Source organism: Dermacentor variabilis, chromosome 7, assembly GCF_050947875.1.
Source record: "Dermacentor variabilis isolate Ectoservices chromosome 7, ASM5094787v1, whole genome shotgun sequence".
Lineage (NCBI taxonomy): Eukaryota > Metazoa > Arthropoda > Arachnida > Ixodida > Ixodidae > Dermacentor > Dermacentor variabilis.
Window position 1 is genome coordinate 81,173,482 of NC_134574.1, and position 144,179 is coordinate 81,317,660.

Consider the following 144,179-nt stretch of genomic DNA (forward strand, 5'->3'; position numbering starts at 1 on the left):
CAATTCGATAAGGGAAAATCAAAATCCATCCACGACGGCGTCTCTAGTAGGCGCTGTGCGATGTTCCGACGTTAACAATGTATGCCGATTGAAGAAAGGCTGCCCCGAAGTTCTTCTGACGGTTAGGCTAGCTTCTTTACTCCGTAGAATGAAAAAAAAAGAAAAAGAAAAGGAAAAGAGAAAAAAAAAAGAACCGGATCAAAGGCCCAGAATCAACAATTGCTCGTCGCGAGTAAACGCTGGATGACGAGTAATTTCCAGGCGACGAGCGAATACGCTTGATCAAGAACACTGATAACGCCAGCGGGACAAGCATTGTGGCGAAGTTCAATGCGCAGGGATAGCTTTTACTTTTTTATTTTTGTTTGGTTGACGTCATCACGCGTCACCGCGGGAAGTTTGAAAAGTTCAAGGTGAGTACGCCACGTGGTGGCATTCACGCGAACTAAACCCTTGTGTCCAGAAAAGCTGGATACGGGCTTGCTACACTTGGACAAGCATAAGGCTCGTGACGATGTCCTCGGCTTCCGACCGCCGTAGTGGAAGGGTAATAGCCAGGTTCTTAAAAAATAAACGTCGTACCTGTAAGGCGCCTGGCTCGCTGAATCTTCACCCGACGTCTTGTTAGTCAATCGTCGTCGATGGTAACCGTAAATGTCCAAAAAACCGAGAAAATCAGAGCACCACACAAAGACAGCGACCGAACAGATGCACTTCTTCCCGAGTTGCCTTCCCAAGTCATTCAAGCAAAGCCCCGGGCGAAGCAGCTTTAAAAAGTTTGTCAGATGGAGTAGCTATTAAATGCTGTCGCTTTACTGCTGTCCCGTTGTAGTGGCGGTGAAGAGCACAATAGCAAATCTGGGAGGGATAAAAGGAACTCTTTATTGGGCGAACTTGTGGCTCGAAAAAAAGAATTAACTGACAAAGCAGAACGATAGCGCAGCGCACAGTCGGCGATCGTCGAAACCTCATCTGCGCATCAGACAGGTGGGCTATCTATGCAGGGCTCGATGAACCTTCCAGCGTAATCACTAGGGCGCGAGTAAGCTCTAGAACGTACTCCAGTATTCCCGTAGTGCACGGAATTTGATTGCATGAGTCTCGGCGATGACATTCGAGAAACTTACGGTAACGAAAGGTGCGTCTCGCATTGAGTGATAACGTTTAACATTTTTTAGCCAGTGTATAGTGGTCAACCGATAGAAAAAATAGACTTTCCATCTCGACCCTGCGAACGTGGATGGCCAGCGAAGCTGTTAGAAAACCACTCAAATGCCACCAACGCGTGGATATGAAATCTTTCGTTGTTTTGTCTAGTCGTTGCATTAGACCATCTCTGAGCATTACAATTTTGCGCTCTTCGACGCCCATCGTATTCACGCTGCTCTTCGGGAGTCAACTTTGCGTGGTCTATCCACAGCGGTCTTGCATTGAACTGAACGAGTTGCTATGCAGCTCTTTGTTGACGTCACTCACCCATTCGTAGGCTGCTGTTGCCCCTTTCTCACCGGAGCAGATTATGCAAACGTAATCTTTACCGGGAAAGACACGCGGGCAGAAGTAACGTGCCTCTCATTGTTGACCGGCGCCCTATCATCCATCATGCGGTTTTTACGCTTGCTTTGTGCTTTTCTTTATTGAATGGAATACTGAGCTTTGTGTTGTATGCGTGATTCCAAAGGAGATATGTACTTCTTTTTCGGTTCAATATTTTTTTTTGTGGTCGTTGTTGACGGAAACGAAAAGCCCGACCAACTAGCGTCCAACAGCTTCGCTGTAATATAAAAAGTATGTGTGTGAGCAGGCTATACCCAAGCGCTTGCGAACAGCAGAACTGACGTCCTGCATCTGGATAAAGCCATCGTACATCTATATCACCTCTCCTCGCATGCGTACTCTTGGTGCTGTAGGTGGGCAGATTTTGAGCGCAGCAGCGACTGCCAAGTGCGACTAGTGCATCCTAAATCCGGCCACTCCGCCATTCCACATAACTATCGCCGTGTCAGTACAAAGCCGCCCAATGAAGACATGATCTTTCCAGACAACCCCACTTGTAGCGTTTCTGGTGCCTCTTCCAGGAGACAATACACAGCTTTAGTTGGGCGTCTGCAACAACGCACGTACGCAGCGTGCGAGGTCTGCGTGCGTAGCGCAGCGCATGCGCACGAAACGGCAGTAGTTGGCCAGACGCAAAAGTTGAGAAGGCGATTACTGATTTCCGCACCCAGGAGCCGGCAGCATGCTTCTCAGCGTCGCCATATGCCAGCTCCTGAAACTACGTAGCCAATATCGGCCGCCACGAAGTCAAACGACAAGCTGGAGTCATATACTCGGCAAGAGCAAATGCGCTCTCGTGGACACACGAGAACACGGGAGACCATCCCGCATAGCCCGCAGAACCCGCAGCGGACGCTACGCAGCTTTTGAAAAGCTGCGGGCACACGCAAGAGACCGTGCGTGTTCCTGCCTACTGCGCATGCGCACTGTCGCTTCCGCTGGTTTCCTGCGTACGCAGAGCTACTGCGGACGCCCAACGAAAACTGTCTAATGTGAGGTTTTCTGTGTCATTAATCCGACTTTTGTGTTATAAGGTAATCGTTTGATTATTATGCAGTTACGTAAGCAGTAATCATCGTGTGAAGTCGCAGTTTCATCCGAAAGGCGAAGCAGCAATTGCGAGAGCAAATTAGTGGACAGCTACATGAAGTAAGGTTAGTAGTTTTATCGGCCATATGAACGTGTAAAGTTAGGCATACTAACTAAATTGGAAAGCATCATGTCAGCACGCACAGCGAACATGAGCACACCAGACTCGATGACCGCTGACACTCGCTGCGAAAACCCTGGCGAAGTGACCTTCGTGTTGTCTATCGCTTTAACAAAACTGAGCGCTGAAAACGCACAGCACGCACAAAGGTACAAGTCGCCGGTGCACCTAGAATCTACCCCCAAACGCCGATCGCTCCCAATATACGGGCGCGGGACCACGCACAGCCACCCCATGTGCAGTTGCAGCCGCAGTAGAACGCCACACCCCTCCTCCAGTGCCTCACAACGCAGGGCGTCTCGTGTGCGACGGAAGACGGCGCGCTTCCTCCCCGCTTTTATCCCTTTCGCGCTGGCGTCATTGGCCCGCGATGGTCGGCTCCCCTCGCACGATTTCACTCGCACATGCAGCGTAGGGCGTGCGGCGACGGTGGTATCACCCGTGCACTTTATACAAAACATCACGGCGACGGCAGAAATGCGCCTGGAGTGCCTACATAATTGCTACCGCAGTAACAAAATACCCAGTTCCGCCAGGATTGAACCCGCGCCCTCTGCGGGGGATTCACCTTCTCCACCATTGAGGTACGCAAACGCTGGTTGGCTTGCAGCAGAAACATGCCCTATAAATGTGTCCTAGCATGCGCGGAGACACGCGATGTGACATGCGGGCCGCGTATATTATTACACCAGGTGGCATGCTATGTAGCACTTGCATAGGTAGCGCTACAAGGGAGAGAAGTCTTGCGTGAGAAAAAAAAACGTGATGGAGCAGTGTAGAAATTGCTATAATGAAAACCATGTATAGCCAACCTGAATAAATCAAGCAGGTTAAGTGGCTGTTTGTCAGCTTACGTTTGATAGGGGTTGCCAATAAACTGTCATCATCATTATCATTATACTGTACAATTTGTCGTCATGACGATGATGATTTATTGGCACCCCCTTTAAAACGGGTCGGGGATAAATCATCACCCCGCCAGCTTGAGTTACTGAGGTATGATATCAGTGGTTTTTCTTCTAGCATTCTTGTATCTATTCTAGCATTCTATCTATTCTAGCATTCTCTTTAATCTTCTCTATCAACCTTGCACTACTGCGTATTTATGCAATGGATCCGGTTGTTATCAGTCTCTTCCCTGCTTTTCTTTCACCAATACTCTAAGCGCTTCTTGCTTATCTCAACTGCTGGGCAGCTGATATTTCCGTCTACTTTAAATCCAAGCGCTACTGGAAGTTCTACGTTACTTACTGGTCTCACAAGGTGAATCCCTTCGCATTCCTTAGGAATGTGCTGAGTGCTTTCGGCATTTTAGCTCCAGCATACACATGCCTAATCTAATTGTGAATGTTTGCTCCGGTACGTTTTTGTCCTTGGGCAACCTGCTTGAGCCTCAAATTGCAATTCACTTCTCTTCGCGTTATCGTAAACATTTTCTCTCCTAATTTGTTTGTTGTCGTTCTTGTAAATGTTTATGGTCTTTTTTTTCGTTTCCATTCTGTGCATCCAATCTGTTGTCTCTGTTTCTCTCACCCTCTTTCTGATTACTCTCGGCTGTCTATATACACTTTCATTAACCCTGTACTTGGTTGTCAACTTGCTGGTCCTGGTCCTCGATTCTATGTCCAGGCTTTTTAGTGCAGAGACTAGTGCACATTAGTCCCCATTTATTTTGATCCATGTCCCTGAGTCTTTCTTCAAAACTAATTTTGCCCTGCGCTTCTCTAACCTTAAACGAGGCCCAACCCATGCGCCCTCGCACTGCCTCATTTGATATTTTCCCGTGGGCTCCCAAGGCCAACCGTCCCACTGATCTTTGGTTAAATTCAAACCCCGACAATATATGCTATTTTAGCCATAGAACAACATTTACAAACGTCAGCGCGAGTACCATGACTCCTTTCCAGATACCACGAACCACTTCATAATTATTGGGGCCCCAAAGTGCTCTAGGTTTCGCCTTTGCAGCATTCAGCTTCGCTAATTTTTTCAGATTATTTCAGCTCCAGCCGATTTCAGATTTTTCAGATTTCAGCTCCTGCCGCTGCTCCGGCTTCCGCACAGGCGTGCCGCACAGGCGTGCCGCACAGGCGTGCCGCACAGGCGTGCCGCACAGGCGTGCGCCTTTTGTGTGTCTGTGTGTGTGTGTGGGGGGGGGGGGGCTGTTGTAATTACAGAACAACACCACTACAATTAAACGTAAACATACTTTGAAACGTATTTTTTTCTTCATCTAGCATCGTATGGTCACGTCGGGTCGTGTGGTGACGAATACAAATTCTATGTGTCTCGAATCAGCCGCTATATTTAGACGCAAGAGATGAAATATTACGACTATGAGCCGCATTTTTAACTTTAAAGTCTAGTGAATATATTTCCTCTGGTTTCGCACTCTCGCAAGTTGCTTCTAAGTTAAACACGACGCCGTTATGCCATGACACTGCGTGCGAGGCGCAAATATTTATATTTGATTTTCAAAACTTCTGCACCACCCACCCACCCACCCACCCACCCAGACACTCTCTTTTCATACTGTAACTTTTCATGTCACTTCTAGCAGGCTAACAAACGAGAAGAAAGGGGGTTAACTGAAGGGCCCGATTTTTATTAGTCATATGAGAAGCCAACAAACGCTAACACCAACGACAACATAGGGGAAATTACTTGTGCTTTATAAATGGAATGAAGAAACGATAAATTAATGGAAATAAAGTGGCAACAAGGACCTTCCACGTCCGCCGCCTAGGTCTGTGAGTGGTGGCGCTGGCTAACGCTCCCAGGGTTCTACTAGTACACATAAATACCCGAGAAAAGTGGATGGGGAAACAGCGCCGCGGTAGCTCAATTGGTACTGCATCACACGCGAAATGCGAAGGTTGTGGGTTCGGTTCCCACCGGCGGCAAGTTGTTTTTTCATCCACTTTAATTTCCATTAATTTATCGTTTCCCCTATGTTGTCCATGGTGTCAGTGTTTGTTGGCTTCTATCAGGCTAAGCAATACGTGATGCAAAAGGAATACACAATTTTGCAATAAGAATCGATTTATTTATTTAATATTGATGATTAATTGCTTGATTGATAGCGTGTTTTCGGCGCCTCAAAGCGACACAGATATTTTGAGAAACACTGCACTGGAATGTTGCGCACTATATCACCTGCCCTATTCGACGCTCACCTAAATATAGGTACTAGAGTGACTTTTCATTCGTCTCCATTGAAATGCGACCACCGAGAGAGGGCTTTGAAACTGCGACGTTGTGTTAAGTAGAAGAACTCTACGTAGACCGAGTCACCGTAATTAGAGCTAAACATGCTTGTTATAAAAAATACTCGTGTGTTCGTTCTACGGCACTACCGGTCGCTTAGTAGTTCAGGGAAATAAACTGAAGCCTTGCACGTCGTGGCATTCTAAATAAAAAGGCTCCTGGGCGCCGAACACAGCGGCCTATATAGCTAGAGTTTGCGTGACCTCCATGACGAGCACAGTGAGAAGCCACGGTCGCCATCTTGTAAGCCTTCGAAAACAACGTTTGGTTTGGTCTCACGCGATTGGCCTACAATGGCGTAGGTCGCGATATCGGTGCCGCCTGGCCACTTGCGTGAGGCCAAACCGAACGTCGACTTTTCCTATGCTTACAAAATAGTGGCTGCGGTTTTTCAAATTGCTAAAACCTGAAGATTTTGGCTAGGGTGACGTCAACGCGTTGCATTCTCACGCGTACATTGTTTTGCTTTTTAACCGTGGCCTTTTACAATGGTTCATCACTGTTATCAATATGCCGCTCGGCACAGAACGCACAGTGTTGGTGCGTTCCAACTAAGTAATTTCTAACTAACATTCTAACTCGGACATCCAACCCTTTCATCATCGTCGCCACTGCATCGTCGTTTCACAGTTGTCATACCCTTGTCATTATACCCCCGTTCACGTTCTACTGACATCATTATGTGTCGGTGTCATGAAGTCGTTATGCATGCCATGCTCATGGGTGATCTTCACAAGCGACATCTTATGTACTGCGCATGAACACACCGACGGAAACAAAAAAGTAAGGACGGGCGCTGTCTCGCAAGTGAGGAGTTTTTTGAAGTGAACCCATATCATACACGATCACGTTACCTGCACTCCAACAATGTTTTACAAGAAAAAGCGTGGTATTGTAATCGGAAGCATTCTCATGCGGCCCAAACGTCAACATTGCACGCGCATGATTCTGCCTAATCCCTGTGAGTGTTTTGAAAGAATTTGAATTCACTCTGGGATAACGGCGCTGAAAGGTGTCCCGATTTACATATCTTGTGCTTTCCCAAATAAGGAACGCTTCAACTATTTCTCTCATGAGTTTTTTCTATGACGCTAAACGATAGTGCATTCTTCAAAGCGTGGTTCATAGCCCCAGTGCACTGCGCTGCGCGGCAGCCTATTCATGCTCTTTTGAGCGGACGTTGACGTAACGCCCCGTCTGCCCTGTATACACGCTTCCGCATTGTAATGACAAATGGTACACCACGTCCGTTCTGCAGAGAACATATGCCGACTTATGCTTAACGCCGCATTCGTTCTAAAGGCAAATCCTTTTGTGAAATTTCCGTTGAACAGCGGCGCAGATGCCGCTCATTTTTCTTGCTGCCGAAAAAAATCACGTCTACCCTATACCTCTCTGCCAGACTACTTAGGCCATGGCACATGCGATGCACATATGAAGTGGCAGCCACCTCGCTTTTCCTTCCGCGTTCATGGGACCTGCCGCTTTTTTTTTTTTTGCCATTGATATATTTACCCATTCCATTTCTTGCTACCGTTATCATATTTCCCTGTAGAACGGGTGTGGTGCATCAGTTCCCGTATCATGCCTAACGATGCATATTTATATATGCAGAGGAGGCGCTGTATTAATCTGCACTTGAAAGGCCATGAAAGGGCCAGCTAGGTTGATAGGCTGCCGCACACCGAAGCGCATTGTGGAGCATGTGGCTGTGAACACCGTTCTGAGCAATACACTGTGATTCCCAACCATAGTTATTAAACGAGGGGAACAGTAGAAGAGTTCTGTATTTGGGAAAACAAAACATGTGTGCATCAGGTCACCCTTGAGCGTCATTATCACAGGGTGAAGTGAATTTCCTTCGAAAGTATATGCAGAATCATGTGCGCACAACGTTGACGTCTGTGCCGTATACGTATGCTTCCAATTTCAATACCACGCTTGTTCTTGTGTAATGTTCTTGGAGTGCACGTGACGTGTTCGTGTATGATCGTGTATCGTGTGTTCATTTCAATAAACTGCTCAGTTGCGAGTCAGCGCCCGTGCTGCCTCTTCGTGTCGGGCCGTCTGTTCTTGGCTGTACATAAGATGAAGCTTAACGAACTTTCCCAAAGGTAAGTTCCCTTAAACTTCACGAGCGAGTGTCATAGCAAAGTGGGGCAATGCCGGAATACGTCGCATATACCCGAAGCAGTGGAACTCTCACAATTACCACTTAAGATGTCAAATAAACGCGACTTCGCGAATGCGGTGTCTCGCTACATAGTTCAAACGTTATTCGCGTTATCGTCGAAAGTCATAGCGAGATAAGTTCTGGCATAATGTTTTTTTTATTGCCGCGCGAGAACTAGTAAAATTCAGATGTCTTAAGAGTTTCCAAATTTTGTCGCGACAATTGAAAGTCAAGGCGGGCAAGATGGTATAAAAGAACTTTTCTGCGTGCTTAGCCTGTAATAAGATATGCACAGAAAAAGTTGCAAGAGTTCGCTGCTACAAGAAATAAAGAAATGTAAACAGAGCGTGATTTTCTAGCCTGTGGTTCAAAAGCAAACTCTGCTCTTTTTCCTTTGTGTTGTGGGATGGAACGTCAAGTATTATTTTTCTCTTTTTCAAGAACAACGTTGTTGAAATAAGATATAGAAAGGATGAGTACATAGGCAATGTTATTAACTTTTTAGATTACCTGAAGGTCGCAACATTCTGCAATTGCGTAAGGCGCATTTTCACCTTCTATCAGTTAATGTTTTTCGTGCTAAACTAAAGCATACGTTAAAAAGTAGGCTCGGTTCTAATGTACGGAGTGAATAGCTCATGTTATGCAAAAAACTTAGCTGAAACCAAGAATACACGGGACTTCCCTATAATTTCCCTTTATCTCAACGCGTCCTGTAGTATCTTGCCCCTAACAGAAACGCTTCCTTTCATGTTGAACACTTCTCTATGTTCTCTTGCTACAATCACGTAAGCGATGAGAAATTCATATGAATTCGTTATTCCGCAACAAGACGGCCGAAAACGAATGGTTCTTGAAGTTCACAGAGAAACGTTTCAGCAAGGCCATCTCAGCTTTGCAGCTAGCGCATACGCGCTACTGATACCGGGTCTCTCGTCGGGCTCGCAAGAAAGTCAAGCACGATATTTCGCAGAGCTTTCCCCAGTGGACGTCAGCGCTTACGTTACACTTGCTGCGTGTAACCTTTCCTGAACGTGCCGTCCTCGTATATGCAAAGAAGCATATGAGGTGGCGTGTGCAACACGTGGTTGTCACACACGGCCTAGAAAACACTGCGTCAAGTGTTTGCTTACGCATCTGCCGCAGCTGCTATTCCCGAACGGGCACACACATTTCGAAGACGACAGGTAGAGTTTTGCGGCAGCTATTTTCAGTAGGTTCGTCAGGTGTTTTCTTTGATAGCGATTGCTTGCGTCTGCTGAGAGGAGAGACCACGTGACACTTATTTTTTATATATTTGTTCGCGTGAACTGTAATAAGCGTAAGTCGGTAGTTAGCACTGTGCGGTGTCACCTATGTTTATTGTTCCTTAAATTGACCTGAAGCCTGCATCATCATTCGCGAATAACGGAAATGACATTTTGGTTTGAAATGCCCGCTTTTGGCTCCGTTAATTTTGTGGCAAACAAAATCTTTCTCTATGAGGCTGTGACAGAAGTCGACGCATGCGATTCTCCCATTTGCGGTCGGTCCTCATAATGCCTTATGCACACAGTGTTCAAATTGAATGGAACACCGAAAGAACATATTTGTTGAAACCTTCGTAAATTGATTTAGAGCATTCCAGATCAACATTGCAGAAGGAGCAACACGTTAGCGAAAAGGACCGCCCATTAAAGCTGCGTGCAGTTCTCGAGAGGCCAAAAGCATGTAGAGGGAAGGCAAGAAACGGTTACCAGCAATAACGATAGCTGTCAGCGTATTATTTGGTGGCCATTATTTCATTGAGTCAAAACGGACGCCCTGTCAGCAAAATGTCCATGCAAGGACACAAGGACGTTTGGCCTATTTCACACTATCTGTTTACACAACTATTTAATGAACTACCGTGCAAGAAATTTCATGTTCTCTGTACAATGTAAAGAAAGTTTTCACTGTGTAACAAACTACGCAGACCCGACGCCCCTTTTGTAAGCGTCACGAAAGCGTGAAGTTCGTTCATTTACGCGTTCGTTCCATCGCCATCATCGTAACCTTGAAATCCTACTTTCGTTGGGCCGTCTTCAGCATAGCGTTGTCGTCATGCAATGTCGCCACGCTCCTCCTTTCACCATGGTCTGTCGCTACATTGCTCGATTGCCATTTGCATCACCGTCAACTGTCATTGTGATATGAGTTCCGATGTAATTTTCAGCCTTACACGATCGTTCAAAAGCTTTTTTGGACTACCCCCCCTTCACCTGTATGTCACGCGACGTCCCGAAAGCCGCGATAACTCCCCATCTGATATATTGTGTACACACTGATTATGCATGATGTGACCGAAGAAAAGAGAAATAGTTATTTCTGATTTCACACCTTTTCGCCATTAGCCCTCGGTTATTGGTCAAAGGTTTTTGGGCTGCAACCCACTTCTCCTGCCTCTCACGCGACCTCACAAAACCGCAAGAACTCACCACGTCAAAGTGATGTGTACGCGTTAAAGATGTATTACTATGCCGAACAAAACTGCATTCTCTTCTGAATAGCCGCAGGCTGCCCCGTTCCGAAAGGAATAATAGATGGCTGCCGCCGATCGCTCCGGAACTGGCTATACTCGCCCCTGCTGGAGAGCATGGGTTTATTTGCGTGTAATAAAACTTTTTGCGTGGCCGTGTAACGTTTTCGTGAACTTTCGGCACCTTTATGACCTCGTTCTGCCAACTCTTCTTTGCTGAGGATCCGTTTTAGCATCATTCCTAAACTTCTTTTGCATGCCGCCGCGATTGTCGACGGGCCACCGCAAACTAAGTAAGAGAAAGGGCACCAATCGCAGACGCCGGCACCACCCTCTTCATCCAATTATCGATATTCAGTGCAGTGGCTCGGCCCCATCGAATCCCTCTCCACTTGAGCGTGCTCGTCGCCTCTTGTGAGCCAATTAGATAAGACAAGCCGCTCAGTGCAGGCAATGTTATTCGTTTTTCAAGCAAACAAAAGTAACCTCCTATTAACCAGGGGAGCATATGATTGCTTTGTTCAGAAAACCCTGCGGGTGACCGCCCTATGATTGCGTCGGCGGTTACGTAAATTTGACGTCAAGAGATTGGAATAAAAACATATTGGAATAGTTTTGCGTTATACGGCTCTTAGGCTACAGGCTACATCAAGAAAAGGCCGATACTTTTACCGCGATCCTCAAGTGCGTTCAAAGGGCAAGCATAGGCTGAACTTATAAGGAATAAGCTCAATGGTGAGCCTTGATACTCGCTGAATATCCGAGGCGATGAGCCATCTTGATTGCATCAGGGATAGTGCTAATATACTTTTGGCATGTGCTCAACGTGCATCGTGAAAGAAACCGATAGCCGGTCCACAGTATCTGTTAGCGCCAAGATCACACATCATGGCTAGATAACTGAGCGTTGGAGGAGTTCAAATAGAGTAACTAAGGAGCAACAGTTCGATTACAGTTATTTGTTCTTATTAGATAATCGCACTTGTATTCAGGAGCGAAGAACAAGATCCCTAAAATGTTCAGACATGGTGAACGTGTTTTGGTTTTTGTATCTGACAAAGCTCATAGCAAAATATACACTAAGAAGCAGCGAACAGAAACTGCACACATTTTCAAAGCAAACACAGATCATTACGTAACATCCAGCTCGGCAGTGCATAACACATACAGGGTGTACTTTATTTTTTAGCCGCATAAGATTTTTAAAAATTGCCTGTGGCAGATAGCAATAATATTTCACCTTTATATAAATTAGTTCATGAGGCGGCCATTACTTTTGCAAGAAAATTCCCAAGTTAAATAATTAACATATATACGCTAATTGCTCTCTAATTAATTGCCTTACGGCACATATCTCGATCTACGAATTGTAGCTAATGAGTATACAAGGCCAGTCCACTTGGAGCGAATCAATGGGGCTACACCACTTTCGAGGTAATAATTTTAAAGGGTCCGACAATATGCATTGGCGTCCCATTTACTGTAGTGCTCAAATGCCTAAGACAGCGCTTTATTAAAGAGAGCAAGTCGAACAACAGCGCATTGTTACTGCAAGTCCCACGGCGCATATATCGAAAGTGGTATAGTACTGAGAATATGTTCCAAGTTCATATTGCGCTATCTGCCATGGGCGATTTTGAAACATTCGATGCAGCTAAAAGGAAACACCCTATAAATAGGTGCCGAAAGAAAGGCAAAAGCCATGGGGCAAGGAATCGTAACTGAAAATACGAAGTATCTGTGACAATTTTCAACTTTGTTTCAAGCGCGGACAATGGGTATTTAGCAACATGCAAAAGCCTCCCAGAAACAAGTACTAAATAAAACTTCGAGACATAGCAAAGAACCCCGCCCGAGAATTACACCGCAGACACTGCACAAATCCTAAATGTACAGCTACCTAACCTTCTAGGCACTGAACACTGCGTCGTCACCCGCGTCATCTTAACGCAAACTTCCCAAGGTGTGGAGAACCGTTGTTGAGAAACTGCTTTCGCAACCAGTGTTTTCCTTGTGAAGCCGCTCCTGATAACGCTTTGCTTCTCTGCGCTGCCAATACTTCTGGACGATAAGGCAAGAATGATGAAGTGTGCTTCCAGCTCCTTCAAAAACTCCTACGTTCGAGTGTGTCGCCCAACTTTCCTCGAAGCTCTCGCGGTGGCAAGATGAGAACACTCGAACTACTAGCGCTGCTCGTCGGCGCCGTACTCGGTAAGGTTTTGAAGCAGTGACTTTAATAACCACAGTTCGGTAAGTTATTAAATAAAATTCGACAGAGACACTGAAGATTACTTACGTGTAAGAATTCGAAAGAATTATAAACCCTTTGGTGAAATGTTTTTTTTTTCGCACGTTCCTTGACGGCGCATGCTCTCGCCTGCGTTTTAATTGCTCGTCGGTAAAGACAAATGAAAACGCGCCAAGCGTGTGAACGCGATTGCTTGCCAAGGAGGAGCACAGCTCGAAGTACCGCTCAGCGCCATTCAACTGGACATTAGTGCGTTTTATTGTATGCACTCATCTTATAGACCGATGACGTGGCGCCACCTCCTCCCCATTGGCTGCGCCGTCACGCGTGAAATGAACCACGCACTAGGCGCTACTTTAGTCAGCGAGCACCGTGGAGCCGCCGTGGCGTCGGTGAGGCGTGCTAGTCTCTCATCTCAAAGGCACGGGTTCGGTTCCCTGCCAGACAGAAATTTACCAACTATTCTTTTCGAAGCCAATAATTTACTTCGTTTAGGGAAACCTCCCCGAAAAATCTGAAGTGAATCGGAGCTGTTTGTGACCTGTTCTTTTTTTTTTGCTCTTTGCGCCATCGGCCATTTTCAGTACCATCTTTCGGTCACGCCAACCTCGCCACGGATTTTTTTTTTTGGGGCGTGCAATGCTTTCGCAATAAAATTTCCTGGAAATACAGGAAATCGCATGCACTGCAAAAATGTTTACATCCTTAAAAGTGTTTTCTTGTCCCGCGGGTAACACCCCTACCGTAAAGGCGTTACAAAAATTTATAGAGGACGACAACGGTGGTCTAACTAGACGTACGATGAGAAAAGACGTAGTTGAAAGCTATGTAATCATTCTGACGGCATTCGGCGCAAAGGAATGTCCGACAAGAGACTTTCGTATCTATCCCTCTGAAATTCTCCTGTGTGATATCTCTGTGCGCCCAAGAATGTCGGAAAGATTACATAGTTTTGAACTACGTCTTTTGTCATTGCACGTCTAGTTATGGCTCAGGTGTCGTTGTCTATAAATTTTTTTGAGGCCCTTAAAATAGGGGTCCTACCGTGCGACAAGAAAACATCTTTAAGAGTGTACACATTTTTACAGTGTGGAGTCATCCAAGGTACACTGCAAAGGGAAATAATCTTGGGTTATTACTTGCACGAAACTCAGAATATAAATCTGCACTTGTAGTATTAGACGCATCGTACTACATGATAATAGCAGTAAACATTCAACCTCAAACATTTCGCTATGTAATGAAATGTTCACAAGAACCTCAAACATTTCGTGATGTTATGAAATGTGACTTCTTTATTGCGCCATGTGCTGCAGTAGCTATAGTTATTTTTGAACAGTTACCAAAAGAACTACATTTATATATGTGCTTCTGCTCTGCAGAACTCAGATGAATCAGTAGTACATCGCGAAAAACCCTAAATCTCTGACGCTGTGTTTAAACTATATATCAAGCTAAGCAATACTCTGAAGCTTTTGGCGTTTAACTTGCAGAATAGGCCGCAGTGGTCTTGTGTAAACTTGGTCGCTCCTTTGTTTGTCACATTCTGGTTCAAACACGACCGTTGTATTACTTTAAAAAAAAACATGCTACCACGGATTTAGGCAAAGGTCATGCATCTTGAACCTCATTGCTACTTCACTTCAGTGAAGACAGTAGGGAGTGGAAGGTTGCATTACACGTGATACGTTACCGTGATACCTTAGGCCCTCTGAGCATAAGCGTCTTTTAGTATTAACTACCCCTGCAGGTTACTATGATTTCGCAGCACAATAACAGTGCACCCACCAGCGCAGTCCCCGATGCTTCGATCCAAATTCCCCCTTCTTCCTTGTTCTACGTTGTGACAGAAAGAAATGGTAAAAGCGGCCATCGCTCGGTCATATCTCACGTAGAGAACAAAGCGCTAGAGATGTTCCGCCGTTATTACTGAGTGTCCCACAGCTATTTGTTTTGAAGCTGCAAAGCCTGAAGAGACGGTACCGAGACGGAAAGGCGTTTTGACTTTCACCTAACAAATGGCGCCGTAGCGCTAGCCATATTGACGCACTGGCAATGCCGAACGTTTTAAAAGCGTTATTCTTCATGGCACCGTTAATTTGACTCTACGCTCTAGCAAGGTACGCGATGACAGTTTGCCTAAACTTGCGATTCTCGGCCTGTTGACCTTGGTTCGATGGAAAAGCTGCACAAGCGCAGGGGGTCCAAGGTATCACGTGTCATCATAATCACCCGCTTATTTCCATGTCCACTGCAGAACGAAGGCCTCTGCCAGCGATCTCCAATTACCCCAGTCTTGAGCTAGGTGATTCCCAATTGCGTTTGCACATTTTCTAATTTCGTCACCCCTCCTAATTTTGTACCGTCCTTGAGGGTGCTTCCCTTCCCTCGGTCCATATTCTGTAACTCTAATAGTCATCCGGTTATCTGCCCTACGCACTACATGGCCTACGAAGATAAGTATCCCAAATCAGGCAAAGTTAAAGTCTAACTTACTTCATAGTTTTCTTGCACTGTGTGTTCCCCTATTGACAAAGTCCTATGCGGGGATTGTGAGGCGACTTAAATTCCCGATAACGGCAGAAAATGTCAACGAGATTAAAAGAACATGAAGGAGACGTTGCCAAGGGCACACATGCAGCGCGTGCTAAGACCGAACTTGCAGAACACTGCTGGACGATGCGGCATAGTCTCGATCTTGACAATATAAGAACGCTGGCCCAAGAGCAAAAGTGGGGGAACACAAAACTGCTGCAATGTTGGTTCATCCATTGTGACGAAGTAGCGTGCAACGCCAACCTTGGCTCGCTGCCGGACGTATACAAGGACGCGTGGGAAGAGCATACTGCACCTCGCCACATTTGTGTCATTGCACATTCAAGATGCCACCTGTAGAGGTGGCGAAACGTCTATGACCTTTAGTTCTGATTTGCTATGTTACGTCGGAGTAAACCTAATTTCAATCATGAATTTACCAGTCTTTTGGAACAATTTTGCATGAATTTCTCGTGGGCAAGCAAACACGATCAGACACTTGCGCGTTTCGATTTGGCAACCTAGACAGGCTGAGCCGCTGCCATTAACAGCGATTATGCGTTTTCATAGGGTCTTCTGCATAGATAAAAGCATTGATTGCCTTAAAAAACAGGACCATATCTTGCTTTATGCAGGGTATAGCGTAATAAACAATGGCATACGAAAGTCTCAAGACACAAGCACGAAGATCAGACAAATCTTTGTACTAACCATGTCTGCTCTGCGATAGCACGGCCAGAGTTCCATCTAGGAATTCTAGCATCGGTAAAGCTAGGGACCAAAACTACTGTTAGAATGTTTACGATCCGCGACCCGTGCACTCGACATCGGGGGACCTGCATTACATCATACTCCAGACATTAATATTTCATCGCTTGCATTACTTGAATATGAAAATTTTGCGACTGTTACCCGCCCTAAGAAACTGCTCAGTGACGAGGGATAGAGACAGACGTCAGAATGCGACGAGGAAACGTGCACAAAAGGCAGGCCTTAAGAAGGCGTAGTTAGAATGCAGGCGATAGCTTTCGCGGGCAAATTACGCGCGGAAAACGGAAAGCAGTGAGTGAACTGCGTCTTCCATAGCAGCCAGGAGCTTCTGGAAAGGACGCGTTGGAACGAAGGCGAGTGTGCCGGCGGGAAAATCATGCGATAACAGAAATGCACTGCAGCAAAGTTCATATCGGTAAACACGAGTTTACTGGGGAGATCCTGATATAGTGTGCCTGGCATGCTTTGGAGAAGGTTATTTCTTGAAAAATGGGAGTATTGGTTTCAAGGGTATAGTATAAGCTTCATAGGCAAGTACACCATAAAAAATACGCACTATATGCAATATGACAGTTCTCCAGCGGGGCGTTTCTGCCCGAATTATTTTTTCTTTTTTTATATTGCGTGCGAGCGTGATTGTCTTTGAATCTGCTCTGTCTAGTGCAATACTACCGGTCTTGCCATTACAAAAATGATGTCATATTTCAAGACAACATATTACTGGCGTAGCTTTATTGACCACTGAACTGATTAGCACAACTGAAAACGAGGAAGCAAACTGTGCGCTCCTCTGCTGTCCTTAGCGAAACGAAACAACCTTCCAGGGCCCATCGTCGAAGTGGTGTTGCACAAGAGCGCATTCGCAATCGGTGAGAGTGTTAAGCCTCTGTGCTAAAGGCAGCAGGCAACGATGGCAGTGCCCTGTACCTCCTTAATGCCTCGTCCCTTCTCTCTTGGGTTGCATTGGGCGCCACGCAGTCAAACGCGTACAAAACCAAGGAGGGCACCGTGCACGGCGAGCAAGAACCGCGAGCCTTGCCACCATGGAGGAAGGAAAATACTAGAAAGGAGTGTCACGTGACAATTTCGAAGCCTAGTCACACAAAAGTTGAGAGGAATGGGATGATGGGAAATAGGCCCTCACGTGATAGGCAAGCGGTAGCTTTAGCCGGCTCGCTTTGGTTGCGTTTGCTGCGGGAGTTTTGGAAAGTGCGCACCTAGTCGGCAGTGGCAAACGCACACCGCGTGTTTCTTGTCAGGCTGGTAACGCACCGAATTACCACGAGGTCTGCAGCTTAATAAAGCAGCAGACAGGCACTAATGCTGTAGCGAACGAAGGCATTAGTAATTAATTGGTACCGGTAATTAATGCTGCTAAGAACGAAGGCTGTTGATTAACCCGCATTGTGCCTAAGAAACCGCGACGGCCACCTCAAGGACGACTCGTTGCTTTTAGGGGTGGTTTCAGGAAAACGAGGAAATCTTTCGCCTTGTAAACAGGTGAAGGCAACCAATCCTTCAAACCAAGCTCACGGCGAATCGTCGCGTTTGGGGGCATCTGCTGGGAAGCGATATGATCTATTTCGCCCCTGAAAACATACGAAGGCGCTCAAGCGAACGTTCAGGGTATGTAGCGACTGCTTTTCAGTGTCAGTGTCAAAAACATTTTTGCCCATCTTGTGCCCAATAATGAGCAGGCGAGCCGGGTCCGTCGCCCATTTTTGAGGCCCTGCCGGCCCAATGTTATGGCAGACGGTCCCAGTCGATGCTGTCGTTCTGCTCAATGCATGTTGGCTCTGAACAGAACAGCGAGAACTCAATAGACCTGTCCGAACAGCTTAAGGACGTCGCACCATACAATCTTACAATATAGTTCACGCAGATTTCAAGGAAAGCCGATGACTTTGGCGTATCGAGTACAGAACATTTTACTAAGCAAACATGCGACAAATAATCATTCCGCGAAAGCTCTCGTATCATCCAATATAGGTGGTACTCAGCGGAACAAAAATGAGCAAGAAAATACGCACCGGATTCAAGTACACACCGGCTGATTTGACGAAACGATAGACCACGCTCGGGTCGGCATACTCTGGACGGGTTTCATGGTCAGAGCGCCCACCAACTGTGGCGGTGAGCGCGAGTGATACTTTGAATATTATGGTGCAATGGGCCTCGCTCTCCAGTCTTTCTCCACGCTTGAAGGCAACGCCTTTGAAGCATGGAACCACGCCCACGGTAGCAAAAATCCAGAGGTTATACATCCAACGTGCCGCCGTGCCTTTCACGGAAGGTGCACCTACGCCACTAATCGTTACCACGTACCAACCAGACAGGAATGGTCCGTTAGCGATGTGGCCTATTCCTACCCAGAAGGCACCGCGCACAAGGCGTCGGCGAGCGGGATGGGCTGCTTCAGAGGAGGTTGGCTTGTCCAGACTAGCCTAATCACGTGACGCTCCCTCCTAGTTTTTTTCCTTCATCCATGCTTCCCTCGCAGGGCACGCTTACTTCTCGGTAACGGCAAGAAAACAACACTACTGAACCTAAAGGCGAGCGTCTGAAGCAGGTGCCGCTGGCCGCTTGCGGAGACGAGGAAGGGTGAGGGGAGAGGAAGGAAGTTGTAACGGCTGGTGGGAGACCAGCAGAGTTGCTTTCCCACCCAGTTACTCAATGACTTTAGTTGGCTCTGCTACAGAAGCAGTAAAGTAACAGAGAGCGGACCGACCCTCTCGGCTTCCATTCGCACAATTACCCTTGTACCTACAGCGCATGGCGCGCGGCCGCTATGAGAACATCAGGGCGACGACTAGGACGACGGTGGAAATTCACCTGGAGTTTCAACACAGTTAGTATCGCAACAGAACAACTGCGCTGCGAAACGCGAAGAGAGAGGCATATATGACCTCACGACTTGCTTAGCTTCCGCCGCGCTCTCTGTTAAATATGAAACAAGAGTATAGAGAGTACGTAACGCCATTGTCGCTCTACTCACTGTGTGTGTACTTTCTAGCCGATTCTGCGGAAATTGGTTTACACTACCAAGTTTGGACCCACGGCCTCTCCGCGACATCAACGGCAGGATTGATGCAACTTTTGCTTTTAACGCGATAGCGTTAAGGAGCTCGTGTCGCAGAAAAGCCGGTGTCGTCGGTGTCGGTGTCCGCGGCGTTGGCCGTGAGCGATAAAGCACGGCAGGCACTATAAATAAAAAGCAACTTCCAAGATGGGCTGGGTGGGAATCGAACCAGGGTCTCCGGAGTGTGAGGCGGAGACGCTACCACTAAGCCACGAGTTCGATGCTTGAAAGCGGTACAAACGCGCTTCTAGTGAACGCGCTGTTGCCTTAAAAACGTGCCGTAGAAAGTTATACAGCGGTGTATATCGGTAATTATGAGCGTGTAACTTACAGAAGTCGCATTTACACGAGCAGCGAAGTACGTTTCCGCTACATTTCTTATGCGCTTACCGCACACGCAGAGCCATCTTGCGGCAAACACAGAAAGCCCCCTCCTCTCAATGTAGGGCGCTGCCTCGACAGGTGGCGCGCCATGCGCGCATTGGGGCTGTGCGCGGACCGGTGCCAGGCGCGTCGCGGCCCCGACTCCCTCTCCCCTGACGACGCTTCGCCGTGCTGCCACGCGGATTGCAGAACCAAGCGCCGTTCCTTTCTTTAGATTACTATCTATCTATCTCTCTGCCCGTGCCGATCACGACGTTTGGCTGGCGTAGATCGTTTCCCCCTCCGAGACACCGAGTTCTTTGGTTCGTTCCGTTTGCTCAGGCGCACGTTTCGTTGCCGCGCCGAACGCTGCGTTGCTCGACGCTCTCCGTGTGATAGGTGGGCGCAAAGTCCGATGCGGGGCTCCTCGTAAGTGATCCCTGCGCCGTAGCGCATTGTCTTACACCCCTTGGCGGGTTGATGGGAACGCTGTCGCGTTCCACTCTTGAAGGCGAAGCTTAAGCGTCCTCCAATTTTTCTGTTCGTCACTACCTACAAAACGTTAAAAAAATGTTTCAATTAAAGAAAACTTTTCTAGATTGTATTAGGCATCTCATTAGGCCCTCCTTTATTGTGCAGACAGAAGGATCATTTCCAGTGTTCGAAGGAATCCTGCATCACTGGCTTGCGGATTATTTAATGCTCCGAGGGTGAATCCCGTACCGAACTCCGTAAACCACATTAGGCCTTCGATAACTAAAAGAATCAGTGCCAAATGTTCTAGTTCAATCTACTGATTGCTTCACATAATGAATACAATGTTGGAAAACCCGAAATAATATTTCGTATTAAAGCTTGGCCATTTCGATTCAAAATATCAGATGTACTTGAAGGTGATTTATTCCTCAACTCATGCAAAGAATTAGTACGTGCGGTTCCCATATCTAAATAATTCTAAATGTTTATATATATATATATATATATATATATATATATATATATATATATATATATATATATATATATATATATATACATATATATATATATATATATAAATATAGGAGGATAGTTATTAGCCCCGTAACTTATGTGCATTGTCTTCTGCCTTGAAACCATTCACAAATCTGAGTAGATGTCTTGTGACAGCGCAAAGAGCGGCGATGTGTTCAGCGCTGAATCCGGGCTCTATTTCCAACAGGCGCTGACCGAATCTTCTGGCCTCCCATAAATCATTCTGCAGGCTCTCTGCCTCAAGGTTTGTATCAGATTTGTACTTCGCATGCTGAAATGTTATTCTCTTTATAAAACGGCGACTGCTTTGACAAATTAGCCATTAAAGGGACATGGTTTGTTTTCTTCCTTATTCTAGTACATAAGAAACCGTCCAACAAGCGAGCACGATTACCAGTAGCCTAAGAAGGCGACTAGTACAGCCTCCTTGTTCTTCGCCCGCTGCTGGCGGCTCCGCATAGTCTGTGCATGTAACTGTAATCACAACGTGCAGGAAACAGCGCTTTCCATCATCAGAAACGCTGAACCACCTGAAATAAATTGCGGGAATCTCAGAGCAGTAACCGACTGCATCTGATATTTTACCTCAAGACAACGTTAGGTTAAACGATGTAAAGAAATTGTAGAATGCAATCAAGTACAATGTGGTTTAAAACCCGCTAGTTACTTGCAACTCAGTAAACCGCAACTGGCGCAATGGCTCAAGCAGACAGAGAGTATACGCTGTCGCAGTGTTCTTTTTTATTTCGGTTTCTTTAAACAACAAACCTACTTCGAATATTTCCGGTTTCTAAACTCTGGACAACGAGTTAGCACCCCAAAAAATGACACCATCGATACCACAAGCCCAAGTTCTATTTCAACACGCTACTTATCTACTAAATACCTCTATACCGTAACTTTGACGAAAGCAACCACGGTGTTGGTAAACCAACTTATAGACTTGAAGATAAAAGAATGGCAGAGCAAATTCACAATTACAGACGAATCTCCGCAATGATGCATATGTCACAAAGCACTAAAAGAAAGGAGTGTGTCCCTTTAGAATATTGCACTCAATACGCCCAGTGGTCTCATGATCACGCCTGTACAGAATGCTGGAAAGCAAGGTTTGAGGAAGGTAATTTAATCATAAATCCCTGCTAGAATTAGGTGCGCAAAGCTCGCGCATTTTCAACTTGGTTCTTGATATAAAAATACATGTTTCAGCAAAATTTCCTACACTATGAATTGTCTGCAGTATCTCCGATCCTGAAACGATTCTTTATTTTGAGTAGCAGCCTTGTAACAGAGCAGACAGCGGTGTAGTGTTCAGCACTGAATTCATGCTCTATTTCCAACAAGCGGTGACCGTATTGTCTTGCCTAACGTAGATCATTGGTCTGAAGCAGGTGCCCCTGGCCGCTTGCGGAGACGAGGAAGGGTGAGGGGAGAGGAAAGAAGTTGCAACGACTGGTGGGAGGGCAGCGCAGTTGCTTTCCCGCCCAGTTACTCAATGACGTTCGTTGGCTCTGCTACAGAAGCAGTAAAGTAACAGAGGGCGGACCATCCCTCTCGGCTTCCTCTCGCGCAATTACCCTGGTACGTACAGCATATGGCGCGCGGCCGCCATCTTATAGCGCTTGGAATTCATTGAGAACATCAGGGCGACGACTACGACGACGGTGGAAATTCGACTGGAGTTTCCCCACAGTTTGTATCGCAACAGAACAACTGCACTGCGAAACGCGCAGAGTGAGGCATCTATGACCTCACGACTTGCGTAGCTTCCGCCGCGTTCTCTGTTAAATATAAAACAGAGTATAGAGATTACGTAGACGGCCATTGTCGCTCTACTCACTGTGTGTGTACTTTCTTGCCGATTCTGCGGAAATTGTTTACACTACCAAGTTTGGACCCACGGACTCTCCGCGACATTAACGGCAGGATTGCTGCAACTTTTGCTTTTCCGTTCGTCACTACCTACAAAAGGTTAAAAAATGTTTCAATTAAAGAAAAGCTTTCGAGATTTTATTAGGCATCTCATTAAGCCCTCCTTTATTGTGCAGACAGACTGATCATTTTCAGCGTTCGAAAAGGAATCCTGCATCACTGGCTTGCCCATTGTTTAAAGCTCCAAGGATGAATCCCGTACCGCACTCCGTAAACCAAATTAGGCCTTCGATAACTAAAAAAATCAGTGCGAAATGTTCTAGTTCAATTTACTGATTGCTTCACATAATGAATACTATGTTGGAAAAGCCGACATGATATTTCATATTGGAGCTGTGCCTTTTCGATTGAACGTATGAAATTAACTTGAAGGCGATTTATTCCTCAACTCTTGCAAAGAATTAGTGCGTGAAGTTCCCAAATCTCAATAATTCTAAATGTTTATATATATATATATATATATATATATATATATATATATATATATATATATATATATATATATATATATATATATAAGAGGATAGTTATTTGCACCGTAAATTATGTGCATTGTCTTCTGGCTTGAAACGATTCTCCAATCTGAGTAGCTGTCGTGCGCCAGCGCAAAGAGCGGCGATGTGTTCAGCGCTTAATCCAGGCTCTATTTCCAACAGGCGCTGACCAAATCTTCTGGCCTCGCATAAATCATTCTGCAGCCTCTCTGCCTCGAGGTTTGTATCAGATTTGTGCTTCTCATGCTGAAATGTCATCCTGCTTATAAAAAGGCGACAGCTTTGACAAATTAGCCATTATAGGGACATGGTTTGTTTCCTTCCTTATTCAAGTACATAAGAACCCGTCCTACAAGCGAGCACGATTGCCAGTAGCCTAAGAAGACGAGTAGTACAGCCTCCTTGTTCTTCGCCTGTTGCTGGCGGCTCCGCATAGTCTGTGCATGTAACTGTACTCACAACATGCAGGACACGCACTTTCCATCATGAGAAACGCTGAACCAGCTGAAATAAAATTTCGGAAATCTCTGAGCAGCGACCGATTGCAGCTGATATTTTGCCTCCAGTCAACGTTAGGTTAAACAATGTAAAGAAATTGTAGAATGCAATCAAGTACAATGTGGTTTAAAACCCGCTAGTTACTTGCAACTCAGTAAACCGCCACTGGCGCAATGCCTCAAGTAGACAGACAGTATACGCTTTCGCAGTTTTCTTTTTATTTTGGTTTCTTTACACAACAAACCTTTTTCAAATATTTCCGGTTCCTAAACCCTGGACAATAAATTAGCTCCCCAAGAAATGGCACCATCGATACCGCAAGCCCTAGTTCAATTTCAACACGCTACTTATGTACTAAATACCTCTACACCGTAACTTTGACGAAAGCAACCACGGTGTTGGTAACCGAACTTATAGACTTGAAGATGTGAGAATGGCAGAGCAAATCTACAATTACAGACGAATCTCCGTATTGATGCATATGTCAGAAAGCAATGAAAAAAAAGGCGTGTGTTCCTTTAGAATATTGCTCACATTACGCCCAATGGTCTCAAGATCACGCCTGTACAGAATGGTGGAAAGCAAGGTTAGAGAAACGTAATTTATTCATTAATCCCTGCTAGAATTAGGTGCGAAATTTTTGCGCATTTTCAACTCGGTTCTTGATATAGAAACACATGATTCAACAGAATTTCCTACACTATGAATTGTCTGCAGTATCTCCGATCCTGAAACGATTCTTTATTTTGAGTAGCCGCCTTGTAACGGAGCAGACATCGGTGTAGTGGTCAGCACTGAATTCATGCTCTATTTTCAACAAGCGGTGACCGTATTGTCTTGCCTCACGTAGATCATTGGTCTGAAGCAGGTGCCCCTGGCCACTTGCGGAGACGAGGAAGGGTGAGGGGAGAGGAAGGAAGTTGCAACGACTGGTGGGAGGGCAGCGGAGTTGCTTTCCCGCCCAGTTACTCAATGACGTTCGTTGGCTCTGCTACAGAGGCAGTAAAGTAACAGAGGGCGGACCGACCCTCTCGGCTTCCACTCGCGCAATTACCCTAGTAACTACAGCATAGGGCGCGCGGCCGCCATATTATAGCGTTTGGAATTCATAGAGAACATCAGGGCGACTACTACCACGAGGGTGGAAATTGAACTGGAGTTTCCGCACAGTTAGTATGACAACAGAACCCCTGCGCTGCGAAACGCGCAGAGTGAGGCATCTATTACCTCATGACTAGCGTAGTTTCCGCCTCGTTCACTGTTAAATATGAAATAGAGTATAGAGAGTACGTAACGCCATTGTGGCTCTACTCACTGTGCGTGTACTTCCTAGCCGATTCTGCGGAAATTGGTTACACTACCAAGTTTGGACCCACGGGCTCTCCGCGACATACACTCAAGCATTGGTGCAAATTTTGCTTTTCCGTTCGTCACTACCTACAAAACGTTAAAAAATGTTTCATTTAAAGAAAAGTTTTCGAGATTTTATTAGGCATCTCATTAAGCCCTCCTTTATTGTGCAGATAGACTGATCATTTTCAGCGTTCGAAAAGGAATCCTGCATCACTGGTTTGCACATTGTTTAGAGCTCCGAGGATGAATCCCATACCGAAGTCCGTAAACCAAATTAGGCCTTCGATAACTGAAAAACTCAGTGCCAAATGTTCTAGTTCAATTTACTGATCGCTTCAAATAATGAATACTATGTTGGAAAAGCCGGCATGATATTTCATATTGAAGCTGTGCCATTTCGGTTGAACGTATGAAATGAACGTTAAGGTGATATATTCCTCAACTCTTGCTAAGAATTAGTGCGCGAAGTTCCCAAATAAACAGAATTCTAAATGTTTCTATATATATATATATATATATATATATATAAGATGATAGTTATTAGCACCGTAAATTATGTGCATTCTCTTCTGGCTTGAAACGATTCTCCAATCTGAGTAGATGTCTTCTGACGGCGCAAAGAGCGGCGATGTGTTCAGCGCTGAATCCAGGTTCTATTTCCAACAGGCAGTGACCTAATCTTCTGGCCTCGCATAAATCATTCCGCAGCCTCTCTGCCTCAAGGTTTGTATCAGATTTGTACTTCGCATGCTGAAATGTTATCGTGCTCAAAAAAAAGGCGACAGCTTTGACAAATTAGCCATTATAGGGACATGGTTTGTTTACTTCCTTATTCTAGTACATAAGAAACCGTCCAACAAGCGAGCACGAACGCCAGTAGCCTAAGAAGGCGAGTAGTACAGCCTCCTTGTTCTTCGCCTGCTGCTGGCGGCTCCGCATAGTCTGTGCGTGTAACTGTAATAACAACGTGCAGGACACAGGCTTTCCATCATCAAAAACGCTGAACCACCAGAAATAAAATTTCGGGAATCTCACAACAGTGACCGATTGCATCCGATATTTTGCCTCAAGTCAACGTTAGGTTTAACAATGTAAAGAAATTGTAGAATGCAATCAAGTACAATGTGGTTTAAAACTCGCTAGTTACTTGCAACTCAGTAAACCGCAACTGGCGCAATGCCTCAAGCAGACAGACAGTATACGCTTTCGCAGTGTTCTTCTTTATTTTGTTTTCTTTAAACAACAAACCTGAACCTAAAATGAACTTAAACTCAACAAAATGAACTTAAAGGTGATTTATTCCTCAACTCTTGCGAAGAATTAGTGCGGGAAGTTTCCAAATCCAAAGAAATCTAAATGTTCATATATATATATATATATATATATATATATATATATATATATATATATATATATATATATATATAAATTTGAGGATAGTTATTAACACCGGAGATTATGTGCATTGTCTTTTGGCTTGAAACGATTCTCCTATCTGAGTAGATGTCTTGTGACAGCGCCAAGGGCGGCGATGTGTTCAGCGCTGATTCCAGGCTCTATTTCCAACAGGCAGTGACCTAATATTCTGGCCTCGCATAAATCATTCCGCAGCCTCTCTGCCTCAAGGTTTGCATCAGATTTGTACTTGGCATGCTGAAATGTTATCCTGCTCATAAAAAGGTGACAGCTTTCACAAATTAGAATTACAGGAGCATGATTTATTTTCTTGCCTATTGAAGTACATAAGAAAAGGCCCTACAAGCGAGGATGATTGCCAGTAGCCTAAGACGGCGAGTAGAGCATCCTTGTTCTTCGCCTGTTGCCGGCGGTTCTGCTTATTCTGCGCCTGTAACTGCACTCGCAACCTACAGGACGCAGGCTTTCCATCAACGGAAACGCTAAATCACTTTAAATAAAATTTGGGGACTCTAAGAGCAGTGACTCATTGAATGCGATATTAGTTAGCCTGAAGTCAATGTTAGGTTAAACAGCGTAAAGAAATTGTAAAAGATAATCATGTACGGTAACGTCTAGAACCCTCTAGTTACTTTCTATTCGGTAAACCACGAAGAGTGCAACGCCTCAAGCAAACAAACGCAGGATACACCTGCGCAGTGCTTTTTATGCAAAAAACGCCTGTGAAATATTTGCGGTTCCCAAACGCCGTACAAGATAATTAGCTCCCAGAAGAATGACATCATCGATACCGCAAGCCCTAGTTTAATTTATTGCTTGCTTCATAAGTTGAATGCGGTGTTCTCAGATATGAAATACAATAAATTCCCTCATAATAAGTGACTGCATGCGATTCCCACAAAAGGAAATACTGTTTCTTTCTTCATAACGCAAAGCATTTCTGCTCATATCAAAAATACTTTAAATCTTCTTGCATTGATTTTATTTCTGCCTATTTCAGTCCGCCAACATCATAAGCATTGCGACAAGAGTGCGTCCCTCTGCTCTTATTTTTAGGGCACATTCCGTCCGTTTTTAACAGCTACCAGCCGCGATAGGCCTGCGGCTGTGGTGTTGCTCTGCCACTGTGCTCCTGGTAGAGGCTTCGATCGCGGCTCCGACCGCAGCATTCCTATGGGGGCTAAATGCGAAAACGCCCGTGCGCATAGATTTATCTCCACGGTAATTATGGCCAAGTGGTCGAAAGTATCGAGCAGCGCCCCACTAAGGGTTGCCTCGTAATGAGATCGGTGTTATGGCACGTGAAACAACACAATTAAATGCCTGTAAATCCTCAACCGACGCTGCCCACGTTCCGTAGCACGAAATATCAGAGTGCACACTTCCTCTGCCGCTTGAGCTCGATGGCTGGGGTGCTATGACGTTTCAAACAAAACATTATTGAGCTTCCCAACATGTGCTGCTATCCTTCCGCCTTGATATAAATGTTGAGGGAAGTAACGTCGAAAAGCACTGGTTAGACGGCCCTCGAAAAGTGAAGGCTAGTGGTCGGGTTAGTAAACATGAGTCTTCAAAGAAACAGACACAAGCATAAAGAAGAAAAAATGGAAAACAGGACATGCGCTAAATGTAAACTTAACCTAATGTCAGGAACATCTATACCGGCGGCTTCGAGTTCGAATAATCCAGTTCGAACCTTTACGTTGAGCTATCTGCCACAGTCATGTTTCTTTAATATTGAAGGTCCAGAAAATGACACCCTCTTTATCTACTTAATACCCGTACACCGTAACTTTGACGAAAGCAACAACGGCGTTGGTGACCAAACTTATAGACCTGAAGTTGACCGAATGGCAGAGCAAATTCAGAATTGCAGACGGATCTACATACTGTTACATGTGTCAGAGGAGAATATTGCACACAATACGTTTAGTGGTCTTAAGATCACGGTTTTACTAAATTCTTTAAATTAAGCTTTTCGGGAAGGTAATCTATTCATTGTTTCTTGCTAGAATTACGTACGTAAAGTTTGCGCATTCGGAATAATCAACTCGGTTCTTTATATAAAAATACGTGTTCGAGCAGAGTTCCCAAAACTATGAATCGTCTGCAGTATCTCTGATCCTATAACGGTTCTTCATTTTGAGTAGCAGCCTTGTAACAGAGCAGGCAACGGTGTAGTGTGGAGCACTGAATACAGGTTCTATTCCCAACAGGCGCTGACCGTATCGTCTGGCCTCCCATAGATCATTCGGCAGCCTCTCGCACCTTTCTGCCTCCAGGTTTGTATCAGACTTCCGCTTCGCATGCTGAAATGTTATCTCGATTACGAAAAGGTGACAGCATTCACAGATTAGAATTACAGGAACATCATTTATTTCCTTCCCTATTCAAATGCATAAGAAAAGGCCCTACAAGCGAAGACGATTGCCAGTAGCCTAAGACGGCGAGTAGAGCCTCCTTGTTCTTCGCCTGTTGCCGGCGGTTCCGCATAGTCTGTGCCTGTAACTGGACTCGCAACCTGCAGGACACAGGCTTTCCATCAACAGAAACGCTAAACCACCTTAAATAAAATTTGGGGACTCTAAGAGCAGTGACTGATTGCGTGCGATATTAGTTTGTCTGAAGTCAATGTTAGGTTAAACAACGTAAAGAAGTTCTAAAATATAATCAAGTACTATAACGTCTAGAACCATCCAGTTACTTTCTACTCGGCAAACCGCGACTAGTGCAATGCCTCAAGCAAACAAACGCAGTATACACCTGCGCCGTGTTTTTTTTTTTAATGCAAAAAAACCTCTTTCAAATATAAGCGGTTCCTAAACTCCGTACAACATAATTAGCTCCCAGAAGAATGACATCATCGATACCGCAAGACCTATTTAAATTTCAATTTATTGATTGCTTCACATATTAAATGCAGGGTTGGCAAATACGAAAAACAAAAGGTTGCCCCATATGACTGCATACGATTCCCACAAGAAAATGATGTTTCTTGGCTCATAACGCAGAGCAATCCTGCTCGGATCAAACGTGCTTTGAATCGCTTTCATTTGAGTTCTTTACGCAAATGATACTCCGACACGATCATGAGCATTACACAGGAGTGCGTCCCGCTGATCTGACTGTTAGCGCAGGTTCTGTCCGCGTTTCATAAGCGTCGCCAGCTGCGACAGTGCTGCGGCTGTGGTGTTGCCCTCCTGCTGAGCTTCTGGTAGCGAGTTTGATCGTGGCCTTGGCCGCCGCATTTCGATGGGGACTAAATGCGAAAAACGCCCCTGTGCTAGATTCCTCCGCGTGGTGAGGAACCCCAAGTGGTCGAAATTAATGCGCAGCGCCCCGCTACTGCGCGCGCCTCGTAATGAGAGCGGTGTTTTGGCTCGTGAAACCACACAAATAAATTTCTGTATATACTCAACCGACGCTGCCCTCGTTCGTTAGCACGAAATATCATAGTCCTCATTTTCTCCGCCACTTTACCTCGATGCCTGGGGGCGCAATGACTATGAGTCATCTGCCTGAATCATCCTTTTTTTAACATTTACGGTCCATAAAATGGCACCCTAATTATCTACTGAATACCTGTACCCCGTAACCTTGATGAAAGGAACAACGGCGTTTGTAACCAAACTTGTAGACTTGAACATGCACGAACCGCCGACCAGAGTCACAATTACAGATGAATCTACATATTTACACACACGTCAGAAAGGAATGAAAAAAGAGTAATTGATTTAAGAATCTTACAGTTCCTTTAGTGGCCTTAAGATCACGCCTATACCGAATTCCGGAAAGCAAGGTTTTCGGTAATGTAACTTAATCAGCGTACCTTAATGTCCAAGCCGTTGCACTGTCCTTATAGCTTCGTCAATCACCGCTCACCATGATGTCGTCATCACCCCATCTTCGTCAGGCCATTGCCGTCATAGGGACTTCTTGATGAGGTCATCGCTAGGCCATTGTGTTCATACACTCTTCGTCATCCGATTGTCATCCTACCATTGTCATACCCCCATCATCATTGTTTCGTTGTCATACAGTCATCGTCAAGCATTCATTGTGATACCGAGGTCATGATGCTGTCGCGGTCGTTTGATCTTTCCTGTCTTCTCTTCACTTCTCACTTCCGTATTCTGGGCGGCAAGGGTTAGCCTGGTGTAATTATCCAACCTTGGGTATTTTATGTTAGGTTATAGTGGCGATGCATTCCTGGCGTCTGCAGGCTTTCAATCTTGTTGCGTCCCCTTGTTGGGCTTGGTCGTGGGTGGCCACCATCGCCGCCGAATTTTCCAATTTTTTATGGCTAAACCTTTTCCCCTGTTACCTGATCGCTCCCTGAAGAGGGGGCGCACCGATGAGTTCAACTTTTTTGTGCGACGGAAAGTGTCCTTTCCTAAATACCACGTTGTCCACAGTCAGCACGAAACGAAGACAGTCCGAATGATATCACCATTTCTTGTAGCCAAATCTATCACTGAAGCAATAGGCCCAGGCTATAAAGTAACGAAGATGGGAAATGCCGATCTTATACTCGCAGTTCGCGACAAGCCACAATATGACAAACTCTCAAGACTTCTAGCATTTGGGGACATTCCCGTTTCTGTAGGCCCACACAGGTCGATGAAGACAGTGCGCGGTGTCATCTCGGAAGATGACCTTCTCGAACTTACCGAAAGTGAATTACTAGAAGGAGGGCAAGACCAGAACGTCCTCAAGGTACAAAGGATAAAAATAAGGCGAGATGACAAAGAAATACCAACCAGGCATATAATCATTACTTTTGGAACTAGCAACTTACCAGACTCAATAGAAACAGGATACTGCAAACTGCGGGTAAGGCCATACATTCCTAACCCACGCCGATGCTTCAAGCGTCAGCGGTTCGGGCACGGTTCGCAAAGCTGCCGAGAGCGCACTACTTATACAATATGTGCAGCAAACGAGCACTCGTCCGACACTTGCACTTCCGCCACACGTTGCGCTAACTGCGAAGGGGATAACCCCGCATACTCTCCTTCTTGCCCATCCTGGAAAAAAGAAAAACAAATAATCGAAATAAAAGTAAAGATGAACGTTTCCTTTCAAGATGCGCGCAAACGCTTCTCCATCAATCAATCTAGTCCATCCTACGCCGATGTGGCGCGCCGGGGGGCAGCGCTACATCCTTCGGCGGCCGCCGAAGTCACACGGAGTGTGACGGCGGTCACGCCATCAGCCTCCTCCCCCCCCCCCCCGGCTGGAACAGCCAGCGCTGTACCGGCCCCCGCAACGGAGGACCAGCAGACCGTCGGGCCTGCTGGACCCACGGCCACGGCCCAAGCAGACCGGCCCAACATTCCCGCGAAAGTGCCCGCCACGCGGGCAGTATCCACCGCCTCAGACGAGGTGATGGATACGAACACAAATCCGGCGTCTCAAACGCCCAAGGAACGGTGCACCTCCCTCGAGCGCGTCCGGAAGATAGAGAGATTTCTTTCATGGGGACTGGAAAGGTCTCGTGAGATAACCTAATCTATATCTCTGAGACACACATCAGAAAACACATAAAAATGGATACAGAGATAATACAATGGAACATCAGGGGTTTACTCCACAACCTAGACGACATTAAGGAACTCTTACATAAGTACAGTCCCAAGGTGCTGTGTGTTCAAGAAACACATCTTAATCCTTCACGCATGAACTTTCTACGGCAGCATGCCGTTTATCGAAAAGACCGCAACGACGCCCCCGCCTCGTCTGGCGGTGTGGCAATAACAGTATATAAGGGTGTTGCTTGCAGGCAACTACAGCTTAAAACACCGCTAGAGGCAGTTGCTGTCCGTGCGGCACTTTTTAATGAGTTGATCACAATTACCTCTGTATACATACCCCCGAACTACCAACTTTCAAAACAGAATTTCACACCTTTATCTATGAACTGCCCGAACCCTACATCGTCGTTGGAGATTTTAATGCCCACAACACCCTTTCGGGAAGCCGTCGTTGTGATGTCAGAGGACGCATAGTTGAAAACTTCCTCCTCACTACAGATGCTTGCTTGCTTAATGGGAAAGAACCTACATTTTACAGTGTCGCAAACAAAACATTTTCATCTATCGATTTAAGCATCGCATCGAGTTTACTCTTGCCGCATCTGGAGTGGAACGTGATTAAGAATCCCTACGGGAGTAATCGTTTCCCCATTGTCATAAAACTAACAAAAGGTGATGAGTGCTCTCCACATGTCTCCCGGTGGAAAGTCGATTGTGCCCACTGGACACGATACAGGGAGCTGACACGTTTCACTTGGAATGATATCAGTAATCTTTCTATCGAAGATACATTGGCATATTTCGCAGCGTTCATAGTTGATGCGGCGTCAATATGTATCCCCATAACAAATGGATCATCCTGTAAGCGACGTGTTCCCATAGTGGAACGATGACTGCAAAAAAGCGCGTAGAAATCAAAATAAAGCTTGGAACAACCTTCGAGACTCTCCAACTACGGAGAATTTGATCATTTTCAAGAAAATAAAGCCTGAGGTTAGAAGAACGCGACGCCGTGCTCAAAGGGAAAGCTGGCAAAGATATCTTTCTAGCATTACTTATACTGACAAACGAAAACCCTGGAAGAGAGTGAATAAAATCAAAGGCCGGCAAACTCATCTTCTACCATTAGTAAACACGCAAAGAAATATTCTTCAGGACCAAGCTGACTCTCTCGGGGCACATTTTGAAAACATCTCTAGCTCATTGCATTACTCCAATTCATTCCTTAGATACCAGCAATAAGCTGAGCGACTGCCTCTGAACCTAAAAGGAAAGAGCAATGAATCCTACGACCGTCCTTTTAATATGGCGGAATTTCAGGCTGCACTACATAGTTGTAATAAATCGGCCCCTGGAACCGATCGAATAGTCTACCAGATTATTGAACACCTACACGCCGAAGCACACAAAACACTCCTCTCTCTTTTTAACGCCATATTCTCTGCCAGCTACATCCCGTCAGCTTGGCAGCAAGCAGTCATAATCCCCATTTTGAAAGAGGGCAAGGACCCGTCTTTGGCCAGCAGCTATAGGCCTATAGCCCTAACAAGCTGCCTATGCAAGTTTTTTGAGAAAATTACTTAACCGTCGCCTGGTGCATCTTCTTGAAAGTAACAAGATACTTGATCCCTTGCAGTGCGGCTTAAGGGAACGTAGATCCACAACAAATCAACTTGTTCGTATCGAGACAAATATCCGGGGTGACTGTGCACAAAACACTCCTCTCTCTTTTTAACGCCATATTCTCCGCCAGCTACATCCCGTCAGCCTGGCAGCAAGCAGTCATAATCCCCATTTTGAAAGAGGGCAAGGACCCGTCTTTGGCCAGCAGCTATAGGCCTATAGCCCTAACAAGCTGCCTATGCAAGTTTTTTGAGAAAATTACTTAACCGTCGCCTGGTGCATCTTCTTGAAAGTAACAAGATACTTGATCCCTTGCAGTGCGGCTTCAGGGAACGTAGATCCACAACAAATCAACTTGTTCGTATCGAGACAAATATCCGGGGTGACTGTGCACAAACAGTTTTTCTTATCAGTTTTTTAGACATCGAGGAAGCATACGATACTACTTGGCGTTTCGGAATTCTTCGTGATCTAGCTGGAATGGGCATCCGAGGCAACTGGCTAACCGTGATTCAAATTTATTTGTGCAACCGCACATTTCATGTTCGCATTGGTAATGTCATATCTCGTCTATTTACTCTGGAGACTGGTGTGCCACAAGGTGGAGTGCTGAGCTGTACTTTATTCCTTGTAAAAATGAATTCGCTCCATACTATCATACCACGTACAATGTTTTATTTCGTATAGGTGGATCATATCCAAATAGGTTACGAGTCATGTAAGCTTAGTATCTGCGACTGACAAGTGCAGGATGGCCTGAATAAGTTGTCTAAGCGGGCAGAAGGGGACGACTTTAAACTAAACCCTGAAAAAGTACATGCATTCTCTTCTCCAATAAGAGAGGCGTAATACCGGAGCCCGTTATTGTCCTTAATGTAGAACGGCTATCTGTGAGACATGAACATAAATTTCTAGGCTTCATTTTAGACTCCAAACTAACTTTTATCCCACACTTAAAATATTTGAAACTGAAGTGCTTGAGGACAATGAATCTACTGAAGCTGTTGTCCCGCACATCTTGGGGAAGTGACAGAAGATGCCTCTTGAACTTATACAAAAGCCTTATACGTTCACGCCTTGACTACGGAGCCATTGTGTATAACTCTTCCACGCCTAGTCCTTTGAAGATGCTCGATTCCGTCCACCAATTGGGTATCCGTCTCGCTACTGGTGCGTTCAGGACTAGCCCCGTAGAAAGCATGTATGCTGAATCTAACGAATGGTCCCTACATCTTCGAAGAACATATTTAAGTGTCTCTTACGCCCTCAAAGTGAAATCAGATTTCCATCATCCATGTCATTCAGTTATTCACGACCTGTCTACGGCTAGGCTTTTCCGTAACCGCCCAGGCACTAGACCTCCTCTGTCCCTTCGGCTGGAAGCACTGTACGAAGAAACGGGCGCGTCGATTTTAGAGAATGTCATAATGGCAACTGCGCGGCTTCCACCGCCTTGGGAGTGGAAGACTATCGAACGTGACGTGTCGTTTGCAGAAATATCAAAACGAGCACCTGAGGCACACATACGCTCACATTTTCTTGAGCTTCAGGAGAAGTATTCTTGTGCTGAATTTTACACGGATGCCTCTAAGTATCCTTCTGGTGTTGCTTACGCAGCACTAGGACCAGCATTTTTAACATCCGGTACATTCAACCAACATACATGTATTTTTACTGCGGAAGCATATGCAATACTCTCTGCAGTAAAGCACATCAAGCAAACGAATCTGACTAGGGCTATTGTGTGCACAGACTCATTGAGTGTAGTCCAAGCCCTAATGAATGTACGTAAACATAAAAACACTGTCTTTAATCAATCGTATACATTGCTATGCTGAGCTTATAGTGCTAAAGAAACGATCATCCTATGCTGGGTACCTGGCCACTGTGGCATAAAAGGCAACGAAGCTGCTGACGAGAAAGCTACTTCGGTAGCTTTTAGTGACACGGACATAAGCATACCGATCGCAGGCACAGATCTTAAAGCATACTTGCGTCACAAGCTGAAAATCCGCTGGCAGCAACAATGGAATGCTCAGATAACAAATAAACTGCAATTGATAAAACCCAAATTAGGATATTGGGTATCGGAGAGAACATTACAATATAACGCAGTGCTCCGTTGCCGATTAAGAATAGCACACACTTACGGCACTCACGCTTACCTCTTGACTGGGGGGTATCCTCCGGCTTGTAGCAAGTGCGGCCAAAATCTCACAGTCCTGCACGTTCTTATTCAACGCCTTGCAATAGAACCACAGAGGAAAAAAGTATTTCATTTCTGCATATCGCGAAAATATACCTCTTCACCCGAAATATTTTCTTAGGAATGAACCGCTCTTTAATCCGAAACAAGTCTTAGAATGTTTAGCTGAAACACACACTCTGGAAATCATTTGGCCAGGGAATTTTTAGCGCACGTATAACAGCCCCTGTACTCAAAGAATTTCTTGAAGCTAAAGTGTCAACGTTATGTTTTATTTCATCCATGCTTTTAACGAAACCTCATTGCAGTAGCCCACAGCACTACCTGGTGTCATTATTTTTGCAACAACATATTTTATGCCATCCACAGCAGAAGATTTTAGGCCTTTTACAGCCATGTCACATATACCATGAGGAATTCATTGTCCACACCTTCCACAATGCACCTTAAACAATACATTTGTCATGGCGCTCTTTGGCCATACCGGGCCCTTGCGCCATAAAACGCCACACATCATCATGACCACCGTCATCATGCCACAGATGTCGTGCAGTCGTCGCCACTCCAGCTTCACCATGCTATATTCATCACGCCGTTTTTGTCATACAAGCTTCATAATGCATTCATCGTAATTCTTCTATCATCATACCCTTCTAATTCCATCCTCGTCAATGCCATCATGCCACAGTCATCGTCGTGTTGCTTTCGGGGTCGTAAATCGTCGTTCTAATTTCGACATTTCACTCTCGCCATGTAGTCGTCATAACGCCATCGTCATGCCACACTCATCATACATTTTATGCATTCACAGTCACAGTATCAAGTTACCATCATCATCCTTTATGTAACGTAATGCCATCGTCATCATACCACATTTCTTGATTCATCGAAGTCATATTTTTTGCCATTCTATCCTAATTATGCTGCCGACATCTAATTCTAATTGTGCCGCTATTTTCACGCTATTGTCTTCATTGCGTCGTCGTCAGATATCCACTATCATACATCAGTTGTCATACCGCCTTCTCAGCATCGTTGTCATTCCATCTTTGTCACACAGAGGGCAATTGTCGCCAAACCATCGTCGTGATGCTGTCGTCGTCATTCAATTGTGCTCATGTCGGCAGCGTCACGCTGTCCTTCTTATACTATCATCATCATCATTATCATCATCATCAGCCTGGTTACGCCCGCTGCAGTGCAAAGGCTTCTCGCATACCTCTGCAACCACACCGGTCATGTACTAATTGTGGCCAAGTTGTCCCTGCAAACTTCTTAATCTCGTCCGCCCAACTAACTTTCTGCCGCCCCCAGCTACGCTTCCCTTCCCTTGGAATCGAGTCCGTAACCCTTAATGACCATCGCTTATCGTCCCTCCTCATTACATGTCCTTCCCATACCCATTTCGTTTTCTTCATTTCAACTATGATGTCATTAACGCGCATTTGTTCCCTGACCCAATCTGCTCTTTTCTTATCCCTTAACGTTACACCCATCATTCTTCTTTCCATAGCTCGTTGCGTCGTCCTCAATTTAAGTAGAACCCTTTTCCTTAGCCTCTAGGTTTCAGCCCCGTACGTGAGTACTGGTCAGGCACAGCTGTTGTACACTTTTCTCTTTAGGGATAATGGCAACCTGCTGTTCATGATCTGAGAATGCCTGCCAAACGCACTCCAGCCCATTCTTATTCGTCTGATTATTCCAGCCTCATGATCCGGATCAACGGTCACTACGTGCCCTAAGTAGATGTATTTCCTTAGCACTTCCAGTGCCTCGCTACCTATCGTAAACTGCTGTTCTCGTCCGAGACTGTTAAACGTTATTTTAGTTTTCTGCAGATTAATTTTACACCCACCCTTCTGCTTTGCCTCTCCAGGTCAGTGAGCATGCATTGCAATTGGTCTCCTGAGTTACTAAGCAAGGCAATATCATCAGCGAATCGCAAGTTACTAAGGTAGTCTCTATTAACTCTTATCCCCAATTGTTCTCAATCCAGGTATCTGAATACCTCGTGTAAACACGCTGTGAATAGCGTTGGAGAGATCGTATCTCCCTGCCTGACGCCTTTGTTTATTGGGATTTTGTTGCTTTCTTTATGGAGGACTACAGTGGCTTTGGAGCTGCTATAGATATTTTTCAGTATTTTTACATACGGCTCGTCTACACCCCGATTCCGTAATGCCTCCATGACTGCTGAGGTTTAGACAGAATCAAACGCTTTCTCGTAATCAATGAAAGCTATATATAAGGGTTCGTTAAATTCCGCACATTTCTCCATCACCTGATTGATAGTGAGAATATGGTCATTGTAGAGTAGCCTTTACCGAATCCTGCCTGGTATTTTGCTTGACAGAAGTCTAAGGTGTTCTTGATTCTATTTGCGATTACCTTAGTAAATAGTTTGACAACTGGCAGTAAGCTGGTCGGTCTATAGTTTTTCAAGTCTTTGGCGTCCCCTTTCTTATGAATTAGGATTATGTTAGCGTTCTGCCAAGATTCCTGTACGCTCGAGGTCCTGAGGCATTGCGTATACAGGGTGGCCAGTCTTTCTAGAACAATCTGCCCACCATCCTTCAATGAATCTGCTGTTACCTGATCCTCCCCAGCTGCCCTCTCCCTTGGCATAGCTCCCAAGTCTTTCTTTACTTCTTCCGGCGTTACTTGTGGGATTTCAAGTTCCTCTAGACTATTCTCTTTTCCGTTATTGTCGTGAGTGTCACTGGTACTGTATAAATCTCTATAGAACTCCTCAGCCACATGAACTATCTCATCCATATTAGTAATGATATTGCCGGCTTTGTGTCTTAACGTATACATCTGATTCTTGCCAATTCCTAGTTTCTTTTTCACTGCTTTTAGGCTTCCTCCGTTCCTGAGAGGATGTTCAATTCTATACATATTATACTTCCTTATGTTAGCTGTCTTACGCTTGTTGATTAACTTCGAAAGTTCTGCCAGTTCTAGTCAAGCTGTAGGGTTCGAGGCTTTCATACATCGGCGTTTCTTGATGAGATCTTTCGTCTGCTGCCATAGCTTACTGGTATCTTGTCTAACGCAGTTACCACCGACTTCTATTGCGCACTCCTTAATGATGCCCATAAGATTGTCGTTCATTGTTTCAACACTAAGATCCTCTGCCTGAGTTAAAGCCGAATACCGGTTCCGTGCCTTGACCTGGAATTCCTCTATTTTCCCTCTTACCGCTAACTCATTGGTCGGTTTCTTAAGTACCAGTTTTTTCCGTTCCCCCCTAAAGTCTAAGCTAATTCGAGTTCTTACCATCCTATGGTCACTGCAGCGCACCTTGCCGAGTACGTCTACACCTTGTATGATGCCAGGGTCAGCGCAAAGTATAAAGTCTATTTCATTTCATAGTGTGGCAACCATGAAAGAACGGTCGTTCATTGCCGCCATGCCGCTCTCATCATACCACGTTTGTCGTTCATTCAACGACTCCATTCATCATTTCATTGTCGTCAGTGTGTCGGCGTCATACAGTCATCATGCTGCCATGCTCATGGCCGACCACGGCCAGTGAGTACCATAGCAACATAGCATGCCCAATTATGCCACATACAGTGACAGCAACGCGGGCCATAGAGTGACAATTAAATTTGTGAAATAAACGCTGTCGTCGTCATGCAATTTTCCTCATGTCAGCAGCGTCACGCTGTCCTTCTTATACTATCGTCACCAATAAATAACGGTAGTTGATTGCCGTCATCCCGCTCCCATCATACCACGTTGGTTGTTCCATCGACGACTTCCTTCGTCCCTTCATAGTCGTCAGTGAGTCGGCGTCATCCATCATACCGCCATGCTCATTGCCGACCACGGCCAGCGAGTACAGCGAAAGCAACGCCAGCCACAGAGTGACAATTAAATTTGCGAATTAAACGCTGTCGTCATCATGCAATTGTCCTCATGTTGTCAGCGTCACGCTGTCCTTTTCATACTATTGTCACCAATAAAGAACGGTTGTTGATTGCCGCCATGCCGCTCTCAACCCTAGCACGCTTGTCGTTCCATCGACCACTTCCTTCGTCGTTTCATAGTCGTCAGTAAGTCGGCGTCATACAGTCATCATACCGCCATGCTCATGGCCGACCACGGTCAGTGAGTACCATATCAACATAGGATATCGAACTATGCCACATACAGCGAAAGCAACGCGAGCCACAGAGTGACAATTAAATTTGTAAAATAAACGCTGTCGTCGTCATACAATCGTCCTCATGTCGGCAGCGTCACGCTGTCCTTTTTATACTATCGCCACCAATAAATAGCGGTCGTTGATTGCCGTCATGCCGCTCTCATCATACCACGTTTGTCGTTCCATCGACGACATCCTTCGTCGTCAGTCAGTCGGCGTCATACAGTTGTCATCAAACCGCCATTCTCCTGACCAACCACAGCCAGTGAGTACAATAGCAACATAGCGTACCGAATTATGCCACATTCAGCGAAAGCAACGTGAGCCACAGAGTGACAATTAATGTTGTGAAATAAATTTGACTTCAGAAATATGGTACGGCAATAGGTTGGTCGAATGCTACTCGTAGTGTCATCGACAGCCATCCTCAGATGAGTTCCGTAATGTTTTTCATCGACATTTTAAAACATCTTAAGACGATCAGCGTACACTATCGACTTTCTGGTTAAAGGACCATTCCAAATTTGAGCTCCTGGGAAACCGCTTAGCAGATAACAGGACGCTATACAACTTGAGTGAATCTCTCCTGATCACTTGTCGACGCCGCTGCGTCTGTCCAACGGCTTTGTTGAGCCGTCAGTACAATGTTCCAAAAGCAGGATAAAGCCTCCGCACTCCGTAAACGCAGCACTGAGAAGCAGTTTCTTATTTTCTACATCAGTTTTAATATTACCAGACGTGATTGATAATAAAACTATACTTCTTCTTCGCAGTTCCATGGGATCGAATGTTTGACCCAAAAGACAGCGAAGTCTCTATGTTGGCGTGGCGAGGTGAGTAAGCTTTAAAAAATATACTCGAGCTGCACGCTTTAAACAGCGATGCGACGTGAACATTTGCACTTGAATCTAATTTATGCCCTTAAACGTATATGTATGACGCTCCGTTTATGGGTTATACACACACACACACACACACACACACACACACACACACATATATATATATATATATATATATATATATATATATATATATATATATATATATATGTGTGTGTGTGTGTGTGTGAGTGTGTGCGTGTGTGTGTGATTTACGGCGTATCAACTCAGATTGCATTATAAAGAGGAATACTGAAACAAATCTAGGGTTTTGTTGTCTAGAAGCCGAGAGTTCGGTGTTTTCTGGTAGCCTTTACAAATGATGCTATCTGTTATTGCGATAGAAATTATATGGACGCTTTAGACGCACTTCTGTCATCGGCATTGCCGTGCGTTTCCGCTAAATTCCAAGCGCGATAACATCGTCACCGCGCCCCGTATACTGTATCTGCGAGTGAAAGCGTGCGAGTGTGAGCCGAGCCGGCGATTGAGGCTTAATCTCGCGCGCGCGACGGCGGAAAGTGGGGAGGAAGTGCACAAGGATCGGGCCGAGGGTAAGGAGGGGGCAACTTCTACTCCGGGTGTCCCGGGCATAATTTTCACAATTGCTAGTAGGTACAACGGGGCGTGGCGTTTCTCACGGCACCCAATGTTTCTGCGCAAGCCCGTGTAAGAGAGGGTGTGAGAGAGAAAATCTGGAGGCCTTTGCTCTTTAAATACATGACTCTCCCTAGGCACTACGTAGGAGGTTCCTTAGCGCATGCTGTATGCGTTTGTCCCCTAGATATGCCGCCAACGCGGAGGCTGCCCGCGCGGTGAGGCGGTCGGCATGGATGCCCCATTTGGTGATCGCTGTGTCTGAAGGGGCACCGTTCTTACTGATGTAAACGTAGCGGGTCGCTTTCTTCGTCGCGTCGATACATTGTACTTCTTACAAGCATCGCTCCAGGAGGGTACATGTAACCGGCGAACGGAGGCCTCAGGAGAGCAGCTGAGGTTATAATAAAGCAGACGGCGTAGGGTCTCCAGGGCATCCAAAAGGCAGCGGAGGGATTAAAGGTGGAAGCATGGCGGCCCGTGGATTGGGGCCGCGGAGGCCCAAGCGTGCCAAGGGGTGTTCGCATAAAGACTGGCTGTCCGCGATAGCGGACAGCCGATGTTATACACCCTTGGCACGCACAGGCCTCGGCGAGCCCCAACCCACGGACCAGTCCGGGTTCTAGCTTTGGTGTTCCCGTTGCCGCTTTCCTGTCCTGGAGGCGCCGCCAATAATGAGAAATAATGAGACGTTGTTTCAGTTAGTAAAAACACGATTGAATAAATATAATTACGTCCAGCCGCCAACTTGCGACGCTAACTTCAGCCCTACCGCACCCCGCGGCTACTGCCGGCACGCATATGTACAAATGCATAAAACGCGCCACGATACTCCGCCGTAGTGCCTAGGCATAGTCATATATACAAAGAGCAAAAGTCGCCACATTTCCTCTCTCGCGCCCGCTCTTATTCGCACATGCGCGCGAACGTCCGGCGTCTGCGCAAGTGCCACGCCCCGTTGTACCTACTAGCAATTGTAAATGCTCTCCCTGGCGGCCGTGAGCGCCTGGGTGGGCCGCTCTATCTTGAAAGTCATCTCCGACGGGTTCAGAGCGCGCATGGCGATGTATCTTCGCGGCGTAGTTCGCGCAGATACGAGTGGCTATACGAAGGTCAATTCGCTCGCTGCTGCTGCGGTGTTTCCTCACCGCAGCGTTTTGAGAGCGAGTTTCCGGGGTGATCAAGTGAGATGTGTTCACGTTGGTGCGTGCGCGGATGACACCATGCTTCTTAGTTTAGTTGGTATGTCAACGTTTACGAGTTGATACGTTAGAAAAAACTACCATACTTATTTCGTGTAAACGTTCACTAACATGATAAATATTAAAAACAAGAGACACGGCGCAAAAGAAAGGTCATACACAGATCACACGCCTGTGTATTGCTCAAGGTTCTTCTAAATCACAGTTCACTAAATTGCTATCCCAATGGATGCTTCGCCTTCCGCGCGAAACTGCGACTTTTTGGACATAAACTTTCTATTTAGGCAAGCAAAATCATTTATGGCAATATGAAATACCGAAGAAAACTGTTCTCAGGTCACCTGGTGAACTCACCTCTGCATGTCCTCGTTGACAGGCATCATTCATAGATTCAAAAGCAACAACATTAACGAAAACGACAAATACATACCGGTTTGTTCTCCGCACTTTTGTAACAAAGGAAAAGAGCAAGAAATTTTGTGCACCGGTTCGCATGCTTCGAAGAAAGGGTGATAACTTTACTTTAACAAGGCCTTTGTACAGCATCATATGTATTGGGAGCATCTTGGTTTGTCCTAGGGGGACCTGTCGGGCCTCTTTCGTATTGTTTGTTGCCGTCGTGTTGTACTGGTTGCCATTATAAGTTGTAGGAACAAAATTTACGGAAAAATCCTTCCTTGAACCTAACGTAGTTGAATAAACATTGGCTGAACGTCACAACTACCGTGCACAATGCCGAAAAACGTTAGCAGTGATTTAGCTCGCTTTCTAGCACGTTACCGCAGTTTACATGCGCGCGACTTCCAGAAAAAGCGACGCAATGCACCATTGTCGTATTGTGTTCCTGTTAACGGGGCTATACTAAAAAAGCGAAACGTTTTTGTTAACTCAGCGTCGGCAGGCACTGAGCATGTTATAATTTTACATGGGCCGATTTTCGCCAGAACTAGGCCTATATATATATATATATATATATATATATATATATATATATATATATATATATATATATATATATATATATATATATATATATATATATATATATATATATTTACCACTTGTTCACAAAACCTGGGCAACCTTCATTAGTGTTTTAACACCTGCTTTTCTCAGTCTTTTATGAAAGGCCTAACTATGGACACGAATAAGTTTTAGCCTGATTGCCACGAATTTAGTTCCGCCTGCAAAAATCGGGAATTACCGGGTTTTACCAGAAAGCTAAGGAGCCTGCGTATATAGAACACTGTAGCCTCACATGGCTTTCAAATTACGCCATATTTTTCGCTTTCTCTTGGTATTTCAAATTACTTCACCGAGAGCCACAAGACGAAGCTCTTAGCAATGCGAGAGCAATGTCTTTCGTATTATTATTGAATAAAAATTTTGCACAGATATATCAAGGCTTTTCGGCATTATTTCCTTAAGAGAGCATCCCTGAAAGGCCACAGACAATATTCATCTGTTCTCGCAGAATTCAGATTAAGTTGGCGCTTTTTCACAATGATTCTAGCTGGTTTGGCTGAGTGGCCAGTGGCGCAAAAAAAGTCAGCGTGATGAAGTAGAATACAGGTACGCAGAAGGAATAAAATAAACTGGTAAGAGTGCTCAAATGACAATAATTCAGCTATATAGTTAAAGGATGTATAACGCTGGCGCGATAGCTAAGTAGCTACAACAACAGCTCCAGCTGAAGTTCGGATGGATATCGCGAGCTCAATCACCGACCGCTTCCCAACATGTGCTGCTATCCTTCCGCCTTGATATAAATGTTGTGGGAAGTAACGTCGAAAAGCACTGGTTAGACGGCCCTCGAAAAGTGAAGGCTAGTGGTCGTGTTAGTAAACATGGGTCTTCAAAGAAACAGACACAAGGATAAAGAAAAAAAAATGGAAAACAGGACATCCGCTAAATGTAAACTTAACTTAATGTCAGAAACATCTATACCGGCTGCTTCGAGTTCGAATAATCCAGTTCGAACCTTTACGTTGAGCTAGCTGCCACAGTCATCTTTCTTTAATATTGAAGGTCCAGAAAATGACACCCTCTTTACCTACTAAATACCCGTACACCGTAATTTTGACGAAAGCAACAACGGCGTTGGTGACCAAACTTATAGACTTGAAGTTGACCGAATGGCAGAGCAAATTCAGAATTGCATACGGATCTACATACTGTTACATGTGTAAGAAGAGAATATTGCACACAATACGTTTACTGGTCTTAAGATCACGGTTTTACTAAATTCTTTAAAGTAAGGTTTTCGGGAAGGTAATTTATTCATTGTTTCTTGCTAGAATTACGTACGTAAAGTTTGCGCATTCGGAATAATCAACTCGGTTCTTTATATAAAAATACGTGTTCGAGCAGAGTTCCCAAAACTATGAATCGTCTGCAGTATCTCTGATCCTATAACGGTTCTTCATTTTGAGTAGCAGCCTTGTAACAGAGCAGGCAAAGGTGTAGTGTGGAGCACTGAATACAGGTTCTATTCCCAACAGGCGGTGACCGTGCCGTCTGGCCAACCATAGATCATTCGGCAGCATCTCGCACCTTTCTTCCTCCAGGTTTGTATCAGACTTCTGCTTCGCATGCTGAAATGTTATCTCGATTACGAAAAGGTGACAGCTTTCACAGATTAGAATTACAGGAACATCATTTATTTCCTTCCCTATTCAAGTGCATAAGAAAAGGCCCTACAAGCGAGGACGATTGCCAGTAGCCTAAAACGGCGAGTAGAGCTTCCTTGTTCTTCGCCTGTTGCCGGCGGTTCCGCATAGTCTGTTCCTGTAACTGGACTCGCAACGTGCAGGACACAGGCTTTCCATCAACAGAAACGCTAAACCACCTTAAATAAAATTTGGGGACTCTAAGAGCAGTGACTGATTGCATGCGATATTAGTTTGTCTGAAGTCAATGTTAGGTTAAACAACGTAAAGAAGTTCTAAAATATAATCAAGTAGTATAACGTCTAGAACCATCTAGTTACTTTCTACTCGGTAAACCGCGAATAGTGCAATGCCTCAAGCAAACAAACGCAGTATACACCTGCGCCGTGTATTCTTTTTTTAATGCAAAAAAACCTCTTTCAAATATAAGCGATTCCTAAACTCCGTACAACATAATTAGCTCCCAGAAGAATGACATCATCGATACCGCAAGACCTAGTTCAATTTCAATTTATTGATTGCTTCACATATTAAATGCAGGGTTGGCAAATACGAAAAACAAAAGGTTGCCCCATATGACTGCATACGATTCCCACAAGAAAATCATGTTTCTTGGCTCATAACGCAGAGCAATCCTGCTCAGATCAAACATGCTTTGAATCGCTTTCCTTTGATTTCTTTACGCAAATGATACTCCGACACAATCATAAGCATTACACAGGAGTGCGTCCCGCTGATGTGACTGTTAGCACAGGTTCTGTCCGCGTTTCATAAGCGTCGCCAGCTGCGACAGTGCTGCGGCTGTGGTGTTGCCCTGCTGCTGAGCTTCTGGTAGCGAGTTCGATGGTGGCCTTGGCCGCCGCATTTCGATGGGGACTAAATGCGAAAAACGCCCCTGTGCTAGATTCCTCCGCGTGGTAAGGAACCCCAAGTGGTCGAAATTAATGCGCAGCGCCCCGCTACCGCGCGCCTCGTAATGAGATCGGTGTTTTGGCTCGTGAAACCACACAAATAAATTTCTGTATATACTCAACCGACGCTGCCCTCGTTCGTTAGCACGAAATATCAGAGTCCTCATTTTCTCCGCCACTTTACCTCGATGCCTTGGGGGCGCAATGACTATGAGTCATCTGCCTGAATCAACTTTTTTTAACATTTACGGTCCATAAAATGGCACCCTAATTATCTACTGAATACCTGTACCCCGTAACCTTGATGAAAGGAACAACGGCGTTGGTAACCAAACTTGTAGACTTGAACATGCACGAACCACCGACCAGAGTCAGAATTACAGATGAATCTACATATTTACACACATGTCAGAAAGTAATGAAAAAAGAGTAATTGATTTAAGAATCTTACAGTTCCTTTAGTGGCCTTAGAATCACGCCTGTACCGAATTCCGGAAAGCAAGGTTTTCGGTAATGTAACTTAATCAGCCTACCTTAATGTCCAAGTCGTTGCACTGTCCTTATAGCTTCGTCAATCACCGCTCGCCATGATGTCGTCATCACCCCATCTTCATCAGGCCATCGCCGTCATAGGGACTTCTTGATGAGGTCATCGCTAGGCCATTGTGGCCATACACTCTTCGTCATCCGATTGTCATCCTACCGTTGTCATACCCCCATCATCATTGTTTCGTTGTCATACAGTCGTCGTCAAGCATTCATTGTGATACCGAGGTCATGATGCTGTCGCGGTCGTTTGATCTTTCCTGTCTTCTCTTCACTTCTCACTTCCGTATTCTGGGCGGCAAGGGTTAACCTGGTGTAATTATCCAACCTTGGGTATTTTATATTACGTTATAGTGGCGATGCATTCCTGGCGTCTGCAGGCTTTCAATCTTGTTGCGTCCCCTTGTTGGGCTTGGTGGTGGGTGGCCACCATCGCCGCCGAATTTTCCAATTTTTTATGGCTGAACCTTTTCCCCTGTTACCTGATCCCTCCCTGAAGAGGGGGCGCACCGATGAGTTCAACTTTTTTGTGCAACAGAAAGTGTCCTTTCCTAAATACCACGTTGTCCACAGTCAGCACGAAACGAAGACAGTCCGAATGATATCACCATTTCTTGTAGCCAAATCTATCACTGAAGCAATAGGCCCAGGTTATAAAGTAACGAAGATGAGAAATGCCGATCTTATACTCGCAGTTCGCGACAAGCCACAATATGACAAACTCTCAACACTTCTAGCATTTGGGGACATTCCCGTTTCTGTAGGCCCACACAGGTCGATGAAGACAGTGCGCGGTGTCATCTCGGAAGATGACCTTCTCGAACTTACCGAAAGTGAATTACTAGAAGGAGGGCAAGACCAGAACGTCCTCAAGGTACAAAGGATAAAAATAAGGCGAGATGACAAAGAAATACCAACCAGGCATATAATCATTACTTTTGGAACTAACAACTTACCAGACTCAATAGAAACAGGATACTGCAAACTGCGGGTAAGGCCATACATTCCTAACCCACGCCGATGCTTCAAGCGTCAGCGGTTCGGGCACGGTTCGCAAAGCTGCCGAGAGCGCACTACTTGTACAATATGTGCAGCAAACGAGCACTCGTCCGACACTTGCACTTCCACCACACGTTGCGCTAACTGCGAAGGGGATCACCCCGCATACTCTCCTTCTTGCCCATCCTGGAAAAAAGAAAAACAAATAATCGAAATAAAAGTAAAGATGAACGTTTCCTTTCAAGATGCGCGCAAACGCTTCTCCATCAATCAATCTAGTCCATCCTACGCCGATGTGGCACGCCGGGGGGCAGCGCTACATCCTTCGGCGGCCGCCGAAGTCACACAGAGTGTGATGGCGGTCACGCCATCAGCCTCCTCCCCCCCCTCCCGGCTGGAACAGCCAGCGCTGTACCGGCCCCCGCAACGGAGGACCAGCAGACCGTCGGGCCTGCTGGACCCACGGCCACGGCCCAAGCAGACCGGCCCAACATTCCCGCGAAAGTGCCCGCCACGCGGGCAGTATCCACCGCCTCAGACGAGGTGATGGATACGAACACAAATCCGGCGTCTCAAACGCCCAAGGAACGGTGCACCTCCCTCGAGCACGTCCGGGAGATAGAGAGATTTCTTTTATGGGGCCTGGAAAGGGCTCGTGAGATAATCTAATCTATATCTCTGAGACACACATCAGAAAACACATAAAAATGGATACAGAGATAATACAATTGAACATCAGGGGTTTGCTCCACAACCTAGAAGACATTAAGGAACTCTTACATAAGTACAGTCCCAAGGTGCCGTGTGTTCAAGAAACACATCTTAATCCTTCACGCATGAACTTTCTACGGCAGCATGCCGTTTATCGAAAAGACCGCAACGACGCCCCCGCCTCGTCTGGCGGTGTGGCAATAACAGTATATAAGGGTGTTGCTTGCCGGCAACTACAGTTTAAAACACCGCTAGAGGCAGTTGCAGTCCGTGCGGCACTCTTTAATGAGTTGATCACAATTACCTCTGTATACATACCCCCGAACTACCAACTTTCAAAACAGAATTTCACACCTTTATCTATGAACTGCCCGAACCCTACATCGTCGTTGGAGATTTCAATGCACACAACACCCGTTCGCGAAGCCGTCGTTGTGATGCCAGAGGACGCATAGTTGAAAACTTCCTCCTCACTACAGATGCTTACTTGCTTAATGGGAAAGAACCTACATTTTACAGTGTCGCAAACAAAACATTTTCATCTATCGATTTAAGCATCGCATCGAGTTTACTCTTGCCGCATCTGGAGTGGAACGTGATTAAGAATCCCTACGGGAGTAATCGTTTCCCCATTGTCATAAAACTAACAAAAGGTGATGAGTGCTCTCCACATGTCTCCCGGTGGAAAGTCGATTGTGCCCACTGGACACGATACAGGGAGCTGACACGTTTCACTTGGTATGATATCAGTAATCTTTCTATCGAAGATACATTGGCATATTTCACAGCGTTCATAGTTGATGCGGCGTCAATATGTATCCCCATAACAAATGGATCATCCTGTAAGCGACGTGTTCCCATAGTGGAACGATGACTGCAAAAAAGCGCGTAGAAATCAAAATAAAGCTTGGAACAACCTTCGAGACTCTCCAAACTACGGAGAATTTGATCATTTTCAAGAAAATAAAGTCTGAGGTTAGAAGAACGCAACGCCGTGCTCACAGGGAAAGCTGGCAAAGATATCTTTCTAGCATTACTTATACTGACAAACGAAAACCCTGGAAGAGAGTGAATAAAATCAAAGGTCGGCAAACTCATCTTCTACCATCAGTAAACACGCAAAGAAATATTCTTCAGGACCAAGCTGACTCTCTCGGGGCACATTTTGAAAACATCTCTAGCTCATTGCATTACTCCAATTCATTCCTTAGATACCAGCAACAAGCTGAGCGACTGCCTCTGAACCTAAAAGGAAAGAGCAATGAATCCTACAACCGTCCTTTTAATATGGCGGAATTTCAGGCTGCACTACATAGTTGTAATAAATCGGCCCCTGGAACCAATCGAATAGTCTACCAGATTATTGAACACCTACACGCCGAAGCACACAAAACACTCCTCTGTCTTTTTAACGCCATATTCTCTGCCAGCTACATCCCGTCAGCCTGGCAGCAAGCAGTCATAATCCCCATTTTGAAAGAGGGCAAGGACCCGTCTTTGGCCAGCTGCTATAGGCCTATAGCCATAACAAGCTGCCTATGCAAGTTTTTTGAGAAAATTACATAACCGTCGCCTGGTGCATCTTCTTGAAAGTAACAAGATACTTGATCCCTTGCAGTGCGGCTTCAGGGAACGTAGATCCACAACAAATCAACTTGTTCGTATCGAGACAAATATCCGGGATGACTGTGCACAAACAGCTTTTCTTATCAGTATTTTTAGACATCGAGAAAGCATACGATACTACTTGGCGTTTCGGAATTCTTCGTGATCTAGGTGGAATTGGCATCCGAGGCAACTGGCTAACCGTGATTCAAAGTTATTTGTGCAACCGCACATTTCATGTTCGCATTGGTAATGTCCTATCTCGTCTATTTAATCAGGAGACTGGTGTGCCACAAGGTGGAGTGCTGAGCTGTACTTTATTCTTTGTAAAAATGAATTCACTCCATACTATCATACCACGTACATTGTTTTATTCCGTATACGTGGATCATATCCAAATAGGTTACGAGTCATGTAAGCTTAGTATCTGCGACTGACAAGTGCAGGTTGGCCTGAATAAGTTGTCTAAGTGGGCAGAAGGGGACGGCTTTAAACTAAACCCTGAAAAAGTACATGCATTCTCTTCTCCAATAAGAGAGGCGTAATACCGGAGCCCGTTATTGTCCTTAATGCAGAACGGCTATCTGTGAGACATGAACATAAATTTCTAGGCTTCATTTTAGACTCCAAACTAACTTTTATCCCACACTTAAAATATTTGAAACTGAAGTGCTTGAGGACCATGAATCTACTGAAGCTGTTGTCCCGCACATCTTGGGGAAGTGACAGAAGATGCCTCTTGAACTTATACAAAAGCCTTATACGTTCACACCTTGACTACGGAGCCATTGTGTATAACTGTGCCACGCCTAGTGCTTTGAAGATGCTCGATTTCGTCCACCACTTGGGTATCCGTCTTGCTACTGGTGCGTTCAAGACTAGCCCCGTAGAAAGCCTGTATGCCGAATCTAACGAATCGTCCCTACATCTTCGAAGAACATATTTAAGTGTCTCTTACGCCCTCAAAGTGAAATCAGATTTCCATCATCCATGTCATTCAGTTATTCACGACCTGTCTACGGCTAGGCTTTTCCGTAACCGCCCAGGCACTAGACCTCCTCTGTCCCTTCGGCTGGAAGCACTGTACGAAGAAACGGGCGCGTCGAGTTTAGAGAATGTCATAATGGCAACTGCGCGGCTTCCACCGCCTTGGGAGTGGAAGACTATCGAATGTGACGTGTCGTTTGCAGAAATATCAAAACGAGCAGCTGAGGCACACATACGCTCACATTTTCTTCAGCTTCAGGATAAGTATTCTCGAGCTGAATTTTACACGGATGCCTCTAAGTATCCTTCTGGTGTTGGTTACGCAGCACTAGGACCAGCATTTTTAACATCCGGTACATTGAACCCACATACATGTATTTTTACTGCGGAAGCATATGCAATACTCTCTGCAGTAAAGCACATCAAGCAAACGAATCTGACTAGGGCTATTGTGTTCACAGACTCATTGAGTGTAGTCCAAGCCCTAATGAATGTACGTAAACATAAAAACACTGTCTTTAATCAATCATATACATTGCTATGCTGAGCTTATAGTGCTAAACAAACAATCATCCTATGCTGGGTACCTGGCCACTGTGGCAGAAAAGGCAACGAAGCTGCTGGCGAGAAAGCTACTTCGATAGCTTTTAGTGACACGGACATAAGCATACCGATCGCAGGCACAGATCGTAAAGCATACTTGCGTCACACACTGAAAATCCACTGGCAGCAACAATGGAATGCTCAGATAACAAATAAACTTCAATTGATAAAACCCAAATTAGGATATTGGGTATCGGAGAGAACATTGCAATATAACGAAGTGCTCCGTTGCCGATTAAGAATAGGACACACTTACGGCACTCACTCTTACCTCTTGACTGGGGGGTATCCTCCGGCTTGTAGCAAGTGCGGCCAAAATCTCACAGTCTTGCACGTTCTTATTCAATGCCTTGCAGTAGAACCACAGAGGAAAAAGTATTTCATTTCTCCATATCGCGAAAATATACCTCTTAACCCGAAATTTTTTCTTAGGAATGAACTGCTCTTTAATCCGAAACAAGTCTTAGAATTTTTAGCTGAAACACACACTCTGGAAATCATTTGGCCAGGGAATTTTTAGCGCACGTATAACAGCCCCTGTACTCAAAGAATTTCTTGAAGCTAAAGTGTCAACGTTATGTTTTATTTCATCCATGCTTTTAACGAAACCTCATTGCAGTAGCCCACAGCACTACCTGGTGTCATTATTTTAGCAACAACATATTTTATGCCATCCACAGCAGCAGATTTTAGGCCTTTTACAGCCATGTCACATATAACATGAGGAATTCATTGTCCACACCTTCCACAATGCACCTTAAACAATACATTTGTCATGGCGCTCTTTGGCCATACCTGGCCCTTGCGCCATAAAACGCCACACATCATCATGACCACCGTCATGATGCCGCAGTGGTCGTGCAGTCGTCGCCACTCCAGCTTCACCATGCTATATTCATCACGCCGTTTTTGTCATACAAGCTTCATAATGCATTCATCGTAATTCTTCTATCATCATACCCTTCTAATTCCATCGTCGTCAATGCCATCATGCCACAGTCATCGTCATGCATTGGTTTTCCTATCATAGTCGTGTTGCTTTCGGGGTCGTAAATCGTCGTTCTAACTTCGACATTTCACTCTCGCCATGTAGTCGTCATAACGCCATCGTCATGCCACACTCATCATACATTTTATGCATTCACTGTCACAGTATAAAGTTACCATCATCATCCTTTATGTAACGTAATGCCATCGTCATCATACCACATTTCTTGATTCATCGAAGTCATATTTTTTTGCCATTCTATCCTAATTATGCTGCCGGCATCTAATCCTAGTTGTGCCGCTATTTTCACACTACTGTCTTCATTGCGTCGTCGTCAGATATCCACTATCATACATCAGTTGTCACACCGCCTTCTCAGCATCGTTGTCATTCCATCTTTGTCACACAGAGGGCAATTGTCGCCAAACCATCGTCGTGATGCTGTCGTCGTCATTCAATTGTGCTCATGTCGGCAGCGTCACGCTGTCCTTTTTATACTATCATCATCATCATTATCATCATCATCAGCCTGGTTACGCCCGCTGCAGTGCGAAGGCTTCTCGCATACTTCTGCAACCACACCGGTCATGTACTAATTGTGGCCAAGTTGTCCCTGCAAACTTCTTAATCTCATCCGCCCAACTAACTTTCTGCCGCCCCCAGCTACGCTTCCCTTCCCATGGAATCGAGTCCGTAACCCTTAATGACCATCGGTTATCGTCCCTCCTCATTACATGTCCTGCCCATACCCATTTCTTTTTCTTCATTTCAACTATGATGTCATTAACGCGCATTTGTTCCCTGACCCAATCTGCTGTTTTCTTATCCCTTAACGTTACACCCATCATTCTTCTCTCCATAGCTCGTTGCGTCGTCCTCAATTCAAGTAGAACCCTTTTCGTTAGCCTCTAGGTTTCAGCCCCGTACGTGAGTACTGGTCAGGCACAGCTGTTATACATTTTTAGCTTTAGGGATAATGGCAACCTGCTGTTCATGATCTGAGAATGCCTGCCAAACGCACTCCAACCCATTCTTATTCGTCTGATTATTCCAGTCTCATGATGCGGATCAGCGGTCACTACGTGCCCTAAGTAGATGTATTCCCTTAGCACTTCCAGTGCCTCGCTACATATCGTAAACTGCTGTTCTCGTCCGAGACTGTTAAACGTTATTTTAGTTTTCTGCAGATTACTTTTACACCCACCCTTCTGCTTTGCCTCTCCAGGTCAGTGAGCATGCATTGCAATTGGTCTCCTGAGTTACTAAGCAAGGCAATATCATCAGCGAATCGCAAGTTACTAAGGTAGTCTCTATTAACTCTCATCTCCAATTGTTCCCAATCCAGGTATCTGAATACCTCGTGTAAACACGCTGTGAATAGCGTTGGAGAGATCGTATCTCCCTGCCTGACGCCTTTGTTTATTGGGATTTTGCTGCTTTCTTTATGGAGGACTACGGTGGCTTTGGAGCCGCTATAGATATTATTCAGTATTTTTACATGTCTACACCCCGATTTCGTAATGCCTCCATGACTGCTGAGGCTTAGACAGAATCAAACGCTTTCTCGTAATCAATGAAAGCTATATATAAGGGTTGGTTAAATTCCGCACATTTCTCTATCACCTGATTGATAGTGAGAATATGGTCATTGTAGAGTAGCCTTTACCGAATCCTGCCTGGTCCTTTGCTTGACAGAAGTCTAAGGTGTTCTTGATTCTATGTGCGATTACCTTAGTAAATAGTTTGTTTGACAACTGGCAGTAAGCTGATCGGTCTATAGTTTTTCAAGTCTTTGGCGTCCCCTTTCTTATGAATTAGGATTATGTTAGCGTTCTTCCAAGATGCCGGTACGCTGGAGGTCCTGAGGCATTGCGTATACAGGGTGGCCAGTCTTTCTAGAACAATCTGCCCACCATCCTTCAATAAATCTGCTGTTACCTGATCCTCCCCAGCTGCCCTCTCCCTTGGCATAGCTCCCAAGTCTTTCTTTACTTCTTCCTGCGGCACTTGTGGGATTTCAAGTTCCTCTAGACTATTCTCTCTTCCGTTATTGTCGTGAGTGTCACTCGTACTGTATAAATCTCTATAGAACTCCTCAGCCACATGAACTATCTCATCCATATTAGTAATGATATTGCCGGCTTTGTGTCTGAACGTATACATCTGATTCTTGCCAATTCCTAGTTTCTTTTTCACTGCTTTTAGGCTTCCTTCGTTCCTGAGAGGATGTTCAATTCTATCCATATTATACTTCCTTATGTTAGCTGTCTTACGCTTGTTGATTAACTTCGAAAGTTCTGCCAGGTCTATTCAAGCTGTAGGGTTCGAGGCTTTCATACATCGGCGTTTCTTGATCAGATCTTTCGTCTCCTGCCATAGCTTACTGGTATCTTGTCTAACGCAGTTACCACCGACTTCTATTGCGCACTCCTTAATGATGCCCATAAGATTGTCGTTCATTGCTTCAACACTAAGATCCTCTGCCTGAGTTAAAGCCGAATACCGGTTCCGTACCTTGACCTGGAATTGCTCTATTTTCCCTCTTACCGCTAACTCATTGGTCGGCTTCTTAAGTACCAGTTTTTTCCGTTCCCCCCTAAAGTCTAAGCTAATTCGAGTTCTTACCATCCTATGGTCACTGCAGCGCACCTTGCCGAGTACGTCTACACCTTGTATGATGCCAGGGTCAGCGCAAAGTATAAAGTCTATTTCATTTTATACTGTGGTAACCATGAAAGAACGGTCGTTCATTGCCGCCATGCCGCTCTCATCATACCACGTTTGTCGTTCCATCAACGACTCCATTCATCATTTCATTGTCGTCAGTGTGTCGGCGTCATACAGTCATCATGCTGCCATGCTCATGGCCGACCACGGCCAGTGAGTACCATAGCAACATAGCATACCGAATTATGCCACATACAGTGAAAGCAACGCGAGCCACGGAGTGACAATTAAATTTGTGAAATAAATGCTGTCGTCTTCATACAATCGTCCTCATGTCAGCCGCGTCACGCTTTCTTTTTTATACTATCGCCACCAATAAATAGCGGTCGTTGATTGCCGTCATGCCGCTCTCATCGTACCACGTTTGTCGTTCCATCGACGACATCCTTCGTCATTTCCTAGTCGTCATACAGTTGTCATCAAACCGCCATTCTCCTGGAGCGGCGAGGCTCCCTCGAACGCTCCAGAAAGAACAAAACCCCTATTACAGGGCCTCGAAAGGGTTCTGTAATCTAAGGCATCCCGTCCGTTTCCGTAAACACAGCACCAATTTATTTTAAATATGGATACACAAATCATTCAATGGAACATTAGAGGTCTCCTTACAAACCTTGATGATTTGCAAGAACTCATCCACAAACATAATCCAAAAGTGCTGTGTTTACAGGAAACACATTTAAAATCTAGACACGCAAACTTTCTCCGTACGTATGTTACGTTTCGTAAAGATCGCGATGATGCCATCGCATCATCGGGTGGTGTTGCGATTCTCACACATAAAAGTATAGCATGTCAACCTTTACAGCTTCGAACGCCCCTTGAAGCAGTGGCGGTGCGAGTTGTTCTGCTAAACAAACTCATCACTATTTGCTCGCTTTATATACCCCCACATTACAAATTAACTAAACATGAATTTCAGTCCTTTATAGATGAACTGCCAGAACCCTATGTTGTTCTTGGCGACTTCAATGCGCACAGCTCCCTGTGGGGCGACTCTCGTATAGATGCGCGAGGTCGTCTTGTTGAACAGTTCCTCTTCTCTTCTGGTGCATGCCTGCTGAATAAGAAGGCACCCACATATTATTCTCTCGCCAACAGAACATTTTCATCAATTGACCTCAGCCTAGTTTCCACGTGTATACTGCCTGAACTCGAATGGGAAGTTATGAACAATCCTTACGGGAGCGACCACTTCCCTATACTGATAAGAACATCTAAAGAAAACGAATGTCCTCCACAAGCTCCTAGGTGGAAGATAGACACAGCCGACTGGGAGAAATTTCGAACTCTCACTAACATCTCATGGGCCGACATGTCTTCTCTAGAAATTGATGCTGCTGTAGAGTATCTTACATCATTCATGATGGATGCCGCATCAAAATGCATATCCGAAGCGAGTGGTCTGGCATGCAAACGACGTGTACCGTGGTGGAACAGCGAATGTCGGACCGCCCGTAAGAATCAGAACAAGGCGTGGGGGTTGCTGCGAGCTTCTCCCACAGCTGAGAATCTTGTCAACTTTAAAAAAATAAAATCCCAAGGTAGGAGAACCCGCCGACAGGCCAGAAGAGAGAGCTGGCACAGGTTTTTATCGAGTATAAACTCGTTTAGGGATGAGGCCAAAGCCTGGAACAGAGTTAATAGGATTAGAGGGCGGCAAACACATTCACTCCCCCTGGTGAACACACAGGGCGATACACTGCAAGACCAGGCAGACTCACTTGGGGAATATTTTGAGAGCGTGTCAAGTCCAACAAATTATACACATTCCTTTCTCAAATACAAAGAAACAGAAGAACGTAAGCCATTAAGAAGAAAAGGTCGAGAGAATGAGCCTTACAACCGTCCTTTTTGTATTGCTGAATTAAGAGCTGCCTTGAGCGTATGCAACAGCTCCGCACCAGGATCTGATAGAATCATGTATGAAATGCTCAAAAACTTACATAATGACACGCAGGTTACACTACTCACACTTTTCAACGCCATTTGGGATGCAGGGTACCTTCCAACCGCATGGAAGGAAGCCATTGTGGTCCCTGTTTTGAAACAAGGCAAGGACCTTTCCTCAGTGGCAAGTTACCGCCCGATAGCCCTCACAAGTTGCATCTGTAAGGTGTTTGAAAAAATGATTAATCGGCGACTCATCCATTTCCTTGAACTGAGCAAAATCCTTGATCCCTATCAGTGCGGCTTCCGAGAAGGGCGCTCCACAACTGACCATCTTGTACGTGTAGAAGCAAATATCCGGGACGCATTTGTACACAAACAATTCTTCTTATCCATATTCCTCGATATGGAGAAGGCGTACGATACGACGTGGCGTTACGGAATCCTAAGAGACTTGTTAGAAATCGGTATCCATGGAAATATGCTTAACCTAATAGAAAGCTATCTGTCCAGTCGTACCTTCCGGGTAAAAGTAGGAAATGTACTTTCGCGTCCTTTTACGCAAGAAACTGGTGTACCGCAAGGAGGCGTGCTCAGCTGCACACTCTTCATCGTGAAGATGAACACGCTTCGCGCTTCATTACCACCGGCAATCTTTTATTCTGTCTACGTGGACGACATACAAATAGCTTTCAAATCCTGTAACCTCGCAGTGTGCGAGAGACAGGTACAGCACGGCCTGAACAAAGTCTCAATGTGGGCAGACAAGAATGGATTTAAGATCAATCCTAACAAAAGCTCTTGTGTTCTTTTTACAAGAAAGAGAGGCCTGGTTCCGGATCCTTCCTTAGAACTGTGTGGACAACGAATACCTATCAGCAAACAGCACAAATTCTTAGGTATCATACTTGACTACAGACTCACTTTCATTCCACACATTAAATATCTTAAAGAAAAATGTCTAAAAACAATGAACCTAATGAAACTCCTATCCCAGACTACATGGGGTAGTGATAGGAAGTGCTTAATGAACCTATACAAGAGCCTAATTCGGTCTCGATTGGATTATGGTGCTGTAGTATATAACTCTGCCGCCCCGAGCGCACTAAAGATCCTAGATCCTGTCCACCATCTAGGAATCCGATTGGCCACTGGCGCTTTCAGAACGAGTCCCATACAAAGTCTATATGTAGAATCAAATGAATGGTCTCTCCACCTACAGAGATCATACATTAGCTATACATATTTCCTTAAAGTACGCTCTAATCCTGAACATCCATGTTTTGATACCGTTACTGATATGACGTGCGCTACACTTTTCAGCAATCGTCCCTCCATAAGACAGCCTTTCTCGCTGCGTGTGAAGGAGCTTAGCGATGAAATGCATGTCCCACTCATCGAGCATCGCTTAATGCACCTAACCAAGCTCTTACCTCCTTGGGAGTGGCAGATGATACACTGCGACATATCTTTCATGCAGGTTACAAAACACGCTCCAGAGATTGAAATCCAGATGCATTTCCAGGAACTGCAATACAAACACTCCTGCACGGAGTTTTACACAGACGCATCGAAGTCACGCGAGGGGGTGTCATATGCAGCCGTCGGTCCATCCTTCTCGGAATCCGATTTACTGCATCCGGAAACTAGTATCTTCACGGCTGAGGCTTACGCAATATTGTCGACCGTGAAGCATATAAGGAAATCAAAACTCAAAAAGTCAGTTATATATACGGACTCCCTTAGTGTTGTGAAGTCTTTGATGTCGTTCTGTAAGCACAAAAATCCTATAATAATTGAACTCTATTCCGTCTTATGCAAAGCATATGTATCTAACCAGGATGTGGTTATATGCTGGGTGCCTGGCCATAGGGGCATCCAGGGTAACGTTCTAGCGGACCAGATGGCCACATCAATTGCATCACACACTGTTAATTCTACTGCTGCAGTCCCTGTCACAGACCTGAAACCCTTCTTAAGAAGGAAACTGCGAAACTACTGGCAACGATTGTGGGACCTGGAAACAAGTAATAAGTTGCATTTAATAAAGCCACAATTAGGTTTCTGGCCTCCTGTAACAAAATCACGCCGGACAGATGTCCTATTCTGTCGCCTCAGAATAGGACACACATTTGGCACACATAACTTTTTACTCACTGAAAATGATCCTCCAACCTGCGGTAGATGCGGGGAGAGGCTGACCGTCCTCCACGTCCTCCTGGAGTGTCGGGCAGCCGAATCTGAAAGAAGGAAACATTTTTCCCTAGCATACCGGCAGCACATCCCCCTACATCCCGTAATGCTACTCGGCCCAGAACCTTTATTTGACACCAACACAGTACTAAATTTCCTGAAAGATGTCGTCCTGCATGTTTTTAGCCCCACATGTTCGTAGCGGGTCCTCTCTTCAGAGGATGCCGCTGCGATATCTCTTTAGTATAGCACATGCCTCTAGGCGCTTGTCTTTCAAGGGCTCTGGCGAGGCAGCAGTGCTCCAAGTAATTTTAACATCCTACATATTTTTGATTTTACATCATTCTTCTACGATGGATTTTAATGTTCATAGTAATCGTCATTAGTCATCGCCATAATTTTATAGCACGTAGATTTTACGCACTTTACAGCGACAATTTTTAGGCCACTTTACAGCCAAGTCACATCTCCATAATACATCGTCAACATCACCACTTGTCATGGCGCTCTTTGGCCAAACCTGGCCCTTGCGCCATTAAACACTACATATCATCATCATCATCCTGGCCAACCGCAGCCAGTGAGTACTATAGCAACATAGCATACCGAATTATGCCACATGCAGCGAAAGCAACGTGAGCCACAGAGTGACAATTAAAGTTGTGAAATAAATTTGACTTCAGAAATATGGTACGGCAGTAGGTTGGTCGAGTGCTACTCGTAATGTCATCGACAGCCATCCTCAGATGAGTTCCGTAATGTTTTTCATCGACATTTTAAAACATCTTAAGACGATCAGCGTACACTATCGACTTTCTGGTTAAAGGACCATTCCAAATTTGAGCTCCTGGGAAACCGCTTAGCAGATAACAGGACGCTATACAACTTGAGTGAATCTCTCCTGATCACTTGTCGACGCCGCTGCGTCTGCCCAACGGCTTTGTTGAGCCGTCAGTACAATGTTCCAAAAGCACGATAATGCCTCCGCACTCCGTAAACGCTGCACTGAGAAGCAGCTTCTTATTTTCTACATCAGTTTTAATATTACCTGACGTGATTGATAATAAAACTATACTTCTTGTTCGCAGTTCCATGGGATCGAATGTTTGACCCAAAAGACAGCGAAGTCACTATGTCGGCGAGGCAAGGTGAGTAAGCTTTAAAAAATATACTCGAGCTGCACGCTTTAAACAGCGATGCGACGTGAACATTTGCACTTGAATCTAATTTATGCCCGTAAGCGTATATGTATGACGCTGCGTTTAAGGGTTATACACACACACACACACAACACACACACACACACACACATATATATATATATGTGTGTGTGTGTGTGTGTGTGTGTGTGTGTGTGTGTGTGTGTGTGTGTGTGTGCGTGATTTACGGCGTATCAACTTAGATTGCATTATAAAGAGGAATACTGAAACAAATCTAGGGTTTTGTTGTCTAGAAGCCGAGAGTTCGGTGTTTTCTGGTAGCCTTTACAAATGCTGCTATCTGTTATTGCGATAGAAATTATATGGACGCTTTAGACGCACTTCTGTCATCGGCGTTGCCGTGCGTTTCCGCTAAATTCCAAGCGCGATAACATCGTCACCGCGCGCCGTATACTGTATCTGCGAGTGAAGGCGTGCGAGTGTGAGCCGGCGATTGAGGCTTAATCTCGCGCGCGCGACGGCGGAAAGTGGCGAAGAAGTGCACAAGGATCGGGCCGAGGGTAAGGAGGGGGCAACTTCTACTCCGGGTGTCCCGGGCAGAATTTACACAATTGCTAGTAGGTACAACGGGGCGTGGCGTTTCTCACGGCACCCGATGTTTCTGCGCAAGCCCGTGTAAGAGAGGGTGTGAGAGAGAAAATCTGGAGGCCTTTGCTCTTTAAATACATGACTCTCCCTAGGCACTACGTAGGAGGTTCCTTAGCGCATGCTGTATGCGTTTGTCCCATAGATATGCCGGCAACGCGGCGGCTGCGCGCGCGGTGAGGCAGTCGGCATGGATGCCCCATTTGGTGATCGCTGTGTCTGAAGGGGCACCGTTCTGACTGATGTAAACGTAGCGGGTCGCTGTCTTCGTCGCGTCGATACATTGTACTTCTTACAAGCATCGCTCCAGGAGGGTACATGTAACCGGCGAACGGAGGCCTCAGGAGAGCAGCTGAGAATATAATAAAGCAGACGGCGTAGGGTCTCCAGGGCATCCAAAAGGCAGCGGATGGATTAAAGGTGGAAGCATGGCGGCCCGTGGATTGGGGCCGCGGAGGCCCAAGCGTGCCAAGGGGTGTTCGCATAAAGACTGGCTGTCCGCGATAGCGGACAGCCGATGTTATACACCCTTGGCACGCACTGGCCTCGGCGAGCCCCAACCCACGGACCAGTCCGGGTTCTAGCTTTGGTGTCCCCGTTGCCGCTTTCCTGTCCTGGAGGCGCCGCCAATAATGAGAAATAATGAGACGTTGTTTCAGTTAGTAAAAACACGATTGAATAAATATAATTACGTCCAGCCGGCAACTTGCGACGCTAACTTCAGCCCTACCGCACCCCGCGGCTACTGCCGGCACGCATATGTACAAATGCATAAAACGCGCCACGATACTCCGCCGTAGTGCCTAGGCATAGTCATATATACAAAGAGCAAAAGTCGCCACATTTCCTCTCTCGCGCCCGCTCTTATTCGCACATGCGCGCGAACGTCCGGCGTCTGCGCAAGTGCCACGCCCCGTTGTACCTACTAGCAATTGTAAATGCTCTCCCTGGCGGCCGTGAGCGCCTGGGCGGGCCGCTCTATCTTGAAAGTCATCTCCGACGGGTTCAGAGCGCGCATGGCGATGTATCTTCGCGGCGTAGTTCGCGCAGATACGAGTGGCTATACGAAGGTCAATTCGCTCGCTGCTGCTGCGGTGTTTCCTCACCGCAGCGTTTTGAGAGCGAGTTTCCGGGGTGATCAAGTGAGATGTGTTCACGTTGGTGCGTGCGCGGATGACACCATGCTTCTTAGTTTAGTTGGTATGTCAACGTTTACGAGTTGATACGTTAGAAAAAACTACCATACTTATTTCGTGTAAACGTTCACTAACATGATAAATATTAAAAACAAGAGACACGGCGCAAAAGAAAGGTCATACACAGATCACACGCCTGTGTATTGCTCAAAGTTCTTCTAAATCACAGTTCACTAAATTGCTATCCCAATGGATGCTTCGCCTTCCGTGCGAAACTGCGACTTTTTGGACATAAACTTTCTATTTAGGCAAGCAAAATCATTTATGGCAATATGAAATACCAAAGAAAACTGTTCTCAGGTCACCTGGTGAACTCACCTCTGCATGTCCTCGTTGATAGGCATCATTCATAGATTCAAAAGCAACAACATTAACGAAAACGACAAATACATACTGGTTTGTTCTCCGCACTTTTGTAACAAAGGAAAAGAGCAAGAAATTTTGTGCACCGGTTCGCATGCTTCGAAGAAAGGGTGATAACTTTACTTTAACAAGGCCTTTGTACAGCATCATATGTATTGGGAGCATCTTGGTTTGTCCTAGGGGGACCTGTCGGGCCTCTTTCGTATTGTTTGTTGCCGTCGTGTTGTACTGGTTGCCATTATAAGTTGTAGGAACAAAATTTACGGAAAAATCCTTCCTTGAACCTAACGTAGTTGAATAAACATTGGCTGAACGTCACAACTACCGTGCACAATGCCGAAAAACGTTAGCAGTGATTTAGCTCGCTTTCTAGCACGTTACCGCAGTTTACATGCGCGCGACTTCCAGAAAAAGCGACGCAATGCACCATTGTCGTATTGTGTTCCTGTTAACGGGGCTATACTAAAAAAGCGAAACGTTTTTGTTAACTCAGCGTCGGCAGGCACTGAGCATGTTATAATTTTACATGGGCCGATTTTCGCCAGAACTAGGCCTATATATATATATATATATATATATATATATATATATATATATATATATATATATATATATATATATATATATTTACCACTTGTTCACAAAACCTGGGCAACCTTCATTAGTGTTTTAACACCTGCTTTTCTCAGTCTTTTATGAAAGGCCTAACTATGGACACGAATAAGTTTTAGCCTGATTGCCACGAATTTAGTTCCGCCTGCAAAAATCGGGAATTACCGGGTTTTACCAGAAAGCTAAGGAGCCTGCGTATATAGAACACTGTAGCCTCACATGGCTTTCAAATTACGCCATATTTTTCGCTTTCTCTTGGTATTTCAAATTACTTCACCGAGAGCCACAAGACGAAGCTCTTAGCAATGCGAGAGCAATGTCTTTCGTATTATTATTGAATAAAAATTTTGCACAGATATATCAAGGCTTTTCGGCATTATTTCCTTAAGAGAGCATCCCTGAAAGGCCACAGACAATATTCATCTGTTCTCGCAGAATTCAGATTAAGTTGGCGCTTTTTCACAATGATTCTAGCTGGTTTGGCTGAGTGGCCAGTGGCGCAAAAAAAGTCAGCGTGATGAAGTAGAATACAGGTACGCAGAAGGAATAAAATAAACTGGTAAGAGTGCTGAAATGACAATACTTCAGCTATAGAGTTAAAGGATGTATAACGCTGGCGCGATGGCTAAGTAGCTACAACAACAGCTCCAGCTGCAGTTGGGATGGATTTCGCGAGCTCAATCACCGACCGCTTCCCAACATATGCTGCTATCCTTCCGCCTTGATATAAATGTTGCGGGAAGTAACGTCGAAAAGCACTGGCTAGACGGCCCTCGAAAAGTGAAGGCTAGTGGTCGGGTTAGTAAACATGAGTCTTCAAAGAAACAGACACAAGCATAAAGAAGAAAAAATGGAAAACAGGACATCCGCTAAATGTAAACTTAACCTAATGTCAGAAACATCTATACCGGCTGCTTCGAGTTCGAATAATCCAGTTCGAACCTTTACGTTGAGCTAGCTGCCACAGTCATCTTTCTTTAATATTGAAGGTCCAGAAAATGACACCCTCTTTACCTACTAAATACCCGTACACCGTAACTTTGACGAAAGCAACAACGGCGTTGGTGACCAAACTTATAGACTTGAAGTTGACCGAATGGCAGAGCAAATTCAGAATTGCATACGGATCTACATACTGTTACATGTGTCAGAAGAGAATATTGCACACAATACGTTTACGGGTCTTAAGATCGCGGTTTTACTAAATTCTTTAAAGTAAGGTTTTCGGGAAGGTAATTTATTCATTGTTTCTTGCTAGAATTACGTACGTAAAGTTTGCGCATTCGGAATAATCAACTCGGTTCTTTATATAAAAATACGTGTTCGAGCAGAGTTCCCAAAACTATGAATCGTCTGCAGTATCTCTGATCCTATAACGGTTCTTCATTTTGAGTAGCAGCCTTGTAACAGAGCAGGCAAAGGTGTAGTGTGGAGCACTGAATACAGGTTCTATTCCCAACAGGCGGTGACCGTGCCGTCTGGCCAACCATAGATCATTCGGCAGCCTCTCGCACCTTTCTGCCTCCAGGTTTGTATCAGACTTCTGCTTCGCATGCTGAAATGTTATCTCGATTACGAAAAGGTGACAGCTTTCACAGATTAGAATTACAGGAACATCATTTATTTCCTTCCCTATTCAAGTGCATAAGAAAAGGCCCTATAAGCGAGGACGATTGCCAGTAGCCTAAAACGGCGAGTAGAGCCTCCTTGTTCTTCGCCTGTTGCCGGCGGTTCCGCATAGTCTGTTCCTGTAACTGGACTCGCAACCTGCAGGACACAGGCTTTCCATCAACAGAAACGCTAAACCACCTTAAATAAAATTTGGGGGCTCTAAGAGCAGTGACTGATTGCATGCGATATTAGTTTGTCTGAAGTCAATGTTAGGTTAAACAACGTAAAGAAGTTCTAAAATATAATCAAGTACTATAACGTCTAGAACCATCTAATTACTTTCTACTAGGTAAACCGCGACTAGTGCAATGCCTCAAGCAAACAAACGCAGTATACACCTGCGCCGTGTATTCTTTTTTTAATGCAAAAAAACCTCTTTCAAATATAAGCGGTTCCTAAACTCCGTACAACATAATTAGCTCCCAGAAGAATGACATCATTGATACCGCAAAACCTAGTTCAATTTCAATTTATTGATTGCTTCACATATTAAATGCAGGGTTGGCAAATACGAAAGTATTTCATTTCTGCATATCGCGAAAATAAACCTCTTCACACGAAATTTTTTCTCAGCAATGAACCGCTCTTTAATCCGAACCAAGTCTTAGAATTTTTAGCTGAAACACACACTCTGGAAATCATTTGGCCAGGGAAATTTTAGCGCACGTATAACAGCCCCTGTACTCAAAGAATTTCTTCAAGCTAAAGTGCCAACGTTATGTTTCATTTCATCATGCGTTTAACGAAACCTCATTGCAGTAGCCCACAGCACTACCTGGTGTCATTATTTTAGCAACAACATATTTTATGCCATCCACAGCAGCACATTTAAGGCCTTTTACAGCCATGTAACATATACCATGAGGAATTCATTGTCTACACCTTCCCCAATGCACCTTAAACATTACATTTGTCGTGGCGCTCTTTGGCCATACCTGGCCCTTGCGCCATAAAACGCCACACATCATCATGACCACCGTCATCATGCTGCAGTGGTCGTGCAGTCGTCGCTACTCCAGCTTCACCATGCTATATTCATCACGCCGTTTTCGTCATACAGGCTTCATAATGCATTCATCGCAATTCTTTTCTCATCATACCCTTCTAATTCCATCGTCGTCAATGCCATCATGCCACAGTCATCGTCATGCATTGGTTTTCCTATCATAGTCGTGTTGCTTTCGGGGTCGTAAATCCTCGTTCTAACTTCGACATTTCACTCTCGCCATGTAGCCGTCATAACGCCATCGTCATGCCACACTCGTCGTACATTTTATGCATTCACTGTCACAGTATCAAGTTACCATCATCATCCTTTATGTAACGTAATGCCATCGTCATCATACCACATTTCTTGATTCATCGAAGTCATATTCTTTGCCATTCTATCCTAATTATGCTGCCGACATCTAATCCTAATTGTGCCGCTATTTTCACGCTATTGTCTTCATTGCGTCGTCGTCAGATATCCACTATCATACATCAGTTGTCATACCGGCTTCTCAGCATCGTTGTCATTCCATCTTTGTCACACCGAGGGCAATTGTCTCCAAACCATCGTCGTGAGGCTGTCGTCGTCATGCAATTGTGCTCATGTCGGCAGCGTCACGCTGTCCTTTTTATACTATCATCATCATCATCATCATCATCATCATCATCATCATCATCATCATCATCATCATCAGCCTTGTTACGCCCGCTGCAGTGCAAAGGCTTCTCGCATACTTCTCCAACCACACCGGTCATGTACTAATTGTGGCCAAGTTGTCCCTGCAAACTTCTTTATCTCATCCGCCCAACTAACTTTCTGCCGCCCCCAGCTACGCTTCCCTTCCCTTGGAATCTAGTCCGTAACCCTTAATGACCATCGGTTATCGTCCTTCCTCATTACATGTCCTGCCCATACCCATTTCTTTTTCTTGATTTCAACTATGATGTCATTACGCGCATTTGTTCCCTGACCCAATCTGCTCTTTTCTTATCCCTTAACGTTACACCCATCATTCTTCTTTCCATAGCTCGTTGCGTCGTCCTCAATTTAAGTAGAACCCTTTTCGTAAGCCTCTAGGTTTCTGCCCCGTACGTGAGTACTGGTCTGGCACAGCTGTTATAAACTTTTCTCTTTGGGGATAATGGCAACCTGCTGTTCATGATCTGAGAATGCCTGCCAAACGCACTCCAGCCCATTCTAATTCGTCTGATTATTCCAGTCTCATGATGCGGATCAGCGGTCACTACGTGCCCTAAGTAGATGTATTGCCTTAGCACTTCCAGTGCCTCGCTACATATCGTAAACTGCTGTTCTCGTCCGAGACTGTTAAACGTTATTTTAGTTTTCTGCAGATTAATTTTACACCCACCCTTCTGCTTTGCCTCTCCAGGTCAGTGAGCATGCATTGCAATTGGTCTCCTGAGTTACTAAGCAAGGCAATATCATCAGCGAATCGCAAGTTACTAAGGTATTCTCTATTAACTCTTATCCCCAATTGTTCCCAATCCAGGTATCTGAATACCTCGTGTAAACACGCTGTGAATAGCGTTGGAGAGATCGTATCTCCCTGCCTGACGCCTTTGTTTATTGGGATTTTGTTGGTTTCTTTATGGAGGACTACGGTGGCTTTGGAGCCGCTATAGATATTTTTCAGTATTTTTACATACGGCTCGTCTACACCCCCATTCCGTAATGCCTCCATGACTGCTGAGGGTTAGACAGAATCAAACGCTTTCTCGTAATCAATGAAAGCTATATATAAGGGTTCGTTATATTCCGCACATTTCTCTATCACCTGATTGATAGTGAGAATATGGTCATTGTAGAGTAGCCTTTACCGAATCCTGCCTGGTCCTTTGCTTGACAGAAGTCTAAGGTGTTCTTGATTCTATTTGCGATTACCTTAGTAAATAGTTTGTTTGACAACTGGCAGTAAGCTGATCGGTCTATAGTTTTTCAAGTCTTTGGCGTCCCCTTTCTTATGAATTAGGATTATGTTAGCGTTCTTCCAAGATTCCGGTACGCTCGAGGTCCTGAGGCATTGCGTATACAGGGTGGCCAGTGTTTCTAGAACAATCTGCCCACCATCCTTCAATAAATCTGCTTTTACCTGATCCTCCCAGCTGCCCTCTCCCTTGGCATAGCTCCCAAGTCTTTCTTTACTTCTTCCGGCGTTACTTGTGGGATTTCAAGTTCCTCTAGACTATTCTCTTTTCCGTTATTGTCGTGAGTGTCACTGGTACTGTATAAATCTCTATAGAACTCCTCAGCCACATGAACTATCTCATCCATATTAGTAATGATATTGCCGGCTTTGTGTCTTAACGTATACATCTGATCCTTGCCAATTCCTAGTTTCTTTTTCACTGCTTTTAGGCTTCCTCCGTTCCTGACAGGATGTTCAATTCTATCCATATTATACTTCCTTATGTTGGCTGTCTTACGCTTGTTGATGAACTTCGAAAGTTCTGCCAGTTCTATTCAAGCTGTAGGGTTCGAGGCTTTCATACATCGGCGTTTCTTGATCAGATCTTTCGTCTCCTGCGATAGTTTGCTGGTATCCTGCCTAACGGAGTTACCACCGACTTCCATTGCACACTCCTTAATGATGCCCACAAGACTGTCGTTCATTGCTTCAACACTAAGGTCTTCCTGAGTTAAAGCCGAATACCTGTTCTGCAGCTTGATCTGGAATTCCTCTATTTCCCCTCTTACCGCTAACTCATTAATCGGCTTCTTATGTACCAGTTTCTTCCGTTCCCTCCTCAGGTCTAGGTAACTCGAGTTCTTACCATCCTATGGTCACTGCAGCGCACCTTGCCGAATACGTCTACACCTTGTATAATGCCAGGGTTAGCGCAAAGTATAAAGTCTATTTCATTTTATACTGTGGTAACCATGAAAGAACGGTTGTTGATTTCCGTCATGGCGCTCTCAACCCTAGCACGCTTGTCGTTCCATCGACGACTTCCTTCGTCGTTTCATAGTCGTCGGTAAGTCAGCGTCATACAGTCATCATACCGCCATGCTCGTGGCCGACCACGGTCAGTGAGTACCATATCAACATAGGATATCGAACTATGCCACATACAGCGAAAGCAACGCGAGCCACAGAGTGACAATTAAATTTGTAAAATAAATGCTGTCGTCGTCATACCATCGTCCTCATGTCGGCAGCTTCACGCTGTCCTTTTTATACTATCGCCACCAATAAATAGCGGTCGTTGATTGCCGTCATGCCGCTCTCATCATACCACGTTTGTCGTTCCATCGACGACATCCTTCGTCATTTCCTAGTCGTCATTCAGTCGGCGTCATACAGTTGTCATAAAACCGCCATTCTCCTGGCCAACCACAGCCAGTGAGTACTATAGCAACATAGAATACCGAATTATGCCACATACAGCGAAAGCAACGTGAGCCACAGAGTGACAATTAAAGTTGTGAAATAAATTTGACTTCTGAAATATGGTACGGCAGTAGGTTGGTCGAATGCTACTCGTAGTGTCATCGACAGCCATCCTCAGATGAGTTCCGTAATGTTTTTCATCGACATTTTAAAACATCTTAAGACGATCAGCGTACACTATCGACTTTTTGGTTAAAGGACCATTCCAAATTTGAGCTCCTGGGAAACCGCTTAGCAGATAACAGGACGCTATACAACTTGAGTGAATCTCTCCTGATCACTTGTCGACGCCGCTGCGTCTGTCCAACGGCTTTGTTGAGCCGTCAGTACAATGTTCCAAAAGCACGATAATGCCTCCGCGCACTCCGTAAACGCAGCACTGAGAAGCGGTTTCTTATTTTCTACATCAGTTTTAATATTACCTGACGTGATTGATAATAAAACTATACTTCTTGTTCGCAGTTCCATGGGATCGAATGTTTGACCCAAAAGACAGCGAAGTCACTATGTTGGCGTGGCTAGGTGAGTAAGCTTTAAAAAATATACTCGAGCTGCACGCTTTAAACAGCGATGCGACGTGAACATTTGCACTTCAATCTAATTTATGCCCGTAAGCGTATGTGTATGACGCAGCGTTTAAGGGTTATATATATATATACACACACACACACACACACATATATATATATATATATATATATATATATATATATATATATATATATATATATGTGTGTGTGTGTGTGTGTGTGTGTGTGTGTATGTGTGATTTACGGCGTATCAACTTAGATTGCGTTATAAAGAGGCATAGTGATACAAATCTAGGGTTTTGTTGTCTAGAAGCCGAGAGTTCGGTGTTTTCTGGTAGCCTTTACAAATGATGCTATCTGTTATTGCGATAGAAATTACATGGACGCTTTATACGCACTTCTGTCATCGGCGTTGCCGTGCGTTTCCGTTAAATTACAAGTGCGATAACATCGTCACCGCGCGCCGTATACTGTATCTGCGAGTGAAAACGTGCGAGTGTGAGCCGGCGATTGAGGCTTAATCTCGCGCGCGCGACGGCGGAAAGTGGGGAGGAAGTGCACAAGGATCGGGCCGAGGGTAAGGGGGGGGCAACTTCTACTCCGGGTGTCCCGGGCATAATTTCCAGAATTGCTAGTAGGTACAACGGGGCGTGGCGTTTCTCACGGCACCCGATGTTTCTGCGCAAGCCCGTGTAAGAGAGGGTATGAGAGAGAAACTCTGGAGGCCTTTGCTCTTTAAATACATGACTCTCCCTAGGCACTACGTAGGAGGTTCCTTAGCGCATGCTGTATGCGTTTGTCCCCTAGATATGCCGCAAACGCGGAGGCTGCCCGCGCGGTGAGGCGGTCGGCATGGATGCCCCATTTGGTGATCGCTGTGTCTGAAGGGGCACCGTTCTTACTGATGTAAACGTAGCGGGTCGCTTTCTTCGTCGCGTCGATACATTGTACTTCTTACAAGCATCGCTCCAGGAGGGTACATGTAACCGGCGAACGGAGGCCTCAGGGGAGCAGCTGAGGTTATAATAAAGCAGACGGCGTAGGGTCTCCAGGGCATCCAAAAGGCAGCGGAGGGATTAAAGGTGGAAGCATGGCGGCCCGTGGATTGGGGCCGCGGAGGCCCAAGCGTGCCAAGGGGTGGTCGCCTAAAGGCTGGCTGTCCGCGATAGCGGACAGACGATGTTATACACCCTTGGCACGCACAGGCCTCGGCGAGCCCCAACCCACGGACCAGTCCGGGTTCTAGCTTTGGTGTTCCCGTTGCCGCTTTCCTGTCCTGGAGGCGCCGCCAATAATGAGAAATAATGAGACGTTGTTTCAGTTAGTAAAAACACGATTGAATAAATATAATTACGTCCAGCCGCGAACTTGCGACGCTAACTTCAGCCCTACCGCACCCCGCGGCTACTGCCGGCACGCATATGTACAAACGCATAAAACACGCGCCACGAAACTCCGCCGTAGTGCCTAGGCAGAGTCATATATTCAAAGAGCAAAAGTCGCCACATTTCCTCTCTCGCACCCGCTCTTATTCGCACATGCGCGCGAACGTCCGGCGTCTCCGCAAGTGCCACGCCCCGTTGTACCTACTAGCAATTGTAAATGCTCTCCCTGGCGGCCGCGAGCGCTTGGCCGGGCCGCTCTATCTTGAAAGTCATCTCCGACGGGTTCAGAGTGCGCATGGCGATGTATCTTCGCGGCGTAGTTCGCGCAGATACGAGTGGCTGTACGAAGGTCAATTCGCTCGCTGCGTTTTGAGAGCGAGTTTCCGGGGTGATCAAGTGAGCTGTGTTCACTTTGGTGCGTGCGCGGATGACACCATGCTTTTTAGTTTAGTTGGTATGTCAACGTTTACGAGTTGATACGGTAGATAAAACTACCATACTTATTTCGTGTAAACGTTCACTAACATGATAAATATTAAAAACAAGAGACACGGTGCGAAAGAAAGGTCATACACAGATCACACGCCTGTGTATTGCTCAAAGTTCTTCTAAGTCACAGTTCACTAAATTGATATCGCAATGGATGCTTCGTCTTCCGTACGAAACTGCGACTTTTTGGACATAAACTTTCTATTTAAGCAAGCAAAATCATTTATGGCAATATGAAATACCGAAGAAAACTGTTCGCAGGTCACCTGGTGAACTCACCTCTGCATGTCCTCGTTGACAGGCATCATTCATAGATTCAAAAGCAACAACATTAACGAAAACGACAAATACATACCGGTTTGTTCTCCGCACTTTGGTAACAAAGGAAAAGAGCAAGAAATGTTGTGCACCGGTTCGCATGCTTCGAAGAAAGGGTGATAACTTTACTTTAACAACGCCTTTGTACAGCATCATATGTATTGGGAGCATCTTGGTTTATCCTAGGGGGACCTGTCGGGCCTCTTTCCTCTTGTTTGTTGCCGTCGTGTTGTACTGGTTCCCATTATAGGTTGTAGGAACAAAATTTACGGAAAAATCCTTCCTTGAACCTAACGTAGTTGAATAAACATTGGCTGAACGTCACAACTACCGTGCACAATGCCGAAAAACGTTAGCAGTGATTTAGCTCGCTTTCTAGCACGTTACCGCAGTTTCTCATAATGTCTCATCTAGTTTCTCATAATGTCTGACAGTAAGTTGAAACTGTGACCATCCATGCTATTTTACTATGAGCAATACAACATCTAGTACACTGTTTTGCGACTAATGTGAGAGAGCTCTTCTCACTACGTTGGAAGGCACTTTGCGAATAAATGGCTGTCCCACTGCTCGGACATTACCTAACGCCTTCAGCACTGCCTTGGGAGTGAGATGTGATATAATGTGACATATCTTTTGGGAAAGTTACTAAGCATGCTCCAGTGTTCGAAATTCGAATACATTGCCTTGAACTTCAGTCGAAGTACTCCTGCTCTGAATTATCCACCTACGCGCCAAATTCACATACTGGCGCATCTTGCGCGACTGCTGGCCCCTCTTTCTCTGATTGTTACGTATTGAACCCCCCAACCGGTGTCTTTACTGCAGAGGTCTCTGCAGTATTGCCCGCGGTGAAACACATACAGAAATTGAAACAAGAAAAGGCAATAATATTCAGACACACACACTGTCTTGTAAAAGCGTTAATGTCTTTCCAAAATCACAAGAATCCTGTTATTATGGTCCTTTACTCTATGCGACTTTGATTCATCTCGTAGACAGGCTGCTTTCCTCAGCATAGAGGAATCGAAGATAATGTGCTTGCCGACCAAATCCCCACACAAATAGCATCACAAGGTATTGTTATTGCCCCTGCCCCTGCTACAGACATCACGCCTTTCTTACGAAAGAAACTGCGAAGCCACTCGTAACGCTTGTGGGACGCTAAAACGAACAATAAGCTTCATGTTATTAAACCGCGCTTAGGTTGTTGGCCCTCCACACGAAAATACAACGAAATGATGTCTTATTCTGTCGACTGTGGATAGGACACACTTATGGAACTCACAATTTCCTGCTTAGTGGTAATAAATCACCAACTTGTGCTGGATGTGCACGTCCTCCTAGAGTGTCGGGAAACGGGAGACAAGAGAAACACTTTTTTTTCTACCATATCGCCAGCACATTCCTCTCCATCCTGTAAGTTTACTTGGGACAGAACGGTTTTTTGACACTAAGTCAGTTCTAGGATTCCTGAATGAAGCTGTTTTGAATGTCATTAGTCCAATAAGTTCGTAGCACATCGTCGCCAGAGCACATGCTTCCAGACCCTTGTTTCTCAAGGTTTCTCTTAAGGCACTAGTGCTCCCCTGACATCCTTTTGTGATCATACACTTCGTTAGTCACTGCTACTATCTCATTACAAATACATTTCACGCACATTACTGCGACTACTTTCAAGGCCTCTTGCCGCGTCAGATCTAACTCATCGCTACATTTCGAACTCATTTAACACCAGGGTGCGTTGTTCTTTGGCCATACTAGGTCCTTGCTCCATAAAACACCACGTATCATCATCAACAACAACATAGTATGCCAAATTAGGCATAATGTTACTGTTCATTATGCAAAAAAAAGTGGTGAGGCGTGCAGAGGCCCGCCTACAGGCCTCATCTCTTTTTTGCATCATGAATCCTTAGCAACTAGCTCAGCTTTCTGTCGTTCTATACTGTTACTGCACCCGCCATGGTGCCATACTGGCTTTGGCTCTGCGCTGCTAAACCAGAAGGCGCAAGATCAATTCCGGACCGGAAACCGAATTTCGAGGATGGTAAGCCCGTGTACCGCGCATTGATCTTGTATTAAAGAACCGCAGCTGGTCAAAATTGATCCGCAGTCCCCCACTGCGGCATTCCTCGTAACTATATGGTGGTTTTGGTACGAGAAACACCAGACTTCGTAATAATATTTCTGCGGAAACCAGCGAGGTGGAGAGAAGTAATTAATAAAAGAAGGATCAGATATCGACCCCTTCGTAGCAATTGCTACAAAGAAAACCCATGCGGGTTCCTCGAAAGAAAAACCTCGCAGTTGAAGGAAAATTTGTTCTGGTCCGGGACTCGAAGCTGGGTCCACCGTCTTTCCAGGGCAGCCGCTCAACCATCTGAGCTAACCAGGCGGCTAGCAGATAGCAGGGTGAAGTCGAATTTGTCAATAACTCGAAGCAAAGGCAAGAGTTTTACGTAACAGGACGAACTGACGAAACTACTAAATCAACTCACACATTTAGCGCGAACAATATACCTATAGATTACAAATATTTCCTAGCACCCTTATATTTCGAGGAGCATTGTTGAGCTGACCGCTTTCATAATACTTCCATGTACAAAACCCAGTCTTCTCGAGCACGCCTGTGCTTCTTTTCGCCCAACGCTATTTTAGGTTGCACCGATAATATTATTTGGGCTGCATGCTCAAGAGAAGTTCCACCCTCTGTAATACATTGAGCTGAATTTCACCTCTACAGTTGCGCTAATACAATGAATTCAGTTTGCTTTGTCAATCGAACGGGCAGCGAAAGCCGAAAAAGTATTCATTGTCAACGACGAGTCATCCGGACTCCGCGGAACAATAAGATATAATTCAGCAATAGGAAGGAGACGAGGTTTTCCAGAACAAACATCCTCTATCAGATTCTCGATAGCAACAGAGCCGAAACACGTAATTTACCATAGTTGATGGTAATCGCAAAGCATATGCGTAAATACCAACATCACATTATCACAGCAGAGCACTGCCACTGGAACAAGATTGAAAGCGTCGAGTTACTCGGACCCCGTTATTTTTGTCGTTTGTTTCAATTTAGGTGCAGTGTGTGGATGGGTGTCTAAGCTTACCGGAAATAAAGTGCTACATTTCGGTGGCGAATCACTCGCATTGACCCGACCAGAAATCGGAACTACCACAAAACATCTGTGCTGAAGTTTCGATGCGCCCTTGACCTTCGAAATCAAAATTGCCAACGCAGCGTTTCAGCGCAGCCTGTGTCAGAAGCAGCCTTTGATTATTAGGGGTAATAACTTCAGCCATGCAGGTATTTTTCCCCTTGTCATATCCTAAGAGAGCTTGTTTCTTGCGTAAGAGCGTAATGCTTGTTGCTCGTTAAGATTCTTAATTTTTGACATGCAATTGGGAAATGAAGAAGCTGAGCTCAACAACAAGGAATATACTTCTTGAAAGACGGCATATTTACTGGCGTAATTTCATGCTTTGGCATATTTGTTTCCTTTATGAAATGTAATATACCTTTATATGTCCCAGTTTACGCAGGAACAGGTCCACAGACGAAAGTAGCTATGGTGTAGTCCGTGCTGTATGCCTTTTCACATCTGTTTACCTGTTTACTTTTTCACATCTTAAGTTGTTGGGATTGTTTCACTTTTGTATTCTGATATCGTGCAACAAGGACAGGAAGCAAGTAGAAAATATTCTTTGCAATAGAACTTATGACCGTTCTTCTTTCTTCTGTTTTTCTTTTTTGTAAAGTGTCTACACCACCTCTCTGCGAACTGCCGCCAGTAACGGGACCTTGTGAGGCCTACATGACCAAGTACTACTACAACACGACTACCGCGACCTGTGAGAGCTTCACCTACGGCGGCTGCCTTGGAAACCAAAACAAGTTCCACAGCGCTGAACAGTGTGAAGAGACTTGCAAATCTAAGAGCGTAGTGCTCCCTCGAGCCTAATGCTTCTGACGCGGGCGAAGAAAGCCATTTTGCAAGCAGCACAAGTAACGAAAAACACGCGGGATCAGCGCCTGTCCTCTGTATTTCTCTGTCTTGTGCTGCCTTTACTTTTGCGCTGCTTTTACCACCAAGCTCAACCAATTCGTCCAGCTTTACACTCTATTGAAGTAACAATGTTCTAGGCGACGCAAAAAAAATTATGTAGATGGGGCTAAATTGATACACTACACTTTCAGAAATGCTTCAGAGTTCACACTTACTATCGTAGAAAAGGCCGGTCAGATTCCGATGTTTCCTTTCTTGGTACGAATGTCAAATTTGAAGCGAGTGCGTCGATACCATAACATCAGTAAAGCCACTCTGTAACGTCACATGGTTCACTGTATTCTCTTTGCTTAGCGTGATTTCTCTGCAATAAAATCTGAAGCAATCGTTGCACTATATTGTGATCTCTAATTGATTTTGTAATCCATCAAACAAACATTTTCAGCTATTCGTTATGGTATAACGAGATATCTGAGCGCACATGTACATGTAGTTCCGCCAATATCACGAATCAATTATTCTTTATTAGAACAGCGATTCCTCTGAGCCTGTAAGTTCCTACCTGTCCCATCTCCATTTGCTTACCCTCATCAGTGCGGGACCTTAAACCTCGTGGTTAGTGGCATTTCTTTGCCGGTTTTTGTTTTTCTTAAGAGGTCGGATTACTCACAAACAGCTATATTGGAAAAACACTTGTGGGACGGACTGCTGCCATTTTAATCTGAATTTCAGAAAAGCCCTGAACTTCTCGCTGATGCTAATTTTTGTTCAGATTACTGATTTCATGGCACACAGTGCTTCGCGATTCTAGGTTTGATAGCTTAGTGTTAAGTTTTCTTTCACTGAACTTACTACGCATAATCACTGACAGTGCACGATGAGCATTCCTTTCGGAATGCAAATCGGAATGTTACCAAAATGCTTTGAAGAATTCACTGTACTTGTGGTGGCTGATCGTAAAACGCATGACATCAGACGTTACGTTGTGTGCAGCTGCGTTTCGTGCAGGTGCATCACAGCTTCGCATGTTTCATTTCGTTTTTTGCCGGGACATGCGCACTACAGCAGCTTATACGTACCGGTCAATCAATGATGCGCGGTAATGTCAGTACCACGCAGCATTTGAAGACTGTAAATGAGAAGCATAATGAGCGGTCACGAGGTCAACTTACGAAAACTATCAGCCGCGCAGTTCGCTGCGAATGAGAACAGGCTTTCTAAGGCTATGTCGGCTTGCGGTGCTTGCAATTTCTCGTACGTGCACTTCAGGCAGCATGTCCAAACGAAACTATTTCACGTAACGGTTCACACACTTCCATTCTGTTTGGATTCAGGTCTAAAACATAAAGAAAGAACAGTTCAAATTGGTCTACACTATTTCATAAAATTTCATAACTGTTCATCAAAAACAGAATTTTTTTGCTACATTTGCCACGTAATGTTAATTGCGTATTTTCTGTACCTCGTTCCTAGTCTCTAGCCGGTGTGCAAGAAGCCACTTTCTGTTTTTGTTTCAACTAGATTGAAACTCCTGCCACACACATATTTTAACTCGACATTTCCACGTTCAAAACTGAGAACGACAAAAATTGTGCCGGAGGAAAGGTAACCGCTACAAAACTAAATTCATCGAATGAACGTTACAGTAACGCTAGGCTAGTAATGCGACTACACGTCAGTATTGCACGTAACGAAGTATATGTAGCTAATTACTTGTAATTTTTCTTACATTTCACTGTAATTTTGTAAATTTACAAGTAAATTCCTCATCGGTAGCGCTCTGTCTAATTCAAATTCATTTTCGGTAACCAATTGCATGTAGTTAGTTACCTTAATGGTCAGGCCAGCTGTAATAAGCGAAACAATATTGGGAAACGTGAATTTGGCGTGAACTACAATAGAACGCTTGAGATTGTCCCACGCAGCAGCCTCACGGATGCCCATGCTCAGGCAAGGGACAAACCTGCAAGCTCAGTATTTCCTCTTCATCTTAACAATCCACCAGATGTTGACTGAATAATTAAACCTGCCCTTGTATGAATTGGCAGCGAAGGCTACATAAGACATCAGTGGCAGAACATCACCCACGGACGGTTTCCACAACTTTCCATTGGCCAAACCTGGACGGTCTTCTTGAAGTTTCAGCAAGAATCAACTGTTGCGTGTCGAAAAGGGACGGGATGCTCAGTAACGACGATTGAGTGCCCAAGATTTCCGCACGTTCCAACACTGCACTGCTTCCCAGCTCACAAACAGGGCGAGTTTTCATTGTGACTGCTGATAACTTCGCGACCAACGCAAGAGAAGACCGCTGATGAAATTTTTTAAAATCAATTGTTGGTAAAGACAAGCAGTGCATAAATCAATGAAGAGGACGCGCTGAAAGAGCCAGGACAGCTCATTCTGTTTATGGTACCTGTGCAATGTTAATAAAATTTTCGAATGAAGGTTACCTGTAAGTAATCGGCTGCTTTTGATTATTCCTTCATTTACTTTCATGGATCTGTAAATGGCGACTGTAATCAATTATATTCCTAAATGAAGTAATTGCGAATGAAATCAGTTACCTTGTTTTACTGTAGAGTGGACAAGTCTGCTTCCCGCCAGTAGGATTTCAAGGCTACTCAAGCTTTGTCAATAATTGTCCTCGACCTCCAAAACTCTAACAATCCTGCTGTCGTACCGGCATGAAGTTCTTGGTACGATTGCATGACAAAAACCTTGCTGCGTTCCGTGGAACAGGAGCAAGGTGGAAATAAGTCCTTCTTGCAGTACTGGACTGTTATTGGCTGTTCTGTCGTTACAATTACCCTTCATTCGTAGGCTCGGACGTCACCATGACTGTGAGAGGAAGACGCTCTTCATACGCAATAGAGGGACAATTTTTAAAGCGTTAGCTTTCTTAGTTTCTTCTGCAGGGAGTCGTGGACGCCTATCTGAATGCGACTAGCACAGCACCAATCCGGAGCAGCGTACGAGAGCGACGGGATGTGCCTCACATGGAGATCACAAGCACGCAAATGACCAAGCAATGCTTCGATGACTGAGCGGAGATCATCCGTAATTACCCAATGCAATGTTGCCGCAGCTACGGATGTTTCAGCAGGTCTAACGATATCTTAAAATGCTTGATGATTCAGTGATCAAGCTTCGGAAGGTACTGATTTATGGCGTCTTTGGAAAAATAATAAAGGCATGTAGAAGTTTTTCAAATGTTGAAACCTTTATCTCATTTTCTATTATTACTACTTTTCTTCAATCGTTAACTGCTAAGCATGATGATCTTTTACTGCGCTCACGCATTGCCCAATATCTGGTTTTTCTTGATTTTCTAGTAATTCTAGTCCTTGAGCTGGACTACTGGAAGAGGCGGACATTACTTTCAGGAAAAACCGGAGTACATTAAGAACTAATTGCTAAAATTCACACAAATTAGGTTTCCACTAACTACCGTGTGGCACGTATTGCAATTTACAAAATGCACCGGCGCGATTGCAAGGCATCTCCACTAGAAAAAATTGAGCCCCATTTTTTACATATGCTCAGTCAAACTTGCACCAAAAGTGCGTTTTCGTTTCGATTACATTTTAAGAAAATGCAGCTTTTTATATTCAAGCAGAAAAGTAACCTTACCGCCACTGTATTTCTTCGAAAAATTATGAAAATTAAAAATTTCAAAACTGATGTCATCCAGAGAATTAGTTCTCAGTGGATCAACCTTGCAGTGTCATGAGCAATAATTTATAGATTGCAATATCTGCCCCAAGCTAATTAGCTAAAAGCTTAGTTAGTGGACACTAGTAATTAGTCGCATATGCAATTCCATTTTTCGTGCATATACAGGGTGTCCCAGCTAACTTTCATCATCACCATCATCATCAGCTTGGTTACGCCTGTTGCAGCGCAAAGGCTTCTCGCATACTTGATGATATGTAGTGTTTAATGGCGCAAGGGCCAGGTTTGGCCAAAGAGCGCCATGACAAGTGGTGATGTTGACGATGTATTATGGAGATGTGACTTGGCTGTAAAGTGGCCTAAAAATTGTCGCTGTAAAGTGCGTAAAATCTACGTGCTATAAAATTATGGCGATGACTAATGACGATTACTATGAACATTAAAATCCATCGTAAATGAATGATGCAGAATAAAAGATATAAGAGAAAGTAAAATTACCTGGAGCACTGCTGCCTCACCGGAGCCCTTGGAACACAAGGGCCTAGAGGCGCGTGCTATACGAAAGAGATATCGTAGCGGCATCCTCTGAAGAGAGGACCCGCTACGAACATGTGGGGCTAAAAACATGCAGGACAACATCTTTCAGGAAATTTAGTACTGTGTTGGTGTCAAATAAAGGTTCTGGGCCGAGTAGCATTACAGGATGTAGGGGGATGTGCTGCCGGTATGCTAGGGAAAAATGTTTCCTTCTTTCAGATTCGGCAGCCCGACACTCCAGGAGGACGTGGAGGACGGTCAGCCTCTCCCCGCATCTACCGCAGGTTGGAGGATCATTTTCAGTGAGTAAATAGTTATGCGTGCCAAATGTGTGTCCTATTCTTAGACGACAGAATAGGACATCTGTCCGGCGTGATTTTGTTACGGAGGGCCAAGAACCTAATTGTGGCTTTATCACGTGCAGTTTGTTGTTTACTTCTGCGTCCCACTTACGTTGCCAGTGGTTTCGCAGTTTCCTTCTTAAAAAAGGCTTCAGGTCTGTGACAGGGACCGAAGCGGTAGGATTAACTGTATGCAGTGAAATTGATGTGGCCATCTGGTCTGCTAGAACGTTGCCCTCGATGCCCCTATGTCCAGGCACCCAGCATATAATGACATGCTGGTTAGACATATACGCTCTACAGAGGAAGGAATAGAGCTCAGTAATAACGGGGTTTCTGTGTTTACAGTGTGACTTCAAGGCTTTTACGACGCTTAAGGAGTCTGTAAATAAAATTGTTTTTTGAATATTTGATTTTCTGATATGTTTCACAGCCGACAATAGTGCATGGGCCTCAGCCGTAAATATGCTTGTTTCAGGGTGCAGTACACCGGATTCCGAGAAGGATGGCCCAATGGCTGCGTAGGACACCCCGGCATGCGACTTAGAAGCGTCTGTATAAAACTCTGTGCACGAGTACTTGTACTGGAGCTCCAAGAAGTGCATTTTGATATGTGTCTCTGACGCATGTTTAGTGACCTGTACAAAGGATGTGTCACACTCTATCAGCTGCCACTCCCAGGGTGGTACTATCTTAGCTGGAGGCATTAGGCGTTGGTCGAGAACTGGGACATCCATTTCCGTGCTAAGTTCTCTTGCACGCAGTGAGAAAGGAAGTCTCATAGAGGGTCTGTTATGAAAAAGTGTTTCACATGTCAAGTCGTTAATGGTTGTGAAACACGGATGTTCCTTATTAGAGCGCACTTTGAGAAAATAGTTGAAGCTGATGTAAGTTCTCCGAAAATGGAGTGACCACTCATCGGACTCAACATACAAACTTTCAACAGGGCTTGTCCTAAATGCGCCAGTGGCCAGACGGATTCCCAGATGGTGAACGGGGTCTAACATCTTAAGTGCGCTCGGTGCGGCAGAGTGATATACTGCGGCACCATAGTCTATTCGCGACCGAACTAGGCTCCTGTAAAGATTTAACAGGCACTTCCTGTCGCTACCCCATGTTGTGTGGGATAGGATTTTAAGTAGGTTCATTGTTTTTAGACATTTTTCTTTAAGATGTTTTATGTGAGGAATGAATGTGAGCCTAGAGTCAAGAATAACACCAAGGAATTTGTGTTCTTTGCTGACAGGAATTTGGTGTCCGCCCAGTTCTACACAAGGATCTGGGACCAGGCTTCTCTTTCTTGTGAAGAGAACACAAGAACTTTTGTGGGGGTTGACCTTAAATCCGTTTTCGTCTGCCCACTTGGAAACCTTGTTCAAGCCCTGCTGTACCTGTCTTTCGCATACTGTGAGGTTGCAGGATTTGAAGCCTATTTGTATATCATCTACGTATACGGAATAAAAAATGGCAGGTGGTAGTGAAGCACGTAGCGTGTTCATCTTGACTATAAAGAGAGTGCAGCTGAGCACGCCTCCCTGGGGTACACCAGTTTCCTGCGTAAAGGGACGTGACAGTGCATTGCCGACTTTTACACGGAAGGTACGATTGGACAAATAGCTTTCAATTATTTTCAACATATTTCCACAGATGCCCATTCCCGACAAATCTCGGAAGATCCCGTAGCGCCATGTTGTATCATATGCCTTCTCCATATCGAGGAATATGGAGAGGAAATACTGTTTGTGTACAAAGGCATCGCGAATATGTCCTTCAATGCGCACAAGATGATCTGTTGTTGACCGCCCTTCTCGGAATCCACACTGATAAGGATCGAGTATATTGTTGAGCTCAAGGAAATGTATAAGTCTGCGATTTATCATTTTTTCAAAAAGCTTACACAGGCAATTAGTTAGAGCTATCGGACGGTAACTAGCCGAAAAGGAAGGGTCTTTTCCCTGCTTTAGGACAGGAACCACAATCGCTTCTTTCCATGTGGATGGGAGGTATCCCGAAGCCCAAATAGTATTGTATAGTGTAAGAAGTGTAACTTGTGCGTCAGTATGTAGGTGTCTGATCATGTCATACATGACTCTGTCTGGTCCCGGTGCAGTGCTTTTACATGTGTTCAAGGCAGCTCTCAACTCGGCAATACCGAAAGGCCGGTTATACGGTTCATTCTGCCTGGATTTTCGTATGATTGACTTACGTTCTATTATTTCTTTATGTTTAAGAAAGGACTGGGAATAATTGATTGAGCTTGACACACGCTCAAAGTGCTCCCCAAGTGAATCTGCCTGGTCTTGCAGGGTTTCGCCTTGTGTCTTTACTAAAGGGAGGGAGTATGTTTGTCGCCCTCTTATTCTACTAACCCTGTTCCAGACCTTGGCCTCATCTGTATACGAGTTGATACCTGTTAAAAAGTTCTGCCAGCTCTCTCTCCTGGCTTGTCGGCGGGTTCGCCTGCCTTGGGATTTTGCTTTTTTAAAATTGATAAGATTCTCCGCAGTGGGGGAGGCGCGTAGCAACCCCCACGCTTTATTGTGTTTCTTACGAGCGATCCTACAATCGTCGTTCCACCAGGGGACACGCCGTTTGCCTGCCAATCCATTTACTTGTGATATACATCTAGTTGCGGCATCTATGATGAAGGCTGTAAAGTACGCCACAGCTGCATCGATTTCTAAAGAAGACATATCAGCCAGCGAGATGTTAGTAAGAGTTCGAAATTTCTCCCAGTCGGCTGTATGTATCTTCCACCTAGGAGCTTGTGGAGGAAATTCATTTTCTTTAGATGTTCTTAGCAGTACGGGGAAGTGATCGCTCCCGTAAGGATTGCTCGTAACTTCCCATAAGAGTTCGGGCAGTATGGACGGGGAAACTATACTAAGATCTATTGAAGAAAAGGTTCTATTTGCAAGAGAGTAATATGTGGGTTCTTTCTTATTGAGAAGGCACGCTCCAGAAGAAAAAAGGAACTGCTCAACGAGACGACCTCGCGCATCGATACGAGAGTCTCCCCACAAGCTGCTGTGTGCATTGAAATCGCCAAGAACAAGATAAGGTTCTGGCAATTGATCTATCAAGGACTGAAATTCATGTTTGTTTAGTTGGTAATGCGGGGGTACGTAAATCGAACAAATAGTGATGAGTTTGTTCAGTAGGACAACTCGAACCGCTACTGCTTCGAGGGCCGTTCGTAGCTGTAAACATTGACACGCTATGCTTTTTTGAATTACAATGGCAACACCGCCAGATGATGCCATAGCATCATCGCGATCTTTGCGGAAAGTTATGTGCTGTCGAAGAAAATTTGTGTGTTTTGGTTTTAAGTGTGTTTCCTGTAGACACAGCACTTTTGGATTGTGTTTTTGAATGAGCTCTTGCACGTCATCAAGGTTCCTAAGCAGACCTCTGACGTTCCATTGAATAATTTGTGTATCCATATTGAAAGTAATATGTGCTGTGTGTATGGAAATGGAGGTGATGCTTTAGGTTACAGGGCTCTTTCGAGGCCCTGTAACGGGAGTTCTGCCCTTTCTGGGGCGTTCGAGGGAGCCTCGCCGCTCCTTAGGCGCTTGGCGCGCCGTGGGGATAGGTGTAGTGTCCATTGCCTCTTGTGAGGCGCCGGACACGTGCTCTTGTGAGCGAGAAGTTACCAGGGAAGGTCCCGCCTTGGGGGGCAAGACCCCTGTGCCCACCATCCCGGAGGTCGGTGGGGCTCCCTGTGGGATTTGGCTGCGCCGGCTGTTGCTAGCGCTGGAACAGGCCGCGGAGGTTGGGGCAGCCTCGGCTGCGCCCACCTTCGGGGTTGATGGTCCCTTCTGCTCGGGTGGTGGGGCAGCGCTAGCTGCGACCACCATGGGGGCAGATGGCGTAACTGCCGACTCACTGCTTGTGGGTCGGACAGCCGCCGGAGGCCGTTGTGGCGCTGCCCCTGGCGCGCCACATCGGCAAAGCTTTTCCTTGGCGGGTTTGCTACCCGCCTTCGTGCCTCTTTGAACGATATATTCTCTTTTAATTTTATGGTTACAATTTCTTTTTCCTTCTTCCAGGAGGGGCACGACCGCGAGTACGCGGCGTGATCCCCGTCACAGTTCACACAGTGGAGAGAGTTCTTACAAGCTTCAGTGGCGTGTTCAAGGGCACTGCATTTCGCACATGTTTGGCGGCCCCGGCAGCTCTGCGAGCTGTGGCCGAAACGCTGGCATTTGAAACATCTTAGGGGATTCGGTACATACGGTCTGACACGGAGCTTGATGTACCCGGCCTCGATTGATTCGGGCAGGACACTTGAATTGAAGGTTAGGATTAGGTGCTTGGTCGCAATTTCTTTACCCTCGCGCCTTATCTTGATTCTTTTGACATTTATGACATTTTGTTCGCTGAAGCCTTCCAAGAGTTCAGCCTCAGTGAGCTCCAGCAAATCATCGTCCGAGACAACGCCGCGGGTGGTATTCATCGTGCGGTGCGGGGTTACTACTACTTGGGTCTCTCCAAATGATACTAGTTTAGGCAGTTTCTCAAATTGTTTCTGATCACGGAGCTCCAAGAGGAGGTCACCGCTGGCCATCCTCGACGCCTTATAACCTGGGCCAAAAACTTCGGTAAGGGTCTTAGATACAAGGAACGGGGAGATTGTTCGGACTTGTTTAGCTGGTTTTTCTGTGTGGATCACATGAAAACGAGGAAAATTGTGGACTTGGCGTCCGAAAAACTGATATACTTCTTCGGTGCGCCCTCGTTTCTGAGGGCGATCAGGTAGTTTAGGAAACGCGTTTTCCATAGGTACAGTTGGGTTTTCGGCCGCGATGCCGACCACCCACCATGGAGCCCAACAGGGGGACGTGACAGAAGTTCCTGCTGGAGAAACCCTGCCAACGCCAGCCGTACATCGCTGCTATAACCAAATACAGCATAACCAAGGCTGGCTAGCTACACAAGGTTAACCCTTGCCGCCAGGAAACTAGGAAGTGAGGAGAAGTGATGAGAAGACAGGAAAGATAAAAAAGGCGAGAGAGAAAGACGAAGATTGGAGAGGAGGACAGGAAAAGGCGACTGCCGATTTCCCCCGGGTGGGTCAGTCCGGGGGTGCCGTCTATGTGAAGCCGAGGCCGAAGAGGTGTGTTGCCTCCGCCGGGGGGCCTTAAAGGTCCAAACACCCAGCTTCGGCTCAACCCCCAGGATCCCCTTTTCCCCAGACACGGCTAAGCCGCGCACGGCTACACGCGGGAGGGTCCAACCCTCGTGTGCTCGGGTACGTGGTGTCGCAACACACCAAACGCCTGCGGGGGTCTCGCATACTTCTCCAACCACACCGGTCATGTACTAATTGTGGCCAAGTTGTCCCTGCAAACTCTTTAATCTCATCCGCCCAACTAACTTTCTGCCGCCCCCAGCACGCTTCCCTTCCCTTGGAATCCAGTCCGTAACCCTTAATGACCATCGGTTATCGTCCCACCTCATTACATGTCCTGCCCATACCCATTTCTTTTTCTTGATTTCAACTATGATGTCATTAACGCGCGCTTCTTCCCTCACCCAATCTGCTCTTTTCTTATCCCTTAACGTTACACCCATCATTCTTCTTTCCATAGCTCGTTGCGTCGTCCTCAATTTAAGCAGAACCCTTTTCGTAAGCCTCCAGGTTTCTGCCCCTACGTGAGTACTGGTCAGACAGAGCTGTTATACACTTTTCTCTTTAGGGATAATGGCAACCTGCTGTTCATGATATGAGAATGCCTGCCAAACGCACTCCAGCCCATTCTTATTCGTCTGATTATTCCAGTCTCATGATCCGGGTCAGCGGTGACTATGTGCCCTAAGTAGATGTATTCCCTTACCACTTCCAGTGCCTCGCTACCTATCGTAAACTCCTGTTCTCGTCCGAGACTGTTAAACGTTATTTTAGTTTTCTGCAGATTAATTTTTACACCCACCCTTCTGCTTTGCCTCTCCAGGTCAGTGAGCATGCATTGCAATTGGTCTCCTGAGTTACTAAGCAAGGCAATATCATCAGCGAATCGCAAGTTACTAAGGTATTCTCTATTAACTGTTATCCCCAATTGTTCCCAATCCAGGTCTCTGAATACTTCTTGTAAACACGCTGTGAATAGCATTGGAGAGATCGTATCTCCCTGCTTGACGCCTTTCTTTATTGGGATTTTGTTGCTTTCTTTATAGAGGACTGCGGTGGCTGTGGAGCCGCTATAGATATCTTCCAGTATATTTTACATATGGCTCATCTGCACCCTGATTCCATAATGCCTCCATGACTGCTGAGGTTTCGACTAAATCAAACGCTTTTTCTTAATCAATGAAAGCTACATATAAGGGTTGGTTATATTCCGCACATTTCTCTATCACCTGGTTGATAGTGTGAATACGGTCTATTGTTGAGTAGCCTTTACGGAATCCTGCCTGGTCCTTTGGTTGACAGAAGTCTAAGGTGTTCCTGATTCTATTTGTGATTACCTTAGTAAATACTTTGCAGGCAACGGACAGTAAGCTGATCGGTCTATAATTTTTCAAGTCTTTGGCGTCCCCTTTCTTATGGATTAGGATTATGTTAGCGTTCTTCGAAGATTCCGGTACGCTCGAGGTCATGAGTCATTGCGTATACAGGGTGGCCAGTTTCTCTAGAGCAATCTGCCCACCATCCTTCAACAAATCTCAGCTAACCTTAGCCAGAGTTTAAAAATATGTAAGTGCCATGTAGCTGGACAGAACAAAGGTAATATTGTTTGCGGTCTCTTGGAGATAATATTTTTTTACTCTGCCTACTTGCATAGTTATAACTACTTAGTGAACACTGCAGAAATATTACAGTTACATGAAAAGTAATAATATTTGGGGTTTTACGTCGTGGCCGAGTGCACAGGGCGTCCGGCACGGCTGCTGTAGGTGGACTGTTCGAAACCCACCGCCGGCACCCGCCGATAAAAAAAGATGGGCACAGGCGCCCCCGCACCCGGTAGTGTTTGGGGTGTAGCTCCTGGGGAGTGCACCCGGCTGCCGAGTTCCCTAGTTACATGAAAAGTGTCAGTGAGTGAATTGTAGAGCGACATAAAAACCGTCTGATACAGCCTTCTCTTCAGTACGTGCTTCATAAAAGCGTTTTTGGGACGTGGAAGCCCAGAAATGCACGCAAAGTGCCTCGAGCGGCCATTCGCGCGGCAATTTGACGTGCATTTGTGGTGTTCTTTCACGCTCGGAAAAGCACTTTTATGTAGCACGTATTGAACAGAAGGCTGTATCAGAAGTTCTTTATGTCGCTCTACAACTTTCTCATTGACACTTTCCATCTAATTGTAATAATTCTGACGTTATTATTAATGATTCATAATTATCTAAATAGGCGAAATAAAAAAAATTGTTTGAGTATCTCCAAGCTACGGCAAGCAACATTACATTCGTTTTGTCAAACTACGTGGCATTTGCGTATCTTTGATCTCTGGCTAAAGTTAGCTGGGACACCTTGTATAAAGTCCGCCTCTTTGAGTGATCAAAGTAAAGTCTAAAATAGTGCTATGTACAACAGGTGTCCTCTAAAATTTTTTGGAAGTCTGTGCATAAGCACTCAGAGTGGTCCAAAATATATAAAAAACTTCAAATTTCAGGTAGATCTCATCTGAACCCTTCCAAAACTCGTTTCGAGGTCGACGCAAATAATCTTTTAATATGGCATTCCGTATTTACTGTGCTCTGTGGTTGTTCAAGCGCAGCACTGCACCCAGATTGTTAGGGCTTAATGTGTTACTGCCCTACCGGTGGTACATTGTTGAGCTAACAATGAGCACTGCTCGGTGCCGGTACTTTGTATCCGTGAGGGCAAGCACATTGTTTAAGACACCCGTTTCGAAAACATAATGAGCCTGCTGATTTCTACTCATCTTTTAATCAAAAACTTGCTACTATTTTTGTATTACCTGTGACAACGCTGCGGCAGCGTTCTTGGTCAAGGTTCTGCCATTTATTTTGCGTATCGCCGAGCCCATGCACTACGTGTAGTAGGCAACAATGATAATTTCTTGCGGCGCTAACATGCGTATGCACTTTTATTGCGAACCATCTTTCGCTCCATTCTAAGCACTTTGCGTCAGGCAGCTAAGGTGGATAGCAAAGCTGGTTCATCGCTCACCTCACTTTAATAAACAAAAATCGCGTGTAACCGACGGTACAGTCGAACCTCTGCCGTAGAGCAAAGCAGCTCGGTGCTCTGAACATTATGTACAAATTTTTTTCGGCCTCGTTAATGCCAGGAGCATTATAACATAAAACTATGAATGAATGAATGAATGTTTGATGGTTAATGGAGCAAAGGCCAAGTATGGTCAAAAAGCGCCATGCCCGTGGTAATGTGTTCGCAGAGTAATTATGAGTTCTATGAAGTTGCTTTGTCGTGGCTGTAAAGGGGCATTAAAGATAGTGGCTCTAAGGTGCGTAAAATCTGTATAAAAAATTATGGCGACGGCGTATGACGGGTACTATGAACATTGAGATGCATTTCAAAACAATGATACGATCTGTAAAATATATCAGGTTATAAGATATGCTAGAGAACTACTGCCTCCTTAGAGCCCTTGAAACACAAGGGCCTGGAGGCATGTGCTACGCGAAACAATTATCGAAGCGGCATGCTATCAGACGAAGGACGCTCGACGAGTTGAGTTGAGTTGAGTTGGGTTTAGTGGCACATAAGCAGCTTAGGCTATCATGCGCCAAACACTAGGTATAGATTCTTTTTAAAAATTTGGACACCTCAGTGAGTCCTTGTCTGGGCAAGAGCCCGGAGAGTCCCAACAATTTAACTAAAGACCTCGGCCTTCTTCTCAGGGATGAGAAGGGTTGAGTTGAGTTGAGTTGGGTTTAGTGGCACATAAGCAGCTTAGGCTATCATGCACCAAACACTAGGTATAGATTCTTTTTTAAAAATTGGGACACCTCAATGAGTCCTTGTCTGGGCAAGAGCCCGGAGAGTCCCAACAATTTAACTAAAGACCTCGGCCTTCTTCTCAGGGATGAGAAGGTGGATGAGGTGTTCTGTAATATGTAGTTAAGCACTCTGCGAAGTTTTAAAGTTTTACGAGAACTCCTGCTTCTTTTAAAAATCTAAAAACACATGATATATCAATAAGCGCCTCTTCTCCTAAAATCAAAGCTGGGTGAAAAGGGATGTGTTCTTTGTAAAATATGGTAAAAAACGTCTTCCTCAGTGGTTCAAGTTTTCTGCATGAAAATAGGATATGGTTTACTGTTAGTTCATCTCCACATAGTTCACATTGGGGTTTGTCTTGCTTTTTTAGAATGAAGTTGTGTGTTAGGTGTGTGTGTCCTATGCGAAGACGGCACAGAATCACTTCTTTGAAACGTTCCTGGTGTGTGCAAGATTTCCATTCCCCTAACACGGGTTTTAACAGGTGTAATTTGTTGTTTACTTCATTGTTCCAAGCAGACTGCCATTTCTTTCTTAGTTTATAATCTATTAACTTCATGCAGTCGTTAGGAGGTATGTTTACTTTCGTAATTTCTTTGTGCCGGGCTTGTGCCGCGCATGCATCTGCTCTCTCATTGCCACTAATTCCGACGTGGCTCGGAACCCAGCATAATTTAATGTTCACTCCTTGTGTGGTGGCTTTTATTAAATTGTGTATAATGTCTCCTAATAATGGTGCGACTGCATTTCTTGCATGAAGAGCTGTGAGTGCACTTAGGGAGTCTGTGTATATGATGCTATTTGCGAGGTTGTCCTTTATTATTTTGTCTATGGCTATAGAAATGGCGTAACATTCAGCAGTGAAAATGGATGTTAACTGCGGAATTCCTACCGTTTCTTCCCAGTTCCCTTGTATAACTGCGCTTCCAACATGTTCATTCGTTTTCGAACGATCAGTATAAGTCTGTGAAGCTGCTGTATTTTTCTTCTAGTGCAAGGAATTCCTGAATTATGTGTTGTGGCGGAGTTTGTGCTTTCCGGAACTGTGTTAAAGTGAGATCGCAAACTGTGGGAAAGATGAACCATGGGGGTAGTGGATTTTGTCTGTGGGTAATGCCAGGTAATGTGTCCACTATGCCAAGATTCCGACACATCTCTTCAAATCGCAGGAGTAGTGGTCTTGTAGTTTGTGGTTTGTTGTTGAAGAGTACTCGTGAAGGGCATTTTGTTACAAGGGGATAGCAAATGTGTTTTGGTAGAGATTGTACCTTAAGGATATATGCACAGGTTAGAGCGGCTCTTCTAGTTTCTAGTGGAGGTTCGTTTGTTTCTACGTAAAGGCTGGTTATAGGAGACGTTCGGTATGCACCGCATGAAATACGCAAGCCTGAGTTATGTACTGGGTCTAATTTTTTAAGGTATGTCGGTCTTGCTGAACCATACACTATGCAGCCATAATCTAAAGAGGAACGTACTAAGTAACGGTAAATGTGTAGAAGGCATGTTCTATCAGATCCCCAATGTTTATATGACAGTACTTTGAGTATATTTAGTGACTGGGAAGCTTTCTTTTTGAGAGTGGTTATGTGTGGTAGGAATGTGAGCTTTTTATCGAAAGTTACACCTAGAAATTTTTGTTCATTCTTTACTGGGAGTACGGTTTCATTTAGATGTAGGGTGGGGTCAACCTGTACGCCTCTTTTGAGCGAGAAGAGGACAGCAACTGTTTTTGGGGTGAAAATTTAAACCCATTTTTGTCTGCCCAAATAGCGAGTTTATTCAATGTAAGTTGTATCTGTCTTTCGCATGTTGGTAAGCTGGAGGATGTGCATGCTATTTGAAGGTCATCGACATATACAGAATACATAACGGATCTAGGAATGATTTTTGCTATGGAGTTCATTTTCACTATGAAAAGTGTTGTACTTAAAATACAACCCTGCGGTACTCCATTCTCCTGGACGAATTTCTTCGAAAGGGTTGCACCCAGGCGCACATGAAATGAACGGTCGCACATGAAATCTTTCAGGCAGTTCAGCATCCTGCCACGAAAACCAAGCTCTGCTAGGTCGCGGAGAATACCAAACCTCCAGGTGGTATCGTAAGCCTTATCGATATCAAAAAAGACTGCTAAACTGTGTTGCTTGTGTACAAATGCTTCTCGGACTGTATTTTCTAGGCGGACGAGATGATCAGTTGTTGAACACGCTTTTTTAAATCCACACTGGTGGATGTCAAGGAGTTCGCGTGATTCAAGAGTGAACATCAGCCTCATGTTCAGGATACTTTCAAATGATTTTGCGAGACAACTTGTGAGAGCTATAGGCCTGTAACTGCCAGGGTTGGTTGGTGGCTTTGCAGGCTTCAGAAACGGTACAATCACGGCTTTTTTCCAAGCCTCCCGTATTTTCCCCGATACCCATATTTTGTTGAAGAATTGTAAAAGTGCATTCACAGCAGCGTCTGAGAGGTGAGCCAGCATTTCATAATGTATTTCATCAGGGCCGGGTGCCGTCTGTTTACCTGCGGACAGTACTTTTTGGATTTCGTGAAATGTTATTAATGCATTATAGGGCTCATTTGTACAGCCACTTGTAGGAAGTTTTTGTTTTTCGGTTGTATGTTTGTGCTTCAGGAACGATTGAGTGTAGTGTGAGGAACTTGAAACATTAGAAAAATGCTCCCCTAGTACGTCTGCCTGTTCCTCTATACTTGTTTGTGTGCCAGGAGCTGTTAGAAACGGGATTGTGAAAGGGGAGAAACTGCCATTTAATTTATGTACTTGTTCCCACATTTTTTTGGATGTGGTTGAGCTGTTAATAGATGATATGTAGTTCTTCCAGGAAGTTTTCTCAGCATCTCGACGGATGCGGCGTGCGTTGGCTTTCGCCTTTTTAAAATTTACAATATTATCATGGGTTGGGTATCTACGGAAGATGCCCCAGGCTTTGTTTTGTTTCTTTTTTGCTTCCCTACATTCTTGCGTATACCAGATTTTATGATTATGTCGAACCATTCCTGAGGACTGAGGAATAGCTAGCCGCGCGGCGTTAATAATACAGGTTGTGAACAATTTGTTTTGATCGTCGACATTTAGATTAGTTGAGAAAACTTTTTCCAGGCTCGCCTGTTCTTGGAACAGTGCCCAGTTTGCTAAGTGCAGCTTCCAACGACGTGGTTTGCTTGGGATGATTTCTGGTGGGGATGATAGGTTAATTTTTACAGGAAGGTGATCACTTCCGTAGGGGTTGTCAACAACATCCCATTTAAAATCTGTAAAAAGTGATGGAGAACTAAAAGATAAATCTAAGCAGCTCATTTTTTTTGAGCTCGGAGAGCAATATGTGTGTTTTCCTGTATTGAGCAGGCAGACGTTATTTGATAAAATAAAATCTTCTAGCATACGGCCTCTAGTGTCTGTTTGGTCACTCCCCCAAAAAGACGACTGTGCATTAAAATCCCCTACTACTAAATATGGCTCTGGTAGTTGTTTAAAAAGTGCTTCTAAATCATGAAGTGTAACATTTAGATGTGGTTCCAGATACACAGTACATATGGTAATTGTTTTAAAATCAAGGACGGTCACTGCTGCAGCTTCATATTTCGTCTGAAGCTTGATTTCGTGAGTAGCAGCACCATTTTGGACTATAAACGCGACACCTCCAGAGAGCCTACTCGCTTGCTCTCTGTCACAAGGAAATACTTTGTAGTTTTTGAAAATGTTCTTATGTTGTGATCCTAAGTTCGTTTCTTGTAAACATAAAGCCACGGGAGAAAAAGTGTTTAGGATATCTTTTATGTCGCTATAGTTTTTGATAAGTCCAGGACAATTCCAATGTACCAGGAACGCCATGTTTAATTATTTTGTAGGGGTGTGGCTATAAATGATTAGGTTCCTCGTGTTTGAGGACCTGTTATTGGGGTTCTTTCTTTTTTCTTTCTTTAGAATGAGTTCTGCCTCCGCGGTTGCGGGGGCGGATTGGAAGTTGTCTCCATGGCCTCTCCTGAGGCGCTGGAGCTCCGCGACACCGCGGGTGTGTGTGTTTTAGGCCTCTCCCGTTGGGAAGAAACCTCTTGGCCGGCCGACTTGAGGGCCGGCGGGCCCTGATTAGTAGGTGGCAGGGCAGCTTGCGCTGTCTCTGCCTGGGGCGTGGGTGGCTCCGCTGAAGGCCCGGTAACCGTTGCCTCAGCAGCCGCCGAAGGTTGGTGTGGCGCTACGCCCCGTCGCACCACATCGGCAAAGTTATTTCTTCCATTGAAGGAGAATGTGTTTGTTAGTGCGATGCGCCTTCTGGCTTCTTTGAATGAAATGTTTTCTTTTGTTTTCAGCGTGATGATTTCTTTTTCTTTTTTCCAGGACGGACACGCCCTGGAGTACGCGGCATGTTCTCCTTCGCAGTTTACGCAGCACGCTGCAGCGTTACAGTTTTCTAAAGCATGTTCTTTCGAAGCACATTTTGCGCAAGTTTTGCGGCCCCGGCAACTCTGTGAGCCGTGGCCGAACCTCTGACAATTGAAACATCGGCGGGGGTTGGGAATGTAGGGCCTTACACTTATCTTTAAGTAGCCGACTTCTATTTGTTCAGGGAGTGTGTTGCTGTTGAAGGTGAGGATTAGGTGCTTCGTGTCGATTTCCTTGTTGTCCTTCCGGATTTTTATCCGGTGAACGTCTATAACATCTTGGTCGGTGAGCCCTTCAAGCATTTCTTTTTCTGTTAAGTGTACGAAGTCGATTTCTGATATTACACCGCGGACAGTGTTGAGGGATCGGTGGGATGTAACGGAGACAGGGATGTCCCCAATGCACGCAAGGTTTGAAAGTTTGGTGTATTGCACATTGTCTCGAAGTTCGAGCAGCAAATCGCCACTAGACATTTTTGACAGCTTGTAGCCAGAGCCGAGGGCTTCTGTCAAGGACTTTGATACTGTGAATGGGGACAAAATTCTTGCTGGCTTTTCTAGTACTTCGCTATGTATTACATGATATTCTGGGAAGGTAACTTTCCTTTTCTGGAAAAATTCACTTGCTTCGGTCCGCCCTCTTTTAGAAGAGGGGCGATCATTTTGGGGGAAAGGAGGAGCCATAGGAAAAAATTGTATTGTTCAGCCACGGTGCCAGCCGCCCACCATGGAGCCCAACGAGGGGACGCGACAGGAACATTCGAACAAGTCCTGCACACGCCAGCTGTACATCGAGACTATAACCTAATACGACGTAACCAAGGTAGGTTAGCCCCACAAGGTTAACCCTTGCCACCTACGAAAAATTGAAGTGAATAGAAGATACAAGAAGACAGGAGAGGTGTGAAAGAAGAGGGTAAAGAAAAAGTGTGTGGAGGAAGAAGACAGGAAAAGGTGACTGCCGATTTCCCCCGGGAGGGTCAGTCCGGAGGTGCCGTCTACGTGAAGCGGAGGCCAAAGAGGTGTGTTGCCGCCACCGGGGGGCCGTAAAGGTCCAAACACCCGGCATTGGCTCAGCCCCCAGGATCCCCTTTTCCCCGGACACGGCTAAGCCGCGCACGGCTACACGCGGGAGGGTCCGACCCTCGTGTGCTCGGGTACGTGGTGTCGCAACACACCAAACGCCTGCTTACGCAGACGCCCCTGCGGGGGGGATGAGAAGGTGGATGAGGTGTTCTGTAATATGTAGTTAAGCACTCTGCGAAGTTTTAGAGTTTTATGAGAACTCCTGCTTCTTTTAAAAATCTAAAAACACATGATATATCAATAAGCGCTTCTTCTCCTAAAATCAAAGCTGGGTGAAAAGGGATGTGTTCTTTGTAAAATATGGTAAAAAACGTCTTCCTCAGTGGTTCAAGTTTTCTGCATGAAAATAGGATATGGTTTACTGTTAGTTCATCTCCACATAGTTCACATTGGGGTTTGTCTTGCTTTGTTAGAATGAAGTTGTGTGTTAGGTGTGTGCGTCCTATGCGAAGACGGCACAGAATCACTTCTTTGAAACGTTCGTGGTGTGTGCAAGATTTCCATTCCCCTAACACGGGTTTTAACAGGTGTAATTTGTTGTTTACTTCATTGTTCCAAGCAGACTGCCATTTCTTTCTTAGTTTATAATGTATTAACTTCATGCAGTCGTTAGGAGGTATCTTTACTTTTGTGATTTCTTTGTGCAGGGCTTGTGCCGCGCATGCATCTGCTCTCTCATTGCCACTAATTCCGACGTGGCTTGGAACCCAGCATAATTTAATGTTCACTCCTTGTGTGGTGGCTTTTATTAAATTGTGTATAATGTCTCCTAATAATGGTGTGACTGCATTTCTTGCATGAAGAGCTGTGAGTGCACTTAGGGAGTCTGTGTATAGGATACTATTTGCGAGGTTCTCAATTATTATTTTGTCTATGGCTATAGAAATGGCGTAACATTCAGCAGTGAAAATGGATGTGCACTGCGGAATTCCTACCGTTTCTTCCCAGTTCCCTTGTATAACTGCGCTTCCAACATGTTCATTCGTTTTCGAACGATCAGTATAAGTCTGTGAAGCTGCTGTATTTTTCTTCTAGTGCAAGGAATTCCTGAATTATGTGTTGTGGCGGAGTTTGTGCTTTCCGGAACTGTGTTAAAGTGAGATCGCAAACTGTGGGAAAGATGAACCATGGGGGTAGTGGATTTTGTCTGTGGGTAATGCCAGGTAATGTGTCTACTATGCCAAGATTCCGACACATCTCTTCATATCGCAGGAGCAGTCGTCTTGTAGTTTGTGGTTTGTTGTTGAAAATTACTCGTGAAAGGCATTTTGTTACAAGGGGATAGCAAATGTGTTTTGGTAGAGATTGTACCTTAAGGATATATGCACAGGTTAGAGCGGCTCTTCTAGTTTCTAGTGGAGGTTCGTTTGTTTCTACGTAAAGGCTAGTTATAGGGGACATTCGGTATGCACCGCATGAAATACGCAAGCCTGAGTTATGTACTGGGTCTAATGTTTTAAGGTATGTCGGTCTTGCTGAACCATACACTATGCAGCCATATTCTAAGGAGAAACGTACTAAGTAACGGTAAATGTGTAGAAGGCATGTTCTATCAGATCCCCAATGTTTATATGACAGTACTTTGAGTATATTTAGTGACTGGGAAGCTTTCTTTTTGAGAGTGGTTATGTGTGGTAGGAATGTGAGCTTTTTATCGAAAGTTACACCTAGAAATTTTTGTTCATTCTTTACTGGGAGTACGGTTTCATTTAGATGTAGGGTGGGGTCAACCTGTAGGCCTCTTTTGAGTGAGAAGAGGACAGCAACTGTTTTTTGGGGTGAAAACTTAAACCCATTTTTGTCTGCCCAAATAGCGAGTTTATTCAATGTAAGTTGTATCTGTCTCTCGCATGTTGGTAAGCTGGAGGATGTGCATGCTATTTGAAGGTCATCGACATATACAGAATACATAATGGATCTAGGAATTATTTTTGCTATGGAGTTCATTTTTACTATGAAAAGTGTCGTACTTAAAATACAACCCTGCGGCATGAATGAATGAATGAATGTGTGTGGTTTAGTGGCGCAAGGGCCAGATATGGCCAAAGAGCGCCAAGACAGTGTTAGTGACTTCGCGGTGGAATGATGAGTTCTGTGACGAAGATGTGACTTGGCTGTAAAGTGGCCTAAAATAGTCGCTGTAAAGTGCGTAAAGTCTACGTGGTATAAAATTATGGCGATGACTTGTGACGAATACTATAAAGATTAAAATCCATAGTAGAAGAATGATGCAAAATATAAAATATATAAGATCGTAAAATTACATGGAGCACTGCTGCCTCGCCAGAGCCCTTGAAACACAAGGGCCTAGAGGCATGTGCTATACTAAACAGCTATCGCAGCGGCATCCTCTGAAGAGAGGACCCGCTACGAACATGTGGGGCTAAAAACATGCAAGACAACATATTTCAGAAAACTTAGGACTGCGTTGGTGTCAAATAAAGGTTCTGGGCCGAGTAGCATTACGGAATGTAGGGGGATGTGCTGCCGGTATGCTAGGGAAAAATGTTTCCTTCTTTCAGATTCGGCTGCCCGACACTCCAGGAGGACGTGGAGGACGGTCAGCCTCTCCCCGCATCTACCACAGGTTGGAGGATCATTTCCAGTGAGCAGAAAGTTATGCGTGCCAAACGTGTGTCCTATTCTGAGGCGACATAATAGGACATCTGTTCGCCGTGATTTTGTTACGGAGGGCCAAGAAACTAACTGTGGCTTTATTACGTGCAGTTTATTATTTACTTCTGCGTCCCACATACGTTGCCACTGGTTTCGCAGTTTTCTTCTTAAGAAAGGCTTCAGGTCTGTGACAGGGACCGAAGCAGTAGGACTAACTGCATGCAATGAAATGGATGTGGCCATCTGGTCCGCTAGTACGTTTCCCTCAATGCCCCTATGCCCAGGCACCCAGCATACAATCACATGTTGGTTGGATATATATGCTTTACACAGTACGGAGTAGAGTTCGTTAATTACCGGATTTTTGTGGTTACAGAATGACATCAAGGCCTTCACAACACTAAGGGAGTCCGTATATATAATTGATTTCTGGAGGTTTGATTTCTTTATATGCTTTACAACCGACAAGAGTGCGTAGGCCTCAGCGGTAAAGATACTGGTTTCCGGATGTAGTACGTCGGATTCCGAGAAGGATGGACCGACGGCTGCATAGGACACCCCGTCGCGTGACTTCGATGCATCTGTGTAGAACTCCGTGCAGGAATATTTGTACTGGAGTTCCCGGAAATGCATTTGGATTTCTATCTCAGGAGCATGCTTTGTCATTTGCACAAAAGATATATCGCATTGTATGAGCTGCCACTCCCAAGGAGGTAGCAGCTTCGCTGGATGCATTAGGCGGAGCTCGAGGAGTGGGACATGCATTTGATCACTAAGCTCCCTCACACGCAGCGAGAAAGGCTGTCTTACGGAGGGACGATTATGAAAAAGTGTAGCATATGTCATATCGTTAACGGTATTGAAACATGGATGTTGAGGGTTTGAGTGGACTTTCAGGAAATATGTTTGGCTGATGTATGTTCTCTGCAGATGTAGTGACCACTCATTTGATTCTGCATATAAACTTTCGATGGGACTTGTTCTGAAAGCTCCAGTGGCCAGTCGGATTCCTAGATAGTGGACCGGATCTAGCATCTTTAGCGCGCTCGGGGCTGCAGAATGATAGATCACGGCACCATAGTCCAACCGTGATCGAATGAGGCTCTTGTAAAGGTTCATTAAACATTTCCTGTCGCTGCCCCATGTTGTGTGGGATAGCACTTTAAGTAAGTTCATTGTTTTTAAGCATTTGACCTTGAGGTACTTTATGTGTGGAATAAAGGTTAATTTCGAATCAAGTATGATGCCTAAGAACTTGTGTTCTTTGTTCACAGGAATTTGCTGGCCATACATTACGATACTGGGTTCTGCAGTAAGCCCTCTCTTTCTTGTGAAAAGCACACAAGAACTTTTGTTGGGGTTAACTTTAAATCCGTTCTCTTCTGCCCATTTGGACACTTTGTTCAAGCCCTGTTGAACTTGCCTCTCACATACAGTAAGGTTGCAGGATTTGAAACCTATCTGTATGTCGTCTACGTAAACAGAATAAAAAATGGCTGGCGGTAATGAAGCACGAAGGGTGTTCATTTTCACGATGAAGAGAGTGCAGCTGAGTACACCTCCTTGAGGTACACCAGTTTCCTGTATAAAAGGTCGCGACAATACATTGCCGACTTTCACGCGGAATGTACGGTCGGACAAATAGCTTTCTATTAGCACGAGCATATTGCCACGGATGCCAATTCCCGACAAGTCTCTCAAGATTCCATAGCGCCACGTAGTGTCGTACGCCTTCTCCATATCGAGGAATACGGATAGGAAATATTGTTTATGTAGAAAGGCGTCGCGAATGTTTCCCTCAATGCGCACAAGGTGATCGGTTGTGGACCGCCCTTATCTGAAGCCACACTGAAAGGGATCGAGGATATTGTTGAGTTCAAGGAAATGTACTAGTCTGCGGTTAACCATTTTTTCAAAAAGCTTACAAAGACAATTTGTAAGAGCTATCGGACGGTAGCTTGCCGCCAAGGAAGGGTCTTTACCGTGCTTAAGAACAGGGACCACAATCGCTTCTTTCCATGTGGATGGGAGGTATCCCGTAGCCCAAATAACGTTGAAGAGCGTGAGTAGTGTAAGTTTGGTGTCAGTGTGTAAGTTTCTGATCATTTGATGATGATGATGTGTGGAGTTTTATGGCGCAAGGGCCAGGTGTGGCCAAAGAGCGCCATGTCTGTGGTAATGAGTTTGCGGTGTAATGATCATTGCTATGAAGTTGGTGTGAGGTGGCTGTAAAGAGGCCTTTAAATATACGCTCTAAAGTGCGTAAAATCTGTATGATAAAATTATGGCGATGACGTATGACTTGAACTATGAAAATTTAGATGCGTATAAAAAGAATGATACGATAGGTAAAATATATCACGATTATAAGAAATGCCAGAGCACTACTGCCTCCTTAGAGCCCTTGAAGCACAAGGGCCTGGAGGCATGTGCTACGCAAAACAATTATCGTAGTGGCATCCTCTCGAGAGAGGAGGCGCTACGAATTCATGGGACTAATAACATGTAAGACGACATCTCTGAGGAAACCTAGGACACTGTTTGAATTAAAAAGCGGTTCTGGACCGAGAAACATTAGAGGATGAAGAGGAATGTGTTGGCGGTATGCTAAGGAAAAATGTCTCCTTCTCTCAGATTCGGCTTCGCGACACTCCAGGAGGACGTGGAGTACAGTCAGCCTCTCCCCGCATCTACCACAGTTTGGAGGCTCACTTCCGGTCAGTAGAAAGTTATGGGTGCCATATGTGTGTCCTATTCTTAAACGACAGAATAGGACATCTGTTCGGCGCGATTTTGTTGTAGAGGGCCAGAGTCCTAACTGTGGCTTTATTAGGTGGAGCTTATTATCTTTTTCGGCGTCCCACATGCGTTGCCAGTGGGCCCGCAGCCGCCTTCGCAAGAAAGGCCTCAGATCTGTGACAGGCACCTCGGCGGTAGGGTTAACGGCTTGCGATGCTATAGACGTGGCCATCTCGTCCGCCAGAACGTTGCCCTCGATGTTCCTATGGCCAGGCACCCAGCATATAGTGATATGCTGGTTAGATATGTAAGCTTTGCACAAGACGGAATATAGTTCATTAAGTACTGGATTTTTGTGTCTATAGGGTGACATCAAGGCCTTCACGACGCTTAGGGAGTCTGTATATATCGCTGACTTTTGGAGTTTTGATTTTCTTATATGCTTCACAGCAGTCAGTAATGCGTAGGCCTCGGCCGTAAATATACTTGTTTCCGGATGTAGTACATCGGATTCTGAGAAGGATGGGCCGACGGCAGCATACGACACCCCGGCATTAGACTTCGAAGCGTCTGTGTAGAACTCGGCGCAGGAGTGCTTGTGCTGGAGTTCTAGGAAATGTATTCGTATTTCGATGTCTGGTGCGTGTTTTGTTACCTCTAAAAAGGATATGTCGCATTCTATGACCTGCCACTCCCAAGGCGGTAACAATTGTGTTGGATGCATTAGGCGAGGCTCGAGTAGTGGGACATGTATCTCTTCACTAAGCTCCCTCACTCGAAGCGAGAAAGGCTTTCTTACAGAGGGGCGATTATGGAAAAGTGTAGTGCAGGTCATATCGTTAACAGTGTTGAAACATGGATGTTGATTATTGGAGTGCACCTTAAGGAAGTATGTGAAGCTGATGTAAGATCTTTGCAGATTGAGTGGCCACTGATTCGATTCTACATATAAACTTTGTATGGGGCTCGTTCTGAAAGCGCCAGTGGCCAGTCGGATTCCTTGATGGTGGACCGGATCTAGCATCTTTAGCGCGCTCGGGGCTGCAGAATGATAGATCACGGCACCATAGTCTAGTCGTGATCGAATGAGGCTGTTATAGATATTCATTAAACACTTTCTGTCACTACCCCATGTAGTCTGGGATAGAAGTTTGATTATGTTCATTGTTTTCAGACATTTTTCTTTAATATATTTAATGTGGGGGACGAAAGTGAGTCTGTAGTCAAGTATGACACCTAGGAATTTGTGCTCTTTGTTGATAGGTATTCGTTGTCCACACAGTTCTAAGGAAGGATCCGGAACCAGGCCTCTCTTTCTTGTAAAAAGAACGCAAGAGCTTTTGTTAGGATTGATCTTAAATCCACTCTTGTCTGCCCACACTGAGACTTTGTTCAGGCAATGCTGTACCTGTCTCTCGCAGACTGCGAGGTTACACGATTTGAAAGCTATTTGAATGTCGTCCACGTAGACAGAGTAAAAGATGGCGGGTGGTAATGAAACACGAAGCGTGTTCATCTTCACGATAAAGAGCGTGCAGCTGAGCACGCCTCCTTGGGGTACACCCGTTTCTTGCGTAAAAGGGCGTGAGAATGCATTGCCGACTTTTACCCGGAAGGTACGATTTGACAGATAGCTTTCTATTATATTATGCATATTACCGTGGATGCCCATTTCTGACAAGTCTCTTAAGATTCCGTAACGCCACGTCGTATCGTACGCCTTCTCCATATCGAGGAATATGGATAAGAAGAATTGTTTGTGTACAAATGCGTCCCGGATATTTGCTTCTACACGTACAAGATGGTCAGTTGTGGAGCGCCCTTCTCGGAAGCCGCACTGATAGGGATCAAGGATTTTGCTCAGTTCAAGGAAATGGATGAGTCGCCGATTAATCATTTTTTCAAACACCTTACAAATGCAACTTGTGAGGGCTATCGGGCGGTAACTTGCCACTGAGGAAGAGTCCTTGCCTTGTTTCAAAACAGGGACCACAATGGCTTCCTTCCATGCGGTCGGAAGGTACCCTGCATCCCAAATGGTGTTGAAAAGTGTGAGTAGTGTAACCTGCGTGCCATTGTGTAAGTTTTTGAGCATTTCATACATGATTCTATCAGATCCTGGTGCGGAGGTGTCGCATACGCTCAAGGCAGCTCTCAATTCAGCAATACAAAAAGGACGGTTGTAAGGCTCATTCTCTCGACCTTTTCTTCTTAATGGCTTACGTTCTTCTGTTTCTTTGTATTTGAGAAAGGACTGTGTATAATTTGTTGGACTTGACACGCTCTCAAAATATTCCCCAAGTGAGTCTGCCTGGTCTTGCAGTGTATTGCCCTTTGTGTTTACCAGGGGGAGTGAATGTGTTTGCCGCCCTCTAATCCTATTTACTCTGTTCCAGGCTTTGGCCTCATCCCTAAACGAGTTAATACTCGATAGATACTTTTGCCAGCTTTCTCTTCTGGCCTGTCGGCGGGTTCTCCTACCTTGGGACTTTACTTTTTTAAAGTTGACAAGATTTTCTGCAGTGGGCGAAGCGCGTAGCAACCCCCACGCTTTGTTCTGATTCCTACGTGCGATTCTGCATTCATTGTTCCACCACGGGACATGCCGTTTGCATGCCGAGCCGCTTAATTCACGTATGCATTTAGATGCGGCATCTATTACGAAGGCTGTGAAGTACTCCACAGCAGCATCGATTTCTAAAGAAGACATGTCATCCCATGATATACTAGTTAAGCTTCGGAACCTCTCCCAGTCTGCTGTGTCAATCTTCCACCTGGGAGCCTGTGGCGGATATTCATTTTCTTTAAGTGTTCTTAATAGTATGGGGAAGTGGTCGCTTCCGTAAGGATTGTTCATAACTTCCCATTCGAGTTCAGGCAGAATGGACGAGGAAACTATGCCCAGGTCAATAGAAGAAAAGGTTCTGTTTGCTAGGGAGTAATACGTGGGTTCCTTCTTATTCAGCAAGCACGCACCTGAAGAAAAAAGGAACTGTTCAATAAGACGACCTCGCGCATCTACACGAGAGTCGCCCCATAGAGAGCTATGCGCATTGAAATCGCCAAGAACAACATAAGGTTCTGGCAATTGATCTATAAAGGATTGGAACTCATGCTTCGTTAATTTGTAATGTGGGGGTATGTAAAGTGAGCTAATGGTAATGAGTTTGTTTAGGAGTACAGCTCGAACCGCCACTGCTTCGAGAGGCGTTTGTAGCTGTAAAAGTTGACAGGAAATACTTTTATGAAGAAAAATGGCAACACCGCCTGATGATACGACAGCATCATCGCGGTCTTTGCGGAACTTAACATAAGGTCGGAGAAAGTTAGTGTGTTGTGGTTTTAAGTGTGTTTCCTGTAGACACAGCACTTTTGGATTGTGTTTTTGGATAAGCTCTTGCACGTCATCAAGGTTCCTAAGAAGACCTCTAACGTTCCATTGAATAATTTGTGTATCCATATTGAAGGTTAAAAGTGCTGTGTGTATGAAAACAGGTGATGCCTTAGGTTACAGAGCTCTTTCGAGGCCCTGTAACAGGGGTTCTGCCCTTTCTGGAGCGTTCGACTGAGCCTCGCCGCTCCTTAGGCGCTTGGTGCGCCTTGGGGATAGGTGTAGTGTCCATTGCCTCTTGTGAGGCGCCGGACACGTGCTCTTGCGAGCGGGAAATTACCAGCGAGGGTCCCGCCTTGGAGGGCAAGACCCCTGCGCCCACCAGCCCGGAGGTCGATGGGGCTCCCTGGGGGATTTGGCTGCGCCGGCCATTGCCAGCGCTGGAAGGGGCCGGGGAGGCTGGGGCAGCCTCGGCTGCGCCCACCTTCGGGGTCGGTGGCCCCGTCTGCTGTGTTGACGGAGCAGCGCTAGCTGCAACCGCCGCGGGGGCAGATGGCGTTGCTGCCGACTCACGGCTTGTGGGTCGGACAGCCGCCGGAGGCCGTTGTGACGCTGCCCCCTGACGCGCCACTTCGGCAAAGCTAGCCTTAGGTAGGTATGCAACCCGCCTGCGTGCCTCTTTGAAAGATATATTTTCTTTAACCTTGATTGTAACTATTTCTTTTTCTTTTTTCCAAGACGGGCACGACCGCGAGTACGCGGCGTGCTCGCCATCACAGTTCACGCAGTGTGGAGCGTTTTCGCATGTTTCAGAGGTGTGTTCTTGGGCACTACATTTAGCACAAGTTTGGCGGCCTCGGCAGCTCTGCGAGCTGTGACCGAAGCGTTGGCATTTGAAACAACGCAGTGGGTTTGGCACGTACGGCCTAACGCGGAGCTTGATGTACCCGGCCTCGATTGAATCGGGCAAGATACTTGATCCAAAAGTAATTATTAGGTGCTTGGTCTGAATCTCTTTACCATCCCGCCTCATCTTAATTCTTCTGACGTTGATCACATTTTGTTCGCTGAAGCCCTCCAGGAGTTCCGCTTCAGTCAGCTCAAGCAAATCATCATCTGACACAACACCACGGGTGGTGTTCATTGTACGGTGAGGGCTTACTGTTATGGCGGCCTCCCCAAATGACACTAGTTGCGGTAGTTTCTCATATTGTTTTACATCGCGGAGCTCCAAGAGGAGGTCGCCGCTTACCATCCTCGACACCTTGTATCCTGGACCAAAAACATCATTGAGGGACTTTGAAACAAGGAATGGAGAAATGTCTCGCACTGCTTTGTTTGGCTTTTCGGAATGAATAACGTGGAAGCGGGGAAAATTCTGGGTTTGGCGTCCAAAAAACTTGAAGACGTCTTCGGTGCGCCCTCGTTTCTGAGGGCGATCAGCAAGGGAAGGAAAAGAAGTTTCCATGGAAAAATGTATACATTCGGCAACAGCGCCGACCGCCCACCACGGAGCCCAACAAGGGGACGCGGCAGAGCTTGCATGCAAGTCTGCACGACGCCAGTCGTACGCCGTCACTATAACCGAATATGGTGTACCCAAGGTTGGATAGCCACACAGGGTTAACCCTTGCCGCCAGGAGAAAAGAAGTAATAAGAAGAGAGAAGGAGACAGGAAAGGTAAAAAAGTGGGAGATAAAGACGAAGATTCGAAGAGGGAGAGACAGGAAAAGGCGACTGCCGATGTCCTCCAGGTGGGTCAGTCTGGAGGTGCCGTCTATGTGAAGCCGAGGCCGAAGAGGTGTGTTGCCTCCGCCGGGGGGCCTTAAAGGTCCGAACACCCAGCATCGGCTCAACCCCCAGGATCCCCTTTTCCCCAGACACGGCTAAGCCGCGCACGGCTACACGCGGGAGGGTCCAACCCTCGTGTGCTCGGGTACGTGGTGTCGCAACACACCAAACGCCTGCTGACGCAGACGCCCCTGCGGGGTCTGATCATTTCGTACATGACTCTATCAGGTCCCGGTGCAGAGCTTTTGCATGTGGTCAAAGCAGCTCTCAACTCTGCAATACTGAACGGCCGGTTATAAGGTTCATTTTGTCTGGATTTTTGTATTATTGGCTTACATTCTTCTATTTGTTTGTATTTCAAGAATGATTGCGAATAGTGGTTTGAACTCGACACGCTGTCAAAGTGTTCTCCAAGTGTGTCCGCCTGATCTTTCAGTGTTTCACCTTGTGTGTTCACCAAAGGGAGTGAATATGTTTGTCGCCCTTTTATCCTATTGACCCTGTTCCAGACTTTGGTCTCATCTGTATAGGAGTTGATACCAGATAAAAACTTCTGCCAACTCTCTCTTCTGGCTTGTCGGCGGGTTCGCCTGCCTTGGGATTTTTCTTTTTTAAAATTGATAAGATTCTCCGCAGCGGGGGAGGCGCGTAGCCTCCCCCACGCTTTGTTTTGTTTCTTACGAGCGATCCTACAATCGTCGTTCCACCGCGGGACACGCCGTTTGCATGTCAATCCGTTTACTTGTGATATACATTTAGTTGCGGCATCTATTATGAAGGCTGTAAAATATTCCACGGCAGCATCAATTCCTAACGAGGACATGTCATCCCATGATATATTAGTTAAGTTTCGGAATTTCTCCCCGTCTGCTGTCTCAGTCTTCCACCTATGAGCCTGTGGTGGATATTCGTCTTCTTTAAGTGTTCTTAATAGTACGGGGAAGTGGTCGCTTCCGTAAGGATCGTTCGTAACTTCCCATTCAAATTCAGACAGTAGTGACGCGGAAACTAGGCTAAGATCTATTGAAGAAAAAGTATTGTTTGCAAGACAGTAATATGTGGGTTTCTTCTTATTAAGAAGGCACGCACCAGAAGAGAAAAGGAACTGTTCAATAAGACGACCTCGCGAATCTATACGAGAGTCGCCCCACAGAGAGCTGTGCGCATTGAAATCGCCAAGAACAACGTAAGGTTCTGGCAATTGATCAATAAAGGATTGGAATTCGTGCTTCGTTAATTTGTAATGTGGGGGTATGTAAAGAGAGCTAATGGTGATGAGTTTGTTTAGGAGTACAGCTCGAACCGCCACTGCTTCGAGAGGCGTTTGTAGCTGTAAAAGTTGACATGCAATGCTCTTATGGATAGCAATGACAACACCGCCCGATGATGCGACAGCACCATCGCGATCTTTGCGAAATGTTATATACTGTCGGAGAAAGTTTGTGTGTTTGGGTTTTAAGTTTGTTTCTTGTAAACACAGCACTTTGGGATTGTGTTTGTGGATTAGTTCTTGAACATCATCAAGGTTTCTAAGGAGACCTCTGACGTTCCACTGAATTATCTGTGTATCCATATTGGAGGTCAATAGGTGCTGTGTTTACGGGAACGGAAGAGATGCCTTAGATTACAGAGCCCTTTCGAGGCCCTGTAACAGGGGTTTTGCTCTTTCTGAAGCGTTCGAGCGAGTGTCGACGCTCCTTCGGCGCTAGGTGCGCCTTGAGGATAGGTGTTGTGTCCATTGCCTCTAGTGAGGCGCCGGACACGTGCTCTTGCGAGCGAGAAGTTACCTGGGAAGATCCCGCCTTGGAGGGCAAGACCCCTGTGCCCACCAGCCCGGAGGTCGATGGGGCTCCCTGAGGGATTTGGCTGCGCCGGCTGTTGCCAGCGCTGGAAAGGGCCGGGGAGGTTGGGGCAGCCTCGGCTGCGCCCACCTTCAGGGTCGATGGCCCCGTTTGCTGAGTAGGCGGAGCAGCGCTAGCTGCAACCGCCGTGGGGGCAGATGGCGTAACTGCCGACTCACTGCCTGTGGGTCGGACAGCCACCGGAGGCCGCTGTGACGCTGCCCCCTGACGCGCCACTTCGGCAAAGCTTTTCTTTGGCAGGTACACTACCCGCCTGCGTGCCTCTTTGAAGGATATATTCTCTTTTACTTTGATCGTTACTATTTCTTTTTCCTTCTTCCATGAGGGGCACGACCGCGAGTACGCGGCGTGATCCCCGTCACAGTTTACACAGTGGAAAGCGTTCTCACAAGCTTCAGAGGTGTGTTCTTGGGCACTACATTTAGCACAAGTCTGGCGGCCTCGGCAGCTCTGCGAGCTGTGACCGAAGCGCTGGCATTTGAAACAACGGAGTGGGTTTGGCACGTACGGCCTAACACGGAGCTTGATGTACCCGGCCTCGATTGACTCGGGCAAGATACTTGATCCAAAAGTAATTATTAGGTGCTTCGTCTGGATCTCTTTACCATCCCGCCTCATCTTAATTCTTCTGACGTTGATCACATTTTGTTCGCTGAAGCCCTCCAGGAGCTCCGCCTCAGTCAGGTCAATCAAATCATCATCTGACACAACACCACGGGTGGTGTTCATTGTACGGTGTGAGGTTACTGTTATGGGGGTCTCCCCAAATGACACTAGTTTCTGTATATTCTCATATTGTTTCAGATCGCGGAGCTCCAAGAGGAGGTCACCGCTTCCCATTCTCGACACCTTGTAACCTGGACCAAAAACATCAGTCAAGGACTTTGAGACAAGGAATGGGGAAATGTTTCGAACTGCTTTGTTTGGCTTTTCAGAGTGGATAACGTGGAAGCGCGGGAAATTCTGGATTTGGTGTCCAAAAAACTTGAAGACATCTTCGGTGCGCCCTCGTTTCTGAGGGCGATCAACAAGGGAGGGGAAGGAAGTTTCCATGAAAATATGTGTACATTCGGCAACAGCGCCGACCGCCCACCATGGAGCCCAACGAGGGGACGTGGCAGAGCTTGCATACAAGTCTGCACGACGCCAGTCGTACGCCGTCACTATAACCGAATATGGTTTACCCAAGGTTGGATAGCCACACAGGGTTAACCCTTGCCGCCAAGGAGAAAGAAAGTAAATAGAAGAGAGAAGACAGGAAAGATGTAAAGTGAGAGATAAAGACGAAGGTTTGAGAAGAGAGAGACAGGAAAAGGCGACTACCGGTTCCCCCGGGTGGGTCAGTCCGGGGGTGCCGTCTACGTGAAGCAGAGGCCAAAGAGGTGTGTTGCCGCCGCCGAGGGGCCGTAAAGGTCCAAACACCCGGCATTGGCTCATCCTCCAGGATCCCCTTTTCCCCGGACACGGCTAAGCCACGCACGGCTACACGCGGGAGGGTCCAACCCCCATGTGCTCGGGTACGTGGTGTCGCAACACACCAAACGCCTGCTGACGCAGACGCCCCTGCGGGGTACAACCCTGCGGCACTCCATTCTCCTGGACGAATTTCTTCGAAAGGGTTGCACCCAGGCGCACATGAAATGAACGGTCGCACATGAAATCTTTCAGGCAGTTCAGCATCCTGCCACGAATACCAAGCTCTGCTAGGTCGCGGAGAATACCTAACCTCCAGGTGGTATCGTAAGCCTTATCGATATTAAAAAAGACTGCTAAACTGTGTTGCTTGTGTACAAATGCTTCTCGGACTGTATTTTCTAGGCGGACGAGATGATCAGTTGTTGAACACGCTTTTTTAAATCCACACTGGTGGATGTCAAGGAGTTCACGCGATTCAAGAGTGAACATCAGCCTCATATTCAGGATACTTTCAAATGATTTTGCGAGACAACTTGTGAGAGCTATAGGCCTGTAACTGCCATGGCTGGTTGGTGGCTTTGCAGGCTTCAAAAACGGTACAATCACGGCTTTTTTCCAAGCCTCCGGTATTTTCCCCGATACCCATATTTTGTTGAAGAATTGTAAAAGTGCATTCACAGCAGCGTCTGAGAGGTGAGCCAAAATTTCATAATGTATTTCATCAGGGCCGGGTGCCGTCTGTTTACCTGCAGACAGTACTTTTTGGATTTCGTGAAATGTTATTAATGCATTATAGGGCTCATTTGCACAGCCACTTGTAGGAAGTTTTTGTTTTTCGGTTGTATGTTTGTGCTTCAGGAACGATTGAGTGTAGTGTGAGGAACTTGAAACATTAGAAAAATGTTCCCCTAGTACGTCTGCCTGTTCCTCTATACTTGTTTGTGTGCCAGGAGCTGTTAAAAACGGGATTGTGAAAGGGGAGAAGCTGCCATTTAATTTATGGACTTGTTCCCACATTTTTTTGAATGTGGTTGAGCTGTTAATAGATGATATGTAGTTCTTCCAGGAAGTTTTCTCAGCAGCTCGACGGATGCGCCGTGCGTTGGCTTTCGCCTTTTTAAAGTTTACAAGATTATCATTGGTTGGGTATCTACGGAAGATGCCCAAGGCTTTGTTTTGTTTCTTTTTTGCTTCCCTACATTCTTGCGTGTAACAGATTTTATGATTATGTCGAACCATTCCTAAGGACTGAGGAATAGGTAGCCGCGCGGCGTTAATAATACAGTTTTTGAACAATTTGTTTTGATCGTCGACATTTAGATTAGTTGAGAAAACTTTTTCCAGGCTCGCCTGTTCTTGGAACAGTGCCCAGTTTGCTAAGTGCAGCTTCCAACGACGTGGTTTGCTTGGGATGATTTCTGGTGGGGATGATAGGTTAATTTTTACAGGAAGGTGATCACTTCCGTAGGGGTTGTCAACAACATCCCATTTAAAATCTGTAAAAAGTGATGGAGAACTAAAAGATAAATCTAAGCAGCTCATTTTTCCTGAGCTCGGAGAGCAATATGTGTGTTTTCCTGTATTGAGCAGGCAGACGTTATTTGATAAAATAAAATCTTCTAGGATACGGCCTCTAGTGTCTGTTTGGTCACTCCCCCAAAAAGACGAGTGTGCAATAAAATCCCCTACAACTAAATATGGCTCTGGTAGTTGTTTAAAAAGTGCTTCTAAATCATGAAGTGTAACATTTAGATGTGGTTCCAGATACACAGTACATATGGTAATTGTTTTAAAACCAAGGACGGTCACTGCTGCAGTTTCATATTTCGTCTGAAGCCTGATTTCGTGAGTAGCAGCACCATTTTGGACTATAACCGCGACACCTCCAGAGAGCCTACTCGCTTGCTCTCTGTCACAACGAAATACTTTGTAGTTTTTGAAAATGTTCTTATTTTGTGGTCCTAAGTTCGTTTCTTGTAAACATAAAGCCATGGGAGAAAAAGTGTTTAGGATATCTTTTATGTCGCTATAGTTTTTGATAAGTCCAGGACAATTCCAATGTACCAGGAACGCCATGTTTAATTATTTTGTAGGGGTGTGGCTATAAATGATTAGGTTCCTCGTGTTTGAGGACCTGTTATTGGGGTTCTTTCTTTTTTCTTTCTTTAGAATGAGTTCTGCCTCCGCGGTTGCGGGGGCGGATTGGAAGTTGTCTCCATGGCCTCTCCTGAGGCGCTGGAGCTCCGCGACACCGCGGGTGTGTGTGTTTTAGGCCTCTCCCGTTGGGAAGAAACCTCTTGGCCGGCCGACTTGAGGGCCGGCGGGCCCTGATTAGTAGGTGGCAGGGCAGCTTGCGCTGTCTCTGCCTGGGGCGTGGGTGGCTCCGCTGAAGGCCCGGTAACCGTTGCCTCAGCAGCCGCCGAAGGTTGGTGTGGCGCTACGCCCCGTCGCACCACATCGGCAAAGTTATTTCTTCCATTGAAGGAGAATGTGTTTGTTAGTGCGATGCGCCTTCTGGCTTCTTTGAATGAAATGTTTTCTTTTGTTTTCAGCGTGATGATTTCTTTTTCTTTTTTCCAAGACGGACACGCCCTGGAGTACGCGGCATGTTCTCCTTCGCAGTTTACGCAGCGAGCTGCAGCGTTGCAGTTTTCTGTAGCATGTTCTTTCGAAGCACATTTTGCGCAAGTTTTGCGGCCCCGGCAACTCTGTGAGCCGTGGCCGAACCTCTGACAATTGAAACATCTGCGGGGGTTGGGAATGTAGGGCCTTACACTTATCTTTAAGTTGCCGACTTCTATTTGTTCAGGGAGTGTGTTGCTGTTGAAGGTGAGGATTAGGTGTTTCGTGTCGATTTCCTTGTTGTCCTTCCCGATTTTTATCCGGTGAACGTCTATAACAACTTGGTCGGTGAGCCCTTCAAGCATTTCTTGTTCTGTTAAGTGTACGAAGTCGATTTCTGATATTACACCGCGGACAGTGTTGATGGATCGGTGGGATGTAACGGAGACAGGGATGTCCCCAATGCACGCAAGGTTGGAAAGTTTGGTGTATTGCACATTGCCTCGAAGTTCGAGCAGCAAATCACCACTAGACATTTTTGACAGCTTGTAGCCAGAGCCGAGGGCTTCTGTCAAGGACTTTGATACTGTGAATGGGGACAAAATTCTTGCTGGCTATTCTTTTACTTCACTGTGTCTAACATGGTATTTCGGGAAGGTAACTTTTCTTTTCTGGAAAAATTCACTTGCTTCGGTCCGCCCTCTTTTAGAAGAGGGGCGATAATTTTCGGGGAAAGGAGGAGTCATAGGAAAAAATTGTATTGTTCAGCCACGGTGCCAGCCGCCCACCATGGAGCCCAACGAGGGTACACGACAGGAACATGCGAACAAGTCCTGCACACGCCAGCTGTACATCGAGACTATAACCTAATACGACGTAACCAAGGTAGGTTAGCCCCACAAGGTTAGCCCTTGCCACCTACGAAAAATTGAAGTGAACAGAAGTTACAAGAAGACAGGACAGGTGTGAAAGAAGAGGGTAAAGAAAAAGTGTGTGGAGGAAGAAGACAGGAAAAGGTGACTGCCGATTTCCCCCGGCAGGGTCAGTCCGGAGGTGCCGTCTCCTTGAAGCGGAGGCCAAGGAGGTGTGTTGCCGCCACCGGGGGGCCGTAAAGGTCCAAACACCCGGCACTGGCTCAGCCCCCCGGATCCCCTTTTCCCCGGACACGGCTAAGCCACGCGCGGCTACACGCGGGAGGGTCCGACCCTCGTGTGCTCAGGTACGTGGTGTCGCGACACACCAAACGCCTGCTCACGCAGACGCCCCTGCGGGGGGACGCTCGACGAAATTAATGGTCTTATAACATGTAGAACGACATAATTTAAGAAGTTGAGGACTGCCTTGGTGTTAAAAAGCAGTTCCTTACCAAGAAACATAGCCGGGTGTAGAGGAATGTATATTGAAAAGATTTTGCGCCAAAAAAACAACACACACAACAAAGACGACGACACCACGGGCGCTACTTCAACTGTTTAATGAGGGTGAAAGCACTCGACATGTATAGCCCTTCAAAACACCGCGCATGCGTACAAGGCAACATGGAGTACACAGTTTTATCAAAGTAGGCGCGACAGAAACTTCAGCTCAGCCTCGTAAAGAAAAACCGATGTATCACTAACACAGTTAGGACCCGCTTTCTTGATGTAGAAGGGTTCCGATGTTTCACGCGATGTCTCATGTTTGCCTCTACCCAAAATCCTCGCTTCGCGGAACCGTGGAACACAATCGGTGCAAGTCCTGCAGTGATCCACAAGTCGCTCACATTCATTATTCTTTATACCTTTTGCACGCTCCCTAAGCCGGTCGTTGACACAACGCCCCGTCTGTCCAATGTAGGATTTCCCGCAGGACAGAGGAATTTCATATACGACGTTTGTGGCACACTTTACGAAACGCTGGCCATGCTTCTTCTGACAGCCAGGCATTTGGCTTTCGCAAGTTATGCGACGGCTTAGCTGGGCAAGCTTTTGGGGAGCGGAGAACACCACCGGTACATTATACCGGTTTGCCACTTTTTCAGGCTGTGCGTGACCTTATGGATGTATGGTACCACTACAGGCCACTCTTTTTTCTTCGGCTCTACCCTGCCAACCCCAGCCTTCACCTTCTTCAAAAGCGTTTCTGCCACAGGGACCAAGACCGACTCAGGGAAGCCAGCTGCAACGAGCCTGCCCAATTGGTTGTCAAAACTTCCTTGCATCTCATGCACACGCGACTTCCGGAGCGATGACTAAAGGCAGAGGTTGGCGATGCCTCTTTTTACTACCTTTGAGTGGGCCCAATTGTACGGCAGGAGCCCTTTTTGCGCACGAGGGCAGTAAGCCCAACAAATGTGCCCATCTGAAAACTTTAACTGTAAATATAAAAACTGAAGCAAACCATTATCCGGAAGCTCATAAGTAAAACATAGCCCTTTCCCGAGGTTTCTAAAATCATCTAAAACCCTGCTCACTGTAGCCTCATTCGAAACGGAACACTGCTTGTTTAAAACCACTAAAAGGTCGTCCATGTAACGAAACACTTTAAGGACTCTGTCATTATTAAAATGGTTAAAACGATCGTGTAGAGAGCGATCGATGGAAGATAAAAAGATATTGCAAAGTATGGGGGCTATGCAAGAGCCTATGCATATGCCTTTCTTCTGCAGGTAAGGTTGCTCGTCAAACAAGATAAAAGTACTTCGGAGATAAAATTCTAAAAGGACTAAAAAGTTATCAACAGTGATACCAGCGGCGTTTTGGAAAGCCACTGGGCCGCTCTTGTCTATGCAATCTTTAACAGAGGCAAACAGGTCCGGATAGGGCACTGAATAAAAAAGGTCTTCTACATCAACAGAAAAAGCATAATCTAGGTCATTCTGCTCCTCGAAAAAATGGGATACTTCACCTGAACTTTTGGTAAGAAAGGGATCAGTTATTACTAGGCTATTCAAACTTTTCTGAAGGAACTTACTCACGCAATGTTGCCAGGTACCAGCTTCACTCACAATGGTACGGAAGGAAGCTTCGGGTTTGTGCGTTTTAACTGAAAAGAAAACATTTAACGCCCCCCTCTCACTCTTAGTTATACCTTTAGCTACTCCTTGCAGATCGAGGCGCTTACAAAGTTCAATCGCTTTGCTCTTAATTCTCGTTTGAGCTTTTTTCACACCCACGAAGTTTTTGTTCACCGCCTGTGCTGCTTTCTCTCTATACATGGTTCTAGGCGATACTACGAAGCCGCCTATCTTATCTGCTTCCAAAAGGCTGAGATCATTATCCTTGAAGAAATTAACTAGAGAACGCAAAGGGTCTTTAGAGCAGTTCTGTTCAGTCCGCGTGACACTCTTGGCAAGGCAGTTCACTCCGTCCAAAAGGCAGCGCTCCCGATCTTCTTGTGGGGCATTTTTCGCCATAGCCCTGTTTAATGCCATCAGTTCGTGGGGTGGGACCGATGGCTCAAGTCCAAACTTAGGGACTTTCTGAAGAACAATTGAAATGTTGGAAGGAATGGAGGCACTTCCCATAACTGTAAGATTTCCATTTACACGGTCCTGCGCTTTTAGTTTTCCCATGGCTCTAAGGATGAATTTCAAATTCCAATTCCACCATATCTCGGTCATACGGGCAGCTTCGCTTCTAAGGTAATAGAAACGCCTTAGAGCAATCCATTCCGGGTACTGGGCGCAGCAGACAACATGTAGCCAATCTGTATATAAACGTACTTGCCGCCACAATTCAGATCGCCACATCTTGCAGACACGTTTCACATGGCCCCTAGAGAGTGCCACAGGTCCAAACAGAGCACTCACTTCTACCGGTGTAACAGAATTCCTGATGCAGAATCTAAGGTACCTTGCACGGCATGTCGCAAACACGATGTTTGTCAGGAGCTGGTTCACGTCCTGAAGGTCAACAGAAGGAACATAGAAAGGCGAGCCCGATATAGGAGAAATATACTTTAGAAGAGTTAACTGCTGGGCTAGTTGGTGATCTTGCATATTGAAAAGATTTTGCGCCAAAAAAACAACACACACAACAAAGACGACGACACCACGGGCGCTACTTAAACTGTTTAATGAGCGTGAAAGCACTCGACATTTATAGCCCTTCAAAACACCGCGCACGCGTACAAGGCAACATGGAGTACAAAGTTTTATCAAAGTAGACGTGATAGAAACTTCAGCTCAGCCTCTTCAAGAAAAACCGATGTAACACTAACACAGTTAGGACCCGCTTTCTTGATGTAGAAGGCTTCCAATGTTTCACGCGATGTCTGATGTTTGCCTCTACCCAAAATCCTCGCTTCGCGGAACCGTGGAACACAATCGGTGCAATTCCTGCAGTGATCCACAAGTCGCTCACCTTCATTATTCTTTATAGATTTTGCATGCTCCCTAAGCCGGTCGTTGACACAACGCCCCGTCTGTCCAATGTAGGATTTCCCGCAGGACAGAGGAATTTCATATACGACGTTTGTGGCACACTTTACGAAACGCTGGCCATGCTTCTTCTGACAGCCAGGCATTTGGCTTTCGCAAGTTATGCGACGGCTTAGCTGGGCAAGCTTTTGGGGAGCGGAGAACACCACCGGTACATTATACCGGTTTGCCACTTTTTTCAGGCTGTGCGTGACTTTATGGATGTATGGTACCACTACAGGCCACTCTTTTTTCTTCGGCTCTACCCTGCTTACCCCAGCCTTCACCTGGTGTCGTCGTCTTTGTTGCGTGTGTTGTGTTTTTTGTCGCAAAATCTTTTCAATATGCAAGATCACCAACTAGCCCAGCAGTTAACTCTTCTAAAGTATATTTCTTCTATATCGGGCTCGCCTTTCTGTGTTCCTTCTGTTGACCTTCAGGACGAGAACCAGCTCCTGACAAACATCGTTTTTGCGACATGCCGTGCAAGGTACCTTGGATTCTGCATCAGGAATTCTGTTACACCGGTAGAAGTGAGTGCTCTTTCTGGACCTGTGGCACCCTCTAGGGGCCATGTGAAACGTGTCTGCAAGATCTGGCGATCTGAATTGTGGCGGCAAGTACGTTTATATACAGATTGGCTACATGTTGATGATGTGTGGAGTTTTATGGCGCAAGGGCCAGGTGTGGCCAAAGAGCGCCATGTCTGTGGTAATGAGTTTGCGGTGTAATTATGATTGCTATGAAGTTGGTGTGAGGTGGCTGTAAAGAGGCCTTAAAATATACGCTCTAAAGTGCGTAAAATCTGTATGATAAAATTATGGCGATGACGTATGACTTGTACTATGAAAATTTAGATGCATATAAAAAGAATGATACGATAGGTAAAATATATCACGATTATAAGAAATGCCAGAGCACTGCTGCCTCCTTAGAGCCCTTGAAGCACAAGGGCCTGGAGGCATGTGCTACGCAAAACAATTATCGCAGTGGCATCCTCTCGAGAGAGGAGCCGCTACGAATTCATGGGACTAATAACATGTAAGACGACATCTCTGAGGAAACCTAGGACTGTGTCTGTGTTAAAAAGCGGTTCTGGGCCGAGGAACATTACTGGATGAAGAGGGATGTGCTGTCTGTAAGCTAAGGAAAAATGTTTCATTCTTTCAGATTCGGCTTCCCGACACTCCAGAAGGACGTGGAGCACGGTCAGCCTCTCCCCGCATCTACCACAGGTTGGAGGTTCACTTCCAGTAAGCAGATAATTATGGGTGCCGAACGTGTGTCCTATTCTGAGACGACAGAATAGGACATCTGTTCGGCGCGATTTTGTAGTAGAGGGCCAGAATCCTAACTGTGGTTTTATCAGGTGGAGCTTATTATTCGTTTCCGCGTCCCACATGCGTTGCCAGTGGTCCCGCAATCTCCTTCGCACGAAAGGCCTCAGATCTGTGACAGGCACCGCAGCGGTAGGGTTTACATTTTGCGATGCGATTGACGTGGCCATCTCGTCCGCCAGAACGTTACCCTCAATGCTCCTGTGGCCAGGCACCCAGCATATAATGATACGCTGGTTAGATATGTACGCTTTACACAAGACGGTGTAGAGTTCACAAAGTACAGGATTTTTGTGTGTATAGACTGACATCAAGGCCTTCACGACGCTTAGGGAGTCTGTATAGATCGCTGCTTTTGGAAGTTTTGATTTTCTTATATGCTTCACAGCAGAAAGTAATGCGTAGGCCTCAGCCGTAAATATGCTTGTTTCCGGATGCAGTACGTCGGATTCCGAGAAGGATGGGCCGACGGCTGCATAGGATACCCCGGCATTTGACTTCGAAGCGTCTGTGTAGAACTCTGCACAGGAATGCTTCTGCTGGAGTTCTAGGAAATGCATTCTGATTTCGGCCTCAGGAGCGTGCTTTGTAACTTGAATGAAAGATGTGTCGCATTGTATCAGCTGCCACTCCCAAGGAGGCAGCAGCTTGGCTGGATGCATTAGGCGAAGCTCGGGGAGTGGGACATGCATCTCATCACTAAGCTCCCTCACTCGAAGCGAGAAAGGCTTTCTTACAGAAGGACGATTATGGAATAGTGTAGTGCAGGTCATATCGTTAACAGTGTTAAAACATGGATGTTGATGATTGGAGTGTATTTTTAGGAAATATGTAAGGCTGATGTAAGTTCTCTGTAGATGGAGAGACCATTCATTTGATTCCGCGTATAAGCTTTCAATCGGGCTTGTTCTGAAAGCACCAGTGGCTAAGCGGATACCTAGATGGTGGATAGGATCTAGGATCTTTAGTGCGCTCGGAGCGGCAGAGTTATATACGACGGCACCATAGTCCAATCGTGATCGAATTTGGCTCTTATAAACATTCATCAGACACTTCCTGTCGCTACCCCATGTTGAGTGGGATAGAACTTTAAGCAAGTTCATTGTCCTTAGACATTTTTCTTTAAGATATTTAATGTGCTGTATAAAAGTGAGCTTGGAGTCAAGTATAATACCTAAAAATTTGTGTTCTTTGTTGATAGGTATTTGATGTCCACTCAGTTGAACACAAGGATCTGGAACCAGGCCTCTCTTTCTAGCAAAAAGAACACAAGAGCTTTTGTGGGGGTTGATCTTAAATCCGTTTTCGTCAGCCCACTTGCAAACCTTGTTCAGGCCCTGCTGTACCTGTCTCTCGCATACTGCGAGGTTGCACGATTTAAAGCCTATTTGTATATCGTCGACGTATACGGAATAAAAAATGGCCGGTGGCAGTGAAGCACGTAGTGTGTTCATCTTAACAATAAAAAGAGTGCAGCTGAGCACACCTCCCTGGGGTACACCAGTTTCCTGCGTAAAAGGACGTGACAGTGCATTACCGACTTTTGCTCGGAAGGTACGGTTGGACAAATAGCTTTCTATTAGGGCGAGCATATTGCCACGGATGCCCATTCCCGACAAGTCTCTCAAGATTCCGTAGCGCCAGGCTGTGTCGTACGCCCTCTCCATATCGAGGAACACGGATAAGAAATATTGCTTATGTAGAAAGGCGTCGCGAATGCTTCCCTCAATGCGCACAAGGTGATCAATTGTAGACCGCCCTTCCCTGAAGCCACACTGAAAGGGATCAAGCATTTGGTTTAATTCCAGGAAATGTATGAGTCGCCGATTAACCATTTTCTCAAACAGCTTACAAATGCAACTTGTGAGGGCTATCGGGCGGTAACTTGACGCCAACGAAGGATCTTTACCTTGCTTCAGAATGGGAATCACAATCGCTTCTCTCCATGCAAGTGGAAGATACCCAGCAGCACAAATAGTGTTAAAAAGTGCAAGTAAAGTCAGTTGTGTATCAGTGTGTACGTTCTTAATTATGTCGTACATAATTCTGTCAGGTCCTGGTGCAGAGCTCTTGCATGTGATCAAGGCAGCTCTTAGCTCGGCAATGCTAAAGGGACGGTTGTAAGGCTCATTCTCTCGACCTTTTCTTGGTAATGGCTTACGTTCTTCTGTTTCTTTGTGTTTGAGAAAGGATTGTGTATAATTTGTTGGACTTGACACGCTCTCAAAATATTCCCCAAGTGAGTCGGCCTGGTCTTGCAGTGTATCTCCCTGTGTGTTTACCAGGGGGAGTGAATGTGTTTGCCGCCCTCTAATCCTATTTACTCTGTTCCAGGCTTTGGCCTCATCCCTAAACGAGTTAATACTTGATAAAAACTTGTGCCAGCTTTCTCTTCTGGCCTGTCGGCGGGTTCGCCTGCCTTGGGACTTTATTTTTTTAAAGTTCATAAGATTCTCTGCAGTGGGAGAAGCGCGTAGCAACCCCCACGCCTTGTTCTGATTCTTACGGGCAATCCTACATTCGCTGTTCCACCACGGCACACGTCGTTTGCATGCCAGACCACTCACTTCGGATATGCATTTAGATGTGACATCTATTATGAATGCTGTAAAGAACTCGACTGCAGCATCAATTCCTAACGAAGACAAGTCAGCCCATGAGATACTAGACAGAGATCGAAATTTCTCCCAATCAGCTGTCTCAACCTTCCATCTAGGAGCGTGTGGTGGATATTCATTTTCTTTCGGTGATCTTAGCAGTATAGGGAAGTGGTCGCTGCCGTAAAGGTTGTCGGTAACTTCCCATTCAAGTTCAGGCAGTACAGACGGGGAGACTATGCTAAGGTCTATGGAAGAATAGGTTCTATTTGCAAGAGAGTAATATGTGTGTTCCTTTTTATTCAACAGACAAGCACCAGAAGAAAAGAGGAACTGTTCGAGAAGACGTCCTCGCGCATCTATACGAGGGTCGCCCCACAGGTAGTTATGTGCATTGAAATCGCCAAGAACAACGTAGGGTTCTGGCAATTCATCAATAAAGGACTGAAATTCATGTTTGCTTAGTTTATAATGTGGGGGTATATAAAGTGAGCAAATAGTGATAAGCTTGTTTAGCAGAATGACTCGAACCGCCACTGCCTCAAGGGCCGTTCGTAGCTGCAAAGGTTGACAGGCTATGCTTTTTTGAATTATAATTGCAACACCGCCCGATAATGCGAGAGCATCATCGCGATCTTTGCGAATAGTAACGTGTTGTCGAAGAAAATTTGTGTGTTTTGCTTTAAGTGTGTTTCCTGTAAACACAGCACTTTCGGATTGTGTTTATGGATAAGTTCTTGCACATCATCGAGATTCCTAAGAAGACATCTGACATTCCATTGAATGATTTGTGTATCCATATTTAAAGAAAAATTTGTGCTGTGTTTACGGAAATGGAGGTGATGCCGCTTAGGTTACAGAGCTCTTTCGAGGCCCTGTAACGGGGGTTCTGCCCTTTCTGGAGCGTTCGAGGGAGCCTCGCCGCTCCTTAGGCGCTTGGTGCGCCTTGAGAATAGGTGTAGTGTCCATTGCCTCATGTGAGGCGCCGGACACGTGCTCTTGCGAGCGAGAAGTTACCAGGGAGGGTCCCGCCTTGGAGGGCAAGACCCCTGCGCCCACCAGCCCGGAGGTCGATGGGGCTCCCTCTGGGATTTGGCTGCGCCAGCCGTTGCCAGCGCTGGAAGGGACCTGGGAGGTTGAGGCAGCCTCGGCTGCGCCCACCTTCGGGGTCGATGATCCCTTCTCCTCGGTTGACGGAGCAGCCCTAGCTGCAACCGCCGCGGGGGCAGATTGCGTAACTGCCGACTCACTGACTGTGGGTCGGACAGCCGCTGGAAGCCTTTGTGTCGCTGCCCCCTGGCGCGTCACATCGGCAAAGCTTTTCTTGGGCAGGTATGAAACCCGCCTGCGTGCCTCTTTGAAAGTGATATTTTCTTTTACTTTTATGGTTACTATTTCTTTTTCTTTTTTCCAAGACGGGCAGGACCGCGAGTACGCGGCATGCTCGCCATCACAGTTGACACAGTGTGGGGTATTTTGGCATGTTTCAGAGGAGTGTTCGTGTTCACTACACTTGGCACAAGTCATCCGGCCTCGACAGTTCTGTGAGCTGTGGCCGAACCTTTGACACTTGAAGCATCTCAGGGGATTTGGCACATATGGCCTAACACGAATCTTGAGGTACCCGGCCTCGATGGTGTCGGGCAGAACACTAGAGCCGAAAGTAAGTATTAGGTGTTTTGTCTGAATTTCTTTTCCTTCCCGCCTAATCTTAATTCGTTTGACACTGACGACGTTCTGATCACTCCAGCCCTCCAGGAGTTCAGTTTCAGATAGCTCTAGCAAATCAGCATCGGAGACGACGCCGCGCGTGGTATTCATGGTACGGTGTGGGGTAACTGTAACCGGAACATCGCCAAAGGACACTAGTTTAGGTAGTTTTTCATGTTGTTTCTCGTCACGAAGCTCCAGTAGGAGATCGCCGCTTGCCATTTTCGACGCTTTGTAGCCAGGTCCAAAGATTTCAGTCAGGGTTTTCGAAACCAGAAAAGGTGAGATCATTCTCACAGTCTTTCCAGATTGATCAGAGTGGACGACGTGAAAGCGGGGAAAGTTACATGTTCGGTTGCCCGAAAATTGAAAGACTTCGGTGCACCCTCGTTTAGGGGGGCGATCAGGAAATGGGGGAAAAGAATTTTCCATGAATAGGCATAATAAATTCGGCAACAGCGCCGACCGCCCACCATGGAGCCCACCGAAGGGGACGCGGTAGAGCTTGCATGCAAGTCTGCACTACGCCAGTCGTACGCCGCCACTATAACCAAATATGGTGTAACCAAGGTTGGATAGCCACACAGGGTTAACCCTTGCCGCCAAGAAGAAGGAAGTAAATAGAAGAGAGAAGGAGACAGGAAAGGTGAAAAGTAAGGGAAAGACGAAGGCTAGAGGGAGAGAGAGACAGGAAAAGGCAACTACCGATTTCCCCCGGGTGGGTCAGTCCGGGGGTGCCGTCTATGTGAAGCCGAGGCCGAAGAGGTGTGTTGCCTCCGCCGGGGGGCCTTAAAGGTCCAAACACCCAGCATCGGCTCAACCCCCAGGATCCCCTTTTCCCCAGACACGGCTAAGCCGCGCACGGCTACACGCGGGAGGGTCCAACCCTCGTGTGCTCGGGTACGTGGTGTCGCAACACACCAAACGCCTGCTGACGCAGACGCCCCTGCGGGGAGATTGGCTACATGTTGTCTGCTGCGCCCAGTACCCGGAATGGATTGCTCTAAGGCGTTTCTATTACCTTAGAAGCGAAGCTGCCCGTATGACCGAGATATGGTGGAATTGGAATTTGAAATTCATCCTTAGAGCCATGGGAAAACTAAAAGCGCAGGACCGTGTAAATGGAAATCTTACAGTTATGGGAAGTGCCTCCATTCCTTCCAACATTTCAATTGTTCTTCAGAAAGGCCCTAAGTTTGGACTTGAGCCATCGGTCCCACCCCACGAACTGATGGCATTAAACAGGGCTATGGCGAAAAAGGCCCCACAAGAAGATCGGGAACGCTGCCTTTTGGACGGAGTGAACTGCCTTGCCAAGAGTGTCACGCGGACTGAACAGAACTGCTCTAAAGACCCTTTGCGTTCTCTAGTTAATTTCTTCAAGGATAATGATCTCAGCCTTTTGCAAGCAGATAAGATAGGCGGCTTCGTAGTATCGCCTAGAACCATGTATAGAGAGAAAGCAGCACAGGCGGTGAACAAAAACTTCGTGGGTGTGAAAAAAGCTCAAACGAGAATTAAGAGCAAAGCGATTGAACTTTGTAAGAGCCTCGATCTGCAAGGAGTAGCTAAAGGTATAACTAAGAGTGAGAGGGGGGCGTTAAATGTTTTCTTTTCAGTTAAAACGCACAAACCCGAAGCTTCCTTCCGTACCATTGTGAGTGAAGCTGGTACCTGGCAACATTGCGTGAGTAAGTTCCTTCAGAAAAGTTTGAATAGCCTAGTAATAACTGATCCCTTTCTTACCGAAAGTTCAGGTGAAGTATCCCATTTTTTCGAGGAGCAGAATGACCTAGATTATGCTTTTTCTGTTGATGTAGAAGACCTTTTTTATTCAGTGCCCTATCCGGACCTGTTTGCCTCTGTTAAAGATTGCATAGACGAGAGCGGCCCAGTGGCTTTCCAAAACGCCGCTGGTATCACTGTTGATAACTTTTTAGTCCTTTTAGAATTTTATCTCCGAAGTACTTTTATCTTGTTTGACAAGCAACCTTACCTGCAGAAGAAAGGCATATGCATAGGCTCTTGCATAGCCCCCATACTTTGCAATATCTTTTTATCATCCATCGATCGCTCTCTACACGATCGTTTTAACCATTTTATTAATGACAAAGTCCTTAAAGTGTTTCGTTACATGGACGACTTTTTAGTGGTTTTAAACAAGCAGTGTTCCGTTTCGAATGAGGCTACAGTGAGCAGGGTTTTAGATGATTTTAGAAACCTCGGGAAAGGGCTATGTTTTACTTATGAGCTACCGGATAATGGTTTGCTTCAGTTTTTAGATTTACAGTTAAAGTTTTCAGATGGGCACATTTGTTGGGCTTACTGCCCTCGTGCGCAAAAAGGGCTCCTGCCGTACAATTGGGCCCACTCAAAGGTAGTAAAAAGAGGCATCGCCAACCTCTGCCTGGAGTCATCGCTCCGGAAGTCGTGTGTGCATGAGATGCAAGGAAGTTTTGACAACCAATTGGGCAGGCTCGTTGCAGCTGGCTTCCCTGAGTCGGTCTTGGTCCCTGTGGCAGAAACGCTTTTGAAGAACGTGAAGGCTGGGGTAAGCAGGGTAGAGCCGAAGAAAAAAGAGTGGCCTGTAGCGGTACCATACATCCATAAGGTCACGCACAGCCTGAAAAAGTGGCAAACCGGTATAATGTACCGGTGGTGTTCTCCGCTCCCCAAAAGCTTGCCCAGCTAAACCGTCGCATAACTTGCGAAAGCATGGCCAGCGTTTCGTAAAGTGTGCCACAAACGTCGTTTATGAAATTCCTCTGTCCTGCGGGAAATCCTACATTGGACAGACGGGGCGTTGTGTCAACGACCGGCTTAGGGAGCGTGCAAAAGGTATAAAGAATAATGAAGGTGAGCGACTTGTGGATCCCTGCAGGACTTGCACCGATTGTGTTCCACGGTTCCGCGAAGCGAAAATTTTGGGTAGAGGCAAACATCAGACATCGCGTGAAACATTGGAATCCTTCTACATCAAGAAAGCGGGTCCTAACTGTGTTAGTGATACATCGGTTTTTCTTTACGAGGCTGAGCTGAAGTTTCTATCACGCCTACTTTGATAAAACTTTGTACTCCATGTTGCCTTGTACGCATGCGCGGTGTTTTGAAGGGCTTATATCTCGAGTGCTTTCACCCTCATTAAACAGTTGAAGTAGCGCCCGTGGTGTCGTCGTCTTTGTTGTGTGTGTTGTTTTTTTGGCGCAAAATCTTTTCAATATGCACGATCACCAACTAGCCCAGCAGTTAACTCTTCTAAAGATAGACGAATGTAATAGCGGTATTCAATCGGAAAATGTTTTTCTCTCCGTTTCGGCTTCCCGACACTCCAGGAGCACGTGGAGGGCGGTCAGCCTCTCACATCGGCCACAGGTTGAAGGTTCACTTCAAGTAAGTAGAAAATGATGGGTCCCAAATGTGTGTCCTATTCTGAGACGACATAATCTGTTCGCCGTGATTTTGTTGCGGAGGGCCAAGAACCTATCTGTGGCTTTATCACATGCAGTTTATTACTTATTTCTGCGTCCCACATGCGTTTTCAGTGGTTTCGCAGTTTCTTTCGTTCTGTCTCATAACAGTGCGCATACGAAGGAAATGTATTTTGGCTTACGGCCTCAAAGAACTTCCCTGCACGTGTTTGACAACAAGCTTTCCTCGGCGTAACAGAACTTCTCAGACGCGGCGGCTGAGTGTTCATGTTGCGTTCGCTGGAATTCCCGAATTCAATTCCTATATTTAAGCGCAAGCTAGAGAATCCCGTGTTGCAGTTTTTTCGGTTGCTGCCCACTATACAGTGTTTCTCGTGGCCTCAGCGTAACTGTGTGTCGAACAACCCGATAAGCCCCTCTTAGCTCGACAACTAAATGACTGATGCTTTGCATCTCATATAATTCTCGCGTTGTTTTTTTTTTTTTGTAGGTGCTTTCTCTAATAGGGTTCTCGATTTTGAGGCGCGTTTTTCAGGCGGGAAACTATGACGGACTTTCCGTGGGCAGAATTTCGGCTTTATAACATATTGCGCAAAAAATTCCATGAAGGCACAGGAGATTCCAAGAATTCTGTTATGAGATAGCAACCATTTCTCTGCTGATCAGTTAAAATGTAATTGTTTCTTCTCACTCTTGTTCCACTGACAAAAAGTAATGGCAGAAGTTTTCCCTGAGAGAGCTACCCAGTAAAGCTCTAATACTCTGTAGAACTACAGCTTGTGATTTTCTTTTTCTTCCCTTGAACTTCGTGTTTCCAAAACCGCACTTAAGAAGGAGCTCATCTCTGAACCAATTTCTATACCCTTAAATAAATACACTATAAATTGAACAATGCTCTCATCAGGCAAGTGCTGAAAAGTTTGAAAGTGGCTGTGTTTCCAATAAAAATAATAGTTCTATCTACTTTCGAAAGTAGGACTTCAATTTCGGGCCGCGAATCGTTTTAACAGATTGCCAAAGATCCCCGACTTTCAACAGAACTTTGTCAGAAAATTTACAACTAACTATGCACTAGAGGCAGACATCGCAGTTCCTTAAGCCACACCTGCTAGAGCACCTGAGTTGAACACATTTCATTAACGAGCTCAGAGCTTGCGTGAAATAGTCATAATACTTACGAGGGTTTCAGGACAGCGCCATAGTCAGAAATCAGTGGCATAATTAGAGCGGCGTATATATGTACATTTTGTTGACTTTAGATGACCTAGTAGATGTGATCATGTTGCCATTTTTATTACTGAGTTACAAAATCGTAAACTGCACCTTTAAGTTTAAAATTTTTTAAATAATAAAGAATTTTTCTAGACAGAACGACAAACTGAATTAAAAAATAACCTTCTTGCTGTCGGTAGATTTAACTGTTTCTTTGGAGTACAGCGAGCCTAATTAAATTCTTAGCACTTCATGTCGAACAAAACTACTTCTCCTTTCCAATGTATTTCCGCGGGAACTTCTCATGCAAAGCTAACATCTAAAATGAAGCTCTGCAAACCTCTTTTATTTTGCTCAGTAAGTTGCTCACCGAAGTAGTCTTCGTGCTATCACAGAGTCTTTCCACACAACCCCGCGAAGACGTAATCGGTTACATCTCTTTCTTTCCTCAGAAAGTTGCGAAAATGGCGCGTATTCTTTGGCAACTTGGTACTTAATTACATCACGTAAAGTTCAGCGCACATACCAGGCAAGTTCACAGAAGAGGTAGGCCAACAACAACCGTCTGTCGTTGCTTGTTGCCGCATGTTTTGCGCTGGGTTTTACAATAGTTGCTTTCTGGTCACGCTGTTCCAACAATTCGCAGTCTCTAGTTTTATCATTTGACATATAGGAACCTAGAATTTCCTTTCAAAATTTTATCAGTGAGTTGAATTGGATTCTGTGGTTTTACGTGCCACAACCACGACTTGATTATGAACCACGTAATGGTGAGGACTACGGATTAATTTAGACCACCAGCTGACCCTTAACGTGCCCCCCCCCCTGCACGGGACACGTGAGTTTTCGCATTTCGCCTTCATTGAAATACGACCGCCACGCTCGGCATTTGATTTCGCGACCTCGTGGTTAGCAGCGCAGCACCGTGGTCGCTCAGCCTCCGCGGCGGGTTTTATGGCTAATGTTTTACTGGTTAAGCACGCCGGACCACATTGGTAAAGTTTGCAGCCATACATTCGGCATGCATTCTTACTGTAGGTTACGTGAGAACCTTCATTACGTCTGGCCCCAATCACGTCACCCCAAACCCATCAAAGTGTCCCCTGCGCAGCTGTTGCTATGTGCAAAATTTCTGGCTTACTTCCAACCTGACAGGCGTTCTAGCGACGACAGTAGCCACAGCGCAGGTGGCCGCACTATCCGTGCAATGTGTAGCGTAAAAAGCTTCTGACGGGCCGGGGTAAGCGGAGTAATGTCCCTGTTGTTTCAGTCCATATCGCTAACAGTAAAGCAAAAATGCTTTGAGAAAGATGTCTGCCGAAGAACGCATTCGCAATTACTTTATTAAAAAAATGTGGTCTATAGCATGCTCAGATGACGTAAGACTGTAAGCCCTGAACACTTCGAGCATGCAATAAGTATTCAGCACACTTGTTATCTGTACACACACCCGCCCTAGTTCTTTTTTTTTTTTTGCGCTACAGCTGATGTTGGAAACACGCAAAGAATATGGTTTCCAGCAATAAAAAAATTACACCGTTTACTTCTGGGCAGCCCCAGTGATAAAAATGAGTTCAACCTCTATCTTTGATTAAAAATCTCATCAGAATTTTTCAGTAAACTTAGAATGTGTGCACCTAACATTCCTAGCTGCAACGTCTCTAAGGTACACAGATAGCATACATAAATGCATCATTAATGGTCACATAAAGTTGTGTTCTTTTGTGTTCCTGGTGTATTCGTGTGGTTGCTCGATATACAATCGTGAGCCAACGTTTCGTGGCGACATTAGCAGCCAAAATATAATCTGGTGTCTTTCAGAAGAAAAATGTACAATTTAATTTTGCTTTCTAGCGTACCTGGTCCATGAAGTTTTAGTGCAGATTGTACGTTTTGTTACTCATACATTTCATTATGACATTACATGCACAGACTCACCCACTGCGGTAACTTTGTCGCTATGCCATTGTGCTGGTGAGCTCGATATGACCGCTGCTGCGGCTGCTACAATACGAGTAGGGGGTACTGCAAAAAAAGCTCCTGTACTTAGGTTTAGGTGCATGTTACAAAAACTCAGGTGGCCAAATTTATTCGGCAGTGGGATGCTAGGGCGTGCGTCATAATCAAATCGTGGTTTTACCACACAATAAAAACATAAGTTATTTAATTTTCTCAGGCACAAATGTACGCGAGTTGTGTGCCTCACACTCCGGGACTTTGCCGCTTGAGGCACTTTGCGTGTATTCGCGAGCTTCTTTCACACTCGAAAGGACACCTTTATGTAGCGCGTAGTCAGCAACAGAAAGCTGTATCGGCAATTTTTCATGTTTCTCTACCATTTCTTTTTCATTGAAACTTTTCATTTGATCATAATATTCGAGAAGCTGATTCATGAATTAAGACTAATTATGTGGTTGGGCGGAGAGCAAAAAATAACCTGAGTATCTCCAAGTGACGGCAAAGAACATTAGCTTGGTTCAGTCCAACTACGAGGAATTCGCATACATTTAAATCTTGGTGCATGATAGACAGTTGGCACCCCCTGTATAGTATCGTTGGACGGGCTCGCCGCATGCGACCTGCGAACAAGCGACACGCGTTACTCGGGCGCCATCTCGTAGCCATCGCAGCCGCAGAGCGGCACTACGATTTTCGTACACTTTCGCCATGTCCTTCTCCTCCACTTTCCGCCTCATGGTTTCCCAGCAGCCTCCTCCCCCGCTTTCTTTCTCGTACTCCTTCGCTTTTCATCCCCCGTTGTGCTCCGCGTTCGCTCTTTCATCCTTCGTTCTGCTCGTTCGCTCGGTCACGCCGACGACGGTGAGGCACGCCGACCCTCAACGCAGGAACGGGCGCTTACTGTTTGCGCACAAATGCATCGCGGATATTCGCCTTGATGCGGACAAGCGTACCTGTAGTTGATCCAGCCTTTCTAAAATCGCACAGCAAGGGGTCTAGTATTTTGTTGATTTCAAGATGATGGATCAGGCGTCGGTTTACCATTTTTTCAAACAATTTGCATAGGCAGCTTGTCCTGGCTACAAGCCTATAACTGCTGGACGAAAATGGGTCCTTCTCTTTGAAAACAGGTATGATGGCTGTCTCCTTTCAGATGGAGATTAGAATATAGCTGGCAAAAAATATGGAGTTCAATAGTGATAGGAGTGTTTTGTGGGATTCGGGGTGTAAGTGTTCGATCATTTCGTAAATTATTCGATCGTTTCCAGGGGCCGCTTTTTTACAGCAATTTAGTGCAGCCTGAAATTTCCCCATGTTAGGTGGATGGTTGTAATGTTCATTTCTATTTCCTTTCTGATCCAGAGGCAGTCGCTCCGCTTACCGCTCGTATCTCAAGAATGTATCTGAGTAGTGGGATGAACTAGAAATATACTCAAAAAGTGCCACTAGAGAATCAGCCTGCTCTTCAAGAGTGTCTCCTTGTGTATTTACTACTGGTAGAGGATAACTTTCAGAGCCTTTTATTTTGTTAACCCTATTCCAAGCATTTCTTTTGTCTGTATAAAAATGTATGCTAGAGATACATTTTTGTCAGCTTTCGCGTTTCACACGGCGGCCCGCTCTTTTACCTTCCTGGCGCATTATACCGCCACGTTCCCGTCGTATTGCTTGGCAATAATTATGCCGTCGTTCATTCATTCCTGCGTTTGTAGAAATTAGTACGAGTCCAATAAGATATGCAAGCCCGAATTAAGTTTTAATATATTTATACATTTTATCTTGTACTGCCTGTTATAGTTCAGGATGAACTGGTGGGCTAGTTGGTTATACTATTAGATCACAGCGCACAATAAATCGACAGGGACTTGCACAGTAAAGTCACCACCAAGCACTGTTCTATTCTTTCTTTCTTTTTCTTTTCTTCCTGAGAACAACAGGTCTAAGCAGAGCTTCTTTTCCTTCTCAAACGCCTTCACAAGGTTATCCAGCCTCAACCTGCCGCATAATCTTTCTGCTGTGCTTACACCGGTCCGTTCATCGAAGGCCGATGGCACAGCATCCGTGGCTCTTGGTTTATCCGCGTTTCCTGAGAGCACAACATAACCACCCTTCTTGTCGGCAGGTAGGAGCGCTAAAGAATTGCCCTTCAAAAAATGAGAAATTATTTTGGATGCGTAACTGGAGTACGCGTAACTTACAGCGCGACAAAAACATCCACACCTTCCGAAATGCAGCTGTCGATCTCACACCCTAAACACTTGCCTCATCATTATCAGCAACGTCTTCTAAGTCCACTGCAGGACGAAGGCCTCTCCTTCCGATCTCTAATTACCCCTGTGCTACGCCAACAGATTCCAACTAGCGCCAGCTAATTTCTTAATTTCATCACCCCACCTGCTCTTCTGCCGTTCTCGACTGCGCTTCCTTTCTCATGGTGCCCATTCTGTAACCCTAATGGTCCATCTGTAATCTAACCTACGCAGCTCCATTTCTTTCTCTTAATGTTAATTAGCATACCGGCTATCCCTGTTTGCTCTCTGATCCACACCGCTCTCTTTCTGTCTCTTAACGCTACGCCGAACATTCTTCGTTCCATCACTCCTTGCGCGGTCTTTAACTCGTTTTCGAGCTTCTTCGTCAGTCTCGAAGTTTCTGCCCCATATGTCAGCACCGGTAGAATGCATTTATTGTACACCTCTCTTTTTAATGATAATGGTAAGCTTCCAGTCAGCATCTGACAGTGTCTAACGAATGCGCTCCAACGCCTTTTTATTCTTGCGTAAAATTCATTCTCATGATCATGGTACAGTGTAAGTAACTGACCTAGGTAAGCATGCTCCTTTACAGACTCTAGAGGCTGACTATCGATCCTGAACTCTTCTTCCTTTGCCCGGCTATCGATCATTATCTTTGTCTTCTGCATATTAATCTTCAACCCCACTCTTATACTCCCTGGGTTCAGATCCTCAATAACTTGTTGTAACTCGTCCCCAGTTTTGTTGAACAAGACAATATGATCTGCAAATCAAAGGTTGCTGAGATATTCGCCGTTGATACTTACTCCTAAGCCTTGCCAGTTTAATAGCTTGGATACTTCTGCCAAGCACGCAGTGAATAGCATCGGAGAGATTGTGTCTCCTTGCCTGAAACCTTCCTTTATAGGTATCTTTCTGCTTTTCTGGTGGCGCAATCTGTGCAGATATTTCTCCAGATGTTCACGTATGCCTCCTGTACTCCTTGATTACGTAATGCATCTATGACTGCTGGTATCTCTACTGCATCAAATGCGTTCTAATGATCTATAAAAGCCACATAGAGAGGTTTATTACACCCTGCAGATTTTCTTTATAGGTATCTTCCTACTTGTCCTGAATTAAGGTAGCTGTGGAATCTCTGTATACGCACAGATTCGCAGTGTTCTTAGGCTCTACAGCAAACATAGGCCCGTAGCTGAGAACATTTCGCACCTACAGTGGTGGCTGTACCTCGACCACTGTGTGGACGGCGCCTCTGGAGACAGGGGCCTTTGGTGGAAGAAGGTGACGAATTGAGGGAAGCACTTGCTGTCAAAGGAATTCCGTCGTCCTATCGAATTCACGGGAAAGCTCGCGCCACGGGAAAGCAGAGGTCGCAGCGCTCACTGCTCAAGCAGATGCGAGCAGGAGGTGGTCCCTGTACAGGCGGGCTTGCCGTTGCCACTCTGAGCGCAGGATTTTACAAACCCTAGTCCCATGGATTCTTGACGCAGGGAAACCGGGGAACAGCAATAACATGTTGGGAGTAAGTGTTTTGTGCCGGATGCCGAAATCGAGTGAGCTCGCTTTGCACGAGGCCACCGCCACGTAGGAAACAACGCGACACGTGGTATGTTTACTCAGCGCTTGGTGGTGTCCTTATTCTGTCATTCTCTGTTTATTTATTGTACGCTGTAATCCAATAGGCTGATACAGCTGTGAGTCGTGCCTTTATCGGTGCTCTTAAGTTTTGCGTGAACTAAGAGCAATTTTCTGCAAATATCTAAAGTATGGCACATGAGCCTTGCTTCTACAACCACAGACATCTGAATAAGGCTAAAGGGGACACTAGTAATGCCTTTTGAAGGATTTCTGCTCTTTTTACATATAAGTGGGCGCCTTTTTAGCTTTCGACTTACATACAATGCGTTGGTACGCTAACGGGACAGTAATGATTACGGTTCAATATTTCTACGTAAGTATAATAATTCATTGTTTGGTATCACTGGACTTAGGTTTCTAGGTTTCTTAAACAAGCTTTCACTTATCTTTTTTCAAGAGAGAAGTGGTTTTTGTGGAGGAAAGGCTGACACTATCTTCTGCAACCCATGCGGGAGCATGGCTCGGCGCCTGCAGGGTGCCGGAGATGGGGGATAAGGAGAGAGAGGGTAGAAGGGGGGAAAGTAGAGGGTCGTCCTAGCAACATCAGAGCAGCCCGGCCGGCTGTACCCAGTGGGTTCCACCGGAGCAGTAGGCTGGTGATAGACCGTATAGGAGGTGGCCCTGCAGAAGCAAAGTCGTGGCGGATGAGGAAGCCCGAGGTGGCGGGATGGCCGTTAGGCTATCCGTCTTTTTAGAAATTTCCTATAGTCTCGCCGAGAGCCCCGACGAGTCGAGGTACTCGACGACATTTAGGAAGGCTGGTAGCTGATTACGACAGGGGAAGAGGATATTTTCTTGTCGTAAACATGGGAGTCCCAGGCGGTGGAATTCCTGCAGAAGTCAGCCGCGGTGCTGCAGGTGAGCAGGGCAGGCCAGCAGGAGGTGCTCCAGAGTCTCTGGTTCACCGCAGGAGGCACAAGCTGGCACGATGGCTTTGCCAAGGCGGTGCCGGCGGGCTGCCGTCCAGTAGCATCCAACTCGCAGTCGGAGCAGCAACGAGGCATCCTTTCGTGGGAGGCCGTGCTGTGGAAGAGGCCGTGGGGGCTGGCCCAGGGATACCCGCTTGTCCGGGTGGCAGGCGATGATGTTCCGGCGCAGCCTGTGTCTCGAGAAGTCTGGGGCCGTTACAGCAGGGCAGAGGGAGACGCTTGAGTGGTGCGCACCCTTTGCAAGAGCGTCCGCCTTCTTATTGCCCGGGATCCCCACGTGTGCCGGTAGCCGATGCTGGAATAGTGAGCATCCTGCGTCCTGAAGGGCCGTCAGTCTTGAATAGAGCTGTGCAACCCCAAGGCTAGCCCTGTCATGGCGCTGCAGGCAGATCAGCGCCGCCTTGGAGTCGCAGAAGATGGCTGCAGGGGTGGCTGGTAGCTCCTCTGCCAGTACGTCCACAGCAAGGTGGAGCAGGCTTGCATGTCCCGGGAGGGGACACAGCTTGTTCTTTCGTAGGGCTGGTGCAACGCAGGCTGTTGTGGATGAACCCGTCTCCGGTATCACGGATCCATCGATGAAGATGTGAAAGTGGTCCCCAAGTCTCTCTTGGAGGAGAGAGGCTGCCGCCTGCTCTAGGGCACACGTTGGGGAACGGTTCTTCGAGACACCTGGCAGCTCCGTCGAGATAGGGACTGGTGGTCGCTGTGGTGGGCGAGGCTGTACCGCGTATGCAGGCGTGTCTCCTATGACTTCCTTATAGAGGCTACACAGCCGTCCCATGTGTGATGCTGGCCCGGAGTGTAGGCGGGTCAGGAGTGCTTCACCATCTGCGGGGCTTTGGGGCTACTGTATTACAACCACGTGTCTATGTCGCCTGCATTTCTTTCACAACGTGTTTGTGATTTCAGGTCACGACCATCGTGCACGTAAGAACGCGACATAGTGTTCCCGACAGGAAGGTAGCGACCGCAGTCTCAACGGAAGTAGTTTACGCAAGATTATGAGGAATATTAAGGCTGATGCTATTATCAGAGAACTTCACTCAGTTTATGGTAGGTCTATTTGTATTGATAAACCTGTGCATGCTTACACCTAACCTATTTCGCGCCAACTTGGTCGCTCGGTAGTCCATGGTTAAAAGGGTAGTCATGATGATGATGATTGAAGTTTATTGGCGCAAGGGCATCTCATACCAAAGGGCGCCAGGACATGTGTTTTGGTTCATTAAAGTTGTGGGTTTAGTGCTATGACTTAAATAGGGGCTATGACTTAAAAATAGGCCTACACGCAAGGCAATTCTATATATAGTAGTGGATGAATTCTAAAATAATTACGAAGATAAATATAATGCCTCATATGTATTGGTTATAGGCACACATGGTAAATTATTGCGGATTGTCCGGGTCCCTTGCCGTACAATTCTCGATTACGCAAGAAGTACAAGAGAGCTCAGACATACTTTTGTGAATTAGACTGTGCCTCACCTGTGAGGCGCAATCTGAAGGTTTGGATGGTATGAGATGATGTCGAGAAAGTTAACTTGCGCAAGTTAATTAAGCACTCTTTTATAGTTAAAAAGTGCATCCTCTGATAAGAACATCGAGGGATGGGGTGGTATATGGTGGGAGTAGAGTTCTCTAAAATGAGTCAAACGGCGTCGGTGAAGTTCAGGACATTGAATGAGGACATGTACGATGGTTAAGTTCTCACCGCAGCGTGTGCACTTCGGTGGGTCAGTTGCGGCCAAGAGGTATTTGTGTGTGCCGTAAGTGTGTCCTATTCTGAGCCATGCCAGTGTGACTTCGGTGTGTCTATCAAGCTTCAGTGGGAAAGATTCGGTTAACTGCGGTTTAAGCAGGTGGAGCTTATTTTCAACTTCCTTGTCCCATCCAGCTTGCCAATGATTACGGAGCGCCTTTCGTACCACAGGTTTCATGTCCACACCAGGTATCCAGCTTACATAAACGGTATTCCGATGAGCCGCTTGTCCAGCATTTTTGTCCGGCATTTCGTTGCCTGCGATCCCAGAGTGGTCTGGCACCCAGCATACAAGAAGAGCTAGGTTTTGTTTATACACTACGTGAATGTGTTTAAGGAGCATGTTTAATACAGGGTTTCGGCTTGCTTTGCCACAGGACAGGGCTGTGACAACGCTTAAAGAATCTGGGTATATTATAGACTTTTGTATTCTGTGCTGTACTATATGCTCAACAGTTATCAGAATAGCGTACGCTTCCGCTGGAAAGATGCTATGTTTATGTAAGGTTTTAGAGTTGGAGAAGTTTGGGCCATGGGCTGCACATGATACCGAAGTTGCAGACTTTGAAGCATCAGTGAAAATGCCATAGATTTATACTTGTCTTCAAGGGCCAAGAAATGTTGCTGAATGCGGGCATTTGGACTACTCTTTTCGTTAAGTTCTGTAGAGGACAAGTCACAGGTGACTGTACATTTATCCCAAGGTAGGATGGGTTAAGCGTAGTTGCTTTCCTGCAGATCTATGAAATCTACTCCGAGTTTTTCTGCAACAGATTTTACTGCCAACGGGAACGGCGGGGCGTGTGCAGGCCTGTTGGATACAACTGACATGTGGACTGATCACTTATGAGCGCTTTGCATGGATGTTGTTTTAGGGACATGTTTCTTATTGCGTAGGTGACTCCGAGATATGTACGCTGATAATTCAGTAGCCACTGATCCGACTCTGCATAGAGACTTTGGACAGGGCTGGTAAGAAAGGCACCAAGTGCGAGGCGGATACCTAAGTGATAGACAGGATCGAGTACCTTAAGTGTTGTCTTTGAAGCCGACTGGTGAACAGTACATCCATAATCTATGCGTGACAACACAAGACTTTTAAAGAGAGATAGGAGGCAATACCTATCTGTTCCCCACGACTGGCGAGATAAAATCTTTAAAAGGTTCATAGTTTTAAGACATTTCAGCTTCAACTGTTTTATATGCTGCTTGAAGGTTAGCTTACTATCGAAGATTACACCCAGACATTTTTGTTCTTTCCTATTTACCAGGCTTCTCCCATGCATCGTAATGAAAAGGTCAGGACATACCCCTGTTCGTCTAGAAAACAGCATACAGGAAGTCTTTTCTGCACTGAATCTAAACCCGTTTTCGTGGGCCCATTTCGTGAGCCGGTTAACACTCAACTGTTTCTGGCGTTCATATATGGACAGGTTGCAAGATTTAAAGCTGATTTGGATGTCGTCCACATAGACAGAATAAGACACCATTGATGGTATAACAGAGCGGAGAGAGTTCATTTTGATTATAAAAAGTGCGCAACTTAGCACACCTCTCTGTGGTACACCGTTTTCTTGAATAAAAGTGCGCGATAGTAAATTGCCAATTCTTACGGGGAACTTTCTTTCAGATAAGTAATTTTGCAAAATATTCAGCATAATACAACAAATTTCATACGACAACAGGTTTTGCAGAATACCGTGTCGCCAGGCAGTATCATGTGCCTTCTCATGATCAAAGAATACAGATAGACAGCATTGGCTATGTACAAATGCATCACGTATGTATGATTCAAGGAGAACTAGATTATCGGTTGTAGACCTTGCTCTTCGGAAGCCAGATTGGGGAGGGTCCAATATACCATTATATTCCAAAAGAACACAAGGCGACGGGTAATCATTTCTTCAAATGCCTTAAGTAAGCAGCTAGTGAGTGCAATTGGTCTGTAACTGTTAACTAAAGAAGGGTCTTTGCCGTATTTGAGTATTGGTAGGACTATTGCTTCTTTCCGAGATGAAGGTACATGACCAGTTGCAAAAATCTTATTGTAAATGCCTAAGAGGCAGTTTAGGGTCTCATAAGGCAGATTCTTGATTATTGCATATGTTATTGTGTCAGAACCTGGAGCCGAGTTACCGCAAGAGCCTAGGGCAAGCTTGAGTTCATGGAACGTTAATGGTCTATTGTACACTTCTGATGACTTTTTGGGATGCAGAGGAATATTTTCAGCTATTCTTTTATACTTTAAGAAGTTTTAGGAATATTTTTCCGAACTTGATACACTCTCAAAGTGCTCGCCAAGAGGGTTTGCTTGATCTTCTATTGAATCACCAGAGCCAGTGCCGAGAGAAAAATGATTTGGACGTTGTCCTTTTAGTTTACGTACCCTGTTATATACTTTGCTAACATCCGCGCATGAGTTTATTGAGGATATGTAGCGTGCCCAGCTTTCTCTCTTGGATATTCGGCAGATACGACGTCCATTTGCTTTGCACCGCTTAAGTTCTATTCGTTTTTCTGTACTTGGGTAGCGTGAAAATCTACTCCATGCTTTGTTATGGCGTTTCTTTGCAGTTTCGCAGTTTTTGTTCCACCACGGCTTTGGATTGACTTTATCTGTGCTGGACTGAGGTATGCAGTTTTTAGCAGAACAAAGGATATGTTCAGTGATGTAACAGACCAGTTCCTCTACACCTAGGTGGTCCACATCTTCCAGGCACAGTTTACCTATGTTTTTGAACTTTGACCAGTCTGCACTATGAATTTTCCACTTTTTGGGGTGAGCTGGTCCATCGTGCCACTTTGTTGTTTCTAGGAGTGTTGAGAAATGATTGCTTCCATATGGATTACTGATAACTCTCCATTCCAGGTATTGAAGAAGTGATGCTGACCCTACGGCTAAGTCTATACACGAATACGTGTTGTGTGTAGGACTGTAAAAAGTTGGCTCTGTCTTCTTAAATAGACAGGCTCCAGATGAAAGAAGGAACTTTTCAATTGCCCGCCCTCTCGCATGAAAACTTGAGTCAACCCAGAATGTGCTTTGAGCATTGAAGTCTCCGATTATTATGTAGGGTTCTGGAAGCTGGTCAATTAGCTTTTCAAATTGTGCTGTGTAAAACCGTTCATCAGGCGATATATATATGGAGCAAATGGCTGAACAATATAGCCCGAACAGCCACTGCTTCAAATGAAGTCTGGAGTGATACATGCTGGCATGCAACTGACTTTTGGGCTATGATTGCCACACCACCTGAAGAAGAATTGCCATTATTTCAATCTTTACGGAAAATTACGTACTGTTTTAAGAAGTTCTGGTGTGTAGACTTTAAATGTGTTTCTTGAACACAGAACAGTCGTGGCTGATATTCCTCCAGTAGATCTTTGACGTCATCTAGATTGCGAAATAGGCCCCTGGCATTCCACTGAATTATTTGTGTAGTTATATTGAGGAATAGTTTTGTTGTCTGTGTTGAAGAGCATGTGGTAAAGATAGATGGATATGTATACAAGGGCGGTAACCATTTAGGTTACCGGTCCCTTTCTTTGAGCAGTTACAGGTATTTTATCTCTTCTAGCGCGCTCTTGAGAGCGCTGATCTTTCGGCGTCGATGACGCCAAAGATTTCTGATCGACCTCCATAACCTTCTCTGAAGCGCTGGAGGATCGTGAACTAGGTGCTGAAACTCGCGTCCCAGGCCGTGGAGTTCGGATTAGCTTTGGGACCTGCGGGACAGGAGTCGGCAGGTCCACCTTCAATGTTGATGGAGCAGCACTTGCTGCAGCCACCAGGGGGGCAGGCGGAGTGATTACCGGGCCACTATCAGTAACCGCGGTAGACTCCCGAGGGATTTGTGACGCTGCCCCCCGTCGCGCCACCTCAGAAAAGCTTGTGTGATCTAAATATGACAGACGTTTTCTTGCTTCGTGAAATGTTATGATTTCTTTGACCTTTAATGCAATGATTTCCTTTTCTTTCTTCCATTTAGGGCACGTTCTAGAGTAGACTGGATGGCTTCCATCACAGTTCACGCAATGTGGAGATGAGTCGCAAGTGTCTGATGGATGATCGTTCAAGCTGCATTTTGCGCAAGTATGCCTTCCTCGGCATGCCTGGGATCCATGCCGATACCTCTGGCACTTAAAGCACCGTCGAGGATTTGAGATGTACGGCCTAAGACGTACTTTGATATAGCCTGCATCCAATGTACAAGGCGGTAGACTGGTACCAAAGGTTAATACTATGTGCTTTGTTGGAAGTTGTTCATTACTCCTGCGGATTAGGATTCTTTCTAACTTGATCACATTTTGGTCCTGGAAACCTTCAGGCAGCTCTTCGTTACTAAGGTCTAAGAAATCGTCTTCAGAGATTGCTCCACGGATCGTATTGATGGTTCGATGCGCCGACACAGTGATTGCTACATCGTCAATGCATTTCAAGTCATTATTTTATCGTGTTGTGTTTATCCTTCAATTCAAGGAGCAGGTCTTCATTCGAAATCTTTCTAGCTTTGTTGCCAAGTCCTATAGTGTTGGCGAGGCATTTCGCCACCAAGAAGGGGGAGAATTTACGCACACTCTTGTTGCCTTTACTGTGGATTACTTGGTACTTAGGGAAGTGTTCTTGATTGTTCTTCAAAAAGAATTGAAACGTTGCATCGGCACGCCCTCTTTTCAGAGGGCGATCAAGAGAAAGTGGTTTACTAGCAGCCACATAAGGGTCTTGAGTTCGGCAGCAGCGCCAACCGCCCACCACCGAGCCCAACATGGGGACGGAGCAAATCCTACAAGTAAGACAAGCCCTCGCCAGTTGTACGGCGCTACTATAACACAATGTGGAGTACCCAACGTTGGCCACCCACAGAAGGTTAACCCTCGCTGCCAGGAAAGTCGGAAGTAAATAGAAGAGAGGAGAATACAGGAAATATTAAAAGGAAGAGGGAAAGATGCAGAATGGAGAGGGGAAAGGAAAAGGCAACTATGACCCCGGGTGGGTCAGTCTGGGGGTGCCGTCTATGTGAAGCAGAGGCCAGAGGGGTGTGTTTCCTCCGCCGGGTGGCCTTAAAGGTCCAAACACCCAGAATCAGCTCAACCCACAGGATCCCCCTTTCCCCAGACACGGCTAAGCCGCGCACGGATACACGCGGGAGGGTCCAACCCTCGTGTGCTCGGGTACGTGGTGTCGCAACACACCAAACGCCTGCTGACGCAGACGCCCCTGCGGGGCGTTAAAAGGGTAGTGTACCGGGCTGCTTTTCCGAAGGAACCTGGCTCAGAACCAGCCATCAGATCAACTTGTGTTCCTTGGTATGTAACAATGGACACGTAGCCCTCTTCAATAAACCAACGGCAGCCTAAGTCGCAGGGTATGAGCCACTGCCTATCTGGCATTCTTCAACGAACCTCTTTGACATCAGCTTAAGTCAAACGATATGTGGTGCCTTTCAGGATAATCACTGTGAAATTTAATGCGGTTATCAATCTATATTATGTCCTTCTTAAAATTGGCAATCATGCCTAAAGGATAGGCGCACCGGCAACATTTTGGAGGCATAAGACAAGCCCAGTAGGGTGTAAAGCGTGTTGGAGTATACCCCTAAAGGACTAGAAGTACACTAAAAAACGAGTGGCACTAGTGCGAGAAGAAAATGTTGCACTGATAAACTGACGTTTACGTTTTTTGCGCGCCACTTTCATCTCGTGCGTGTGCGCGTGATAAAGCGGATGGGTAGAGCAATCAGCTTAAGATAACTGATAAAATAGCTTTCACACTTTCATGGTAAGATGGTATATTGGGCAAGTGTTTGAAGAGGAAATTGCATGAACTCGTGCAGCCTTGAAAGTGTCGAAAGGGGATCACTGACAGGAAGAGGAGGAATGGGAAAGCGGAAAATACTCCCGAGGAAAGGGACATCTAAAAATGTTCCCTGTTTACGCACTTAAAAGTAGTACCACCATAGGCCGCGCTAAGAGGATGAACATGTAGGTGTAGATTACTATACACACTGATACAATCATTGCTGGGGCTTAAATTCCGACAATTTCTTCCAGTAAGCGCTGTCATACTAGAATAATTGGAACTCCGTAATTAATGCCGGGTTGCGACACACAGTTTAGCTAGCGCAAAAGTGAGGCCAGAAAGCGAACAATTAAACGACGAAGCTTTGCTGGCCTAGTCCCCGCTCTTTGAGTGATGGCTATAAACATATACAGTTTAATTTTGCTGGAACACCGTTGCGCAATAAGGCCACAATAAGCGCCTTTGGGTTCACTGTTCTTAACTACGAGGACAGCAAGCGCTATGCCAACCATATAAAACATTAACGACTGGGATAGGAATTTACGTCATGCAGCAAAAAAAAATGTAGATAGCAGGTTGCTGTGTGGAAGATATTTCAAACGGTTAGCTTAGAGATCAAACAAACAGCGAACCGCGGGTCAGTAACTTCAGAAAACTGAACGTCACGTACGCTTATGCGCCTATTGAAAAACGCCAGCAAGAGGCTTTAAAAAGGCATTCGCAATAGCATTCGCAATAGCATTCGCAAAAAGTACTCGCAAAAAAGAAAAATGCCACTAGGACAGCAGTCGCAATAAGGGGGTCACTTGTGGAGGCCACCAGAAAAGGGTGTTTTGTTGTAGTTTTGTTGCATTGACATTGACAAGAAATGTCTTTTGACAGGTAGACACACTGTCAATTTGTTAAAGTTCATAGATGGATTACGTGTCCGCACATGCGAGTGCGGAGCAGTGATGTCAACCCGCAGTGATTGCTTCGTGGCCATGGTGTTGGGCTGCTAAGCACGAGGTCGCGGGATAGAATCGCGGTCACGGCGGCCGCATTTCGATGGGGGCGAAATGCGAAAACACCCGTATGTTTAGATTTACGTGCACTTTGAAGAATCCCCAAATAATTCTGGAGTCCCCCACTAGGGCGTAAGTCATAATAAGATCGCGGTTTTAACATGTGAAACCTCATAATTAAATTTTTTTGGAGTGATGTCAATGCTAACAAGAAGTCGCAGTTTCGCCTGAGAGGCGAACCATTGACTGCGATAGCAAATTATTAGACAGCTGTACGAAGTAAGGTTAGTAATTTTATCAGCTGAATAAACTGCTGCAAAGATTGACGTCAATTCTAACAAAAACTCCCACTTTCGCCTGAGAGGCGAAACATTGACTACGATAGCAAATTATTAAACAGCTGTACGAAGTAATGTTAGTAAATTTATCAGCTGAACACACTGCTGCAAAGATTCGCCTAATGATTAAATTAACAACCACGTCACGCGCAGAAAGGCCGAAGCGAACACATATCACTCGACGACCGCGGCCCCTCGATGTCACAACACTGGCGCGGTAAAGAGCGGCAGCAGTGGCGAGCGAATCGCCTTTCGCGCTGCCTCTCGCTTCTACGCGAACTAGGCGCGCGCGAAAACAGCGCACACGAAGCCATCGGCTACCTCATTCGGCTAGCTTTTGAACTCACCGCAATTTACTGCCAAGCTGGAGTAGGACCTAGACACAGCTAGAGTAGGAGAGGAGGTGGGCACTAAGCTGCCCCCTCCCCCACCCTCAGACACGCGCACACGTCCCCGCTCCCACGTCTCCTCTTCCCCCCCCCCCTAGCGCGCGAGAAGACGGCTCCCGCGCTCCTCACCTTCCTTCCTTTTGAGCGCGAGAAGGCACCGTCGCATCGAGCTACCACCCTTCTCGGCTCACCCAAGCAAGTTTTCCCTCTCGCATGTAGCGTACGGCGTGCGGCAGCGATGTTATTGCACTTGGACTTTATACGGAACATAACGACAGCGACGACGCCGAAAATTTGCTTCGTGAGCCCATATAATTGCACTCGCAATATAGCTACTGCCATTGACAACAAATGGCCACACGCGATCTTACACACACGCGTGAACACTCACCAAGATAATACCGTTTACAACCTGTTCTGCTTAGAGTACTGATTGCGTGAACGACGACGTGACAGCATCGGTAGGCAGAAATGGCAGGCATTTCTAAGGGCGCCGTCAGGCGGTATTGCTTGTAGCAATGACCTTTATAAATTTTGGCTAGCAGTACGTTTCCTAGTGTCAGATATTTCAACCGTGCCACCTTGCGAGTTTTTTTGTACATTCCTTATAGATGTGTCAAATATGAGATATTAAAACCATTCAACTAATACAAACCATTATCGCCCAAGACCGCCCTGGAGGACACTCACCTGGCAAACTCATTCAATAGGCCATTTCACTATACAGACCAAAGTGCCATGCCGTCATTAGCTAAACGTTAGCTAAACATGAAACATCCTAAATTTTCTATACGGCAAATAGCTATTAAAAACAGCCGAGAAGTAGGTGCGGTGCATTATAATGCCGTGAACATAAGTGTTGGCCTAGAGGTGTCGCAGAGCTACCATGTATTCCCTGCTAATGACATATGGGGGACTCCGTATTACATTTCAGAACGCGAACGCGAACGAAGGGACATGGCTAAATAGGGACGTCCTGTTTCAAATTAGGTGGAGATACATACACTAAAGGCAACGAAACGGCACTACCCATTACACTGTATCAATATAACCCAGTGAATATACATGAGCAATATAGACCCTACCTATTTGTACAAAGTGAATGTTGCAAAAACAAAAACACGTACAAAAACACAACAAATTTATACATCGCTACAGATTCTTCGTAGCTATCGGAATTCTCATCTACTGACCACAAAAGCGCCAATATAACGCTCTATAAAGGAACTGATGCTGGTCTACTGCGTTCACGTTTTTTGGAAGTTTAGTTTTTTCAATTGCGGATGCCACGTGTTCAAGTACATATTGTGGGTTCGCCAAACGTGTGGTCACCTTTAGATGCACGCAACGGCGGGAAAGTAGCAACCATAGCCAGGTTGCCTTCTGCGACCCCTTTGAAACCACTTAACAATGGTAATGCATTCTTTGAAAACTTTTTATTCATTCCATGAGAAAAAAAAATTCGGCAGAGACACGTAAAACCGCTTACGTGTGGGAATCCGAAAGCATTATTGTCCATTTGGCGAAGTGCTTCTATTTTATAGATTCATTCCATACACTCATGACCGCCTTCCTATTGGCTGCGCCGTCACATGCGCAATAGCGCACGCACTAGGCCATACCTTTCATCAGCTAGATGGCTGCGACATGACGTCTGCAATGACGCACTAGGCAGACGTTTAGGCAGCCCGAACCGTCGAGCCGCCGCCACGCTTGTGGAAGCGTGCTCGTCTAGCACCACGGAGGCCCGGGTTGGATTTCCACCCTGACCCAAATGTACGAAATTATCTTTCCAAAGCCAATAATTTACTTTGTTTACTGCCGCCTGGCTGGAAAATTCGACGTCACTCCGATTATTTTTGAAGCTTATTTACACTGTGTGTCGTAAGCCATTTTTGCTACCATACTTGGGTCACTCCGCC